Source organism: Canis lupus, chromosome 20, assembly GCF_011100685.1.
Source record: "Canis lupus familiaris isolate Mischka breed German Shepherd chromosome 20, alternate assembly UU_Cfam_GSD_1.0, whole genome shotgun sequence".
NCBI classification, from domain to species: Eukaryota; Metazoa; Chordata; class Mammalia; order Carnivora; family Canidae; genus Canis; species Canis lupus.
Window position 1 is genome coordinate 57,454,006 of NC_049241.1, and position 134,574 is coordinate 57,588,579.

Consider the following 134,574-nt stretch of genomic DNA (forward strand, 5'->3'; position numbering starts at 1 on the left):
GTGGCAGGGACTGGGGGCCCAGGGGTGCTGCTCGGCCCCCCGCCCCGCGCCCGGGACGCCCCCAGCCTCCAATGCCAGCTGGGCCGAGGCCAGAAGCCCTGTGGGGGGGCGCGGAGCCCAAGGGAAGGGCGGGGAGCAAGGCGGGTGGGGGCCCCAGAGGCACGTAAGGCTGGGGGCGCCCCTCCGCTGTCCTACCCGGGCCAGGGGAGCCAGTGGCCACGCGGGCTGCATGCCTGGGAGTGGGAATGTCCATCACGCGGGCCCCCCTCCATCCCCCAAAGCCGGTCACTCACCCAGTCGGTGACCCGGGGACCCCGTCTCCCCGCGCTCGGCCTGACTGGGAGAAGACCTCGGCCGGAGACCGAATCCGGGTCCGCCGGGGGCCTCTGGGGATGTTCCCCCCCTTGGATGTCACTGACAGGCTTCTGGGGCGTGGGGGCCGGAAAGCTTTTCCTCTACCCTCTTAGGTTCTATGCCAGGGACCTGTCGATTAAACTAATGAAAGACATTTTCCTAGGAGCCTGTACACTTTTATTTATTTTTGATTTTATGCACTCGGGCCTCAGAGAGAAGCGAATGGGCAGAGGGAACCGCGATCTGGGAGCCCGATCAGCGCCGTGGGGGGTAGGCCACGGACGGGAGAGCAGGTGACTCAGGAGCCATCAGTGGGCCCTCAGGAGAACGGACGGGCCATATGACAGTTGGTGACAAAGTCTATTTGGCAGCGGGGCCAGCTCTTCTCCGAGAGGAGACATTGGTCCCCGGAAGGGATCTATGACCACTGAGGTCTTTGGGGCAGATGAGGGATTTCAGGACCTCAGACGCTCTCGGCTCAAAGGGATTCTCACACCAAAGTGGCATATGTTGGGGGTAGCGTGCCTCGATCCCCCTCAGCGGCTCCCCCTACATTTTTTGCTGACCTTTGTTCCCCACCCCCACCCCATGTCAGGCATCTTTGGTGTGAATGATATCCCAGCTCCCAGAGTCGGGGCGGGGGTGGGGGGGTGCGATGACACCCCAAGCTGCCCTCTGCCGGCAGGGGAGTCTCCGGAACCAAGCCGAGATCCGGGCTTGGGCTGTGTGCGCAGCGCCCTCTAGGGAGCGGTTCAAGGCCCCCCACCCCGGGCCGGATGATCCAGCGCCTTCCCGGGGACTGGCTGCGAGGGACCCCACAGGCGCTGGGGGGGAGCGGGGGGGGGGGGGGGGGGGGGGGGGGCAACCTGCAGAAAGAGCCCAAGGAGGACACAACAGGCTGTGGTCGCCCCCTGTCACCCCTGGGCCGGGTGTCCTCAACTTTCTGCTTTCACAGCTAATCTCTGCGTCTTCTAAAGGACACCAGACCCATGGAAAATGTTGCATTTTATTGTCTGCTGAACTTTTTTTCTTTTTTGAATTTTATGTATTTATTCATGAGACACACAGAGAGAGGCAGAGACCCAGGCAGAGGGAGCAGCAGGCTCCCGGCGGGGAGCCCGATGCGGGACTCGATCCCTGGACCCCGGGGTCACAACCTGACCCCGGGCAGACGCTCAACTGCTGAGCTGCCCAGTGGCCCCTAAAATTCGTTTTAAATTTAGTGGTTAAAAAAAGATTAGTATTTAAAAAAAAATGCTTCCAAATAAATAAATAAATAAATAAATAAAAATGCTTCCAGTTTATAGTACAATAGACAATATGACGTATTAAAGTGAACATTTGGGATCCCTGGGTGGCTCAGTGGTTTAGCGCCTGCCTTTGGCTCGGGGCGTCATCCTGGAGTCCCAGGATTGAGTCCCGCATCAGGCTCCCAGCATGGAGCCTGCTTCTCCCTCTGCCTGTGTCTCTGCCTCCCTCTCTCTCTCTCTCTCTCTATGTCTATCATGAATGAATAAATAAATAAAATCTTTTAAAAAAAAGTGAACATTTATTTCTTGCATTTCAGAATATTTCTTTTTGTATTGCTAACAGAAATACATCTCAGAAATACAGGTATATGTATATATTTATATATAATATATATATTTTTTTAATTTTTTACTTATGATAGTCACACAGAGAGAGAGAGAGAGAGAGAGAGAGGCAGAGACACAGGCAGAGGGAGAAGCAGGCTCCATGCACTGGGAGCCCGACGTGGGATTCGATCCCGGGTCTCCAGGATCGCGCCCTGGGCCAAAGGCAGGCTCCAAACCGCTGCGCCACCCAGGGATCCCAGGTATATATATTTTTAAACTGCAATAAGGCAGTTACAAACATGCGACTTTGTGGATCAAGCATTATCTATTTTATCTTTTTATATTATTGTTTTAAAGATTTTATTTTTAAGTCCTCTCTACCCTCAGCACGGGGCTCAAAGTCATGACCTCCAGATCAGGAGTTGCCCGCTCCACCGACTGAGCCCGCCCAGGGCCCCTTGGGTCACCTACTTTAATCCCTGCAAAGATTTGCATTTTGGCACCAAAGCTGGAATGGCTAATGCATTTGGAATTCCCTCTACTTGCTCTAATAAAAACTCTACCAGGGGCGCCGGGCTGGCTCAGACAGTGGAGCGTGTGACTCTTGATCTCAGGGTGGTGAGTTTGAGCCCCACCTTGAGCATAGAAATTGCTACAAATGGAATCTTAAAAAAAAAAAAAAAAAAAAAGCCAGTGGGTGAACTATTATTCCAAAGAATGTAAAATAAAGTGTGATTGTGGCTTTATAGCCAAAATTTGTTATAATCTAACCGACTTGTCTGTTTTTTTTTTTTTTTTTATGCCCAATGTGGGGCTCAGCTCATGACCCCGGGACCAAGAGTCGAACGCCTGACTGATGTCTTTTGTTTTTTTTTTTTTTTTTTTTTTTTTGTATTTAAAGATTTTATTTATTCATGAGAGACACAGAGAGAGAAAGAGAGAGGCAGAGACACAGGCAGAGGGAGAAGCAGGCTCCATGCAGGGAGCCCGACATGGGACTCAATCCCGGGACCCCAGGACTACTCCCCGGGCCAAAGGCAGCACCAAATCACCGAGCCACCCAGGCTGCCCATGTCTTTTGAAACATCATTTGTGAAAAGATTTTTATTGGGAAATGAAATGCATTTTCAGAAAAACATGAAAGAATGCAAATAGATCATTTAACAAGTTTTCTCCTCAGGATGCCTGGGTGGCTCAGCAGTTGAGCATCTGCCTTCAGCCCAGGCCGTGATCCTAGGGTCCCGGAGTCAAGTCCCACTACGGGCTCCCTGCATGGAGGCTGCTTCTCCCTCGGCCTGTGTCTCTGCCTCTCTTTCTCTGTCTCTCTGTCTATCATAAATAAATAAATAAATCTTTAAAGAAAAAAAAGAAAATATCTGGAGAACCATGAGAGTGCAAATATGTGATTCCACACACATATAAGTCCCTTGTGTGACTTTTCAGCTACTGCTTCCTTACACAGGTTAGGTTAGCTGAGTGTTGAGAAGATGAACAAGATCAGAACATGAAAAATGTCTCTTGTTTTCTCATCAAAGGGATGCCCAAGGATTAGCAGGAGGAGCTTTCTGGTTCCTGTGTCCGCAGAACAGCCAAAGCCCCAGGATCGCTAACGCTGGGGAGGAGGCCAGCGCCGCCGGCAAATCTGCGACCCTCTCTGGCGCCGTCATTCCTATTACTGGAGGCCGTGGTGAGCGCCGGTGGCCGCTTTTGACAAAACTGGCCAGACAGGTGTCCTTTGGGTTAAAAACATCAAAACCCACAGCAGTTTATATTTCTCTGCATGTCATTTTGAGCACTTACTGTATTGTTCCAGACAACTTCCAGAAGCTGACCCTGTAGTTCCTGGTTCAGGGCTGAGCAAGGACACACAGAACACAGAACAATAAACAAGAGTAAGAGAATAATCGTGTTTAAAAAAAAAAAATGCACTGCACTGCAGTGACCAGGCCAAGCACCCAGAGGCTGGAAATCAGCCCGGAAAACAAAGGCCCGGCCGCCAATCCAGTCAGCAGCAGCCGGAGCAACACGTGCAGCAGGTGCAGCGCGCAGGCAGTCCTTGGAGCCCACGAGGCCCCCACGCACCATCGTGGGGCCTGTGGTTCCCGCAGACTCAGGTCAACCCGACTCCGGCGGAGGCTCGGGGACAGCCTCCTTGTCCTTGCCTTTGGGGCCTGGGGTGGGCCCCAGCCGTGCACCCTGCGCCCTGCGCGGCTCCAAACGCCCTGGGCCCTGCGGCAGCCGCTGCTGGAGCGCGAGCCCAAGCCCCAAAACATGGAAAACGATTTGATTTTTTTCCCTCGTCAGCATTTGATTTAGGAGATTTCCAAACATACAGCCAAGTTTAAGTAATTTTGCAGCGAACACCATCCCTAGAACCTGTGCGTCTGTCACTTCACACGGCAGAAGGGACCTTGCAGATGGATTAGGTCAAGGACCCTGAATGAGGGTGACCCTGGATTCCCCAGAGGGCCCAGTCACCTGACAAGGGTCCTTATAAAAGCGGCAGGAGGGTCAGAGTTGGAGGAGACGCCGCAAGAGAAGCAGAGGCCAGGATGAGGCGACCGCAAAGGGCAGGAACGGGATCGCCCGGGAGCCCGCGAGGGGCAGGCGGTACTGGGAGCACCGCGGTGTGCGCGCCGAGCCAGTCGGGGGGGGGGGGGGGGCGTCTCTCTCTCTCTGTGTGTCTGTCATGAATAAATAAATAATCTTTTAAAAAAATAATTTAAAAAAAGATTTTATTCATTTATTCATGAGAGACGCAGATGCAGAGAGATACACCCAGAGAGAGGCAGAGACCCAGGCAGAGGGAGAAGCGGGCTCCATGCAGGGAGTCTGATGCAGGCCTGGATCCCGGGACTCTAAGACCATGCCCTGGGCCGAAGGCAGGCGCTAAACCACTGAGCCACCCCGGGATCCCCAGCCAGGTGTCTTTGGAGGAGGGTCTGCACGTGTTTCCGGCCCTTTGGCCTCCACAGCAATTACTCAAATCTGCCCCGGAAGCTGGGAAGCGGGCATGGACGACATGCAAACGAATGGGCCTAGCTGTGTGCCAATAAAACCTTATTTACAACAACAAGTGGGGGGCTGGGTGTAGCACACAGGCAGGCCATATTTGCTGAGGACATCCTTTTTTATTTTAAAGATTTTATTTATTTATCCATGAGAAACACAGGCAGGGGCAGAAGCCGGTTTCCTGTGGGGAGCCCGACGTGTGACTCGATCCCATGACCCTGGGGTCACGCCCTGAGCCGAAGCCAGACGCTCAACCGCTGAGCCCCCCGGGAGTCCTGGGACACCTGTTGTAGAGTATTGTTAGAGACAAATCGGAAATAGCAATATGAACTCACACTCTTCAGAATCGGTCATGTCCAACTGATCACTTAAGTAGCCGTTAAGCGGTTTTGCACCAAATATCAGTGCACAGGAACTGAAGAGGTGTCCCCAGTACCCAGTATCCACAGTCACGGATGCTCCTCTCTGCCCCAGGGAACGTGGGCTCTCTGGAGAATAGTTGGTTTTGCATCTTGAGGCCAGGAGGGTGCACTGCGGGCGTGGACCGTCATTGTGAGGAGGCAGGGGTGCTTCTCCACGTCCTGGGGGATGGTGAAGGCCACACGGGAGCCCGCACAGAGGTATCCTTCATCAATAATGATTATAACTAATTAAAACTACCTGAGTCTGAATGCCATGAATCCAAAATTATCTTTAAAAGGCAAGAACAAAATAAAATAAAATAAAAGGCAAGAACAAAGTTTATACTGTATCCAGGCCTGATTCATTCCGATGAACCAGTTTTTAGCATCCCCACATAAAAAGTCTGGGATTTTCTTATCCCATGAGATAGATTCAGGGTGATCCCAACTATATAAAAAGATTCTATGGGAGTCCCCGGGTGCCTCACTGGTTTAGCACCTGCCTTCAGCCCAGGGAGTAACCCTGGGGTCCCGGGATCGAGCCCTGCATTGGGCTCCCTGCAAAGAGCCTTCTTCTCCTTCTGCCTGTGTCTCTGCCTCTCTCTGTGTCTCTCATGAATAAATAAATAAAATATTAAAAAAAAATCTACTGTTTGTAAAAAACAAATGAGGAACAAAAGGCCAATAAAGAAATACACTAAAGCATTAACACTAGTTATTTTCGGAGAGTTAGACCACAGGTGATTGTCATATTCTTTTTTGCATTTTTCTGGTATTTCCAAGATTTCCTCCTTTATTTTTCGTACATTACTTTTAAAAGATTTATTTATTTATTTATTAATGAGAGACATAGAGAGGGCAGCCTCGGGGGTGCAGTGGTTTAGCGCCTCCTGCAGCCCAGGGTGTGATCCTGGAGACCTGGGATCGGGTCCTGAGTATGGCTGCCTGCATTGAGCCTGCTTCTCCCTCTGCCTGTCTCTGCCCCCCTCTCTCTCTCTGTATCTCTCATAAATAAGTAAATTTTAAAGAATCCTTAAAAAAAAATGAGAGACACAGAGAGAGAGAGAGACTTGGGGTTGTCATGAGAAGTGAGGGACAGTGCAAAATTAAACCGTGGAGCCCTTTGTTCCAAAATTATTACCCATGTCAAGATTGTGACAGCAGAGCCTGAAGTCAAGTGCCGGGCCCTGGATGAGCCCTTGGACGGCGCCCAGTGACGCTGGCTGCAGGTGGGATCCACAACAGGGGGGCCCATTCCAGGTCTGCTTTGGGGGTGAAGAGCTGATCAGGGGGTTTGGATCGAGACTGGACACCGAGGTGGGATGCCTCGCCTGGGGCTGCCCTGGGTGTCATTGGGCCGTGCACCCCTGCCCCCAACAAAAATCCCTTCTCCGTGGGAGTGAGCAGGCCTGAGCCCGCGGGTGTGTGTGTGTGTGTGTGTGTGTGTCTCCCAGACACTTATCAGGTGCTAAGTCGTCGCAGATGTTGTGGGAGCATGTCCTGGAGTCCTGTGTGCAGGTAAGGGACCCGGAGAGCCTCAGCCCACCTGCGGGGATGACCTGTCTACACAGGGGTCGCCGGCCTGTGGCTCCAGACCCCAAGACGCTCTTCCTGACTCCGGGTCGGGTCGCAGCCCCTCCTCCAGGAACCCCTCCGCCTGGCTGCCGCCCTCCCCCCGCCCCGGGTTTCTGCTCCCCCGCCTCCCGAGGCCCCTGCTGGGGCACCCGGCACTCCGGCCCTGCGCGGGCCCGCGGGCTGCCACCGGCCGCTCCGCCCAGCGGCACCGGCCCCAGGGCTCGCTTGCTCCGCTCCTCCCCGGCCCCCGCGCCCCTGGCCCCGCCCCCGCGCACCTAGCCCCGCCCCCGCGTAGTTGGCCCCGCCCCGTCCGCTCCCCTGGCCCCGCCCCGGCCCCGCCCATCGCCCCGCCCCGCGGCCGCCGCACCGACAAGATGGCGGCGGGTGGGAGCGGCGGGCGCGCGTCGTGCCCGCCGGGGGTCGGCCCGGGCGCGGGGGGCGGCCCGGGGCCCAGCGCCAACGCCGCCGCGGCCCCCGGCAACGCGGCCGCCGCCGCCGCCCCGGCCCCCGCCGCCCCCGGGCCGCCCCCCGCGCCTGTGCCGGGGCCGGGGCCGGGGCCGGGGCCGGGGCCGGGGTCGGGGCCGGGCGCGCAGGCCGCGGCGGGCGGGGAGCGGGCGGCCGAGGAGCCGGGGGCGGCGGCGCTGCTGCGCGAGCCCGTCTACAACTGGCAGGCCACCAAGCCCACGCTGAAGGAGCGCTTCGCCTTCCTCTTCAACAACGAGGTGCTCTGCGACGTGCACTTCCTGGTGGGCAAGGGGCTCGGCGCGCAGCGCATCCCGGCGCACAGGTGGGCCCCCGCCGCCCGGCCCCGCCCCGCCCCGCCCCGCAGGCCCCCGCCCCCGCCCGCTGACCCCCGGGCCCCCCGCAGGCCCCCGACTGGCGACGCCCCGCCCGCCGCCCAGCCCATGCTCTCCGGCACCGCCACCCACCCGCTGCCCCGTGACCCGCACCGGGGGCCCATCCTCTCCTCCGCGGGGTGACGCTCAGTGCCCGAGCCCTGACCCCCAGCCCCGGGGCCTCTCCGGCTGGCCCAGGCCCCGTCCCCAGGCCGCGGGGGGGGGGGGGCTGCTGTCAGACCTGGTCACTCGGTGTCCCCCACTGTCCTCCCCGCTGCCCTCCAGGGAGCTGGGGGTGGGGCCGGCTGCCGGGGCTGCACGGGGAGGGCCTGGGGCTGCCCCTGGCCTGGAGGTCCACAGCCTCCCTGCCCTCCCGACATGTGGCCTTTATTTCACCTGCGCCGTTTGAGGTTTTTCTTTCTGGCTTTTTCTTGGTTATTTATGTGTAACTGGATCTAGATTCCTGTCCGCAGAAGGTTCCAGGCCTGTGGCTGGGTCCCCAGGACCTCCCGCGGCCCCTCCTCCCCTGTGTGTGTGTCCGTGCACGCTCGCCCTCCTCGCCCTCCCGCGATGCCCACACGGGCCTCACGCGCACCCAGGCCTGCAGTAGGGGGGCTGGTCCGTGTGCCGCCTCACCCCCCACTTCCTCCCTCATGCCCGCCCGGCTCCTAAATACTGCTCAGCCCCAGTCTGGCCTTAAAGGCTGTTCCCCTTCTCCACCAGTCTTGAGGGGACACATGGAAACATGAGATGCGTCCGGGGAGGCTGCATGAGCTCCGGTGCCTGTGACCCGAGCCCCTGGGGGATGGAGCCGGAAACGGTGGGCGGTGGGCGCAGCCGGAAACCCCACAGGGAGCTGGAGAGGGGACCTCAGGGTTCCTTCTTCAGGGGAGCGAGCCTCCCCACCCCCCCCCACCCCCCGCGCCTGTAACCTCAGGACATGTACTCGACTGTGTGCCTATTGGTGAAGTAGGATGAGGGAGGTGGATGTGGGGACCCCAGGGAAAGGGGGGGCGGGTGTGGAGTGGCTGGGAGCGAGCACTCTGCCCATGAGGTCAGCAGGCATATTTGGTGAGATTTTCTGGGAGCAGGAGGGGGATACAGGCCCCAGCAGGGGATGATGGGGATCCATACCCAGAGCAGGGTGGGGGGCAGGGGCTGGAGACCGGAGGAGCTGGGCCCGCAGGAGCCAGGGGCACGAGCGCCAGAGGGACAGCATCCGCCCTGAAGGGGAGAGCGGCCGCAGGTGGAGCCCGCAGGCGCCTGGGGGGCGGTAGGAGCAGCAGCAGGGGGGGTTCAGGCTCCCCTGAGGGGGGCGGCGGCAGTGGCCCCCGACCCAGGCTCCAGCATCCTGGGGTGGCCGGCAGTGGCAAGGACACCTGGAGGGCGGAGACCCCTGGCCACGAGCAGGCCTCGGCCCTGTGTCCAGGTCTGTGGCAGGCGGGACCCAGCGGTGGGACAGGGGTGGGGCTTAGGAATGATCCAGACGAGCCTCCCCGCAGGTGGGGTCTGGGATGAGGCCCCCTTGGGCGCGGGGTGGGGGCTCCACCTGACATTCGCCTGCAGACTGGCCCACCCGCGGACCCGTGCTTCTCAGGCCCCTGCGGCTCCGTGCCCAAGCCTGGCTCCCCGGGAGTGCCTTGCGGGTCCCTGCAGCGCCGATTGTCCCCCGGGCCCTCGCTGCCCACGTGTGCGTGACGTCAGCGGGTCCAGGTCCGGTGGACGGCCCGCTCCTGTCCCGTTGCCCCGGCATGATGCCGCACTCCAGCCTCGACTGACAGAAGGTTCTAGTTCTTTTTGTTTTCAGCCTTTGGGTTGTTATTTTGTACCCAGTGGTGAAATGTTACCTGCGGGGATGAGGCAGTGACCCTGGGCTTCCCGTGCCTCAGTTTCCCTGCCTGTGAGCCAGGGCTGACCACTCAGATGCCTCCACCCCAGGACCTCGGACTTGGTGACCCAGCCAGTGGTTATCAGCTGGGCCGGGGTGAGCTTGAATACAGGGGGGCACCCGCTCCAGGGCTGACGTTAGCGGCCCGGAGGCCGTGGTGGGAGCAGCAGTGGCTGCATCCGGCGGGGGGACAGGGGCTCGGAGCCCCGCTGGTGCAGGGGTGCTCTCCGCCCGGACCCCCCCTCCCCCCCGCTCCTCAGGGCTGGATCTGGGGACTTGCTGGTAGAGAAGTGAGCGGGAAGCGGCGGACGGTAACGCGATGGTGGGGAAGGCGGACGTACCCCTTAGCCGGGGCTCGAGGTCAACCTGAGTGTCATGTCAGGTGGCTTCAGGGGCCCCTGGTGGGACGGGACCTCAGGGCACCTGGCCTCCGTGTGTTCTTGCCCCAACCCATAACCCCAGGGTAGTGGGTTCAGGATTCACTGGTGGCCCCACAGACGTGTGTCCCTGTCCGCATCCCTGAAACCATGAGCATGACCTGATTTGGAGAAAGGATCTTGCAGAGGTGATTAAGGGAAGGGTCTGGAGACGAGCTCATCTGGGTTATCCGGTGGGTTCTAAACCCAGTGACACGTGTCCTCCTAAGAGGCACAGGGGAGAAGCCCCGTGGTGAGCATGGGGCAGACACTGGGGTGCCGTGGCCGCTCGCCAGGAGCCCCGGGCCCGGAGCTAGAAGGGGCAGGGAGGACCCTCGGGGGGGCCCTGCCCACGTCCATCTGGGACTTGTGCTCCGGGACTGGGAGGGGGTGAAATGCTGTTGTCTCGGGCCGCTCAGCCGTCCCAGGAAACCGAAATACCCAGACCGAAGAGCACCCGACAAACCCACATCGGGGACTTGCAGCAGGACACCTGGCCAGGTGGCTGTCAAGGTCACAAGAAGCCCGGAAAGGTGACTCACGCTAGAGGCACCTGAGGAGGTGATCGGATGTCACGTGGGACCCCAGGTGGCGTCCCGGGGTGGAGGGAGGTGACATGGGCACCCCCGCTGAGGCTGACCCCAGAAGGCAGAGCGAACTGCAGGGCAGGCCCTCCCGTGGGGGCCCAGGGCCAGGGTTGGGTGGGCGTGGCCGGGCTCACAGTGGCTCGGGCGCTGGGTGCAGGCTGGTGGGGGGACAGGGCGCTGGGCCCTCCCAGAGGCTGTGCTTGGCCTCCCCCCTGTACTTGGTCCCCCCTTTGGCTCTGAGCCCCCGTCATGGTGCGCAGGGCCGGGAGGAGGCCCCGCGTGCGGCCGGTGCCCCGGGAGGAGCTCTCGGCCTGACCCGGCTGCGGCGTGCACGTGTGGGCGGCTCCGAGGACGGCCTGAGCGCCCCCGGGGGCAGCACTCCTGGGTGAGGGGTCCCTGGGCCGGAGCCGCCCACGGCCGGTTCACTTGCGGGCCGCTCCACCCGGGTCTCGTTTCACTGATTGCTCCCGCAGGATCGGAGCCTGCTCTGGTGTTGTCAGGACCGCTGAGGCCCGTCCCCAGTTGTGCTTTGTCCCGACTTCGGGCTGGTCCCGGTCGCCCACGGGCATCGTCGCCCCCGCCCCACCTGCGCCCGGACGGCGCACACAGCCTCCGGCCGCTTACTTCGTGGTGCCCAGCGGGCCGCAGGGGCCGTGCGCACGGCAGGGACCCAGCACGGCCGCGTGTGCAAATAAACCTTTATTTGCAGAAACAGTGTCCGGCGGTCGTCCGGCCCCCAGGCAGGCGGGGCCCGTGGCCTGGGGAGTCAGCGTGTCAAGTGCTGAAGGAATTTCCTGGGGCGATGGGCCCGGGGTACCAGGCTGGGGAGAGCGGGGTGCGGGGTGGGAGTGGGAGCGCTCTCCGTTTGTTCAGGGCATTTTCTCGTGTTCCTAGGATGGTTTTGCACGTTTATAGCTGAGTTTTGCTCACTTCTTTTTTTTCCTTTTTGTGAATGACGTTCATCGTATTTCCAGGTTCTTGCGGGGAAGCTGAGTGGTTCCGACCTGTTTACGTCTGTCTCATGTGAACGATTTCTGTGTGAACCCTTGTTCGTGTTCACGGCCGTTCAGTGGGTTCTGTGGTCTGGCGCCGTCCGGTAGACTTTTCTATGATCCTAGGAAGGTTCTAGGTTTACGCCATCCTGTGCTAGCTGCACGTGGCGACTTAAGATATAGCTGTCACAACTGAGGAGTTGTACTTTTAAATTAATTAATTTTGAAAGATATTATTTATTTATTCATGAGAGACCCAGAGAGAGGCGGAGACACAGGCACAGGGAGAAGCAGGCTCCATGCAGGGAGCCTGACGCGGGACTCGATCCCGGGACCCGATCCCAGGACCTGGGGTCACGCCCTGGGCTGAAGGCAGGCTCTCCACCGCAGAGCCCCCTGGGCGTCCACTCCCCTAACCTAATTTAATCTTAAGTTGGATTTATTTTTTAATTTTTTTAAAATTTTATTTATTTATGATAGTCACAGAGAGAGAGAGAGAGGCAGAGACCCAGGCAGAGGGAGAAGCAGGCTCCATGCTGGGAGCCCGATGCGGGACTCGATCCCAGGACTCCAGGATCGCGCCCTGGGCCAAAGGCAGGCGCCAAACCGCTGCGCCACTCAGGGATCCCTTAATTTGGATTTAAATGGCCTGTGTGTCCAGGAGCAACCACGTTGGACGGCGCAGCCCTAGAATTTCAGCATTGGGAAACCAGGTCCCGTGCAGCTGGTTCCCCTTCCTCCCTCCCGTTTCTGCCTCCTGGGCTCCCCCTCCTCCCCGGGGGGCAGGAGCCCCTGTGCTTTCCCAGACAGGTGTGGCCCGGGTGCTGGTGTGCTCCCTGCTGGCTCAGTGTCCGTGGGGCGGGGTGCAGGGAGCCACCAGGCCCTTTCTGCAGAGTGGCCTGTTGGCCTGACCGTGTCCACGCAGAAGGCGGCCAGGGCAGTGTGAGTGTGGCCGCGCCCCCAGAGCTCGCCTCCTGCGTGCTCGCCGCCGGCCCGACCCGCCGTCCGTTCTCCAGTTCTGCTGACTTTAGGAATTTCACGTAATCAGAGTGCGGTCATCTTCGGTCTGGCTTCTTTATGGCTTTGGAGATGCATCCACGCGGTGTGCGTATCCGTACGTTCGGCCCTTGAGCGACGCGGGTGGGTGGAGGCGCCTCTCCCGCAGCCAGAAGTCCGGGTGTCACGTTCCAGGCCTCGGAGCTCACCCGCCGGCCGCCTGGGGTGGACGGGGAGCCTGGGGCAACGCGGACCGTGGATTAACACGGGTCCATCTGCGTCCCGGATCGTGTGCTGCGTCCGTGGAACGGAGGGCATCGTCAGGACGAGCGGGCCGGCGCTGCCCTCGCGGAGGAGCACCCGCGCCCTGAAGCCCGCATGCTCAAGGGCCGGCCAAGCCCGGCTCCTTTTCCTTCATGTTTTAATTTAGCTCCGTCTCCGTGGGGGGGACGATCCCAGGCAGGCTCCCCGCCGGGCTGCTCCGCCCTCCCGTCTCCGGGGCGAGTCTGCCCAGGTCGCTGTGACTTCTGAACTGGGGGCTTCCCTTTGGGGAGAGGTTCCCGGGGCCCGCCGTCCTGTGCTGCTGTGTGTCCCCGCCTCTCCGTGTGGCGCGTTGGCGCCCGCGGCCCCGAGGATGCCATCCGGGCGTCCGAGCCGTGTGTCTTCGCCACGGAAGACCGCCTTGCAAACCCTTCACGTCCGTGGGCTCCCCGTGCCCCCGGGCCCTGGCTCGCGGCTTCCTTCTGCCCGTGGGTTGGGCCTGCCCCGCGTTGTCTGGCCCCTGGGCCGGGAGCCCCCCCTCCGTCTGCCTCGGGCGTCTGGGGACGCGGCTGCCGGGCTGTGACCGTCCCTGGTGCTGGCGCCCTCCGACCGCCTCGTCCCGCCCTCGGGCCTGTTGGGCTCGCCTGTGACCCTCCCCAGGGCTCAGCTGGGGGAGGACAGTCCCGGTCACGGTGGCTTTCGTGTCGTCACTGCCTCTGCGTCTGGTCGCCGAATTCTAGAGGGAGGCGCCGTCCCTTCTCCCTTGTCCCCACTCACTAATGACGTGCTGGTCCATCCTCACGGCCTCCGGGCTCTGCCTCACCATCTGTCTTACCGCGCGGCGCCCCGGATGTGGGCGCCCCAGATGTGGCCGCGGGGAGCGCTCGGCCTTGGCGCCGCGTCCTACAGCGCGGTCCTGCCCTGCGGTCCTGCACCGGGCCTCGGCCTCCCCGGCGCGTTGCTGTGGTCGAGGGCGCGGGGCTTCCCTGGCCCCCAGGCACACAGACCGGCCCGGCCGCCGCCCCTCGGGGCTCCCTCTCCCCGCCTCGTTCAGGTGGCTCGTCATTGCTCTGCTCTTATTTCAAGTTTTTAAATCCGGGTGAAATATTCGTGACATGAGATTCACCGCCGTAACCGTCTCTGAGCGCACAGCCCGGGGCACGGAGCGCACTCACCCCACCGCGCAGAACCTTCCATCTCCCCACATGGAGCCCCCGCCCCTGGCTCCCGCCACCTCCTGTCTCTGTGGACGGGCCTCCTCTGGGGGCCTTCTGGGAGTGGGGTCCTGCGGGAGGCGTCCTTCTGGTCTGGGTCCCCTCCCTGAGCCCGGTGTCCTCGGGGTCCGTCCACGTGGGGCAGGTTTCGGGGTCCCTTCCTCCCCGGGGCTGGGTCACATCCCGGGTGTGGACGGACCGCTCTGCTCCCATGGATGGACACCCGGTGCTGCCTCTTTTGGCCACGGGGACACCAGCTCCGAACACAGACGTGCCCTGGGTGTGAAACCTCTGAGTCACGCGGGGCTGGTGTGTGGCCATCAGAGGAGCCGCGGCCACACCAGGGTCCTGCTGTCTCTGCATCTGTGTCACCTTGTCATGGTCTCTGGGTGTCTTCTGGGCCGCCGTTGGCAGGCTGAGCTGGCGTCTCCCCGGGGCACCTGCATCTGGGAGGAGGGACCGTGACCCTGGGGGCTGAGGCAGGGGTGAGCAGAGGGCCGGGGGGCGGGGGGGGTAGTGGTATGGGGCCGACCTGCGGCCCGTGCGGTGGCCTGTCCAGGGCCCTGGGACAGCGTCAGGCGGGGGGTGCACCCCCCCAGGTGCGGGCAGCGGCCTCTCCTGCAGGCGATCAAGGTGCTTGCTTAAATCTGGAAAGAAAAAAAAATAAAATAAAAAAAAAAATAAATCTGGAAAGAAAGGAACAGGAAGGCACCTATTTAGGATGGATGGTGGGATGGATGGCCTGTGGGAGGGCAGAGGGGCTGGGCCGCCCCAGTGAGTGCCGGGTGGGGGGGGTAGGAGGGAGGAGGAGGCCAGGGTGGAGAGCAAGGAGGCCCCGGGTCGCAGGTGACACTGCCTCCCGGGCTCCGGGGGGGCCCTTGCTGGCCTCACTCCTGGGATCTGCGTGTCCCCGGGCGGTGGGCTCATCCCCTGGTGTCTGCGCCTGTGTCCCGAGGCCCCTCTTACGAGGACGCGGGCATGGGGTCGGCCCCCGTAGGACGGGAACCAGTCACACGGACAGAGACTGTTTCCAGGTGAGGCCCTCCTGCGGCTTTCCGGTGGACGTGACTTTGGGGGAGGCCGTTCGCCCCGGTGTCCTCGGTTCCCATCGGGCCGTCTCGGGTCTGGTCTCGGGTCTGGTCCTTGGCCCGGTCAAGCCCTGCGCGCCCTGCGGCCCCCTCGGGGCTGGGAGATGCGCCCGGGGGGAGGAGATGGTGGGGGCTGGGGCAGGGCGGAGGCCTCCAGCCGGGGTCGCGGGAACCTCGGGCAGGCTGCTCCGAGCCCTGCGTGTGTCGGGGTGGGGACCCCGGGCGGGTGTGATGCGGGGCCCGTGGACCTGGGTCCGGCCCTCGTGGGCGTCCGAGGTGGGGGGGCAGCGCCAGCCTGGGCTGGGTCAGGAGGCCCCCGACCCCCCAGCCCCAGGCAGGGGTCCAGCGGGGTGCCTCACGGCTTGTCCTCACCCACGGGGCACCCGTCCTCGAGTGGAGAGGACATGGCCGGTGGGGCCCACGTGGTCACCTCGCGGCCACCACCTCGTAACGCTGCCCTGGGCTCCTGCCCTTCCCTGGGCCCCCGCCCGCCCGGGGCCCTGCCAAGCCTTCCCTGACCCCCCCCAGGCCGTGCCCTTGACCGGGTCTGCCCCCTGGGCGAAGGCGGGATGGGCGCTGCGGGGGCACGGGGGGGGGGGGGGGCGTGGGGTGGGGATTGCACGTGTCCGCCCGCCCCTTGCCACCTTCCTTCTGGAAGCATCTGCCAGCAGTGCTCGCGGCCGGTGTGTGCTCTGTGCTGGGCCCGGTGCCCCAGACTCGGGGCCGGGAACCGGCGGGCGCGCGGAGGGTCACCAGGCTCCTCTCTGACGCCAGGTTCGTGCTGGCCGTGGGCAGTGCCGTGTTCGACGCCATGTTCAACGGGGGAATGGCCACCACGTCCACGGAGATCGAGCTGCCCGACGTGGAGCCGGCCGCCTTCCTGGCGCTGCTCAAGTAAGACTTTCTAGATCTTTCACCGTGGGGTGGGGCGGGGCAGCCTGTCGCTGTCAGAAAGTAGCCGGAGGTAAGGAGACCCCCAGGGACAGGCCCGAGCCCCGGCCCCGCGGGATCTCCAGAGCCGCCTGTGCAGCGGTGGGGGGGTGCCCTGGAGGCCCCGCCCCACCGTCACGTGTGTGTATCTCGACGTGTGCTGCACACGCGTACGGTTCGCCCTTTGGCGGTGTGCTCCGCGCTGGTCTGCACTGCGTCCCCAGGGTTGGCGTCTCTCTGCGCCTGCTACCGCCACCTCCCGTCACCCCCCAGCCCCCGGCCCCCCGGCGCCCCTCCCCATCCTGGACGGGTCACACCCGTGGACTCACACCCCGTGGGGCCTCCTGTGTCTGGTCCCTCCAAGAGCGTTGGGAGCGCAGGCGAGTCCCCGTTCTCACCCTGTCGTCAGCAGGGGCTTTGGAAGAAGTGAGGTCACCTCCACCTCCAGGTTTTCCTTCTTGAGCCTCAGCAGCATTCCCTCCCGGGGTTAGTGGAAGAGCAGCGGGCGGGGGCCTGGCTGTCCCCAGGGGCTGTCCCCACTCCGCGGGGCGCGGGCTCCAGCTTCCAGAAATGCCGAGTGTAAAGGGCGTGGGGACTGACAGTCTGCCCCACGCAGGTAAAACATCTTTTGAAACGCAGAGTTTTTTTCTCTCATGATTATAAAGATGACGTAGGCTCGCAGAGGGAGAGGAAGGAAGGAAGGAAGGAAAAAATAAAGGAGAGAGGGGAGCTGGCCCCATCCGCCGTGCCCACGCGGGAGGCCTGCCTGTGCGTCTGGGGCGGCCGCCCTCTGCCCTGTGCCCTCCTCCCTCCCGCCGTCACGGCTTACTGATGGGCAGCATTGTATTCTGGTTGGTTCCATCTGTGGATGCCCCTTAATCCTTGACGCTGTCTGGTGTGGTCAGTCCTGTGTGCCACTCCCATCTCCCTGATGACAGCAGTTTGGGGAACAGTCTCATGAGTTTGTCGTCCCGTAGCTCCTCAGGTTGCCTACACCTGGGGCACGTGACTCCGTCTCCACCACTCACCCTGCCACTGCCATCGTGAAAGCAGCCACGAGGATTTGTAAACGGTGGGGGAGGCCATGTGCCAATAAAACTTTATTTACAAAACAGGTGACAAAACCATGATGAGCTATCACTTCGTACCCACCAGGGCATCTGTGATGAAAAACTAAAGGAAGAGAACAAGGATCAGTGAGGGGTGGGGGTTGGGGCCCTTGTGCACGCGGCCGGGGGGACGTGAGACGGGCCGCCTCTGCGGAAGAGTCGAGGGCCCTCAGGAGGCTTGCACGTAGGTCACGTGGGACCCAGCAATTCCACTCCTGGATATCTTTTTTTTTTTTTTTTTAAGATTTTATTGGGACACCTGGGGGGCTCAGCAGTTGAGCATCTGCCTTCGGCCCAGGGTGTGACCCCGGGGTCCCGGGATCGAGTCCCACATCTGGCTCCTCGCAGGGACCTGCTTCTCCCTCTGCCTGTGTCTCTGCCTCTGTGTCTCTCAGGAATAAATACATGAAATCTCCGAGGTGGGACTCAATCCCAGGACCCCGGGGTCACATCCTGAGGCCAAGGCAGATGCTTAACCACTGAGCCACCCAGGTGTCCCCACTCCTGCAGCTCTAGGAGAGTCCTAAAAGCAGGGGCTTGCACACCTGTGTGCACAGTAGCATGATCCACACAGGGGGACACAATTCAAATGTCCATGCACAGATGAAGGCTAAGCACCACGTGTCCGTCCACACGTTAGAATGTTAACACGGACGGACCTCAAGGACACCTGGGCTCAGGGAGGGGACCCAGACCCAGAAGGACGCCTCCCGCAGGACCCCACTCCCAGGAGGTCCCCAGGAGGAGGCCCGTCCACAGAGACAGGAGGTGGTGGTGGGAGCCGGGGAGTCAGTGCTTCCTGGGGACGGGGTCTCCGTGTGGGGAGATGGAAGGTTCTGGAGACGGTGGTGGGGGTGGGTGCAGGGTGGGGTGAGTGTGCTTCGTGCCCTGAGCTGTGCCCCTACAGGGGGCTACGGTAGTATAATTCACGCTGTGTACATTTTTTTAAGGTTTTATTTAAGTGATTTGTGTCCCCGATGTGGGGCTTGCACTCGTGACCCCGAGATGACACGCTGCATGCTCTTCTGACTGAGCCAGCCAGACGCCCCCATATTGTGTGTATTTTATTGCCATTTTAAAAATAAATAAAAGAGATGTTCATTAAAAAACACAGACAGGTGACAGGTTACAATTTGCCGAAACCCTGGCTTCCACTGAACTGCGGCGGGCTGCCGGTCTCCGGCCACAGCCTCCCTCTGGCTCCCCGGGGTTCGGGTCCCTACTGCTGAGCTGCCCCCCCAGGGTCGATGCTGTCCCAGCTGGTGTGTGAGGGGCTCCGTCCTGGCGCCCGTGCTGGCCGTCCTGGTCACAGGTGTCCCTGCTGCACTGCTGACCTCGGGGTTGGGGCCTGGGCGCTGTGGGGTTTTGAGCAGCCTCCCCGGTCACCTTGGGTCTGGGGTCTCCCTGACCCTACAGGATTATAGCTGCTGACGTGTGGGGCTGTGTTTGGCTTCTGGCACATTCTCCAGGGGACGGGGGACCCCGGACATGGGCACACCCTTCCAGGCTTTGCTCCTGCGGCTCCTTCATTCTGCATTCCCGCTGGCTTCGTACGAGGGATCTGATTCCTCCACCACCTTGTTTTTAAAAAATTTACCCCACTGTCCTGCTTCAAGTCCGGAGGTGGCGCTGGTCATGTGTCCAGGACCTGACTCAGGCTGGCGTTTCTGGTCCTGTGACGTCCAGGCCCAGGGGTGCGGAGAGCTCCGGGGATCCCAGGGCAGAGGCCTCCAGAGGGGCCGGTGGCCTTGGGCACTGGGGTCCTGGCCTGGGGGCGTCCCGCCGGGAAGGAAGCGGGCCTGCTGGATAGACCCGTGTCCTGGTGGCCGGTGGGTGGGGTCGCCGCCGGCTGGTCTGGCAGATAAGGGTCTTTGCCAGGTCCTATCTGCGGGGCACAGCGACAGGTGCCGGTTCTGGAAGGCTCCGGCTGGGCCGGGGGGCGGGGGCTGGAGCGGCGCCTGCCAGCTGCGTCCGCTGGTCCTAGTGTCCTGTCCCCTTAGGTTTCTCTACTCGGATGAGGTTCAGATCGGACCCGAGACCGTCATGACCACGCTGTACACCGCCAAGAAGTACGCGGTGCCCGCGCTCGAGGCCCACTGCGTGGAGTTCCTGAAGAAGAACCTCCGGGCTGACAACGCGTTCATGCTGCTCACGCAGGTGCGGGCAGCGGGGGGGGGGGGGGTCCGGGGGGGATTAGGGGTGCGTGGGGCGGGGGGAGGCAGGAGTTCGGGAGGTTGTGGGGCGCGGGTGCACGGGGGTGGGGGACACGAGGCCGGCTGAGGATGCGCGTGTGCAGGGCAAGGACACAGGTGCGTGGGCTCCGGCGAGGGGGGGGATGAGGGGGCGCAGGGCGGGGGCGGAGGGGGCAGGTAGGGACGCGGTGCGCAGGGCTACGTGAGGAAGCAGAGGAAGCGGGTGTGCGGGCGCTTCAGGGCGCGATGCTCTGAGAACGCAGGTGCGGGGGGGGGGGGGGGCGAGGAGGGACCCAGAGACCAGAGGCAAGCGGGGCAGGTGAGGATGCTGGGACCGTGCAAATGTGGGGGGCGGGGACGGGAGCCAGAGGCCCCCGAGGGGGGTGGGGGGTTCGGGGAGTGGGTCTCCGTTTAACATCCCTTAGATTCTGCAGCCGAGCGCCTGCCCCCGCGGCGCGCTGACCCGGGCCTTCCAGCAGGCGCCTGGTTTCCCGCAGGCATTTGGAGGCCCCTCTTCAGGGTCCCGGGTGGGAGAAAGGGTTTTCTCATTTCATCATTCGGTTCCTTTGAGGTCGCTTTCAGGCCCCGTGGCGCCGGGGGTTGGGGTGGGGTTGGCGTGGGGTTGGCGAGGCCTCGGGGGCACAGGCGGGCAGGGGACAGGCCCGCCGGGGCAGGGGGGCTGTCCCGGGGCGGCCCCCGCACTGTCTCCAGACGCGTGGGTCGTCCGGTCGTCCAGGTTGCTCTGCGGCGCTGAGCCAGGCCTGTCGGGAGGCCCGGAGCTGCCCCGGCAGCCAGGCCGGGGGTGGACGTGAGCGGCCGTAGGGTTGTGCTGGGCAGGAGCTGGAATCTTCCCCGCCGCCCCGCCCGCCCCCCATCCTGTGCGCAGGTTCCCGATGGAGCCGTCTCCGGCGGTCAGGGCTGCACTGCGTCCTGTCCCCGGGCTTCCTGCCCCCTGGGGCCTGTCCTGTCGGCCTCGGCCGGTCCCGGGGCTGCTCAGTCTGGGCACCGTGGCCCCCGCGGGACTTGAACTCCATGGCAGGTTTGAGCCAGAGGGCGTCTGGGGCCCCCGCCCGGGCAGCGTGTTGACGTGCTCCCCCTCGCCAGGCACGACTCTTCGACGAACCGCAGCTGGCCAGCCTGTGCCTGGAAAACATCGACAAGAACACCGCCGACGCCATCACTGCCGAGGGCTTCACGGACATCGACCTGGGTGAGGCCCCGGGGCAGGTTTGGGCGGGGGGTGGCGCCCGCCGAGGGCGCGCGGGGCGCTGAGGTGTCCCCTCCCGCAGACACGCTGGTGGCCGTGCTGGAGCGGGACACCCTGGGCATTCGCGAGGTGCGCCTGTTCAGCGCCGTCGTGCGCTGGTCCGAGGCCGAGTGCCAGCGGCAGCAGCTGCCCGTGACGCCCGAGAACAAGCGCAAGGTGCTGGGCAAGGCGCTCGCCCTCATCCGCTTCCCGCTCATGACCATCGAGGAGTTTGCCGCAGGTAACGGTCAGGGGGCGGGGGCCGCTCGGCAGGAGCACGGCCCCCGGGGGCCCCAGGTGTGACTCGGTCACGGCGCTCCGGCGGCCGCCCGAGCCAGCTGCGGGACACAGGTGTGCCCGTTTGCCGAGGACGCGCCCGCCGCGCTCACGTGGACGGCTGGCAGCCCGTCGGTGTGAACACAGAACAGCCCACCGCCGCCCCCGATGGGCGTCTGGGTTTCCTCCCCTCCACGTCTCGAGTGTCCCTGTGTGTGCGCCCACTGAGGGCCCCATCTCGGGTTTGCGTCCTGGGGACGGGCCTGCAAGGGGTGGGAGGGGGCTGGCGAGGGGGTGCCCGGCCGGGCTTCCTGCCCCGTGTGGACGCAGTGCTGGCAGCGGTGCCTGACTTGGAGCCGTCCCCCACCCGGGGCTGGAGGGTCCGGGACGAGGCCCCGTGTCAGCCTGGTGGCCGGTGCAGACCTAGGGTCTCGTGTCTCCGTGCGCCCCGCTTCCCTGCTCGGCGTTGCCAGATTTAGCAACGACGGTAACTAGCTGTTTAGCGCGAGGATCTGCCGTGTGGGACGCACTGACCCTGCAGATGAGTCCTCTGACCTGAAGCTCAGGCTTCCAGGTCCCGCGTCGTAGCTGGCCTCCGCACGTCACGTCAGCGTGGGGGCAGAGCTGCGTCCGTTCCGGGATCTCCCGTGCACCTAACACTTAGCGAGGCCGTGTGTGGGCCAGGCCCCGGCTGTACGCGGTGACCTCGGTGGCCTCGGTGGCCTGGTTGTTGGGGGCGGGGCGCTGTCCTGGGCTGGGAGCAGCGTTGTGAAGAGGTGGCCCCAGATACGGCTCAGAGGGCCCGAGGGCACCAGGGTGCCGGAGACAGAGCTGCCCTGTCCCATCCCAACACCCCTGGGAGCCCTGCGGGGCCCCCGTCTCCAGCCTGGCTTGCACCCCAAAACCGCTCTCGGGGGTCCGCCTGCCCACCTGGCTGCCGAGCCCCCGGGGCCCCAAGCGCTACAGGTGCCGTCCGCTCGCCCTTGGCGTGGGGCCTGTCCTGTAAGGCCCCCAGGCCGCAGCGTCCCCCTGCTCTGCCCAGGTCCCCGGGAATGGCACTGCGTGTGTCCTCGGGGCCGGGCTGGGCCTTCTGGGCCTGTGCTCCGCGGAGGGCGCCCACGGGGCCTTGGCCCTCGTCACTCGGCCCGTCTTAGAGGCGCCCCTGCTGCTGTGTCCCGCTGGAAACACGACACTAGAGAAGCTCGCAGACTCCGCCGAGGCCGCGCTCCCGTGTACTTTCCTCCTGCATTTCCAATGCAGAGATTAAAAAGAACCATGGTTACCGCGCTGCGTTCCACGTTGTATCTTCCTTGCTCTCCGTGGGGCTGGCCCCTGGCCCGGCCGCCGTGTCCGCGCGCGGTGCTGTCACCAGCCTGCAGACCCGCTCCCCGACCCCCTCGGCCCCGCCCCGTCTCGGGGAGCCCGGGCGGGGCGGCCGGTGCTGAGCCGGGCTGGCGCTTGCTGGGGGCCCCGCGTCTCCGCGTGCGCGGCCGCCCCGCCGGCGCCGACCTCCGCCCCCTGTGCCCGCAGGGCCCGCGCAGTCGGGCATCCTCGTGGACCGCGAGGTGGTCAGCCTCTTCCTGCACTTCACCGTCAACCCCAAGCCGCGCGTCGACTTCATCGACCGGCCGCGCTGCTGCCTCCGCGGGAAGGAGTGCAGCATCAACCGCTTCCAGCAGGTGGAGAGCCGCTGGGGCTACAGCGGCACCAGCGACCGCATCAGGTGGGCCGGCGCGCCGGTGGGGGCCGTGGGGCCGCGGGGCCGGCCGCGGCTCAGCGCCCCCTCTGTCCGCCGCCCAGGTTCTCGGTCAACAAGCGCATCTTCGTGGTTGGCTTTGGGCTCTACGGCTCCATCCACGGGCCCACGGACTACCAAGTGAACATCCAGGTGCGCGCCCCCCCCGCCCCCCCCGCGGGCCTCCGTGGGGTCGGGGGCTGGTGAGCAGCGCCTGCTCCCCCCACAGATCATCCACACGGACAGCAACACCGTCCTGGGCCAGAACGACACGGGCTTCAGCTGTGACGGCTCCGCCAGCACCTTCCGCGTCATGTTCAAGGAGCCGGTGGAGGTGCTGCCCAACGTCAACTACACGGCCTGCGCCACGCTCAAGGTGCCCACCCCGACCCCAGAGCCTAGCGGGCCGCCGACGCCAGCTCTGCTGCCTCCTGGGGCCACGGGGGGCGGGGGGCCCTGGGAGGGGCTGTGCGGCTCGCCGCCGCTGGGGCCCTGGTGCCTGACCGCAGGACCCCCCACCAGGGCCCAGACTCCCACTACGGCACCAAGGGCCTGCGCAAGGTGACGCACGAGTCCCCCACGACGGGGGCCAAGACGTGCTTCACGTTCTGCTACGCGGCCGGAAACAACAACGGCACGTCCGTGGAGGACGGCCAGATCCCCGAGGTCATCTTCTACACCTAGGCCACCCGGCCCGAAGCCACCTGATGCAAGTAGGCCGCCCCCACCCACGCCGCGCCCCCGCGGTCCCCATGCTGTGTGCGCTCCCCGCCGCGGTCCCGGGCGTCAGGAGAGGGTCTCTGCTCCGTGCGGCGAGCCTGGCCGCCTGCTGAGGAGCCGGCAGGGGCTGCGAGGCGGTCCCTCAGGACTCGGGGGGCAGGGCTGGCCTGGACCCGGCCCGAGCTGAGGGTCCGCGGGGCCCCTGGGGAGGCAGTGCTGCCCGCCGCCCGCCTGGCCACAGGATTGATCGATTCCGCGTCACGTTCTCTCACCGCACACGGCAATGCACCCTGGATTCCCATTCCCTGGTAGGCGGGCTGTGGGGGCGCCCCTAGTGCGTTTGCTTGGGGTCTCGTGTTCTGGTCCATTCAGTGGGGACGCTGAGGCCACGCTGACCCTGGCCCCCGGCACACTGGCCGAAGCCCCCCAACCCCGAGGTCCCGCAGGCTGGCTTTGTGCCAGGCCCAGGCCCACCCGGTGGGCCCCGTGAGCCGCGGGCGTGGACCTCAGGCCCTGTCTGCCCGGCCGGGCAGTGCCGGGGGTCAGCCACGGTGGCCAGGTCCCCGCCTGCCCCCTGTACATACTGCAGCCCTGCCCCACCCGGCCTCTGAGTGAGCACTGTGGCCAGAGGTGCTGGAGGGCGCAGCCCCTCCCCCGTCCCCCCACCCGTGTTTCCACCCCAGTGATCCTCCTGGAAATTCCTCCCCAAAGCCATGGAAGGTGTGCCCTCCTCACACCATACCCTCAAAGGATTTTTTTAAATAAAGGAAAGAAACATAACCACGCTGAGTGCTTTTTCCTGTCGGAGGCAATGGGGCAGGACCGTGGCAGCTGAGACCTGGCTCTTCGCTCTGCAGCCGTTTCTCCCACCTTAAGATTAGGGGGCCCAGGAAGGGCCTGTGACTTCCGCCTGGGTCTAGAATCCGGCTCCTGACAGACGTCCCAGCCTCGGGGCACCCAGAGCCCTTGGGGGCTCTCCCCATGCCCTGTCCTCTGCACAAACTTCTGGTCTGCCCATCACACCCCTGCTGTCCAGCAAGGGGGGCCCCCAGGGAAGGCTCTGCTGCAGCGCGCCGCACCCACACCTTGCTGGCTCTGCCCTCTGGCCCTGGGACCGCGCCTGGCACACAGGAGCTCCCTAGGCTGTGCCTGTGCAACGAGGGTAACCTGACCCAGGCCCCCCACCTGGCTCCGCCCTGCGCGTCAGGGAGTTCCTGACAACAGGCATAGAACAGGGCCTGACAGCTAAAAATCTACCCAAATGAATAAAGACATCAATCAGCACATTTAAAAATCTCAATGACCCAAAGTGAGATAAATTTAAAAATATTTTTAGAAATTAGGGCAGCCCGGGTGGCTCAGGGTTTAGCGCCTGCCTTCAGCCCAGGCCATGATCCTGGAGACCCAGGATCGAGTCCCGCATCGGGCTCCCTGCATGGAGCCTGCTTCCCCCTCTGCCTGTGTCTCTGCTCCTCTCTCTCTCTGTCTCTTATGAATAAATAAAACCTTTAAAACAGTATTTTTAGAAATTAAAAAATAAAAATTCACATATGCTCAAACTGCTAAGAAATGGGAAAAAATCTGAAAAACAGGAGAGGAGCACCTGGATGGCTCAGTTGGTTAAGCATCCTGGTTTCAGCTCTGGCCATGATCTTGGGGTCATGAGATCGAGTCCTGCGTTGGGGTCTCCACTCAGTGTGGAGCCTGCTGGAGACTCTCCCCCTCTGCCCCTCCCCTAACTGGTTAGTGTACACGCTCTTTCTCGCTCGAAATAAATAAATTTCTTAAAAAAAAAAAAACTACACCACACTACAATTCTGTGCCCTTCAAAAATGAAAATAAATGCAATGGAAGTTAAAAAACACCAAGACAGGACCAAAACACCACGTCAGCTGTTACACACAGATCTAAACACCCCAATTAAAAGACTGTCATACTGGATACAAAACCAAAACAAAACTACTTCCTAATTATAAGAGTCTCATTTTAATTACAAAGAAACAGAAAAACTGAAGATAAAAGATGGTAAGTTTCACTACACAAACACTACCCTTATGAGAAAGTCGGTGGGCCGGCGTCTGTATCCGGCAAAGGCGACTTTATTTTTTTAATATTTTATTTATTCATTTATGATGGACATGGGGGGGCGGGGAGACAGAGGCGGAAGGAGAAGCAGGCTCCATGCTGGTAGCCCGAGGTGGGACTTGATCCCGGGGCTCCAGGATCACGCCCCAGGCCAAAGGCAGGCGCTAAACCGCTGAGCCACCCGGGGATCCCCCAAAGGCGACTTTAAAGCAGTGAGTGCCACTGGAGGTTAAGGACGACATCTCACAGCCATGAGCGGTTCTATTTGACAGGAAGAAGAACAGCCCTAAGCGTGTGCACCGTAGCATGGGTTTGAAATACCTAAATCCAGGGATGCTGGGGTGGCTCAGTGGTTGAGCATCTGCCTAGGGCTCAGGGCGTGACCCTTGGGGTCCTGGGATCGAGTCCCGCATCGGGCTCCCTGCATCAAGCCTGCTTCTCCCTCTGCCTGTGTTTCTGTCTCTCTCTGTGTCTCATGAACAAATAAAATCTTAAAAAACTAAAAAATATCTAAATCCAGAGTGAGCAGAACAGAACAGAGAAAGCTCTACTCCTAGTTGGGAATGAACAGCATCACAGCTCTCTCAACGAAAAAGATTTTGCCTGATCAGCATCTATAGAATGCTACGCGCCGGTGGCAGTGGAGTCAAGCTGGAAATAAACCAGGAAGATAAAAAGAAGCAAGTTTACATGAACGTAGGCTAAAAAAACCTCTGATTATATTGTACCCAAATTGTAGGAAACTGTTAAAGCAGAACTGGGGAGCGCAGCCCAGGGGGCTCAGCGGTTTAGCACTGCCTTCAGCCCAGGGCATGATCCTGGGGTTCTGCGATCGAGTCCCACATCGGGCTCCCTGCATGGAGCCTGCTTCTCCCTCTGCCTGTGTCTCTGCCTCTCTCTCTCTCATGAATGAATAAATTAAAAAAAAATTTTTAAAAAGCAGAACTGGGGAAATTTATATTTTATGCATAGATTAGAAAAGAAGAAAGCTTTAAAATCAAAGGCCCTAAGTTTACATCTTAAGAAACTAGAACAGAAACAGCAAATTCAATTCCCAAAATGGGGAAAAAAAATGAAACCGAAAATGAAGGAGAAAACAAACGAAATTCAAAACAAACCATTAACTGCTTCCCTGATGGAATCCCAGCAAATGAACAAAGAGCAAAAACCGGTGACGTCAAGACTGAAAAGTGGACAGCACTACAGACCCTGCAGATACCGAGGACACAGAGGGGTTCTGGTTGGAGTATAGACAATCACGGCGGACCCTAACTTTAGCTGGTTAAAAAAAGACAGATCCACTGCAGAAATCACGCGTAGGTAGAGCCACTACTGCGAGCAGTCAGTCCTGGAGGTTCCCCAAAGAATTTAAAGTAGAAATACGTAATGAAGCAAATCCAGCTCTCGATGTACAACCAAAGGAAATGGAGTTGGGATCCCAAACATCTGCACTCCGATGTTCAGTGTGTCATTACTAACAAGACGCGGAAATGAAGTGTCATGGATGGATGGATGAAGAAAATGTGGTATGTAGTGTGATTAGTCACCTTTTATTTTTAATTTTTTAAAAAATATTTTATTTATTCATTCATGAGAGACACACAGAGAGAAGCACAGACACAGGCAGAGGGAGAAGCAGGCTCCCTGCAGGGAGCCCGACGTAGCACTCGATCCCAGAATCCTGGGATCATGCCCTGGGCCGAAGGCAGACGCTCAACCACTGAGCCACCCAGGCATCCCAGTCACCGTTTTTTTGTTTTTTTTTTTTAAAGAAAAGCCCTGAGGGATCCCTGGGTGGCGCAGCGGTTTGGCGCCTGCCTTTGGCCCAGGGCGCGATCCTGGAGACCCGGGATCGAATCCCACATCGGGCTCCCGGTGCATGGAGCCTGCTTCTCCCTCTGCCTATGTCTCCGCCTCTCTCTCTCTCTCTCTCTCTCTCTGTGACTATCTCATAAATAAAAAAAAATTAAAAAAAAAAAAAAAAAAAAAAAAAAAGAAAAGCCCTGAAAAAAAAAAAAGAGAAAAGAAAAGCCCTGCCATTTGCAACAACATGCGTGACATTACACACAGAGACAAATGCTGTGTCATCTCTTAGATGTAGAATCTAAAACTAAAAGTGAATTCACAGAACCAGGGAGCACACTGGTGGCCAGGGGTGGGGGAGGAAATGGGCAGGGTGTACAGGTTCTGGGGGTGCACTGCACAGCCTGGCACCTATAATTAGCACAGCCCACGAACCTGAGAGCTGCTAAGGGGTGACCTGTGTTTTCACCGTATGCACACACGGTCAACTCTGAGTTGATGGGTGTGTTCATCACCCTAGCAGTGGGGGGTCTATGTCCTTCGTGTGCATGACCACAACTGAACATCCCAAATGGAAACAAAAAAAAAAAATTAAATATATAATTGTAAACATATCAAAGGGATGTGAATGTTGAGAAATCGAGAGAGGCTGGGCTTTAGGTGAGGAGCCCCTGACAGGTGAGCAGAGGCCAGCAAGTGCTCCGCAGGAGCGGATGGGGCTGGGCCAAAAGAAAGCCGGCTGGGGCTGATGCCCGTGTGGGTTGGCGGAATGAACCACAATCTGGAGCAGCTCAAAAAAAATGACAGGTTTTCTCCTATAGGATTGTGCTTCACGCTTGGCTGGTGATGCAGGGTGGGTGGGGGTGGAAAGGCAGAGTGAAATCTGTGGTCTCTCCGTGCGTGGAAGTCCGACTCCTGCTAGAACTCGGGGCTGGCAATGAAAACAAGGCAGCTTAAGACATGAATAAAGTTGAAGACGTGAAGGAGAGGCGAACTAAAGCTCACGTGGAGACCCAGCCTGGCCAGTGGGCCCACGTCCCTCATCCAGGCCGGCAGAACAGGAAGGAGTGTCCTCTCGCTGGGGCAAGTGTGCCTGGTTTTCGATGTTCAGACACAACGTCTGTGATGCAAAAACAATTCTGAAAAGGGAAGTCGGAAAATGTAACCTACAATCAAGAAGAAAAGAGCCAACAGGAGCAGACCTACGGGGGCCGCAGATGTCGAAATCAGAAGTCAAGGGCAAGTCACTGCTATACATGTGTCAACCAGCACAGAAGTCATGGGGCAGAGGGGCGAAGAGATGGAGGGTTTCAACAGAGAAATCAAATCTGCAAACACAAGTGTGAACTCTAGAACAGAAAAATATCCGAAAAGAATAGACTGGATAGTTTAAGAGCACAGAAAGCACAACAAAAAAGACGAGTAAATCCAAAGGCAGCAAAAATACCCGAATTAAAAGGAGAGGGGGGAAAAGACAAAGAAAAAATATTAAACAAAACCCCCAGAGTATCAGAGACCTTCGGGTCAGGTAACATGGTCCTACAGATCGGTAACTGGAGCCCTGGGGGGCGGGCGGGAGAGCAGCTCGGGAAACCCTCTTGCCGAGCTAACAGAGGAAATCGTCCAAAGCTGATGGAAGACACCAACCCACAGATCTACGGAGCTCCGCGAATGCCCTAGAGGCTAAGTACAAAGAAAACCACATGTCATAGCCCAAGAACTTACAGAGCCTTACAAGCCGCCAGACAAAAAGGTACGGGACTTCGAAGGGAACAAGGGTGACAACTCACCTCACATCAGAATCAACTGAATGACGTCTTTAAAACGCTGGAGGGGAAAAAAACAAAAAGCCCACCCCACAGAAAATGAATCCACCTGCGAAACTAGAATTCCATTCCCAACAAAACACCCGTTAATGCAGGCAAATTATTCTCAGGCAGCCCCAAGTTGTGAGACTTCGTGGCGCGAAACCCCAGGCTACAAAAAAGACATCCCAGGGGGTCCCTTCAGGCTGAAAGGAGAGGGGCCGAGACGGAATCCCCGGTAGCAAGAAGCCTCGAGGGCGCTGTGGAGTAGGACACGGTCACGTGTGTATATAGAACACGCACGCATCCAAGTGTATCCAACCATTATATGAAACAAATATAACAGGGAACTGTGGGCTTATAACATTTGTCAGAAATAAAACAAATGGCAAAAATAGCACAAAAGTGGGGTCAGTGGAGAACAGGAAATATCTGTGTGCACGCCAACACGCATCCGCACGTCTCTATTTTTGCATTTGTCCATCTGCTTCTATATTGGGAGCCACCGTCCGAGCTGACCCCTCTGGCTCTAAGCCCACCCCCAGGGCTCACGCTGGTCTCCTCTCAGGCTTGGGCTTCCGGTGGGTTATCTGTGCTGCTTCCTTTCCACCTTGGGCGCAGGTGCTCACCTGCAATCACGGCCCGTCCATTCCCCAGGCGAGCCTGCGCGGGGCTGCCGCTGGACGCCGGCTCTCTGAGGCCCGGACAGGAAGGCCCGGCGGCACGTGGACCCGCGGCTCACGCCCACTCTATACGGAGCTTTTCCAAAGGCTGCTCGGTCGGCACCTGGCGCCGTGTGTGGGTTTGGGAAGTCTCGGGGCTGAATCCCGTCGCCCTGGCAAATTACCTTCTTTCTGCCGCAGTCCCCAAGGGCTGCTGTCGTCTTCAGAACTGAATCGTGTTACTAGGAGATGCCTTGTAGGTGGCGGTCCTCAACATTTCCAAGGTGGCCATTCAGTGTGGAGGTTAGGATTTTTCCTCTATCTGGAAAGTTCTCTCCAACAGTGGCTTTAAACATTGGCTCCTTCAAAGGCTCTGCTAGCGTGCTCCTCCTCCATGGCCTGCCGTCTGCGCCTCTGCCTTCCTCCCACCCACTCTCTCTTCTTGTCCTGCTCCCGTGTCCTTTCATAACCTTCCTTGGAGTCCTGGGCACCCTGCAGGTTCTCCCCCCATGTAGGGGGTGGAAATCGTTTTCCCCCTACACTGCCTTCCTGAATTCAAGCTGTTACCACTTCCGGTTTTTGCCCATTTCTGTGTTTAGTTTTTGAATTTCTGATCAAGATGCGTTTCACAAATTTCTCGGATTGCTGCTGGGAGCAAGTCTTACCGTCTTCTTCAGCTACCAAGCTACCTACCCGGGGAGGCTAGGTTTCCACTGGTCAAGCTCCTTTCTCTGTCGCGTGCAGGGCCACGTTCTGGTTTTGCTAGGCATTCACATCCCTTTGCTTCTGGCCACATCACGCCAAGACCCCTTACAAGGGCACTGATCCACCACGGGACCCCCGCCCCACCAACATGACCTCACAGAAGCCTCAGTCTCACAAAGATCCTGTCCCTCACACTGTCCCTCACACTAATCCCACTGGGGTTAGGGTCAACGTGGGAGCGTTGGGGGAACACATGCAGTCCGAGGCAGCTACCAAGGAGATCACTTTTCCTCTGTGCTGCATTCAAGGCAACTCGTGAGGCTGTGCCGGGGCTCCCCACTGTCAGGTGCACTGGAGACCCAAGCATCCAGCTGCAGCTGCCCCCCGTTTCTCCTGGAAGAACAAACCATTTCGTTACAGTTTCAAATGTGCTTGTGTACAGCCAGGCCCAAGGGGACCTGTCTCTTACCTGTCTGTCCTCTCTCACCTGGACTAGGTCAACAGCCGTGCCCCAGCCCCCAAACACAACCAAACCCAGCTCCGACACCAGAGTCCTCGCTTCTCTTGTTCTGACCACTTCTCCTGAGCGTCACCCCCCGAGCCTGCCCCTCCCAGGGACATAAGCATCTGCGCTGCTGCTGCTTCAGCCAAGCCTCTCGGAAATACCGGACACCACACTCAGGAGTGCTTTCATTTTCCTTTATTTTTTTTAAAAAAGCCCCTAAACTCTATGGCTTCCAGGAAGCGTCAGAGAAACCGAAGTGCCATTTCTGTACACCGTGTAAAGCAAGACCTAGACACACACACCGCTGCCAGGCCGTCCCCAGCTGCTCCACCCCGAGTGGCAGCACAGGCCCTCCGGAGGGCCCGAGAGGACCGCACTCCCACCAGGGCTGCCCAGCCCCGGACACACCTGCGGGGCTGGGACAGGGCTTTAAGGCGCTTGTCTCCTGCTGCTCAGCCGGCAGCGTGGAGCACGGACACGACAAGCCCACGAACACCCGGGCACAGACCATGGCTCGAGTGGCCAAGAGGTGGCCGCCCCCGGGGCCCCGGGCCCTGGACACGGCTCCACGAGCAGGTGTGGCAGGAAACCCTGCGGGCTATGCCCGCTGGCCCAGGCTTTGGTGCAGCATTTTGGTTGGGGGGCCGCCCCCACCCCCGCCTTCCCCTGTGGTGCGGGGAGGCCCAGGGCAGGCTCGCCCCCGGCAGCAACGCCCATAGCGTCCCCTCGAGAAAACGGCCTTTGGATCGAGGGAGACAAGCTGGACTTTATGAGACTAACGGGACGGGCTGGCCGGCACGGGCAGCCCACTACTCACTTCAGCAGGCGGGCGGGAGGGGCGCAGGGCAGGGTGGCCACTGTGTTTCTCTTCTCCTTGTTTCAAATAGTTAATGCTCTTGGAGGGGAGGACTAGACACAGGTGTAGAAATTTCGGCCAAAGTCTCATGTGAAGGACGTGACCCCAAGTGGGGGGCGGGCGGCTGAGGCCGGCCCTGCAGTCTGCGTCCTGGCTGTAGGCCACGCGGCAGGGGCCAGGCTCGCCCCGGGGGCTGCGGCAGAAGGGTTCAGGGCGCCACCGCCCCAGGGTCACTTGTGGCGCTGCACTGCTTTTCTCTTCCTCCTCTTGAAGAAACAGCAGCATCTGCACGGGGGGAGTGAGGGGACAGACATGAGAGCGCTGGGTGCAGAGGGGGCCCGAAGGGTCCCCGCGCCCAGCAGCCGCCCGGGCCCTTACTTGGTGTCATCGGCCACCTCCACCTCTGCGGGCGCTGTGATGGGGGCGTTGGAGTGGCCGGCAGTGGGGTCGTCCGCATTCAGCTCCCCGTTGGTGGAGTTCAGCGCCTGGGTTTGTGGGGAGGGCAGCAGGGGAGTCAGAGGGGCCCTGCCCCACCCCCCACACTGTCGGGGTCCTTGGACCGGCCCCTCACCTGGTTTTTGCTGTGTAGCTGGGCTTTGTCCCGAGGCTGAGGCTGCGAGGGCAGGTCGGTGTGGACCGTGCCGATGGGTGTCGGCTGCGGGAGGGGGGGCAGGACGCAGCGCTGAGGCCGGGCAGCCTACTCCCACCCCCCGCATCCTGGGGCCCCACCCCTTCAGGAAGCAGGGCTCTGGGGGCACGGGGACCCCCACGTACCAGGGGCTTTCCCGCCCAGTCGTACTCATAGTCGAACACGAAGCCGCTGCGGTCAAAGAGGTCGGTAAAGAGCTTGCGCAGGTAGTCGTAGTCCGGCTTCTCGAAGAAGTCCAGGCGCCGCACGTAGCGTAGGTACGTAGCCATCTCCTCTGTGGGGAGCAGGCGGGCGTGCAGGGGTCAGTGGGGCCCGGGGGTGGTGGGGGCCGGGCGGGGCGGGGGGGCCGCGGGGGCAGGGGGCGCCCCTCACGCCTCACCTGGGAAGCTCTCGCAGAGCACCTCAATGGGCGTGGCCCGCTTGGTGTCCCCGATCTTCTGGTAGCGCTCCTTGAGCGTGTCGGCCTGTGGGGAGGGTGGTCAGCAGACCGCGACCCGAGGGCTCTCCCCCCGCCCCCCCGGCCCTGCGCCCACCTTGAGCCCCTGCCAGGGCAGGCTGCCACGCAGGAAGTACATGAACATGTGGCCCAGCGCCTCCAGGTCGTCGCGGCGGCTCTGCTCTGCGGGGGGAGAGCAGGTCAGCGCGGCCCCCGCGCCCCCCCGCCCGGCCCGCGCGCGGCTCACCCTTGCCCAGGTGCGTGTTGATGCTCATGTAGCGCGCCGTGCCCGTCAGGCTCTTGTGCTCCCGGTACGGGATGTGCTTCTTGGTCTCGGGGTCGATGTACTCCTTGGCCAGGCCGAAGTCGATGATGTGGATGGCGTGCTGCCGCTTGGTGCCCGGGCGCCCCACCAGGAAGTTCTCGGGCTTCACGTCGCGGTAGATGAGGCTCTTGGTGTGCACGTACTCCATGCGCGTGATCTGCGGGGGTGGGGTGCTCAGGGCTGCCCGCCCGCCCCCGGCCGTACCCCTCCTCAGCGCAGCCCCCTCCCCCGCCCGGCGCCCCAGCCCGCACCAGCTGGATGGCGATCATGAGCACCGTCTTGAGCGTGAACGTGCGATCACACAGGTCAAACAGGTCCTCCAGGCTCGGCCCGAGCAGCTCCAGCACCATGGCGTTGTACTTCCCGCACGGGCCGAAGTAGTAGACCTGAGGGACGCCCTCTGTGGGGGCAACACACAGACTCGTGTGGGGCCTGCGTGGTGCCCCCTGCCCGCCCCCGCCGCTCCCCCGCCGCGCGGGGCCCGGTACCTGCGGCGCTGAGCTGCTTGTAGAAGCGGTACTCCAGGTGCAGCTGGGGCGCCCGGGACTTGATGGGCTCCTGGTAGGGCGGGGGGACACGCGGTCAGGTGCCCGGGTGCACACACCCCTCCTCCCGCGAGCCACCCCCGCCCCGCCCGCACTCACCAGTTTAATAGCTACGTATTCATTTGTATAGAGATTCTTCCCTGTGGGAGAGAGGAGGAGAGGGGGAGAGGGGGAGAGAGGGGGAGAGAGGGGGAAGGGGGGGGAGAGAGGCGTCACAGGGCAGGGCCCCCGCAGGGCGGACCCCGCACGGCCCACCCCTCCGGGCCCACGGCCTGGGAGGACAGAGAATGCTCCGAGGGCCCCTGCCCCGCTGCGGGTGACCCGATGTGCCCGCCCGCCAGCCCTCTCCTCCCCCCACCAACCCAGGCCCGCCCACTCAAGGGGGCTGCTCCCAACTGCTCTCTAGGGGATCCTTCCCGCCAGCACACCAACTTGCTCCAATTTCTAAAAAAACAAAGAGAACAGAGATCCATGGTGACCCTGAGGCCCCTCTTGGGCTCCCAGGGCAGAGAACCCAGGTGGGCCGTGTTCCCGCCCCTAGGCCACCTGACCTGCAGCAGACCCTCCTGGCTCCCCGATATCCCCCACTTCTCTCCTTTCCTCACTACTCTTCACTGGGCCTGCCAGGAACTCTGCACTCCAGCAGCTGCTCTGCCATCTAGGCAGGACCTGTAGGTGACGCGGCAGCGGCCCCAGAGCCGTCCACGCCCCCACTCCCACGGGCTCATCTCCTCCGCCAGCCCACCAGCGGACCCGGGCCCTGTGGAGCAAGGCCCCTGCCAAGAAGCCGCAAGGAGAGGTGGTCCAGGTCACGCCTTGCAGAGGACTCCCCCAGGGTGCTCTGCTCCTGGCCATCAGCTCAGAAGAGGGAACAGGCCCCAGGTCCCTGCCCCCTGCTGGAAACCGCGGTCAGTGAGACCCTGCCCAGTGGCAGCTGGTAGGCTTCCCGGGCAACAGAGCTCGCCTGGGCCAGGAGTGTTTGCCTCCCAGGTTAGAAACAGCCTGGGCCAGGTCCAGCCAAGCCCCTCACTGACCACCAGGACCTCCAGGAGCCTACACGGAGCCAACAGGCCCAACCTCACAGAACTGCAACAGCAGGAGTTCCAGAACCTGCCGAAGTCCAGATTTCACGTGCTAGAGCCCCTAAGGCTGGCAGTGTCACAGACGGGACTTCCGGCCAGACGGCCCAGCCCCGCGGCTTAGGGCTTCCGTGAGGCACCCACCTGGCTTTGAGTGGAGTGACCTGCTGCATAACGGAGGGGCTGCCCTAGCCCCTCAGGCCTAAAGGCCCGCCCCCGGCCCCAGCCCCCTTGGGAATTACTGTGCACAGCACCCTGGTTCCCCACACCACCGTCTAGTAGTGCGGCTCCGTCCAGCGCCCTCCTGTCCTAGCCCTTGGACTGCCCTCCTGGGACCCTAAGGGCCACGGACACGGCCCCACGCGATATACCTGGTCCTCAAGGACGCCACACTGTCATGGACCTGCTGCGCCGTCTGTCCCCTTGTCCTTGAGTAGGATCTTTGCAGGAAGAGGCCTCGGCTTACCCTCCCCGACACGGTGCACCTCCACAGTCTGAGGGACCTTCACACTTGGGTTGTTCCTGCCCCCATGTGGCGGTGGAGACCCCCCGCGTACCACCTCACAGGCCAAGGCCACGGCTCCGCACACCTGACAGCCCATCCCGGCCACTGCCCCGTCCCGGGAGTGCTCCGAGGCATCTGTGCCGCTGGGGCCCCCACCCGCAGAGAGGTCCCCGCAAGCCTGCAGGAGAGCCTGGGGCGGGGGCACTGAGCACTAAGCACCCCTAGCTGTGAGGCACAAGCTAATTACCCTCACGGATGTTTTTAGTTTTCGATGGAGAGAACTTGCACATCCTTTGTTAGATTTACTGTACAGGCCCTGGCAGGTTTGGGCATGCTTACAACTGATATTGTTTTTACATTTTTCTTTTCCAACCGTTTGTTGCTCAAATTGAAAAATTCATTTCTGACTGTGTCTTGCGAGGTGGCTGCAGCTGCTGTGTGCACCGGTCATGCCCTCCGGGATGAGCCCTGCTCAATTCTCTCCAGGTGTGCTTTGTCTTTCCCCCACTTCCCTGCACAGTCTGGAAGGGGCGGGCAGAGGCCCCCCCCCCCTTCCCACAGACTCACTCGGTTAGACAACTGAGAGGCTTTTCATGAACACTCATTAGCAGGGAAAGAAAACTTGAAGCCCTGCTTCCTTGATTTTGATTTTATTTTATTTTATTTTATTTTTTTTTCTTGATTTTTATTTAAAAAAAAAAAGGTTTTGCCTCTTATGTTTTTCCTTCCCCATCTTATTATGAAAGTTTCAAATGCAAAAAAAAGTAGAAAACCCATGCAGGGAAGACCCACATCCTCACCACCTCGATGACATCATTAACGATCTGCTCTTTGTCCCGCAACGTATCTGTGCACCCGTCACCCACTCATCTCCCTTATTTTCAATAAAATAAGTGCATTTCAAAGATGCAAACACCAGCACCCCATCCCCTCAATATTCCACCCAATTAAGACCAAGGATTAAGGTCAGTATGGACTCACAGCTCTTGTTTTCTCTGGGGGGAGGGGGGACATTTACCTGTGAAACACACACACACACACCTCAGCTGTCACATCTGATGAGCTCTGGCAAATGGGCGATGCTGTACATTGCAGCTCTGTACCCAGACAGAAAACGTGGCCACCACACGCCCCTTCCCGGCCTGCCTCCACCTTCACCTCCTGAGAGGCAGCCACCAAGATGGAATCATCCAGCATGTCTGCTCCTTCCCGGCTCCTTTCACATGACGCGGTGCATCTGAGATTTCTCCATGTTGCAGTTTGCCCACCACGGGGACGCGGTCCGGCTGGCTGACCCGGTCACCCTGGGGGACACTGGGTTGTTCCCAGTGTTTTTTTACAAGCACAGCTGAAGGGAACGTGAGCATACGGGACTTCCTATGGGCACTCGGGGTCACTCTGCCAGCAAGGTTGCTGGCTGTGCTGCAAATGTGGCGTGTAACTCATGTGGCTGCCTCCACTCGTGGCTGAGGAGGTGGAGGGCCTTCTGTGCTCCCTGGCTGTTCATCTGTCTGCTTTTGTAAAGTCTCTCTTCGTATCTCTTGCCTATTTTTACTTTGTTTTTTTTTAAGTACTTTCTACAGCCAACATGGGGCTCGAACTCACGACCCCAGGACCAAGAGTCTCACGCTCCTCTGATGGAGCCCGCCGGGTGCCCGTCTCGTGCCTATTTTTAATCGGAGTGTCTATCTTATTATTGAGTGTGTGTCCACTTGTCCCAGATACCAGAGCTGTGTCAAGTGCTGCTCTGTAAGCACCGGCTCGCCTATCCGTGCTCTTAACAATGTGTTCTCATAAAAGAATTTTTTTTTTTAAGATTTGTTTTATTTATTTCAAAAAAAGAGAGGAAACAAGGAGAGGAAGGAGGAGAGAAGCCTCTCTGCAGACTCCCCGCCAAGAGCAGAACCCAATGTGGGGCTCGATCCCACGACCTATGAGATCACAACCTGAGTTGAAACCGAGGGTCAGATGCTCAATCAACTGAGCCACCCAGGAGCCCCTCATAAAAAGAGGTCTTAAACTCTGATGATGCCTAATGGCTCCCTAATGGTAACTGATAATTGTACTGTGTCTTGAAGAAACTTTTGTGTTTGACTGCTCATGGGAGTTCTGGGAGAGCCAGAGTCCTTGAAGCCCAGAGAGAGTCTAAGGTGAGCGTGTCTAAGTGCCCACACATGCCTCAAGTCTGGTGGAGTTCAGGGGCTCGGGGCTCGGAGGGCCTCCCAATGTTAGCAGTTTTACCTCTGCCTGTACAAGAAGAGCTCCCAAGGGACTACGAACAGAAGATTCTAGGGCCACAGCCATCCAGGTTGGAGATCTCCCTGAACTCCCGACACCTGGCTGAGAACGCGGGACAGGGGTGACTCCAGCCCTCAAGTCAGGTCTGTTCTCTGCTGCCCTGATGGAGCTGACAACCAGCCCCTGACGATGTCAAGATGAGTCTCCAGAACAGAGCATAATGCAAACGTTCCACATGAGGCCCCCAGAGTTTCCAACATTTTACAGAATGGTACCAGATGTGTGCAAAAGGAGGCAAATGAGACAGTAACAAGGAAAAACAAAGTCAAAAAAGGTGTCAAAGACTGAGCCTGTAAAATAGTCACAAGGACGTGTGAGGATGTCAAGGACAAGATGGGCACAATGGACGAGCAGACGGGAAACTTCAGGAAACAGGGGAGTCAAGTGAAATGAGAAACACCATGTATAAAAAATGAAAAATTCACCCGGACGGCTCCAACAATAGACTGACACACCAGAAAACAAGAAGAGCAAACTTACAAAAGATCATAAACTAACCAGACTGAGGCAAAGGAACAACAAAAAAGGCTAAAAGGAAACTCAGAAGAAGCTTGAGGAACCTGCAGAAGAGCATCAAACACGTCACGTGTGTAATCGAGCAGGAGTATGCAGTGGAGACAGAGATTAAGGCAGGAAAAAATGTGAAGAAATAATGATTAAAGTTTTTCCAATTTAGTGAAAAAGTATCATACAGATCTGTGAAGCTCAACTGGTCCCAAGCAGGACAAACAGAGACAAATCCACCTTAAACACCACAGAATCAAAATCTGAAACCAAAGATAAAAAGAGAAACTTTGAAAGGCCAGACACGGGGATCCCTGGGTGGCGCAGGGGTTTGGCGCCTGCCTTTGGCCGAGGGCGCGATCCTGGAGACCCGGGATCGAATCCCACATTGGGCTCCCGGTGCATGGAGCCTGCTTCTCCCTCTGCCTGTGTCTCTGCCTCTCTCTCTCTCTCTCTCTCTCTATCATAAATAAATAAATAAATAAAATTAAAAAAAAAAAAAAAAAAAGGCCAGACACAGACACACGATACACAGGATGCTCGACATGAGCCACCACCAGGGAAACGCAAATGAAAATCCCTTGACACCTGTGAGCACGCTCCACCCGGAAAAGCCCAGCAGCCCCAGATGTTGACGGGACATGGGCTGTCCAGGACTCTTGTCTGCCGCCTGCAGGGGCTTAGAAATCAGTCTGGCAGTTTCTCAGCAACACACACCTCCTCTGTGACCCGCTGCCTTAACAGAGACATTTGTACGCAAGATGTGGAGAGGGACGTGCAGGGCAGCGCATTCACAATACGGTGAAAACCTACAGTCAAATGTCCCTGGGCAGAACAGATGAAGCAAACGGGGGGCAGCCCTAGGGATGGACAGACCAACAAACAGCAAGCCACCACCTACACACGCAACAACAGGGACACTCACAAATGTGCTGCGCAAAAGCCAGGCAGGAGGGAACACGTAGCTCAACTTTTAAAAATGTTTTAAGCCAAAAGCTGCTGCACCCCACGGCCCCAACACACCCTCTCATTTGTCCATGCAGACCTGCTGCGTGCAGGCTGCTGATCCTGACACCCCCAGGCTGCCAGTCAGGACCGGGCCTGTGTGTGTGCGGCCGCGCACATCCTAACGGGGCAACAGGGTGGGTCAGCTGCAGAACTGCCACTAGGTGGCCGGCAGCGCTGGACCCGTCTGCCCCGTGCTCTGGGGAGGGCGCCGATCCCTCCTGTGAATTCGGCAGTCTCGGTGACTGACCAGACGCATCTGCTGCTCGAGCCCAGCACCTGCCCTCATGGCCCCCTCCAGGCAGCACAGAGCTTGGAATCCCAGCTCTTAACGGTTTGTTAGCTCAGAAACCCCAATCCCAGGACTTCCTGAAGGAAGCCGAGACAGACCGTGAGATCCCACGGGCCAAGCCCAATCCTGGCAGCCTCTGCAGTGGCTGAGGTGTGGCTCAGGCTCAGGACGGGGACCTCAACCCAGCCACAGGACCACTAGCTGAGGCACACACCAGTGGGGCCGGCCACTGGACAGGGCGCAGGCTTTGCTGCATTTCCTGACAGCTAAGTGCTTGGCAGGAGCTAAGCTTGCATTTCACCCTCCAAATGCACCCTGGAGCCATCAGACAGAAACTTCCATGTGGGTCTCCCCTGCATGGGCAGGGGGCAAAGGGCATGCAGATCCTCCACAAAACTGTTCCTCAGAAACACAGGGTGAGGCAGGGGGTGCACCTCTGGTACAATCTCCCCCGTGGGGAACAGAGACGCACACTTACCTGAATTCCCAGTCCCACAATCTGGAAGCCATCTGGGAGTGGTGGCCACAGCCCCACTGGGCGGCCTCCCCCTCCCCATGTCCCGGAATATAAGCAAGGGGGCTCACCTAGCCGGAGCTCCCCGAAGTTGCCACAGCCTATCTTCTTCCCGACCCGGAAGTTGGGTCCCACCATCAGGACCCCTGAGCTGGTCCCCGAGCTCCGGACGCCATGGCTGGTCCGGCCGCCGGCCTTGGACATCCTCCGACCCTCCTCCGACTCCCCTTTCCCTCCTTTCTTGTCAAAATCCATAAGTTTGTGGTACCCTGGCCTCTCCACGGTGACTCTGCTGCCGTGCAAATCCCGGGTCTGTGCAGACCTGAGGTTGCGGGCGGCTCTTCAGGGCTAGTACACCATGGCGGCCCAGCGGGCTTCCTGCTAGTGAGACGTGGGCGCTTGCCAGGGCCCGGCCGTAGCGCTCATCTCGGTGGCCTTGGGGTCGCATGCAGGGGGAGGACACATTCTGTTGACAGGTCCCGCCGCCTCAAATCTCGTGGCTCCCAGCTGGCGGAGAAACAAAGGCACAGGTTAGAAGGCCACACCTGCCCACAACGCAGCCCCAGATCAGCAGGGGGACCCACGGGCGACACGTTGGGCAGCCAGGTGGCATTCTGAAAAGATCTTTGAAGGCACAAGTGCGACCCATGACATTCTGGGGAACTGGGGGGAGGGGGACCCAGGCCCTTGTGAATCCCCATGTTAAGGTGGTGTGGGAGGTGCTTGGTTGAGGGCCCCCACCCCATGACCCAAGGACCGCTCCACTGGCAGAGGGGACGGCTAGTCCAGTGATGGAGGCCCCAGAACCCTGAGGCCAGCTGTGTAGCCCCGAGTCTGGCTGCAGAGACACAGGAGCCAAGGCAGCTTCTCAGCAGAACAGAAAGCGCCTGAGCTGGGAGACGGGCCCTCACCACCGACTTCCAGGCCTCTGGGCTGCCCCGGCTGCCCCCATGGTCCACCACCCCCATGCTGCCCAGGGGATGCCAGGTCCCTGGGTCTAATTCCTGGAATCTGTGACGTGCGGTCAGGCGAGGCTGGAGAGGCCCTTGACCCCGACAAGGCTTCACTTGGTCAGCAGCTGCCAAGGGAAGTCAGGTGAGCTCCAAGGTTGACAGAGCCGCCAAGCTGGGCACAGGCTGTGCCTGCCACTGGGGTGGGACCAGCCTGGGCCCCCCTGGGTATCAAGCTAGGGCCGTGGAGGGCTTGTAGAAGGACGGGCAGGCACTGAGCAGCCCCCAGGGTGCAGGGAGGAAGGGGCCAGCCACCCAAGCTGGGCGGGGAGAGGGTCAGGTGCCACAGAAACCATCCCGGGTCTGCCCTTGGCCCCGGCCTCCAGCCCCCCGTGTCCCCACTCCATCCCTGTGGCTTCTGGTTGCCAGCCAGCCAGACCAGGCCTCTCCGCCACGCTTCCTCCTCCAACCCCCACCAACTGCTCCATCAAAGCCAAAGGATCTCCTCAAAGAGAAACCACCGACATGCCCCTGTACGCGCGCCTCACCAAACCCGTCCTTTATGTGTGAGGGCCCCCGGGTGGCTCAGTGGGCTGAGCACGGACTCCTGGGCTCAGCTCAGGTCATGATCCTAGGGTCGGGAGACGGAGCCTGCTTGAGATTCTCTCTCCCTCTCTCCCTCCATCTTTTCCCTCTTTTCGAAAAACTTTTAAAGATTTTATTTATTTATTTATTCCTGAGAGACACAGAGTGAGGCGGAGACACAGGCAGAGGAAGAAACAGCCTCCATGCGCGGAGCCCGACGTGGGACTCGATCCCGGGACCCAGGGTCACGTCCTGGCCAAAGGCAGACGTTCAACCACTGAGCCTCCCTGGGGTCCACCACTTCGTTAAAATTAACTGACTGAGTGACTAAATCTGAGCGCGGAGCCAGAGGCCTGGAGGAGGGGTTCTGTCTAGAAGCTGCCCAGCTCCCGCCTGTCCCCATCCCTGCCCAGTGCTCAATGCCTGCCGACACCCTGCAAAGGCCACGCACGCCCTCAGTGTCTGCAAATGATCAACAGGACACGGGTGACAGAAAACAGCACCGTGGGCACCCAGAGGCTCACCCGGGGGCGGGCGAATTCCTTCTCTCGGCATCACGACACTCACTGAGGTGGTGAGCAGGGCTGGCAGCCCAGGGAAGCCCCCGAGGGCAGCGGCTCCCCGGCCCCCAGCCCCGCTGCCAGATGTCCCAGGGAGGCAGGGACAGGGTCACTACCCCCCCTGAGGCCCCCACTGACCAGGTCAGGACCACGAGTCCTGGGAGTAGCTGGCTCTGAACCTCCTGCCCAGGCCGGTGCCCACGGAGAGGCCGTGGCCAGAGGCACACACGCACACACACGCGCACACACGCACTCACACACGGGTGCGCAGCCCCAGCCCCCAGCAAGCTGTGCCTGCCCGGGAGGCCCGGTGGGGCCCTCGCCCAACCCCACCCCCCACCACAGAAGGACCCCAGGCTTGTAGTCAGGAAGGAGCAAGGCCCTGGGGGGTGAGGACGGCGGTGGGCCTGTGGTCAGGACGGGGCAAACACAAAGAAGGGGGTTTGCAGGGACTCCAACCTCCCCGGTCCCAGTGGTGCCCAGCCCCCACCCCGGGCACACCTAGAACATGCGAAGGGATGGGGTCTTGGGGACTGGCTGGGCCCCCCAGGAGGGAACAGGTGCGTCTGGGACCCACGAGCCTGCCCTCTTCGCGCTGCGCAGGCCTGGAAACCCTGCAGAGCCCCCCGGAGAGCCCCTGCGGCTCCACCTGAGGGTGCCCACCCGGGGCGCTCACAGCCTCGAGCTCACCGTCGAGCCCTGCACCCGGGCGCACCGTGCGGGCGGCGGAGCCACGCTCCAAGAAAGGCCGGGGGCGCGCTCTCCTGGGAGGGTGGGCACCGCGAGCCGCTTCCCGGGCCTCACCGCTACTCGTGTCACGAGCCACGACTCCCGCATCACAGGGCTCCGCGCTCTTCAGCCCGAGTTACCCAGCCAGCGCCGACACTCCCCGGCGTCCCACCACCGCAGAGGGAATCCCGGCCCCACAGGCCCCCTCCCGTCCGCGTCACACCCGGGAACTCACACCCCGTGGGGCCTCCCGTGTCTGGCTCCCCCTGAGCGTGTAGGCTCGGGGTCTGTCCCAGGGCAGGGTGGGGCGCCTCATTCCTGCGAGGCTGGGGGACGCTCGCGTGCTTGGTGGACCGTGTGTCCATCTGTGGTGTGGAGAGGGGAGCGTCTGTGCACACCGGTGCCCACGCTCCCGTGTGGACGCGTGCGGTTTCTCTTCGCACACCGGGAGACCAGCTACTGGCTCCCGGGAAAATTCTTCCGTGACCATCCGAGGAGCTGCAAGCCGCTCTCACGAGCGGTTGCACGATTTTCTGGAGGCCCCCACGCCACGTAGGAGGGCGCGAGTGCTCCTCGTGCTCCGGCCCGGGGGTTGTGCTCCCGGTCTGCATTTCCCCGGTCACCTTTTCTTTCTAGGCCCGCGTCTCCTTCCCCAGTGGAGACAAAGGGGTCCACGCCTGCTGACTTGAGAGGGGCTGTGGCTGAAGTGCAATGGCAGGAACAAGGAACCGCGGAGGGCACGGCGGGAAGCTGCCCGTGGAAGGCTCCCCCGCCACGGGGCCGGGGCCCAGGGCCACAGGCTGGCACGCACACACCCGGGACGGTCATTGGCTGGGACAGGATCTCTGCAAAATCCACCGGTGTTCGCGCCGCAAAGGCGGAACCCTGACACCGGGCCTCAGCTGCCGGGAAGCCAGTCCCCACGCCCAAGCCGCACGCCCTCGCACACGCGGCACGGACCCCTGTTCCCCGGGAAGTCCTCCAGGTTCCAGGAAGGGTCGCCAGAACCCACCTACTATCCCGCTGACGATGCCGAGACGTGGTTTCAATCAGCCTCTCTTTCGGGTCAGGAGCACGAGCACGCGCGAGCACACGCACACGGCACATGGACACCCGCGACCGGGCGCCCCCACATGCCCAGAACACCGAGGCCCGTCACTGTCCTCCAGGCAGAAAACCCACAGGAATTTCTTTTTTTTTTTTTTAATTTATTTATGATAGTCACACGGGGGGGGGGGGGGGGGGGCAGAGACACAGGCAGAGGGAGAAGCAGGCTCCATGAACCCGGAGCCCGACGTGGGATTCGATCCCGGGTCTCCAGGATCGCGCCCTAGGCCAAAAGCAGGCGCTTAACCGCTGCGCCACCCAGGGATCCCCCCACAGGAATTTCAAAGATGTAAAGACACGCTGCGGGGCACGGAACATTCTGGCATCTCGTCACCTCCACCGTCCTGACGAGGGGTGCTCCCCGCAGAGGCGCGTGGCGAAGCCAGCAGCAGGACGCCCTCGGAGCCATCACCCAGGGGACGCGCACACAGCGGGCCGGCCGGGCACGGTGTCCACGCACACCCAGCGCGGGGCTCCTGCTGGGGCCAGGCCCTGGGAAGACCCACCTGGAGCGGAGCCGGGGAGGCCGGGCTGCGGAACCGGTCCCGCTCGGCCCCGAGGCTCACGGAGGAGGCCCTCTGGGGGCCTGCACACCCCTGCACCCCCACCCCACCCCTCCGGGGAGGCCCCTCCTCGTCCTCGGGCCCCACAGATGCGCGGGGGCACCGTCTCCACGTCCACAGGCCTCAGGACACAAACCCCTCCCGGGCCTGCGGAGCTGACGTCCGAGGCCCAGGAAGCCAGGAGACCCGTGCGTCTGTGGGCGGTTCTCAGGGTCCCCCCGAGAGGTGCGTCTTCTCCCCCCAGCCGGCTCCCAGGGTCTGACAGTACTCTCCTCCCCAGACACCTTCTTGCTCCCGCCTTCGAGAACCCCAACCATGGTGACGCCACGCTGGGGGCCTAGGGCCACTCTCCACGCACCCTGCACCAACCCTCCACCGGCGCTTACAGAGGACGACTCCATGTCCCGCTGCTCGCAGGCTGCCCCTGCGTGAGCCTCGCCGTCCAGAGGGGGCCCCCAGCAGCCCAGGCAAGCAACCAGGCACGACGCCGAAGGGATGCTCGTGCACACACTGCCCCACCTCAGGCCCCTGGACCCACAGTGACCCCCCCACTGCAGCTCACCCAAGCCTCATGCTGGCCCGGGGCTGGCTGACATCTGCCCCCATCGGTGCCCTTACAACAGGGCAGGTGTACGGTCACCGCCTGCAGGGACAGCAGGCACCATGGTGGCAGGTGAGAAGCCCTTCCCGGGAAATCCCCGAGGACACCACCCTATTCAGCCCCACAAAAATCAGCTGCCACCCCCCAACCAGGAGGCAGCACAGACTTGCAAATGTGGAAGGTGGGCAAACCCGACATGCCCTGGGGGGCACCCCACCCAGCATGGGCCACACAGGGGCATTGTGGGTCCTGTCCTGGGACATTCTGAAAGCCGGGGGGGACCCACAGGGAACCGAGGACAGGGCAGCAGAGGGTGAGACAGAACCCGGACCAGAGCCTAATAATAATAATGCTCATGTGGGACCCAGGAGCGGGCAGGTGCCCAGCCGGGCATACCTGGGTTGAGGCCGGGTAACCTGAGACCTCAGGGCAGCGGAAGTGTCTGCCGTTAGCCCTGGCCTAGGCCCAGGTGCCAGAGCTAAAAATAATTATCCTGGGGAAAGGGGCCTCTTGTCCCTCATTCAAGTCTAAAATAAACCCCGTCTCAACCCAACACGGCCCCCATTCCTGGCACGGGGCAGGCCCCTCGGGTGAGGGCTCCACTCAGGCCCCCGTGGCCAACCGAAATTCCACAGGGATGGTCCCCAGCCCGCCGCCTGCCCCCCGTGAGGACCACTGGCCAGCGCCCGGGCAGCCCCCGTGTCCACACGGAACAGGTCTTGCAGAGACTGCTCTAGGTCGGGGCCGTGCTCCTCTGCGAGCACCCACCTCAGGTGAGTTACCTGCCGTGGTTTTTCGGGGGTCCTCCATCTTGTCAGGGCCAGGGGCCAGCTCCCCTGGTGGAGGCCCCAAGAACCCCCTTCTCTGACCTGTCCATTCAGTGATGTCACAGTCCCTGGCTGACATCACCAGCACAGCCCCAGCCCAGAGCCGGGGCGAGTCTGGGAGCAGAGGCAGGCAGGCAGCCTCCCTCCAGGAGGGTGGGCCTCCGAAGCTGCCCGGCCCCGGGCGCCGACTCAGAGGACCCACCTCACAGCAGATCCAGGCTGTGCCCCGTCGGGCACCTCCCGGCCATGCACATCCCTGGTCTGCGCCCGAGCCCTCCTCCGTCCCACGGGGACTTGATGTGTAGGCAAGGCCTCCTCCCCAGGATTCACCTGGCCCACGGCCACAAGTACCCCTGGCGCCCTGTCCTGGTGTCTACACAGCACTCCCCAAAGGCGACTGGACCCCGGAGGCACGGCCGGCCTTGTCACAGCCAAGAAGTCGGAAGTCACCTGCAAGGTCATGTTGGGACGGAGGCGGAAGCGGCCCCCGAATGGCAGGCCCCCCGTGATGAGGCCAGCGTTGACGTGCAACAAGCAGAAGTGGGTCATAAGTCACGGAGTTACAGATGAAGGACCCCAGCCCCAAAGACACTGGGGGGAGAGCACACCCCCACCGGCAGGGGCTGCCAGGTAACCAGCGGGGATGACACCGGGGAGGAGAGTCACTGGTGGGTGCCAAGCACAGGCCACTTCTCAGTGACCTGGAGGGAAAGGCCGCTGTCCAGGGTGAGTGTACGCCCAGTGGCCCTGAGGCCACACTGAGGGTGGGGACATCCCGGCCAAGGCCACAGCGTGGGAAGACGGGGCCCTCCTGCCACGGCGGGTGCAGGATGGTGGACTGGGGGCATCGCGGCTCTGTGAGGGGCACAGGCACGGCTGACAGCCCACCAGATGCTGACGGAGCCGTGCCCACGCGGCCCAGGGCCCTGAGAGCCTGGGAATGCTCGCCTTGCAACCCTTGGACAGACCTGGATTTTCTCAGAACAAATCACGTCATAAAAGAAAGGCAAGGTCCCAATAACAAGCCCGCGCCAAGGCCACGCACCCGGCACGCAGCGGGAGAGGACACCTGGGACTGGCTTTGAGATGTTGCCTCCTAGAGCAGGGCCGCACCCTGAGGCCCCGGGAAGCTGCTCTCGGCCAGGTGGGCTTGGGGATCTCCGTGGGAGCGCTGAGCGGGATCGGGGCAGACAAGCAGGGGGCCCGCAGGTCCTGCCGGGGGGCTGGGAGGGACCCGAGGGCCTTCCCTGCTGGGACGGGGGGTCCAAGCGTGGGCCGTGGGCCGACGGCTTACACGAGACCCTGGACCACTGGAGGCAGGAGCGTGGCTCAGGCTCACAGAGCCCCAGCACACCGGGCACACAGCCCATGCGGGGTGTCTGGCCCGAGAGTCACCACTCACGTCCACGGAAGGGGGGAACTGGGTGTGTGCCGGGGGCTCGGCAGCTGCCCTGCCCGGGACAGATTGGGCCAGGCCATCCTCCCAGGGTGCTGGCCTCTGCCCCGACCCCCCACGGCCACCCAGAAAAGCCCTCCACACCTTACCACAGAACTAACTGCCTGTCAAGGGGGCAGGGGTGTCCCAGCCCCATGTGACAGGCCCCGGGGACCCCTCTCCTGGCCTGTCCAGGCCCATCCTACAGGCAGGCTGGCCCAATGTAACCACCACGATGATGCACCGCAGCAGGCCTGTATGGACAGCTGTGTCCCCTAAAAGGCACGTCCTATGTCCTGGAAATGTGACCCTACATGACCCAGACAAGGGTCCTCATGAGGAGAGGGCCCAGGTGCACGGAAGTGCAGGCCACGGAGGCAGCCGCAGCCAAGGGGCAGGATGGACCCTTCTCGCAGCCTGCAGAGGGAGTGCGGCCCGGCCACATCCTAATCCTGGACTTCTAGGTGCCCGACCAGCACCCCCAGCCAGGAGACCGGGGCCAGCATCCACAGGGAGGAGCCGCGAGGCAGCAGGGACCCCGACGGGGCAGCACGAGCAGGACTCTTCCCTCAGAGCTGTCATGGGATGAGCCCAGCCTGGGAATGTCCCGCAGGACCCAGAGGACAGAGGTGCCGTAAGGGGTCCTGGGCAGAGGGGGATGTGGGCACTGCGGGGACCTCTGGTCAATAATGACATATTACCTGCCTGGCGCAGGTAACACTGCTCCAAAATAAAGGGTACTTAAAAAAACCCAAACGTCCAGCTCTCCTCTAGTAGCCTCCTCCCTGCTCCCCTCAATCGAGCCCATGCCCTCCCGCCACTCTGCTCCACACAGTGGAATGCCAGGCATTCTCCCACCTCTGGACCTTTGCACATGCTCTCCGCCTGCCGGGATGCCCCTCCCTCGAGTACAGACACGCGCGGCTTACTCAATGTGGCTCCAGGTCCTTACTCAACACCACACAGCTCGGCTGCCCTCCTGGCCCCCCGTGCACCTTGGCCACCACGCTGGCCACAGCACCTGCACACAAACAGGAGGTCCTCAAAGATACCACGGCCTTTTTGTACAGGGCACCTGCTTGCTGATTGGTGAACAAATGAAATAAAGCAACGGATCAAAGAGAAATGGGTAAAGCCACGGAGGAAATACAAATGGCCTAACAGGTGGTCACTGCTCAACCTCCCCCCTCGTCCCCCAGGGCAGGCCGCATGCAGCTGCCTCCGGAAGGCACGGGCCCACTTAAGCGGGACTCTCCCAGCAGCACAGTCCAGCGGGCACGTTCTGTCCCCCTCGTGACTCTCAGGGACACCATCCCCCGACGGCCAACCTCCCACCCAGCTCCCCATCTGAGCCTCTCCTGGGCCTTCCCATGGGGTCCCTTCCAGATTTCCCCACACGGAGCGCTCTGGCCACCGCGGTCCAGGGCAGAGGAAGGAGCTTCGATTTTTAGGGGCACAGCCTGGCGGAGTGTACTCTCCCTGCCGCGGAGACCACGGCCACTCCTGAGGGGAAAGTGGGTCCCAAGCACGTGGCCAGGTCCCACTGACCAGCATGCTCGTGTTTCAGGGATCGGAGAGGGTCTCACCGAGGTGTGAACCGTGCCTACCTGTTGGCTTCTAGTGACTTCTCAAAAACGTTCTTTAGTGCTTTGCCGTAATGTTTGTTCGTTTTATTCCATGTGTGGCTTTTTGGCCAACTAAAAACACCACTAACAGGGCCGCTGAGTGGCCCAGTGGGTTAAGCATCTACCTTCAGCTCAGGTCACGATCTCAGGGCCCGGGACCGCACTGGGCTCCCTGCTCAGCGGGGAGTCTGCTTCTCCCCCTCTCCGCCCCTCCCGCTGGTGTGCGCACAGACGCTCTCACTAAATAAGTAAATAAACAGAAATAAGAAGGCACAGCGAGGGGATCCCTGGGTGGCGCAGCGGTTTAGCGCCTGCCTTTGGCCCAGGGCGCGATCCTGGAGACCCGGGATCGAATCCCACGTCGGGCTCCCGGTGCATGGAGCCTGTTTCTCCCTCTGCCTGTGTCTCTGCCTCTCTCTCTCTCACTGTGTGCCTATCATAAATAAATAAAATTTAAAAAAAAAAAAAAAAAAAGAAGGCACAGCGAGTGGCGCTGGGAGCGACGGCTACAGATCGAAGTCAGACCCGCAAGCCAGCCCACTGCCCAGGCCACACGTCCTGCCCCTGGGCCTGCGCTGGCCTAGCTTCCGGGAGACGCGGCCTGTGAGGGCTTCAGAGGAAGCCCCCCAGGCGCCCCGAAATGCTAACGGCGATGTGGGACCTCAGGAAGTAAGAGGTGCGGGAGCCGTCAGGCCAGCCGCGAGAGGGGGGAGCTGCCCCGCCGCTGCCAGGGAGCCCGGCGACCCCAACCCGCGAGCCCCAGCCCCTCTCAGCGGCCCCGGGGAGGATGCCCTGGCCCCGAGCTCGCACAGCACGCCCGGGCACTCGCTGTCCACGTCCCACACGGGGCTCGGGCTTCGGGAGGCTCACGGGAGCCGCCCTCCCCACGCCAGGGCCCAGTGGGGTCAGTTAGGGACCTGGAGAAACCCCAGAGCTGCCCAGCCCTTGCCTCCAGCCACCCATGTGGCAGAGCAGCCCCCAACTTTGGTCCCCGAGCTCAGCCCAGGATGGAGGAGCCCCTGGTGCCCCGAAGGCTACCTCAGAGTTCATAGGCAGCACTGCTGAAAATCCAGATTCCCAGAGCACCCCGAGTCGCTGATGCAGGGGGCTGGAGTGGGGCCCGGGAGCCGTCCCTTAATCCTGGAGGTTCCACTCCACAGGCCTGCCAGCCACCCCCCCAGCCCAAAACAGCCCTGGCACCAGCACCCAGACACAGCAGATAAAGATGCCACACGACCGACAACGAGCTTCCGACAAGCCACGGGGACCTCTGAGCATGAGGACGGCCCCGCGCCACACGGGACTTACTCGTTCGAAGCCACTGCTGGCTGGCTGCCGGAGACTAAGGTCCTTGGGCGAAGCAGAAATGACAAGCCTCCCAGAAGACCCACTGGCCACAAGGGTGCTGTGTTCTACTCAAGTCTGTGTACTTCTTAAAACAAGCATTTCAGGGCATCTGGGGGGCTTGGCGGTTAGGCATCTGCCTTCGGCTCAGGGCGTGACCCCGGGGTCCCGGGATAGAGTCCTGCATCGGGCTCCCTGCAGGGAGCCTGCTGCTCCCTCTACCTGTGTCTCTGCTTCTGTCTCTCTCAAGAGTAAGTAAATAAAATCTTAAAAAAAAAAAAAAATCAAGCATTTCCAATGAAAACTTAGCTTTCAAATGGAAGTGAACCACGAGTGTCAAATATACGCCCAAGAATGAAATAACGAAGCTTCTCACCAGCAATCTCTTAAACCCATTACGTGTTTAGGGCAGCCCGGGTGGCTCAGCGGTTTAGCGCCTGCCTTCAGCACAGGGCGTGATCCTGGAGACCCGGGATCGAGTCCCACATCGGGCTCCCTGCATGGAGCCTGCTTCTCCTTCTGCCTGTGTGTCTGCCTCTCGTTCTGTATCTCATGAATAAATAAGATAAAATAAAAAAACCCATTACACGTTTAAATGATCCGAGATACACGGACTGAAAATTAATTTCGCCTGTTGCTCTCTGGCCCAGGCCACGGGTGCCTGTGCCTCAGAAACCCTCATCACCCACAAGCCGAGGACCACAGAGAACACCTCCGACGGGGAAGCCAAGGCCCGAGGGTGGGAGGCACCCAGCAGAGCCTGGCCGAGGGCCGCGAGCTGCACTGGGGCCGGCTGAGCTGAGCCCCCACATCTGCAGGAAAACCGTGGAGTGCCCGCTGTGGCTCTCTGCTCTCCCCAAACCAGGGAAGATGATCTCCTAAAGCGGCTCCCCCTCCCACCTGGCAGCAGAGGAGCTCCACCTGGAGCAAAAGCCAGAAAGCCCTGGGCAGCAGGTGTTAACCACCCACCCCCCCCCGCCCCCCGCCCCGCCGCCTGCCGGCCGGGACAAAACTAAAAAAGAGCAAGACACAGCGGAGCAGCAGGGAGGCCCGGCCATCCTCCACTCCGTGCGTGTGGGGGCCGTGGCCGTGGAGCCACAGTGCAGCACAGGCCACCTCACTGACGGCTGCTGGGAGGACTGGCCCCAGAGCCCTCTCCCGCTGGCTTCCTCCAACTTCCAGCTCCAGGATGCAAGCGAGGGCTGCACTGCACAGGCCCCAGGCCCCATGAGCCATGGACGCGCAGCCACATGCTCAGGGAGGCCCCTCTCAGCTCCAGCTCCCTGCGGCAGCTGCAGGTTGGCAGCAAATCTCCAGGGCGGGGCTCCCACCCAGGGCCATCCTGCCCCCAGGAACAGTGGGCGACACCTGGGGACATCTGCGGCTGTCACGACTGGAGTGCTCCTGGCACTGAGTGGGTGGGGCCAGGAAAGCTGCTCAGCGCCCAGGAGCCCCCCCAGAGTGATTCAACCCCGATGTCAGCAGTGCCAGAAGAAAGAGAGCGGGGACAGAAAGTGTCCTCAGCATAAATTTCCAACAGGCCCATCAGGACAGCTTACAGAAAAAGGCAGCCCACGCATGGGGGCCAGCAGACTCAGAGGGGGAGCAGTGCGCAGGTCGTGCTCACAGCTCCCACCACCCCCTACTGGTGTGAAAGTAGAGGCAGAAGGGAAGGCGCTAGCAGGACAGACAGGTGCACACAGGTGTGCCAGAGGGTCCCGGGAGCTGTCAGCACCACCCTGCCCTCCCCGCCCCCCCCCCCCCCCCCCCCCCCGCCCGTTAGGATCAGCTCCTGGCCCCACTTTCACATGCTGGACTACTAGGGAGGTTGACAGTGTGTGTTGTGAGACCCAGCACAGCCTCAGGCATGGGTGGTAAAGGTTCTGTAAAGACGTCCGTATCCAGGCACAGCCCCGGAATTACACCCAAGACCATTTCTAAAAGCAGTGACGGGATCCCTGGGGGGCTCAGCGGTTGGCGCCTGCCTTGGGCCCAGGGCGTGATCCTGGAGTCCCGCGTTCAAGTTCTGCATCGAGCTCCCTGCATGGAGCCTGCTTCTCCCTCTGCCTGTGTCTCTGCTTCTTGCTCTCTCTGTCTCATGAATAAATAAATAAAATCTTTTTTTTTTTTTTAAAGAGGGGCGCCTGGGGCGCTCAGTCAGTGAAGCATCTGCCTTGGCTCAGCTCATGAGCTCAAGGTCCTGGGATCGAGCCCTGCATCAGGTTCCCTACTCAGTGGAGAGTCTGCTTCTCTCTCAGTCCCTCATAGGGATCCCTGGGTGGCTCAGCGGTTTAGTGTCTCCCTTCGGCCCAGGGCGTGATCCTGGGATCGAGTCCCACGTCGGGCTCCCTGCATGGAGCCTGCTTCTCCCTCTGCCTGGGTCTCTGCCTCTCTCTCTTTTTATGTCTCTCATGAATAAATAAAATCTTAAAAAATAATAAAAATAAAAAAATAAAACCACTGAGAGAGCCCTCGGGTGTCTGGGTCCTGATGAGCCACACCTATCTCTCCCAGAAGCCCGTAGCCTTTCTGGAAGTCTCTGATTTTTCTAATCCCTGAGCAAACAGGTGAACCTGGGGAGCTAAAATGCCCCCAGGCCCAGTGCTGGGAAGCCTGTGGAGGCACCGCCCCACCGAGGGGTGCTGCCTGGAGCTCCCACAGCCACAGGCCGGCCGAAGGGCTCCGCCGGGCCCAATCCCTGCCTGTGCGGCCAAGGCTTGCTCCTCGGGGTGGCCACCCTGCTTACTCAGAGCCCACTGGCCCTGTCCCGGGACCACAGCATGCAGAGACCACAATGACAGGCACAGCCACGTGTAGAGGGGAACTGCAACCCTTGCTTGGGGAGGCTGTGTGCTGGACAGAAACACTGCCCTCAACCCCATGTCCACAGAGGGGAGTCACCTGGTCTCTAAGATGGGGGACTCAGTCCAGACCCCAAACCAGATGAGGTACCGCCTCACTTTGGAAGGTGGAGATTTCCCGGTAACTGAAGTTTATTTTTTTTTAAAGATTTATTTATTGGGCAGCCCCAGTGGCGCAGCGGTTTAGCGCCGCCTTCAGCCCAGGGCGTGATCCTGGAGACCCTGGATCGAGTCCCACGTCAGGCTCTCTGCGTGGTGCCTGCTTCTCCCTCTGCCTGTGTTTCTGCGTCTCTCTCTATATATATATATAAATAAATAAATAATCTTTAAAAAAAAAAAAGATTTATTTATTTATTTATCATGGACACAGAGAGACAGAGAGAGACAGAGACACAGGCAGAGAGAGAAGCAGGCTCCATGCCGGGAGCCCAATGCGGGACTTGATCCCGGGTCTCCAGGATCGCGCCCTGGGCCAAAGGCAGGCGCTAAACCTCTGAGCCACCCAGGGATCCCCCTGAAGTTTACCTTTTTTTTTTTTTTTTTTTGAAGTTTACCTTTAAATACAATTTTCTCAAAACTCTAAGATGAAAGCAAGTAACAACCTATTAAGTCCAGTTCTACCTCTGAAACAGAGAATGCCTACCCCAGGGCCACCTTGGATCCTGCCGTGGCCTAGGATGGCCCAGGACCCACCAGGAGCTACCCGGTTCTGGAAGGACACTTTGACCAGTGTGAAAAACGCCGGCACCTTGTCCATCCGCCAAGAACGCTCTGCAGGACTCGCGCTTCTCAGGGAAGCTGCTGATGCGTGAGAAGCCCTGTCCTGCAAGGGACTGATGTCCCCTGGGTTGGCTCCTCTGTGCCCACCAGCTGTAGCAAGGAGTCCCTGCCCCCACCCGCACACGCCCTGCCCATGCTGTGCCCATGCTGGTGCTCACAGCCACCCTCCACGGCAACACGGCTCTCTGGAACCTCAGTAGAGACAACCCAAGAGCCGGCTTTGCATCCCAGGTCTGGAGTGTTAGTCTGACTTCCGACACACGCCAAAGGGAACTTACAGGAATAAAGCTGTTTTGTAGCCTGACGTTTAACGTTGCTGAGCTCCCAGAAGTGAGGCCTCCAGCTGCCCTGTGAGGGTGAGCAGAGCCTGCCGGAGGCCCGCTAGGGCAGGGGACCCCAGACAGGGTCTGGACAGGGGCGGTGGGACAGCAGCGCCCACAACCATGGCTGGTTCTTGTGTGCAGAAGACTCGTGGCTTCCGAGCAAGGCAAAGATGTGCTATCACTTACCACCCTGCGACAGCGCCTCCCACCCGGTGGTGGACCCCCACGCCACAGGGGCCCTGCGTGAGCATGGCCTGGACCAGAAGCTTCTGGGGAAGACCAGGCAAGAGGGAGATGGGGAGGACAGATGAAAGCTCGCAACCAGCAGGAGACCCAGAAACTCCCGCCACACCTACTTCTGCTTGAGCCAGTCCCGGCTGCCCTGTCAGGGCCAGGCCTCTGTGATCAGCAGGTCATTCAGCAGGTCACTTGGGACCCTGCCTCCTTACCCACATAATGGGGACTCGGGAGGCCACCCAGCAGGGCCCCCCATAGGGGAAAGGGGCAGACTTAAAGCCACCCAAGGTGGGGGCCGTCCAAACCAAGCAGGCCTTGGCTCGGTGGTCTGCCTCTCCAAAAGCCCACTGAGTGCACGCGGAGACACCACCTGTGGGAACACGACCAGCGAGTGCCAGAGCTCTTCCCAGCATGCCCTGCTGCCTAGCTTGACACAGCAGGGCATCCATCAGGAGTAAGAGGGACCACTGGACACGGACGTGGACCACAACCCCAACTAGTGTGCCCACGATCCTCCGCACGGCCTGTCTCACCATCAAAGGTGGCCGGTACACCCACACTGACCTGCCCAAGGCCACCAGAGGCCTAACACTGGTGGCCCCCAGCACCCAGTGCCCCACGGTCCCACCTCTCCTGCTCCTTCCCCAGCCCTCTGCCCACCTGACCTTTGGCCCTGATGGACCTCGAGCTCCTCCTAGGAGGACACAGGGCCCCAGCAGCTCACCCCTGGGTTTTCAGGGCCCACCTGGGAAGAACCTACCAAGACAGAGACCTAACCCCACCACAACGAGGACGAGGGACCCTGCTGCCTGTGAGGCGGCCTGGGAAGGAGGAAACACCACAGAGTCAACTATAGGGCAAGGGGTTACTGGCATCTCGGGGTTAAAATGCCATTGTCCTATAGTACACCTTCTCAGGAACCAAGCCAGAGGGGCCCCAGGCCTGTCCCAGTAAATCGCCATGGACACAAGTGACCCCGTGGGTGTCTGCAATGCTTACAGGCTGGCATGCTGGCTTCCCCAGACCTGAGATGAGCAGATACCAAGGCGTTCAACTTCAAAAACAAAACAAAACAAAAAAACCCTCACCTACTTCCTCTTGCAACCCAGAAGTAATTACCATGTAATTAGAAGGAGAAGAAGGAAAATCAACTGGAACCAGAACCAGCAGTTCAAAGAGGTCTGCCTTCACAGGGGCTGTCACCAGAGCAGACACGCCCAAAGCCAGGTAACGAGACACTCATCCCCAACCCACTTGATAGAAACGAGAAGTAACCAAGATCAGACACGAAGGTCCGAGCACCAACTTGAGGCAGAAAAGCAAGACCTGTGCCTTGAGCCCTGCAGAGCCCCTGGGGTTTTGCCCACCCTGGGGGGGCAGGCGTTTGCCGTGGGCTCCTCCCAGACCTCCCTCCCCACCCGAGCACGCAGCACACTCAGCAGCACACTCAGCGGGCCCAGGGGGCCTGCCCCCCCGCCCCCCAGCACAAGCACTCCCCCACTTTCAGCTTCTCTGAGGCAGGGCCCCAAACACCACAGGGTGGGGGGAGCCCGTGTGCACTCCCGCCAGTCCCCACCCATGGGCCTGCCCTCTGCCTGCAGAGCCCGGTGGTCCCTTTCTTGGGGCACAATTTGATGGAGGCTCAAGCGAAAAACAAACTACCAGCGAGACCGCAAACTTCCCCCTTTGAAACCCGTGGGCCTGGCTTCCAATCTGTTCTTCTCACACAGCCCGTCTTGCTGGGGGACCAGATCAAGGCCCCGCGGACACTGCCCCACCGTACTGGAGCCTTTGTGCTCCCACTCATCCCTCGCACCCACCAGCCAAAGGGGCCTGCGGGGCCGGGGACGCCCACTGAGCGTGGCCATGTCCTGCGGGGCGAGGACCCACGGGGCTGCAGACGCATGGGATGGAGCCCCAGCGGGTGGGCGGCGGGCGGACACCCACCAGGTCCGAAGCACCGGCCAGGCAGGGTCCTCCGTGCAGGGGCGAGGACAAGGTGCTGCGGCCTCCCAAGGCCAAGGGCCCCAAGCCTACCTGGGACGACGGCCCACGGGCCTGGAGGAGCTTCCCAGAGGGAGCTGGGGCGCCGGGGGGCACGGAGGTCAGCGTGGCCGCCGCCCGGGGCGCCCAGACATCGCACCCCCTCCCCGATCCAAAGTGTTTCCGGAAAACAAAACCGGTGGCGCGGGCGGAAGGGGGCGGGCACAGGCGCACCGAGGCCGCCGCTCCGCGCAGGGCCTGCAACAGGTCACCCCGCCGGGCCTCCCGCCGGCCCCGAGCGCCCGGAGCCCGGCACGGCAGGCTGGGGCAGGGTCCGGGCACGCGGGGGGGCCCTGGGCTGAGCGCGGGCGGCAGGCGCGGGACGAGCGGCGCGGGCAGCTCGCGGGGGCCTCGGGCCGGGGGCGGGGGCGGGGGCGTCGGCGGGGCTGGGAGCCGCGGGCCCGAGGCTGCGGGAGGGGACCCGGGGCGGAGGACGAGGCTGAGGCGGCGGCGCCCGGGACGTGGGCGTCGGGGTCCGGGGCCGGGGGCGCGGCGCGGCGGGCGCGTGGCCGGGGCGGGCGCGTGGCCGGGGCGGGGGCGGCGGCGGGGGCGGCGCGCGTCCTTACCTCGGGGCCTCCGCCGTGGCCGTGGCCGTGGCTCCGCGGCCGGCCGGGCAGCGCGGCCCGGGCTCCCTCAGCAGCGCGGCGCGGGCCCCCGCTCCGGGCCCCGCTCGCGCCGCGGCTCCGGCTCCAGCGCCCGCTCGGGCCCCCGCTCCCGCTGCCGCTCCCGCGCCGCCGCCGCCGCCGGCCTCCGCATGTTGGCGCGGGCCGTCCCCGCCGCGCGGGCGCCCGGCTCGCCCCGGTCTCGCAGCGTCGCTCGCGGCCCGCGCTCACGCCCCGGCGTCGGGGGAGGGCGCGCGCCCACTGCGCAGCCGCGGTCGGCCCGGGGCGCACGGCGCCTCGGCGCGGGGCGGGGCTTGGCGGCCGCGGACGCCGCCGCACGACGGTCGCCGCGCTTTGCGGCCGCTCCGGGACGGCCGGGCCGCGGCCCGCGGGGGGTGTCCGGAGGCGCGCGACCCGCGCGGGGGAGGGCGGGGGGCGGGGGGGCGGAGGGGGGTGGGACCCGCGAGTGCGGGGACCGAGCCGGGCCGCGTCCGCCCTCCCGGGGGCGGGGCTCCCGCCGCCCGCCCGGGCCCGCCCGCCGTTGCCATGGCGACGCGTGGCCGGCCGCCCCGCCGCGCTTCTGTGACGTCACGGTCTCGCCACCTGACGTCACGGCCGGGCGGTGGCGCGGCGCGGGGCGGGGCGGGGCCGCGGGGAGGGGCGGGGCGGGGCGGGGAGCCCGCGGGGGCGCTGCTGCCTCCGAGGGCGGACGCGGGTCCCCCGGTCGGGCCTCCCGGGAGCCGAGCCCTGCGGGGGCAGGAGGCCGGATCCGGATGCTGGGGCCCCGGCTCTGACGGCCGCCCTGCTGCTGGTCCAGCCCGGCCTCTCCGAGCTGAGAAGGCCCCGCGGGCCAAGCATCCCCCGTGGGGGCCGAGGCCGCGCCCCAGTGAGGACTGCCCGAGCCGGCCGCCCGCACCGCTGACCCCGGGCCAGCGGCCTTGACCTCACTGCCCACTGCGCGACCCACTGGCCCTCCTCCCACCCGGCTGCCTTCTCCCCACTCGGGGGCCACTCTTGACACTAGTCCCCTCGTCCCGCGCCGACCTCCCTGAAATACAGTCGTTTCACCACCGCCCTTTGCCTGCGGGTGCCGCCCGCAGCCAGTGCCCGAGCCTGGCCTGTGGGACTCGGGGGCGCCAGGTGCTCTGCGGCCCTGTGCCCCTGCGACCTTAGGGCTCGTCCTGCCCCATCCTGCCCCGGTCCCTGCAAAGGCACCACCTCCAAAGCCCAAGGCACATCCCCAGGTGTCCTCTCTCACGGCACCCTGGCCCTCTCCAACCTGAGCCTCCCATGGAGTCAGCCTCCTCCAAAGTACAAGCTCTTGACAGCTGCTCTGGGAGCTGACTGGGGATGACTGGGAAAGAGGAGGGGGGAGAGGGCTGGGAGGGAGGGGAGGAGAGGGGAGGGGAGGGGGGAGAGGGCTGGGAGGGAGGGAAGAGGAGGGGAGGGGAGGGGGGAGAGGGCTGGGAGGGAGGGGAGGGGGGAGGGGAGGGGCAATCCACTTGTTCACCAGCTATGCCAGGCCAGGGACTGCATCTGCTCAGCTCCCCCGTGTGTCTGCCCCCGAGGCACTCAGTCTCTGTGTGATCACTGTGTGGTGAATGAATGAATGAATGAATGAATGAATGAACGAATGAACAAACGAACAAATTTCACAGTCCTCCCAGATCCTGGAGAAGTCGGGGTTTTATTTCGTCCTACCTCCTGGGCCAAGTGTCCTCTTGTCTCGCTCCTTAGGGAAATCCGCTGAGGCGCCCGACGCCCAGGGGCCAGGGGCCAGGGGCCTGCCAGCCTCTCCTCTGGGGGGCCTCGAGGTGTACACGCGAGCTGCAGCCTCGCCCCCACAGAAAGCAGCATGGCCAGGCCGCGGAAAGAACATGGAACGTGAGGCCAGGGCTGGGGGGCCGTGGAAGGCCGTGGAAGGCCGTGGAAGGCCGTGGGACCGCGGGCGGGTGGCTGACCCTCTCTGGTCTCTGTCTCATGAACTCACGGTTAGTGGCTGGGCCCGCGTGGCGCAGGTGAACGCGCTCTCTCTGACATCACCCGCGAGTCTGAAACAGCAGACGGGCTTCTGTGCTTCCTCCTTTCGGGCCCACTTTGAACGTAGCCCGCATGCGCCTGCCTCCTGTCAGCGTTGGTCGTGGGGACCCCGTCTGGAAAGCGGCTGTGGTAAAGGGCCCCGCGGGGGCTCTGGGTGCGGCAAGATCATCATTAAGGGGCTGGGGGGGCAGCCCAGGTGGCTCGGCGGTTTGGCACCACCTTCAGCCAGGGCGTGATTCTGGGGACTCGGGATCGAGTCCCATGTCGGGCTCCCTGCCTGGGGCCTGCTTCTCCCTCTGCCTGGGTCTCTGCCTCTCTCTGTCTCTCTCTCTCTCTGTCTCTCATGAATAAATAAATAAAATATTTTTTAAAAAGGGGGCCGAGCGGGGACTCCACTGCTCTCCCCACCCCGACCTAGGAAAGGCCAACAAAATCCCAGCCAACCCATAAACCCCAAACAGCTGTGGGTTTCAGGGAGGAGATGGGCGGGAAGCGCCCCCGAGTCCCCTTACCCCTAGGGGAGGCAGGCCCATCTCCCGGGAGAGACCCCAGGTCAGAGCAGGGCTGCCCCCTGGTGCCCCACGCCAGCCCACCGGCACACGCAGGCACCCCGGTTCACTTTGTGCAACTGGGGTCCTGGTCCGCGCAGCCAGGCCTCCCCTCGGGGGAGCGGGGACGCAGACACTCCCATCTTTGAAGTGGAGGCTGAGGTTTAGGACGCAGCGACTTGCCCGGGGTCCCCTGGCTTCTAAATCTGCAATGCTGCATCTCCCACTGCTGAGGGGGGGCATCCCCGCGTCAGGGGCCGCAATGGGAGATGTCGCCTGGTGCCACAGACAAGTCAGAGTTGTGTCCCTCTCTGGGTGGTGTGAGCTCTGGAGGGGAAACAGAAGACGCGGGGTGGGGGGTGGGGGGTTGTAGCCCGGAGCGGAAACCAGCAGTTTCATCCTCTGGGAACAGGGCTGTACCTTGTGACCATGTGACACCCCCCCCCCAGCCACCTCTGATTGGCCCAGAGCAAGGTCCTCCTCGCGGTTGCTGAGCAGGTGTCTGCTTGTGTCAGTGTGACCCAGATAGGGGTCTTTCGCTCTCGCATGGCTCCTCGGGCCCCGAGACACACAGGAGGCGAACAAGGGCCCGGTGCACGCAGGCCTCCTGGGCCCCTCTATGGCTAAAACCCTGGAAGTCTCAGCAAGCCTGAGCAGGGGACATGCAGTGAGCCACCTGTCACCAGAGATGCCAGGTGAGGAGCTCCTTCACCCCACACCCAGGGGCCCAAGGCTGGGGTGAGGTAGAGAGCTGAGTAGTGTCGCCCCCAAAACTCACATACACCCGGAACCTTAACACCGGAGCTTATTTGGAAATAGGGTCTTTGCAGACGTGTTTTTTATTCTTTTTTTTTCTAATATTTTATTTATTCAGGAGAGACACACAGAGAGAGGCAGAGACACAGGCAGAGGGAGAAGCAGGCTCCGTGCGGGGAGCCCAACGTGGACTCGAACCCAGGACCCCGGGGTCACGCCCTGGGCCCAAGGCAGACGCTCAACCGCTGAGCCCCCGGGCGTCCCTGCAGCCGTGTTAGACCTCAGACGAGGTCGCGCGGGGTCAGGGTGGGCCATGACTCCACGGCTGGTGTCGTTGGAAGACGACGGCACACAGGGGCGCCTGGGCGGCTCAGTCAGTGAAGCGTCCGACCCGGTTTCAGCTCAGGTTGTGATCTCGGAGTCCTGCGTCCGAGCCCCGCGTGGGGCTCTGCCCTCAGCATGGGGTCAGCTGGAGATTGTCACCCTCTGCGTCCCTCTGCTCGTGCCCCTCGCTCCTGTGAGCTCTCCCCTAAGTAAACAAACAACTTAACACGCCCGCACAGGCACCCACGCGGAGGGCAGAGCTCGGCCACAGGCCCCGGGATGCCCGGAGGCCCCGGGAGCCGGGAGCAGCAGGACGGACCCTCCCCTGGGGCCTGCCGAGGGAGCACGGCCCCGCCACAGCCGGATGTCAGGCTGCGGGCTCCAGAATGTAGGAGGATGAGTGGCCTCGGGGCACCCCGCTCGCGGTTCTTGCACACGGCGGCCGAGGACTCCCGGAGATGCGCACCCGTCACGGGTTGAACTGTGATCCCCGAAGAGACCTGTGGAAATTGCAGCCCCTGGTGCGTGTCGGAGAACGAGGTGTTGCCGGCCCTATTCCTGCAGGGGGAGAACCCGTCCCAGGCCTCCCAGCCTCACAGGGGGATGTGGGGGTCACCGGCGCCCCCGGCATTCCGGGGCCTGCAAGAGCATCGCCCCCGTCTCGGCCCCATCTTCACGGGGCTTCCCCCGGCCTGACCCGGTCCACGTGTTCCAGTCTGTCACGTTGGATGAGGCCTCACTTGACCTTGAAAAATGTCTCTTTGGTGACCCTATTTCCAGAGAAGGTGCCCTCGTGGGGCCCTGGGGGCTAGGACCCGAAAGGATCAACGGAGGTGAACGCAGTTCACTGGTCACACAGCACGCACGCAGGTGTGCGCCCACCCGGGGCACAGTCACGGCCCTCCAGCCCCCCATGGGGCCGGCAGCCTGATACCCAGTCCCCGCGCGTTCCACAGGGCCCCAGGGGGCTGCGGCCACCCGCAAGGGGGACCCGCTCGCTCTCGCCTCCCTAGACTCCTGCCCTCTTGCCCCCAATCTTCCCGTGGGGCCAAGATGGGTCACGACAGCGAAGTTCACGCAGCCGCCACGGGAGAACCCGGCCGCCCTCTCTGCAAAAATGAAAACAATGCCACTCATCTCTTTTCTTAAAAAAGTTATTTTTTTAATGTTGAAGTGTAGCGAACACATCCTTAGATGACGTTAACACATTTGTAGATGTCGTCTTACGTTCTACGCCACTGTTAGCATTGTTAGGCGCGCAGGGAGGCCCCGCCCGGGCCTTGCAGGGCAGTCAGGCCCCGCGGACGCCCGCCCCAGCCCCACCATCCCGCGGTGGCCGTTCCCACCCGGATCCCAGGCTCTGCCCTCCAGAAGGTGGGAGGGGAGACCCCTGCGGCTTACGACCCCGTGGTTCCTGGACGCGGCCGCCCACGCACACTTCTCACTTGGGCCTCAGTCTCTCAACTCCAGCCACATCCTGCGTCCTGACAGGTCACCCGGAGGCCGAGGCAGCCCACAGCCCTTCCTCCCTCCAGGCCTGGGTGCTGCTCCTCTTCCTGCTGTCACCAACGCCGCCTCCCCGCCCATCCCAGGGACAGGCCTGCCAGGTGTGGTGCAGCCCCCGGGCACAGCAGGCCCCTGCCCCTCGTTCCACTCCCCTCGCCTCTGCTGGGTGCCTTCCTGGGGCGGCCTCGACCCTGACCCCCGGGGGGGGCATCACCCCTGTCTCTGCGGGGCTTCCTCCGGCCTGTCTGCATCCACGTGTCCCTTTATAAGGATGCCCGTCATCACTCTGGGGCCCCTCTGCTCCAGTGGGACCTCACCCCAACTAAGTACCCCTGCAGCGACCCCGACCCAAACACAGTCCTGGCCTGAGGTCTGGTGTCAGGACGTCCACACGTGCACCTGTGGGGAGGGGAACACACCACCAGCCACGCCACCCGCTCGGGCTGGGCCTGGTCCTCTTCGTTTCCGAACTGTGGACTAAGACTCACGCCCTCCCTCCCGTGTCCATGTGGAGTGTCTGCTCCGCCACCAACAGGGCCCCTCCAGCTGGGCTGCTGAGACCTTCCTGTTTCTACTCTGGCCACCTCTGTTACTTTTCTTTCATGGCAAGGGATGCTGGTTTCTCGTTTTCTGCACTTCCTTTTTCAAATTAAAACAGTGAAACGTAAAAAAAAAAAAAGACAAAAACTAGTTGTTTTAAAAGAAAAGCACAAAAGAAACGCACCGTGGTGGATTGTGGACACGGCTGAGAGCAAGGCAGTGTGAGGGCAGGGGCGGCTGGGGGGCCAGGCCCATTGCAGGGCGCGTGGGCAGGGGTCGGGCCACGGGGGCGACATGCATGCAGGCGCCACTCACAGCCCCGCAGAGGCTCCGAGATGCAAAAGGACTGGAGTGTTTATTTCCAGGATCGGGTCCGCCCCACCACGGAGTAACCAAGGTGCCCGGGGCCGCGGGGGCTCAGGGTGAGTGTGGGTGAACGTGCGGGCGAATGTGCGGGCGGGGGGCCTCCCACACCTGCTCCATGGCCCTGCAGCCGGGTGGCGTCAGTGCTGGGGCCGCACACCAGGGGCCTCGGGATGTGAAGGGACACCCGGGAGACCCAGGGCTCGGGGCTCCCATCCAGGAGGCTGCGACCTGCGGGGGCCGTGGCCACCCTTGGACGCCACACGGTGTTCAGTGCAAGTAGCCAAAGTAAGCGTGGCCGCAGTCGTGCCCGGGCTTCTGGCGAGGCCGGCGTTAGGCGTGGCAGTGTGACGGGGACGGCCAGCCAGGAGCCGGGGGGCAGCGTTCGGGGCCCTGGGAAGCCCGGCCAGCAAGGGCTCGGGCCACCAGGTGTCCCCCGCCCGTCCACTCACAGGGCGCTGCCGAGGTGGCCGGGGACACTCCGGTCCTTCTGGCGTCTTGCTTAGGTTCCTCGTTAAGGCACAGATTTGTCACATCTTCGTTCCTTCTACAAAGCCATTCTCTGGAGAAACTCAGGCTCCTGCTTCGTGCAGCTCGAGCAACAGTGGGGTCAGAGGCTCCGAGGCGCGGCTGGGCCGTGGAGGCGCAGTCACACCCACTCTGCAGGTGCCACTGGTGTCCCCCGGTCTGCACCCCGCGGTCTGCACAGCAGGGAGAGCCCAGCGGCCCCGTCCTCCCCATGGGACCCGCCCCAGTGCTGGGATCTCCACAGAGGTCCACTCGAAGTTCCCAGGAGGAGAGCCGCTGCAGGTGGGCAGGCTGGAGGCAGGCTGGCCAACGGCCCTGCACAGTGGCCACGGAACCCAGAGCACGTGGGGCGGACAGACAGATGGACAGGGGCTCAGATCATGGTGCCCCGGCAGCTAAATGCCTCTGGCTGACCCCGTAGGCTGTTCACAAGGGCCCTCTAGCCCCAGGTGGGCAGAGACACAGGAGGAGGAGGTCGTGAGGGACCCAGCCAAGACCCCATCGCCCACAGGGACAGGAACAGGGGGAGAAGGCCCGAGGGCCACACCCCGGGACAGAACACGCGGGTGGACACGAGGCCAGTCGTCCTCAGAGCCATCAGCTCTGGAAGGCAGGCAGCTGGCCTGCTGCCACCTTCTCCCTGGGGAGGCCTGTGTCGGCCCTCAGATGGCCCGGGCAGGAGAGGGTGTGGATAGCATGACGACCGAACGTGACGTGTGGCAGGGGCATCCTCCTGCCAGGCAGCAGAGGCTGGACGGTTTCTGGGCGGCGCTTGCGAGGACCTCCCTCCCGAAGGTGAGATGAACACAAACACGGGTCCCCAAGTGCTCCTGGGCTCTGCTGCCCTGGCCGGGGGAGGAGAGGATGGCGACGGGGGCAGGTGGGCAGGCCGTGGGGCCACGCAGCCCCCCCTACGGCCACTGGCTGCCAGAAGCCGGGTAGCTGGGCACGGTGGGGTACTCGGGCAGGCTATTCCCTGAGAAGTTGTTGTACTGAGCCTCTCTGGACGGTGGGTTCCGCCAAACGCCCGTGTTCCACTCGGTCTGTGCCTTCTGGAAGCTTCCGCCCGCCCCCCGGTAGATCCTGTGTACCTGGAGGGGCAGAGGATGGGGAGGCAGAGAAGGAGGAAGACAAATTGAGCCAGAGTGCGTGTTGGGGAGGCCTCCTCAGGTTTGAGGCAGGGCCTCAGATGATTTACAGAAGCAAGAGAAACACCTCAGGGGACACGTTGGAAAACGCCCAGACGCTGCCAACAGGGCGGACGCGGGAGGCCCCACCCTCATCTACGGCCACGGTCCCCACTGCTGACCTGTGTGGCCACCGCCCGCCTGACGCTCCCGCCCTGCACCCCGCGCGTGGTCGTCTCCTGGGCAGAGAGCGCCGGGGGAACCGACTGCCCCCTGCACCTGGGGGCCACAGGCCAGTGCCGGAGATTCTAGAAAACTCAGCAAGTGAAAAACGGCCTTTAACTCAACACTCCTGATGACCAGCGAGGCTGCACACGGTCCCCGTGGCTCCACAGAGTCTTTCTTCTCCCGCGCGACTACTTAGGAAGTCTCCGTGTCTGCCCTTCCTCGGGGGGGGGGGGGGGGGGGCGGTGGTGGGCACGAGCGCTGGCACAGCTCGTGTTGGGGGAACTGAGCGTGTCCTGTGGGTCACCCGGGGGAGGACCCTGGGAGCTCGAGCCTGGTGTCCCCGCCCCACCCCCAGGCCTCCGCCCTGAGCTCGTGGGCTTCACGTCCTCTCCGTGTAAGGCAGGGCCGCGGGGCTGACCGTGTGCTGAGCCCGCGGGGCTGACGTCCCGCACCTGGGGCCGGTCCCGGGGTCCACTCTCTGTTTTCAAAGCACACACCCTACTTGAATCCGCAAACCTTCCTACCACCCTAGGGTTTCAGGGCGCGTCTGTTCTCTAACTTAGAATGCTTGCCGCTCAACGGAAGTCCCTGTTGCAAAGAGCCGGCCCCTGTGCGGACTTCACCCCGGAGCTGTGTTTAGACTCACTCCCCCATGTCTCCGCGCACACGCGTGGTTAATGCCGGCCCCCGCCCCGCCCTCCGGCTGTCTACACAGCTGAAAGCATCACGGACGCACATGCAGGGGGAGTGGACGCTTCCATCTTCCCAGACCGCCAGGTGCAGTGGGGAGAAAGCCCATGTGAGCCAGGAAACGTGCTCTAACAGCCAGACTGTTGTGGCAAAAAGGCTAGAGACACTCGAGTCACGGCCGACCACACAGCCCGTGTGGGGGCACAGCGCTGGATCGATGCCCGCGTCCCCTCCCTTGCCCGTGGGGACCCCAGGCACGTCCACGGTGTCCACCTCCAGGGGGGCTCATGGCCACGCACCAGCTTCTCACGACGGCTGGACGAGCATTCCTGCTGCTGCTGTCTCCAAGCACCCAGAGCGGTGCCACCCACGGGAACTTTCTATGACAGGGGAGCCGGCCTACCAGCCCCACGCAGCCGGCAAGGATGTGAGTGGAGGCGGGTGCCCAGTGTAACTGCCCATGGTAGCAGGTGTCCAGCGGCGGGCCCAGCCGGGCAGCACAGAGCACACCCTGGGACACGCACGTCCTCGGGGTCGGGGCCGGGGTGCCCTCTAAGGCAGGTGTGCTCAGCAGCGGCCCACGCTACACGCTTCCCCGAGCCCGCCTTGTACAGATGAGCTCGTTCCCATTCGGTCTCTTGCTCCTGAAACGCGGATGAGACCAGCCCCCAGAACTTGGGAGGATCAGGTGACAGGCTGCCTGCGAACAGGCTAGAAGTCGCAGGATGCAGAGGACTCACCTTCACGATCACAATGGCCATCATGGCAGCGGACACGGAGAACAGGATGGCTGGAAAGAGCATGACCACGGCGGCCCCGACGCTGGTCTGGAAGAACCCGATTGCTGACAGCCAACCACTGCAAGGGCCGAGAAAGAGCGTGGGTGCCAGCCCGGGTGCCAGCCGAGGGCCAGCACGTTCATATGCAAAGTGCTCCGACAAACGGACAAGAAAAAAATAAACCAGCAGCGGAAAACCAGCATTTCGTACGAAGACTTGCAGGGGCCAGTGAATACACAAAGCTCAAACCCAGCAATGAGGAAGAACGGGGGCCTAGGGGGCTCGGGGCTCCCCAGGAGCATCTGCCTTCCACCCAGGGCGTGACCCCGGGGTCCCGGGATCGAGTCCCGCCTCGGGCTCCCTGCATTGAGCCTGCTTCTCCCTCTGCCTGTGTGTCTCTCATGAATACATAAAACCTTTAAAAGATGAAAGAACAGGGATCCCTGGGTGGCGCAGCGGTTTGGCGCCTGCCTTTGGCCCAGGGCGCGATCCTGGAGACCCGGGATCGAATCCCACATCGGGCTCCCGGTGCATGGAGCCTGCTTCTCCCTCTGTCTGTGTCTCTGCCTCTCTCTCTCTCTCTCTCTGTGACTATCATAAATAAATAAAAAAAAATTAAAAAAAAAAAAAGATGAAAGAACAGGGTCTCCACGTTCCACTGTCACACAGGCGAGCACAGCACGTGTGAGGGGCCGAGAGCAGCCCTGCGCTGGCGGGCGTGTGCCCCTCCCGGTCAGGAGCAGTGGCCGTTACCTACAAAACCGCCAGGTGCTCATTTCTTGCTCCCAGGCCGCCTCCTCCTGAGAACGAACGCCGCAGGATCACACGTAACCACGAGCACGTTCACCGGCTGGAGACCACACGGACATGCAGCGTGCCGCGGCCCCTCAGGGGACCGCTGACGTGGTGTCGGGGAAGCGACCGGGGGGGGGGGGGGGGGGGGGGGTCGGCACGGCAAGGCCCTGCGACACCACACTCGGGCCAACACCCACACTTGCCTCTTACAGCGAGAGATGGGGAGCAACCCTGCTGGAGATTTTATTTTTTTTTTAATTTTTATTTATTTATGATAGTTACACACAGAGAGAGAGAGGCAGAGACACAGGCCGAGGGAGAAGCAGGCTCCATGCACCAGGAGCCCGATGTGGGATTCGATCCCGGGTCTCCAGGATCGCGCCCTGGGCCAAAGGCAGGCGCTAAACCGCTGCACCACCCAGGGATCCCTATTTATTCATTTATTTTTAAGATTTTATTTATTTATTAGAGACACAGGGAGATGGAGAAGCAGGCTCCGTGCAGGGAGCCGACGTGGGACTCGATCCCGGGTCTCCAGGATCACGCCCTGGGCTGAGGGCGGCGCTAAACTGCTGAGCCACCCGGGCTGCCCTGGAGATTTTATTTTTCTGGACGGATAACCCCCCCCCCCCCCCCCCCCCACACACACACGGCTGGAGCCTCGAGGACGGAGAAGCACGTAAAGCGACCAGGAAACGGACGCTGGCTCGCTACCTTTAACTTAACCATGCGCCGTGTTCGGGCTTCACCGCAGTCCCCTGGAGTCCCCGTGTCCCACTGGCCACGTCCACTGGCTACACGCGCACTTGCCCCTGCAGCCCCCGCTCCCAGGAGCGTCACCCCCGAGGAGCCGAAGGCTGCATCCAGCCACCCCCAGCACCCACGAGGCAGGGCCCCGCCCCTCTGGAGGCTGCCCGTGCTGGTCTGCGAGCTGCTCGAGCCTCCGGGACCAGCACGACTGGCGTGCAGTCAGCACACGTGGGTTCCCCGCAGGCACGTTCAGGAGACCACGCACCACGCTCTGAACGAGGCAGGCTGCGTGGCCCCGTCATCCACGTGCACAACATAGGGGCAACCAGAGGAGCCCCTGGGCCCCAGGCTCACACTGTGCTGGCCGCTGGGGACACACCTGCTGCCCGTCCCCACTCAGCCCGGGGCAGCTGGAAGAGCTGCTGGGAGGGAGCCTTAGCCGGGCCAGGAGAGTGTGTGCGAGCCCGGTGGGGAAGCAGGTGCAAGCAACGGGAGCACCTGCAGGCAGGGCCGGGCTGGGGGAACAGGTGCGGGCAGAGGTGGGCGGCTGGAGGGCTCAGGCTGGGTGGTCAGAGGCTCCTGGGAGGGGAGGAAGCGCTGGCTCTGCTGGGGAGCGTCACTCTCGGGACTACTATCCTCCCAAAAGGTCTGGGGCACTGAGAAGAGGGGCCGAGCGGGCAGGGGCCCTGGCCTGAGGTTTGAGGTCTCTGGGGAGAGTGCATGCACCCACAGGCAGGGGTGGGGGCTGGGGAGCCTGCTCCATAGCACCAGCCTCCCAGCAGGACCAGGACCGAGAAGAGTGTCCTCCACCAAAAAAAAAAAAAAAAAAAAAAAAAAAGAGTGTCCTCCACCACCCAGCATGACCACACTCAGGCTCTAGGGATGACCAACCGGCCTCCGTCAGCTACAGCTGCCTGAGTGACCGGGCTTGCTGCGTACCAGCCGTGTCACCAAGAGGCCAAGGCATCAGCAGTGGGGAGCAAGGAGGATGGAGAGAGACCTGGAGATGGAGGGCAGGGGTGAGGAGGGGGTGGGTTTGCCAGGTGCTCCCCTGAGCTGCTCAGGCAGGAGCCTGCGGGCTGGAACCACACAGAGGACAACGGGGTATGTGAAAGGGCAGCGCAGACACGGGATGTGGGGAGTCCAGCAACCCCCAGGTCAGCACAGCTGTTGCATCACCAAGCAATCCCACAGCCGGGCGCACACTCAAGATGCGGACATACGTGTCACAGCTGCCCTGCTGATGGGAGCAACACCTATAGATACCCCAAAGCCTACTGGCAAGTGGACAGAAGCACACAGTGTGTCCCCTGCACACGGGCACGTCCCTGGGCCACATGAGCAGGAGCGAGGCACCCACATGCCACCCCTGGGACAGACACCCAGCCCCCAACATTCGAGGAGGGCCCACAGGGTGTGAGTCCATGTGTGTGACACGTCCAGGATGGGCTCGTCCATGCACGGGGAGGGGGCTCAGGGGCGGGGGGGACTGGGCAGGGGTGTGTGTGACGGCTGATGGGGGTAGATCGTTCTGGTGGGGACAGAACATTCCTGAATTAAACAAAAGTAATGTCTGCACGACCTTCGGGATGTACTAAGACCACTGAACTGTTCACTTCAGAAGAGGGACTATCTGGGGCACCTGGGGGACTCTGTTAGTGAGGCATCTGCCTTCTGCTCAGGCCATCGTGATCCCGGGGTCCTGGGATCGAGTCCTGCACTGGGCTCCCTGCTCAGGGGAGGGCCTGCTTCTCCCTCAGACTGTCCCTTTCGCTCGTGCTTGCACGCGCTCCCTCTCTCAAATAAGTAAACCAATGAATCTTTAAGAGAAATAAAACCAAGGAGTGAACTTCTGGTCTGTGGTACACATCTCACTAAAACCATTATCCTAAAAACTGACCTGCGGGAAAGCACAGGACCATGAAACCTCCTCCTTCAGTAAACCCACTGGAAAGGAGGGCGGAGCGCAAAGACTGGCGAGAGCTTCAGAGAGAATCCAACGCACAGAGGCACGCACGCCAACCTGGGGTCGCATCTGGACAAACTGCTAAAGCAAGCACCTGTCCTGTGTGCACCTTCCTGAAAACCGGGGCACCCCACCCCAGGCTCACCCCAGGCCCCAGAGCCTCCTGTTCTCTGCCCCTCCCTCCAGGGTCCTGCCCTCGAGGCTCAAGGAGCAATCAGAGCATTTGCTGGAGGGTCAGGAGGAGGGGTGGAGGCAGCTCAGTGGTCCATCCTGCTGGAAGAACTGGACACGCTCCAAGTAAGCAGGTCTTGGTGGGCACAGATGCCTGGCGCGCAGACCCAAGAGCCCCAAAGAAAGGGGGTGCCAGAGCGTACCTTAGCCTCTACCAAGAAACCCTCTTTCAGCTTCCCCTGCTCCTTCGGGGAGATGGTTCCAGCTCTCTCAACCTCTGGCAGGTAATGAAGAAGAAAATGCACCTGCTGCTCCCGGAGGGATTGTCCGCAGGCTGCACAACTGAGTATCATCGTAAACCACTCAAAAAAGATCACTTCAAAGCAAATTATAATTTTATAACTTTTTAAAAAGCTCTTTAAAACTTGAGGTAGGTCCCATGCCCAACGTGGGGCTGGAACTCATGGCCTCAGTGAGATGAAGAGTTGCATGCTCCCCCCGCTGACCAGCCAGGTGCCCCTGAAGAACCCACTTAAAAAGCCAGAATTTAAGCAAGCGGAGTACCAAGGGATGGAGCTCAGGTTCTCGGGTGTGATGCAGCATCACAGACTCGTAGATACACATACAAACGTAGGATTCTTTCCTGTGTCTGGAAGGTTCTCTCCCTTTACGGGCTCACAGGGAAGCATTTACGGAGTGGACGCACATCTGGAGTGTGTGGGGAGTGACAGGGCCTCAGGACTCGGGGCTGGCTGGGTGCCAGGGATGGCACACGGGCCCCCGAGAGCATCCCCTCAGAGGATGAGCCTGTGCCCCAGGAAGAAGGCCGAGGACAGGGACCAGGCACAGCAGCTGCCGTCTATGCAGCCCCGGGAAGGGGGCCTGGAGCCCAGCAGCCCCCAGGATCCGGGAGGGCGGGAGACTCGGGCCTGGGCTTCCAAAAAGATGTGGTCTGGCAGAGCAGCACCCTGGGGGCCACCCCCTGCACCGGCTCCCTGCGCTGGACCCCCTGCGCCGGACCCCCTGCACCGGCCTGGGCGGCCCTGGGGCGGGGAGGAATCTCATCCAACCACGGGAACAAGCCAGAGCCGGAAGGGGCCGCCCCCACGCTGCCCCACCCCGCCCCCAGCGACAGACTGGGAGCACGGGGAGCCTGTGCGCGACCAGATGGGCCTGGAGCCGCCACCGCAGGGTCTCTGTCCTTGGGTCCTCCTCCTTTCTCAGAACCGGAAGACACTTCGGAGCAGCTCTCTGCCCAAGCTCACCAGCCGGGTGGTCATCTGTCCCCTGCCCCATGTGGCCCGCACTCAGGCAGGGAAGGGAAACTCTGGAAGTCCCCTTTCTACGGGCCTTCGTGCCTGCCCAGGGTGGAAACCAGGGTGGGGGGGCACTGAGCACGAGCGCTGGCACGGCGGGCCCGAGACCCCTCCCCAGACGCCCTCTGCCACGTCTGGAACTGGACGCCCAGCTCCCGCCACCTCGCAGGCTGAGCCGTCTGTGCAGACACGGGGTTCGTGCTGAGCACCTGCTGCCCTCCTGAGCCTGGGGTCCCGGCCGAGCCGGGCAGAGGGCCCCACGAGACCGACCCCCGCAGAGAAGCTGGGCGCGGGTCTCTGCCAGCCCCGAGACCACACCTCACACACATACTCATGGCTCGTGTTGGGGGAACTGAGCGTGTCCTGTGGGTCACCCGGGGGAGGACCCTGGGAGCTCGAACCTGGCGGCCCCACCCCGCCCCCCAGGCCTCCGCCCTGAGCTCGTGTGCTTCACGTCCTCTCCGCGTAAGGCCGAGCCATGGGGCTGAGTGTGTGCTGAGCCCCGGGCCCCCGGCACGTCCCGCACCTGGGATCCCAAAACAGCCCCTCCCTGGCTCTCCAGACCCAGATGTGGGAGGGCATCAACTGAGAAGAACCCCAACACCGAGGGTCCACACAGAGCTCATCTGCTCACCAGGAAGACTTGGGGGAGGCTCTTCTGGAAACAATCCCAGATTAGAGCAGAAGGTGACCCCTAGATCTTTAAGGGATCAAAAGACACAGGAGCAGGTGGACGACAGGAAGGAGCTGAGGAGCAGGCTCGGGAGGCCATCAAAACCCCACAAGATGCCAACTGAGAGGCCACACAGGGCCCACCTGAGCACACACAGAGGACTCCGCACCAAAGCAGGGCACCCTCAGACAGCCTCAGGTGTCACCCATGGGACACGACGCCAACGACGACCTGCAGCCAGCCAGGAGCCCTGCAAGCACCCACATCCTCATCCTGGGACCTGGGAGGTATCTCCTCCCGCAGCAGAGGGAACCTCGTTCAAGACCCCAGGGTGGGGATGACTCTGGGTTCCCAGGGGGTCCCCTCGAGAGGGAGGCAGGGGAGGGCAGCCTCAGACGGGCAGACCCCATGCTGGTGGCGAGGGTGGAGGAGGGGCCGCAGGCCGGGGAGGGGGCATCTCTGGAAGGTGAGGGACAGGAGGAGCTCTCCCTGGGTCCCCAGGGGGACCAGCCCTGCCCACACCCAAGTTATAGCTTCATGAAGGTCACATCAGATTCCTGAGCCCGGAAGCAGGAAATAAGTCTGCTTGTTGTAACTTGTGACGACAGCCACGCCACTGGGTACAACACCTTCAACACAGATAAGACTGGCTCGCTGTCCACAGCGGGGTCACTGTCCTGGGGAGGCCTCCCGCCGTCCGCTGACCGCTCCTCCCGGACACACCGCAGGGGCACACCTCCCAGCCTCCTGGGGGCCCGTGAGCACGTCCCAGGCAGGACCCAGCCCCAGCCCTGCCCGCGCCGCCCTGAGTGCTCAGAGGCCAGGGCAGCACACGCACCGCGTCTCACGCCCCGCGTCTCACGCCCCAGGCGGCTCGGGCTCTTCCCGCCCCACAGCAAACACGCGGCACGCCCGGGCTCCGCGGCCTGGCTCACCATGCGCCCCATCCCGAGAAGCCGATCGCCTGGATGACGGTCAGGACAAACTGCGCTCCGAAGATGAAGAAGAACGCCATGAAGTTGAAGGAGCTGTCGGCTCTGGAGAGGAGAGGGGACGGCCGTCACCGCCGCCCTCGCACACGGCAGGGCCCGCGGGGGTCTGCGCCCTCCCCAGCAGCACCCCATGTGCGCTCGGACGGGGCCTGGGCTCTGCGGGGCCGAGATGCTGGAAACCCGCTGCACCCTGACACGCTCCCGGTTGCAGAGGGACCAGAGCGATCTCAGTACGAGCGGCTGACGCTCCCGTGGTTGCGGGGGGTTAACCGGGGAGAAGGTGCGTCGGCAGACCGAGGACAACAGGGCCCTGGAGGTGGAGGCGGGAAGGGGCAGGGCAGCTCCCAGGCAGTCCGCACACCCCTGCGTTCCTGCTGAGGCGGCCTGAGCCGGCCCGGGGCCCGGAGAACAGCCCCTCCCGGCCTCCGCACACACGCGCGTTTCCAGCTCTCGTCAAGGAGGGCCCCTCAGGGACGCTTCCCACGGACTCAGAGCCTGGGACTCGGACCACGTAGGGGCAAGCACGGCAGCTCCGGAGCAATGGGCTCAGGGCGGCCAGTGTCCACAGAAGCCACGGGCTGCCAACAACCCAGGGTGGGTACACGCAGCGTGTCCACCACACACGGGAGCATCGCTTGACCGGGAATAGGAGTGAGGAGCCCAGGACGCTCAGGGAGGGAACCAGACACAGGAAGCCCCACGGGGTGCAAGTCCACGTGTGTGACATGTCCAGGACAGGCTCATCCACGCATGGGGAGGGGGATCGGGGGGGGCCGGGAGAGGGGGAGTGACAGCTGATGGGGACGGGGTTGCCTCAGCGGGGAGAGAATGTTCTGGAACTACACGGAAGTGATAGCTCCACGACGCCGTGAAAGCACCGAACACTGAAACGGGAAGTCAGCTAACACGTGAAGCGTCCCTCAGTTTAGTCACCAAAAGGCAACACAGGCCACAGCTGGCTGCAGTCTGCGGACCCGGGGTAGAAGCCGTCCCGCAAGCAGGACGGGAGAAAGGTTCCTGTACCCGCGCCAGGCGACAGGCTCGTGTCCTGAGCACAAGGTCAGGCGTCCTGGCTCGCCCCGGAGCACCAGCCGCTCCCCGAGGCCCTGCAGACGCACAGCCCCGCGCCGACTCACCGGAAGGCCTTGTACGCGGGCCGGAACCAGCACACGTAGCCACAGGGAGAGAAGAGCAGCAGCCAGACCAAGGCCAGGCCAAAGTTGGCTCCCGAGCCGCCGCCGATCCACCAGGCCAGGCAGGCAATGAGGTTGACCCCCAGGGTGGCACAGTAGACTGGGGAGGGGGGCGAGGAGGGTGAGGGGGCGCCGGGCAGCGGGCCAGGACCCCCCACCCACGGAGAGCTGGGCCGCGGCTCTGGTCAGCACGAACGTCTCGGGGCCGGGGGGCTCAGGGGACATCACTTGGTTAGAAAGGCAAGGTTGGGCCCAAAATTTGGGTTCACGGGGGCCGGGGCCGCTCCGCGGTCTGGGCTGTCCCGGGCTGGGGTCAGAGACGGGAGGCCCCGCCCGCCCCGCCCGCGGGCTCACACAGCCACAGCCGGTAGATCCTCTTCACCAGGAGCTGGTGCTCAATGGGTATCTCGTCGGAGAAGTTCTGGTAGAAGCAGGGCTTCAGGGGGATGAACTTGGGCAGCGGCGGGAAGTTGTTCTCCTTTTCTGCAGGGACAGAAAACACCAGGAACGAGACCAGGCGGGGGGCCTCAGCGACAGCCCCAAACGCGTCCCTCCTCAGAACCTGTGGACGCGTCACCTCCCGCAGCACATGGGACCTCGTCCAAGGCCCCGCGGTGGGGGTGACCCTGGGTTCCAGGTGTCCTCACCAGCTCCTCCCGAGAGGGGGGGAGCCCCAGAGACGGACAGGCCCTGTGCTGCTGGCAGTGAGGACGGAGGAGGGGCCGCGGGCCGGGAGGGGGCGCCTCTGGACGGGACAAGGCTGGAGGGGTCTCCCTGGGGCCCTGGGGGGGCGGAACCAGCCGTGCCCGCACCTGGGTTTGAGGACCCCTGACTTCACAACATGGAATGATAAACGTGGTTTAAATTTTTTTTTGTAATTTATTTATGATAGTCACAGAGAGAGAGAGAGAGAGGGGCAGAGACACAGGCCGAGGGAGAAGCAGGCTCCATGCACCGGGAGCCGACGTGGAATTCGATCCCAGGTCTCCAGGATCGTGCCCTGGGCCAAAGGCAGGCGCCAAACCGCTGCGCCACCCAGGGATCCCATAAACGTGGTTTAAATCATGACACTGTGCTGACTCCTAAGAACAGGCAGGGAGGCCACGTAGACTCGCGGCAGCGCCCAGACACCGTTAAGTCCGCCTCCAGGGAAGGTTCCGCACTCTGGGCGCACGACCTTCCTGGGGCAGCTCTAAGGCACGGCCACCAACCACAGAGATTTATTCTCTCCCCGTCCCGGAGCCCAGAAGTCTGAGGTCGAGGTGTGGCGGGGCCGCGCGTCCTCTGGGGCTCCAGCGGAGGGTCCTTCCTGCCTCTCCCAGCTCCTGGGGCCTGGGGGACCCTCGGCCTGTGGCCGCCTCGCTCTGGTGCCTGCCTCGGTGACACGAGGCCACCTCCCCTGTGCGTCTAAGAATACCTATCACTGGGTCCTAGGCTCCACTGTGGCCTCCAGTCTACTAGTCACACACGCGACTCTGCTTCCAACTAAGACCCCATTTCACAGGCCCAGGGGTCGGGACTGGAGACCTGCTTCGGCCTGTAACACAGTCACTGGTCAGCGCCGCCCCTCAGCCTTTCAACATCACCCTGTGGCTGGGCACGTCTCAGGAGCACCTCGGGGGCTCATTCATGAACAAAAGCAGCCAGCCATTGGGATCCCTGGGTGGCGCAGCGGTTTGGCGCCCGCCTTTGGCCCAGGGCGCGATCCTGGAGACCCGGGATCGAATCCCACGTCGGGCTCCCGGTGCATGGAGCCTGCTTCTCTCTCTGCCTCTCTCTCTCCATGTCTATCATAAATAAATAAATCTTTAAAAAAAATAAATAAATAAAAAAGCAGCCAGCCATGGCCTTGAGGGGCTGCCCTTCTGGCCGGGGGAGAGCGACAATCCCAGTGAATGAGTGTGTGTGCAGACGCTGCGGCGGGCGGGGGCTGACAGGGATGTGTGTGCTGGGGTGCTGGCTGGCTGCCCTCTAAGAGGAGGGGCAGGGTGCCCGGGTGGCTCGGGTGGGTAAGCACCGGACTTTCCATCTCAGCTCAGGTCTCGATCTCACAGTCGTGAGGTTGTGAGACTGAGCCCTGCACTGGGGCTCCGTGCCGGGTGTGCCGCCTACTTAAAAGATTAAGGCAGGGACGCTCGGGTGGCTCAGCAGTTGAGCGTCTGCCTTCAGCCCAGTGGGTGATCCTGGGGTCCTGGGATGGAGTCCGCACTGGGCTCCCTGCAGGGAGCCTGCTCCTCCTCCTCTGCCTGTGACTCTGCCTCTCATAAATAAGTAAATGAAATACTTAAAAAAGCACATACATACAAGACAGTAGCCAAGTTAGGCCTCGCTGAAAAAGATGGTCTTTGAATAAAGACTCCAGAAAGTGAAGGAGAGCCCAGTGGATTCTGGGGGAGGGCGGCGGTGAGAACGCCAGCTGACCGAGAGTGGGCCGGAGGGGTGGCCAGATGGACACAGACCTCCCCTTACTGACCCCGGAGAGACCTCAGGCATTTACCAAGTGACACAGGAAGCCACGGCCTGTCCCGAGCGTGAGCAAAGAGGGGCTTCGATCCCACCTGAGCCTCTACAGTCAGACGTGGGAGCAGGGCCTCCCCACACGGAATCACAGTCCACGCCCCGGTCACTGGCTCCCGTCCAAGGTCCCGACAGGGATCCCACCTGGCCACCAGCACCCCCTCCAGGGCCCACGTCATTTTACCTGCAGCCTCCACCCCATTCTGAGTACGAGGCGGGCAAACCTGAGAGTGAGTGGTGCCTGACGCGTGTAGGTGTGAACCCAGATGCCCAAACCTCACACCCTACGGAAGTCCACGACCAGATGGGCCTGAGGCAGAAGGCCTGGCCGTGGAACCTGGCACTGCCCCGTCATCTGGCTCGGAACTAGGAAGCGACCCGACACCCCTCGTGGGGAGAGTGGTGTGCGCCCCCGGGGAGGAGCAGGGCATTAGGGCCCGACCACCAGGGGACACTCCCAGGGGAACCGAGAAGCCGGGTCCCCTGCTGCAAGGCCTCTGGGCGAGACTCACCAGACATTTCCGCTTGACAGCTGGGCGGGGCAGAAGGCTGCAGCCACCTGGAGGGGAGACAGCCACAGTCAGGAGGTCCCCAAGGCCGCTGCGGGGCCCCGATACCACAGCCACAGTCCTCACCTCCAGGCCACCCCCGGAGGTGTGTGTGCTCTGCTCCCAAGCCATCGCCACCTGCCCCCAGCCCCGGGCAGCTCCTGTGCCAGCAGGAGAGCCTCAGGCTGTTGCCCCCTCACACGCTGGGCCACAACCAAAATCCTCCGGGGACCCCCCCACCTCCTCGTCCCACTCCTTGGCCTCCCCCACGGCCCCAGGCTTCCTGTCTATCCCTGAGCGGCTCTGAGCACGTCCTCAGGGCCACAGAGAGCTGGACCCCGCGCGCCGCTGCTGCGAGACGTTACCCGAGTCCGCGGTCTGCGGCGCTGCCCTGCCAGCCTCACGGAGCTCAGGACCTCGCCACAGCCCAAGCGAAGCCCCTGTGGACGCGCCTGGCTCCCAGTGGCCCTTCCCACACGGAACCAGGTGAGCGGCTGTCACCGAGCGGCCCCGGACAGCCGGCTGCCACCAACGCGCGCGGCTGCGGGGAATTTGCTGGTTCCCTGTGGGTGGACGTTGCCATCTCCAGGACGGAAGCCAGAGTCACGAGGCAACGCCCAGCACCCACCGGGCCCCACGGCACCCCAGCACGGGCACTGGTGGGGGCCGGGGCCGGGTCCCTGGAGGTGGGCACCCGACAAGAACTGCAGGCCTCTTTCCCGCACTTGTCTACGTGACGAGGTTCCAATGGCAGAGTTCCCAGGGTCCACACCACCCTCAGGAGACCCTCGGCGGCTGCACGCCCGGTGGGCTCACGGCCCCGCCCCGCACCCATGGCTGGAGCAGACCCCAGGGCTTCTAGGGGAGGCTCAGAGCAGAGATGAGCTGGGCCACGGACAGACAGACATACCTGGGTTCTGGCGCTGAGGCCTAGCAGACCCTGGCCCGCCCCGTGGGGTCCCCCTGCCAGCCGTGAAGGGCGGGAGGTAGGACGACCGGAAGGAGGCTTTCAGTGAGTGGAAGCCAGGCTGGCAGGCTACACACTAGTGTAAACAGCCTTGGCCGGCCACACCCTTGAGGCCTAGGACACGGCAGGGAGGTGCCGCGGGGGGCTGCGCTCCTCCCCCCGTGCTCAGAGCTCCACTTCCCTATATGAGACCCAAATCTTGAAGTAGCAGTCACCCCGACCCACGTACCCTCGGCCACCATGGCCCCCTGCCTCTGCCAACAGACACCAACCTGGTTTGGGGTTGTTTATTTTCACAAGCAGGGCCGTTTTCCGACACCTGGGACAAAGGGGACACCGTCCCAGGGGACCCTTGGGCTCGGGCCTGAAGGTGGTTGGAGCAAGGAAGAGCACGTGCCCAGGTTCCGGGCCAGGCTGGACCCGCGCTAAGCTCAGGCCCAGGGACGAGCTCAGTCTGGGCACAAATGCATCCCCACACACCAGTGGGAACGGCATGGGGTCTGGCTTCAGGGAGGGAGACGCAAGTTGTCCCTAAAACTGCCCAACAGGACCACAGCCGCTGGGCGGCAACGAGACAGGCAAAGGCCTGCGGGTGCAGTCTGACAGGAGGCCGAGCCGTCGGAGCAGAGCAAGGTCCGGAAGCCCGCGGGCCCCGCTGTCTACGCGCCAGGGTCCAGGCGGCGGCACTGGGCCTCCAGGACACCACGGAACACCTGGAAGCGGTGGTTGAGGTCAGGCCGCGCGTGGATGCGGAAGCGGGTCCCCAGGGCACCGTCGGGCGAGGGTGCCCCGTAGAAAACGCGCTGCACCCGGGAGTGTACCAGGGCCATGGCGCACATGGCACAGGGCTCGCGGGTGATGTAGAGGTCGTAGCCCGTGCACACATAAGGGACGCTGTCGTCATGCATGTCCCCATCCTCGTCCAGCTTGCGCACGGAGCCCACCCGGACGCTCTGGGGAGTAACGGCTGGGACGAAGGAGCAGGCGGGGTAGGGGCCGAGGTCATAGGCGCCGCGGCCCTGGCCCTGGGCCACCAGGTCAATGCACACCATGGTGGCGTGCAGCAGGGGGCTGGCCGCGTTGCTGCAGTCGTGACCCGTGGCCAGCACTCGGCCTGAGGACGGGTCCACCACCACGGCCCCCACCGCCCTCAGGCCCCTGGCAGCCGCCTGCCGAGCGGCCCACACGGCCTGCTCCATGTGGCCCTGCATCGCTGTCCGCTCCTGCGCCGAGAAGAGCCGCCCGGCCAAGGCACGTGTCACCTGCCGATCCTCGTGGAAGGATGTGGGCCAGTGGGCCCGCGCCTCCTCAAACTGGCCTCTGGTCAGGGGCGGCCGGGCAGGCACAGGCACCAGGAAGGGCTGGCCCAGGCCCCGAGGGTCCACGGCCGGCTGCGGGAGCAGCTCGGCGAGCGACCTGGTGCCCGCGGCCGGCCCCGCCAGGCACAGCAGCATCTCTAGCGCATGCGGGCGGCTGGCATCGCGGCTCGGCCGCACCCTCTTGAGGTGAGGCTGGGCGGGCAGCGGGTGGACGGCCGACACCTCCTTGAGGAGGCGCGAGGTCTGGCGCTTGTCGAGGACGGGTGCGGCGTAGGCCAGCACCAGCTCCACGTCCTGGGACTGCTGCTCGGACAGGACCGGGAGGGCTTGCCAGCGCTCGGGCTCCTGCTCGGGGCTCCCGGTCTTCTCGTCCCCACGCTGCTCCACGGGGCCCGGGGCGGGGTCCATCCTTGGCACGGCTCCGACTGTGGGAGATAGAGATCGGAGCAGAGCATCATCCGTCAGCGCAGGAGGCGGGGAAGCCGCAGGAGTCCGTCCCAGGTCCGGCCCAGGTCCCGGAGCGCGGCGGCTGAAGGCTCCTCCGAGAGCTCCGCCCACACACAATGCAGCCCTGGCCACGCTCGGGCTCACATCCTCCCAACTCCGGGTCGGCACAGCTTAAACCGTCATCGACAGTCCCGTGTCCCTTTGACACGAACCACCAGTGAACACGCGCCCTGGGTGGCGGAGACTTAGCGAGAAAAAGAACGGGAATCGTCTCCGTAATCGTCTTCACGTTGGCCTCGGGCTCAGGTGATCACGCTCCGTGTTTTAGCTTAAACAGACGCGTTAGTAACTTCACCTGTTCCTTTGAGCAGTTTTTGGAACCGGGGCTGCCAGGACACTTAATGTTACGCACGACCCTCGCATCTTGACCCTGTGGGTCGGGACCGGCTCAGATAACGTCAGGCCTCAATGACCCGCCATCTCGACCTGATGCTGGAGGACCCAAGGTGCCACCGTGCACCCAGAGCACGCGGCCCGCCGGCATCCTGGAGTGGACGGGCCCCCATCTGACAACCGTGGGCTTCTACCTCTTGCGACACGTCTCCCAGCACACGCATCAGCTGCACAGAACCCCCCGTATTTGTCAGCCAGACTTGCTGGAGGATGACCTGCCCGTGACATCCTGGCCCACCACGCTATGTCCCGAGCTCACGACGCAAGTCTGGCAAATGTGCAGAACCAGGGGTGCTGGTGGCAGCTCCGAGGAGTGGAACGTGTACAGGGCCCCCCAGCACTTGCAGCACTTCCCATGGAGGGAAGGTCCGCGGCGCCGACTCCGCACCGACCCCCAGCACACACCACGCCCAGCACCCCGCAGCCCACACAGGCCACGACAGCTCCTCATCTGTACGGCAAGACACAGAGTCTTGCTTGTTCCTCTCAAAGTACGGCTGTCTCGTTAGAACAGGTGGCAAGCAAAGGAGCCTGCCACTGGGACGCTGTGGGCTCTGGTGCCAGCTCCCGGGCAGGATGGGTGGAAACCACAGCAGTCACCGTCTGACCAGTGGCTGCTCCAGTCCATGCCCAGGTATGTGCCCGGGAGCACCGGGAACACGCGTCCAAGGCAACCTGCACACACGTGTTCATAGCACAGGATTCGCAGCGCCGGAAGGTGGGCGTGGCCCGTGTCCTTCAGTGGAGAGGCGGATACACGCAACGTGTCCATCCACACACCGGCACAGTACTCAGCCACAAACGGGGGTAAGCCCCCCTCCATGCCGCCCCATGGATGGACCCCAGCTCATGACGCTCAGGAACCAGACACCGGAGGCCCCACAGGATGGGAGCCCACAGGTGTGACACGTCCAGGACGGGCTCGCCCATGCATGGGCAGGGGGCTCGGGGGTGATGGGGAGTGACTACTTTGGAGCGGGTGGAATGTTCTGGAATAATACCACGATGACAACTTGCGATGACCCCACAAATATCCTAAAAACCACAGATACGTCTGTTTTAAATGGTCGAACTTCCCCTTGGCGAGGCTGCTGAAGAAAGCGGGCGGGGTGGGACATGGGCAGCTGCCCGGTCAGCAGACGCGCACACGAGGCCTGGCCGACAGCTGCCCGGGCTGCAGCGGCCACGCGTCCTCCCAGCGACCCAGGAGGGAGCTCGGGGAACGAACCCTTCCTACACGCCCCGGCGAGGCTCTGAGGGCTGGAAGGGCTTCGGGGGCCGCGAGGCAGGAAGGCAGAGTCGGGACTGACCAGGCACAGGCCCTGCGCCCCGGGGAGGGGGGGAGGCGGGCGAAGAAAGCAGCAGCGTCCAGAGTCGGTGACCTGCTGAGCCCCGGCCCCGCTGCACACGTCGGCGCACACGTGCTCACGCCCAGGAGCGGGCTCCAGGCACCCGGCTGCCCCCTCGGCCGCCCTCCAAGCCTCTGCTGCTCCTGCCCAGTGCGGCCCGGCCCGGGCATCTCCGCGGCTGCTCACAAGCACTTAGTTCACGGTCGGTGCCCGGCCTCCAGCGGCAGGCCCCAGGCGGGGGTCCGGTGCACGGGCAGCCCCACGGACACCGGTCGCTACAGCCCCCCACGGCACCCCACCGCCATCGGGGGTGCCCTGGAACTGCCCACGACCCCCGGCAGGCCTGGCGGGCGGACTCGGGCTCTGCAGGCAGCCCCCGTGGGGCTCCGGCCTGCGGCTGCTCCAGCCCTGCAGGAGGCAGGCAGGCCAGAAGCTGGGCCCCGGGGTCACCCACCCCAGGGACGGCGGCGCGAGGGACCCCACAGTCTCGGGGGCGGGCAGTCCCGGAGGGCTCCTCGGAGGCGGTGTGCCCCGTCGCTTACACGGACCACGCGGCCTCCTGCGCTTGGAAGTTCCAGAACGTGGGGGCACGCGGGGTGCGGGGGACCCCTCTGCCGGAGGGCGGGGGAGAGGCCCCGACCACTCACGCCTTCAGCAATCTCTACGATGCCTGCAGGGCGGGGACACCAGTAAACCGGCGGCGCGGCGGCGGGGGCGGCGGGGGCGGCGGGGGGCGGGCCGGGATGACCCCAGGCGCGCGCGCGGGGGGAGGGGCCGAGGGCGCCGCGGGCGCACGGGGTCTCCACCGCCGGCCGCAGGGGCGCGCGCACGCGCACACGGGCGCGGGGAGCGGCGGCCCTCGGTCCGGCCGCCCCGCGCGCACGCGCACACGCGCCGATGCCCCCGGCTGCCTCCTCGCCCCCGGCGCGGCCGGCGTCCCCGCCGGCCGAGAATCCACCCCCACCCCCGCCCAAGCCGCCACCCCGACTTGCCGTCCGTGGAGCCCGGGCCGCGAGAACCGAGCCCCCCGGAGCCCCGCGCTTACCTGAAGCGCCACACGCGAGCGCTGCGCCTGCCAAGTCCTAGCAACCGACCGCCTGCCCCGCCTCCGCCCGCGCCGCGGGGCACGACGGGAGCGTAGTTCCAGGGGCGGGGTCGGCGCGGGACCAGGGGCGGGGCCGGGACTACAATCCCCACAAGGCTGCGCGCCGGGCCGCGAAGCGCCGCCCCTCCCCCGAGCGCCGCTCCCGAGACCCGCTGGAGCGCGGGGGAGCGCGGAGTTGAGGGTTCGAGACCCCGCTCGGCGGCGGCGGGGAAAAGAGGACCCTGGGCGCCGTTCGGGAAATCAGACTAGGGAGACTGAAGCAGAGGCGCACACGGCACCCACTGCAGCGCGCCCCGAGCCCAGCTAGCTGCTGCCACGTGGCTCCACCGAGGCCGTCCGCAGAGAGCCGGGGGCTCAGGTTCTCCTAAGGGTCTCGGACTGGGCGATTCTTGGCTTCAGTTTTCCTGACTGTACAGTAGCCGGAGAGGACCTCCTGACACTGCCGGGCAATGCATGGTAATTTGATGAGCAGCTCCAGTTATTCATTGGAGTCCAACAGGTTTGACCCAGCGGTTCTCAGCCAGGGTCAGGGGGACGGTGCGGGAGGTCAGGCACATTTGTGGTGGTTGTGATGGGGGGCGGTGCACTTGGCATCAAATGGCATCAAAACCTGCAGGCCGGGGATGTCACTCAACACCCTGCGGTGCACAGGACGCCCCCAGCCCAACCAGCCCCCAGTGTCCGCACGTGCACAGGTTGGAAGACCCCGATCTAACCCCATTGCTGAGTGTGGAGGAGAATTCAGATCCACAGGAGCCCTGATAGGGTAATTTTAATTTTTCCATTTCCTCCCTGTTTCCTTCCTGCAAGAACCAAGGAATTTCCCCCCGAGAAGATGGGTTAAATGTCTATCCCGGGAGGGGGCGGCGGGAGGGAGCCGCTGGCGGGGTGAAGGGATCCTCCTGGTGATCCTGCTGCCACCAGGCTCCTCACCCCTGCAGGGCCCTAAGAATCCATCCCTGTGTGTTTCTCGTAGTTTGCAAAGCATCGCCTCATGCCACCATTTATGCCCTAAAACAACACTCCAGGAAACAAATTTGTTCGCAGCTGGTCACTTTCCTTTTTCTCTTCCAAACAAAAAGTCAGATCAATGTGTGCTTTCATTTTCTATTTCACACATCTCTCCAATCCTGGATGTGCCACTCAAGTTAGCCTAGAGCCCCTATTTGGTTGCCTTTTTTTTTTTTTTTAAATTTTCATGATGTTTGGCATGTTGTCAAAAGCAAAGACTAGATTTTCTGCAAATGAAAAATGAATCTCCTCAATGTATTTTTATGCCTGTTTTTTTTTTTTTTAAGTTAGCTTTATGCCCAACATGGGCTCAGACTCACGACCCCAAGATCAAGGAGTCACATGCTCCACCAACCGAACCAGCCAGGTGCCCCTTTTTCTGCGTGTTTTTATTTTTATTTATTTTTTTAAAGATTTTATTTATTTATTCATAGACACAGAAACAGAGGCAGAGACATAGGCAGAGGGAGAAGCAGGCTCCACTCCACGCAGGGAGCCCGATGTGGGACTCGATCCCAGGTCTCCAGGATCACACCCCAGGCTGCAGGCAGCACCAAACCGCTGCGCCACCGGGGCTGCCCTTCTGCCTGTTTTTAAACTCTCGATATACAAAAAGACATAGAAGTAGGAATATAAAGTGGTGCAGCCACCATGGGAAACAGTATGGCAGTTCTTCGAAAATAATTACTCTAGGACCCAAAGACTGCCCTCCTAGGTATGTACACAAGAGAGTTGAAAGCAGGGACCCAAACAGATTCTGGCCCAGCCATGTTCACAGCAGCATTACCCACAATAGACAAAGGGTGGGAGTTAAAGTATCAACGGGTGAATGGGCCCTCCATATACTGGAATGCGACCCAGCCTCAAGAAGGAAGGGACCAGACCCCAACACCTGCCCCCACGTGGACAGACCCCGAGGACACCGGGCTCAGGGAGGGAACCCAGACCCAGAAGGACACGTCCTGCAGGACCCCACTCCCAGGAGGTCCCTAGAGGAGGCCCGTCCACAGAGACAGAGAGGAGGTGGTGGGAGCCAGGGGGGGCGAGGAAGAGGAGGAGTAACTGGGAACAGGTACGGGATTTCCTTCTGGTGACAAACATGTCCCACAATTAGATGGGGTTGATGGTTATGCAACATTGTGCATTCATTCACACCAATGAAGGGTGTTCTCTAAAACAGTTAATTTTATGTTATATGAAATTTGCCTCAAAAAAATGTAAAAAGGAAAAAAATGTAAAAAGGGGATCCCTGGGGGGGCTCAGCGGTTTAGCACCTGCCTTCGGCCCAGCGCATGACCCTGGAGTTCCGGTGGAGTCCCACATCGGGCTCCCTGCATGGAGCCTGCTTCTCCCTCTGCCCTTGTCTCTGCCTCTCTCTGTGTGTGTCTCTCATGAATAAATAAGTAAAATAATAAATAAATAAATTTTAAAATTAAAAAATAGTAAAAACACACAGGAAGAAAAGATCTTTGCCTTCCGGTGTACTGTCTGCGTGCCACCTTCATCTCCTTGTAGGACAGGAATGGACCAGTTCTCTGAAAATACTCTCTCTGCAACCAGACAGAGGTTGGCTGGCCCCCAACCCACCTGTCTGCCCTGTGAGGCCCCCTCCTCCAGGGACGCTGCTGTCAGGCTGTCCAAGCAGACACATGACCTATAAAATGCATCCCTGGGCAGCCAGGGTGGCTCAGCGGTTGAGCATCTGCCTTCGGCCCCGGGCATCGTCCTGGGGTCCTGGGATCGAGTCCCGCATTGGGTTCCCTGCAGGGAGCCTGCTTCTCCCTCTGCCTCTCTCTGTGTCTCTCATGAATACATAAATAAAATTTAAAAAATAATAAAAATAAATAAAATGCACCCCTGCATTAGTGCAAAGAACTCCACTCTAGCGAAGAAAACCAAAGGAGACCTCCCCCACCCCAAATCTTTCTAACAAAAGTCAGCACGGAGTCCAGGAGGGGAAGGCAGTGTGGTCGAGTGAGCAGGGCCAGGCAGTGACAGTAGCCCAGAGCTGGAACCACCCCAAGTGAACGGGTAAGCACATTCAACACTGGTGCTGGATCAGTTAGAGGGGAGGAAACCACCTGTGCCTTTGTTTCCAGGACGTGGAGTGGGGTAGGAACGGAAGTGGATGGGCATCTCCTCTGTGGGAGCCCCACACGTGCTGGGGCCCTGTGAGAGTGGTGCTTTGCCTGCTGGGCACCGAGCTCCTCTTCTGGACATGGCAACCCAGTTCTTGTGTCCATATAGTTCCCAGGACTGCACTGCCACCTTAGCCCACCTTAGCCCATGAATCAGAGCATTTACCTCCCCTACCCCTGCCCCCAGCCTCACTGATTGGTTCAGAAATGGACTTGTGACTCAGTGGGACCCATGAGAGTCAGCCTTGGGATTTTGTTTGGAATGTAAGTGGAGTCCTTCTCATCGTGCTCTAGGGTTAACCCCTGGAGCTTCCAAGAGTGATTTTTACTACCCAATAGTGGAGCTTGTCTGAAAATTAAGTCCAAACAGAAGAGAGCAGATCCCAAAGAGAGAGAGGGGTCCCGGGCCTTAATAACATTGTTTAAAGCACCTGGATCTAGCCCTGCCTGAATCAGGAAGTCCTTGGGCTGTCCTGTGATTCATTCTGTTTGCTGTGTTTTTTTATGACTTAAGCTAACGGGAGTTATGATTTCGCCCTTTATGAACCAAGAGCTTCAATCAATAGGGTCGCTTCTGTTTTGACATTGCTCATCATTTCACACCTTTCACAAGTCACATGATCCTCACGACAGTGTTGGGTTAGTAGGTTAGTAGTGTCCAGAACCAACAGGTAGGAAAAAGCTTGGCATTCATTCCCCAACTGTAAGTTGAGTAGCAGCAGAAAGCGCCCCGGAGTGTCCCGCGCCCCGGGGTCAGCTGCTCCAGGCCACAAGCTCTTCCATTTCCACGGGGCCGTCACCAAGTGACTCCCCCTGGGGAGGAGGAGGACGTCCCTGCAAGCCTGCCCCCACCTCCACGGGGCTGGGGGGACAAGCTGCGCTCCTCCCAACCGCTTTGTTTATCTGCTCGCCATCCTGTTGACGTCTGAGGTTGCTCCGCCAGGTGTTTCCCACGCTGTGGGGATCCTCAGGCCCCTCTTCCTGGAAATGTGGGGGTGGGGGCGGGGTGGGGCGGGGGCACTTCCTCCAAGGCCCCGGGAAGGCCGCCCAAAGCCAGCAGAGCGGCGACGCCGGCTCCCTGGAGGTTGTCGCCGCCTTACTGCCCCGGCAGGTGTCTCAGGTGTCTCGGGAGCCAGCCTGGCCGGCTTAGGCAGGCGGCGAGCGCGCCTCGGCCCTGGGACCCTGGGACCAGGGCGCACACACCACTGGTCACGTGCCAACCATCTGTCACTTCCCCGGGCCAGAAAACGGTAGTTTCTGAAAAACAAACTGAGCTGTCCTCGGGTTCTAGAACCCAGCCTCTTCGCTCACATCTCTTCAACCCTCACTTTGCACAGAATTCATAACCGAGCCGGCTCTCTGCCTTCCCAGGCCTCCGCGCCGAGACTCCCAACCATTAGTAATGTTGCCTGCGTGCTCGTTTGCACCCCGGCAGGGTTCAAAGCATTGACATGATCTTATTTGTCCTCAGGACAATCGTAAGTAGCAGAGCAGCAAGTATCCTCATTTTATTTTATCTTTTTTTTTAATGATTTATTTATTTATTCATGACAGACACACACGCAGGGAGGCAGAGGGAGAAGCAGGCTCCACGCAGGGAGCCCGACGTGGGACTCGATCCCGGGTCCCCAGGATCACGCCCTGGCCGGAAGCCAGGTGCTAAACCCTTGAGCCACCCAGGGATCCCCCAAGTATCCTCATTTTAAAGATAAGGAAACATTGTATCCACCATCCTTTCCATCATTTTACCCTTAGGGGTAGGTTTATGCTGTGCTTTCCCCCACTCACCCCCCAAGTCAGGGTTTGCTTGTGTCCAGGTGCCCTGTCCAAACAGGGCCTGAGGGCCACAGCCTCGAAATGACCTCTCCACGTCCCAGGGGGCACACAGTCCCAACGGACCTGGCCATGTGGGACTGGGGTGTGGGGAGGAGCCCCGTTTCTTTCTTTTTTTTTTTTTTTAAGATTTTATTTATTTATTCATGAGAGACACACAGAGAGAGAGAGGCAGAGACACAGGCAGAGGGAGAAGCAGGCTCCATGCAGGGAACCGGACGTGGGACTCGATCCCAGGTCTCCAGGATCACGCCCTGAGCTGAAGGCGGCGCTAAACTGCTGCGCCACCCGGGCTGCCCAGGAGCCCCATTTCGAATAGTCCTTATCCTGCCCTGCCCTACCCTTTTATTTTAGTCTTCCCAGCACTTATTATTTATGTATCCAGAATGTCTGCTCCACCAGAGATGGCAGTTCCGTTCCCTGTGGTGTCCACATTAGCCAGCCCAGTGCGAGTGCTCAGTATAGGCGACCAGCTAATGTTAAATAATAATAACAATAATAATATAGCTAATGTTAAAATAATAACAATATTATTATTGTTATTATTTTAACAAGACAGATGGGATCGCCCACACATCCCTTGAGGCGCCCTGTGCACCCTACCCAACCGCTAAGGATCAAGCAGGCACTGTCGTCACTTACTTACCAAAGGCAGCAGGTCCCAATCCCTGGCTTCAGGCCTGATCAGCAGGTGCAGTGATTTGGGTGCTTCCCAAAACATCTACATCCACAGCCTTGCCGTGCCCTCCCCCACCATCTGAGGGACCCAGCACCTGCTCCAGGACACTCAGTGAAGCAGGGGTGGCTTGTGGGTAGTGGGCCTCAGAGCGGGACCCCCCCTATTCAGCAGCACCACTACAATATACACTCCTTTCAAAATGCAGATTCTTGGGCCCCACCCCAGACCTGCTGAATCAGAAACTCTGGGCTGGTCCCCAGCCATCTGTGTTTCAACAGGCCTCCCCTGGGGCCTCCAGTACCCCTCTCAACTCGGAGAGCCAGGCCCCTTGCTCTCTCACATTTGCAATGTCTCGAGATGTCTCTGGTCTGATGTCATGACCCGGGGCGCTCCTGGCACAGAGTGAGTGGGGGCCAGGGATGCTGCTGACCCCCCACAGAGCCTGGGATGCCCCCAGAGAGTCACCTGCCCTTAGTGTCAGCAGGGCCAAGGACGACACACCCTGCATTCATTATTTGAAAAAAATATTGAGTCTGACCCCTGCTCATACTGGACCTCAGAGTAAACCTCCAGGGGTCAGAGGATTCAAACCCGGGCAACCCCAGCATCTGTGAGTCACCCCCATTCAGGGTGTGTCATTAAGTGTGTGCAGCATCCCAGGACCTCAGGGGTCAGATTGTCACAGAGGGCAGTCTCCTGGGGGTCAGGGGAACCTCCTGACACAGGTGGTCCCACCTGGGGGACATTCTGCTCCCCGGGGGGCATTGGTGATGTCTGGGGACATTTTTGGTTGTTTCAAGCCCAGCGGGTGCTCCTGGCGTGGAGTGGGTGGGGGCCAGGGATGCTGCCCAATACCCCAGAGCGCTCAGGACACCCCACAACCGAGAATCATCCACCCCAAGTGTCAGTGGTGCCTGAGACATCCTGCCCAGGAGCCAAGCGGGTACACTAGCCGTGGTCAGGAGCCCTGGACAAACGCCTTGGGGCCTGAGCCTCAGTTTCCCCACCTGTAAGTTGAGATGACAGGACCTATTCGCCTTCAGTTGTTGCAAAGACAGGGACGAGCGCGGCCCAGGAGACACCCAACCCCTGGGCCTGGGGTGGGGAGATCGATCTGGCGGCAGACCCCGCCCCGAAAACGGAGGCCCTTCTCCGACGCGGCGATGTCTACCTGGGGAAATAAGGGCCCTTCTGCAGGACAAGAGGCCCTGCGTCAGGGGCCGGAGGAACCCCGGCGTCCTCCGGGCCCCCCGCTCCGTCCTCTAGGTGCCGCCGCCGCCGCCGGGGGCCCCCGGAGCCGCGGGGAGGCACCTGCGGCACGTCCCGCCCCAGGTCGGGAAGAGCAATTTCTATTGGCTACGGCGCAGCGACGGCGAGCTCCGATTGGCCGAGAGGAGCGCAGCGGCGAGAGATGGGCGGGCGGGGGCGGAGCCTCCGGGGCGGGGCGGGGCGGGGCCGGGGGCAGTGCCCCGCCCCCACCGGGGGGCCCGCAGGTTGGCGCGTCGGCTCGTCCTCCTCCGCCCCCTTTCCCTTTTTCAGATGGAGACACTGAGTCTCTGCTAATTGCCTTTATTCAAATTGTTATTTCCAATACCGTGGGGGTGGGGGTGGTTTTCTTGCACTACTTTTGATTTTTAAATATATTTCAATGAAATAGTATTTATCCCTACACTGAAGTGTTTGTTGTTTCTTGGGGTATTTAGGTGGGGTTTTTTTTGTTTTTTTTGTTTTTTGTTTTTTGTTTTTGTTTTTTGCCTGTCGTGAATTTTGGGTCCAACGAGAGCACCTCGCTCTCTTGATGCAAGTCCCAGCTCTACACGAAAGAACCTGGGCGGGATCCCTGGGTGGCGCAGCGGTTTAGCGCCTGCCTTTGGACCAGGGCGCGATCCTGGAGACCCGGGATCGAATCCCACGTCAGGCTCCTGGCATGGAGCCTGCTTCTCCCTCTGCCTATGTCTCTGCCTCTCTCTCTCTCTCTCTGTGTGTGACTATCATAAAAAAAAAAAAAAGAAAGAACCTGGGCAAGTGAGCTGGGGCGGTCCATGGTGTTGGGCCTCCGATCTAACCATCAAGGAATGGAGAGGGCCATGATCTGCCTCCCTTGACCTTACATTCATTCATTCATTCATTCATTCATTCATTCATTCATGCCTTACATTAAAAAATCAAGCCACCTGGGTGGCTCTGACAATGAAGCATCTGCCTTTGGCTCAGGTCATGATCCCAGGGTCCTGAGATCAAGCTCTACCTAGGGCTCTCCCCTTGGGGTGGGGGTTCTGCTTCTCCCTGTTCCTTTGCCCCTACTTGTGCTCTCTCTGTCTCGAAAATCAAGTCCTCTAAAAAAAAATAGAAATTGAGGACTTGGGGATCCGTGGGTGGCTCAGAGGTTTAGTGCCTGCCTTTGGTCCAGGGCATGATCCCGAAGTCCTGGGATGGAGTCCCGCGTCGGGCTCCCAGCATGGAGCCTGCTTCTCCCTCTGCCTGTGTCTCTGCCTCTCTCTCCTCTTTCTGTGACTATCATGAATAAATAAATAAAAAATCTTAAAAAAAAAAAAGAAAGAAATTGAGGACTCAATCAGCCAAAATTGTCAATTTTTGTAACATCTATATAGGGCTAGAATTCACATATGAGGCAATTCACTCACTTAGAGCATACGGTTCAATGTTTTTTTGTATATTCATAGAGCCGTGCATCCATGACCACAAACTATTTTAGAACATCTTAATCATCCCCGAAGGAAACCTCATAGGCCTTAGCAGTCACTCTCCCACAAGCCCCTGGCACCCACTATGGATTTGCTTACTCTATTTCGTGTGAGTGGGTCACACAGTGTTTGTCCCTTGGCGTCTCCTTCCTCTTTCACTGAGGGTGATGATTTCAAGCTTCACCCACACAGCGTGGGTGCCAGCACTTCACTCCTGTTTACAGCCGAATAATATTCCAAGCGATGGGCCGCATTTGCTTTCCCTTCGTCACATACTGGATGTTTGGGTTATTTCCACATTTGGCGATTATAAGTGATGCTGCTTTGAACACGTGTGCACAGGTGTGCATGGGGACAAATGCTTTCATTCGCCAGATCCCATGGTAAATCAACGTGTCACCTTAGGTGGAGCTGCAGCCTGTTTCCCAGGGCGGCTGCACCCCCCCCAGGGGTGCGGGCTCTGACTTTTCCCTGCGCTCCCCACATTGGTTATCGCCTGTCTTTTTAAGGTAGCTGCCTGAGCAGGTGTGAAGTACCATCTCACGGTGGTGTGGTTTCCCTGATGGCTCAAGATGTTGAGGTGACCATAATTGTTGGATTATGTTCTACTATGTCAGAGCCTTTCCTGGGAACACAGACTCGATCTTTACCCCGCAGATCGGGGCACCGGAAGGAGGCAGATGACAGCCAAATAAAGCAGACCAAGGGGGAGATTCCGCTCATGGAGTGAGTGCTCTTCAGAGGCTTGGAGCCAAGTGTGGCCTTCACAGGGACTGAACGGCTAAGGTGAATGAAGTAGCCAGGGAGGGGTTCTCCAGGGGGTGACACTTGCCCCCAGCCCCGAGCAGTGACATGATCTCTGTGGGGACAGCATTCCAAGCAGAGGGAGCGGCCAGCGCCGGGGGTCCTGGGGCAGCCTCTGGCCAGTGTGTTCAAGACAGGCACGAGATCCCGCGGGTTGAAGTGTGGTGAACACGGGGGCTCACGGAGGAGAAGCCAAGGGAGCCAGAGAGGGCTGCCACTTTGTATAGCCATTGGGCAGTTTATTTTCTTTTTTAAAAAGATTTGTTTATTTGCGGGACACCTGGGTGGCTCAGTGGTTTAGCCTTCAGCCCAAGGCATGATCCTGGAGTCCCAGGATCGAGTCCCGCATCAGGCTCCCTGCGTGGAGCCTGCTTCTCCCTCTGCCTATAGGTCTTTACCTCTGTGTGTGTGTGTGTGTGTGTCTCTCATGAGTGAATAAATAAAATGTTAAAAAAAAAAGGTGATTAAGTTAAAATGAGATCACGAAGATGTCCTTGATCCAGTGTGACTGCTGTCCTCACAAGAAGAGGAGATCATCTGGAGGGTATTATGCTGAGTGAAGTAAGTCAATCAGAGAAGGACAAACATTATATGTTCTCATTCATTTGGGGAATATAAATAATAGTGAAAGGGAATATAAGGGAAGGGAGAAGAAATGTGTGGGAATATCAGAAAGGGAGACAGAACGTAAAGACTGCTGACTCTGGGAAACGAACTAGGGGTGGTAGAAGGGGAGGAGGGCGGGGGGTGGGAGTGAATGGGTGACTGGCACTGGGGGTTATTCTGTATGTTAGTAAATTGAACACCAATAAAAAATAAATTAAAAAAAAAAAAAGAAGAGGAGATCAGGACAGAGACACGTACTCCTGCGAGGACACAGGGAGATGACAGTGTTGACAAACCCTGGAGGAACCGGCTAACACCCTGATCTCAGACCTCCTGCCTTTAGCGGGGAGTAGGGGGGGGCTTGTCATTTAGGCCGAACCCCTGTTCCGTGTCACCGTGCTATGGCAGCCCCAGCAAACTCATACAGCACCCAATAAAATGAGCACGTATGGCCAGGAAAAGACTTGTATGAACATGCATAGCAGCTTTATTCATAATAACCCCAAACTGGAAACAACCCAAGGGTCCACCTGCCGGGGAATGGGTCGAGAAATTGTGCTGCGTCTGCACAACGGAATACTATGCAGCAGTGGAAAGGTGCACACCTGCTACGGACTCGGGCCCGGCGAGCAGTGGAGGAGCACGCCCTGGGGTTCCGTCCACGAGAAGAGCAAAACCAAGTGAAACAAATTAATGGTGAGGGAAGTCAAGCTGTGGTACTGCTGGGAGGGGAGAGCCAGGCCCAGGGAGGGAGGGATGCTCTGACTCCATCCCAGGACCCCGGGATCACGCCCTGAGCCGAAGGCAGCCGCTCCACCGCTGAGCCCCCCAGGTCCCCCTATAAGCAACTTTTTTTTTTTAAGATTTTATTTATTCATGAGAAACACAGAGAGAGGCAGAGACACAGGTTCCATGCGGGGAACCCAATGTGGGACTCGATCCCTGATCTCCAGGATCACACCCTGGACCGAAGGCGGCGCTAAACCGCTGAGCCACCTGGGCTGCCCTATAAGCAACTTTTTAACAAGGTTTTCTTTTTGAAAACCCTTATACCTACCCCTGGCCCCACCCATGCATGGCCTTCCCCATTATCAACGTCCCTCACCAGAGTGGGACATGTGACAAGGACAAACCTACACTGCCCATCATCATCACCCGAAGCCCACAGTTGACACTAGGGTCACTCTTTGTGTTGTAGCTTCTGTGGTTTTGGCCATGCGTGTGAGGACGTGGACCCACCATCACGGTATCACACAGACCTGTTCCCTGCCAGAAAATTCTGCTCCCCGTTCCCCCTGCCCCCCACACCCCACAAGCACGGATCTTCATTGGCCTCCGCAGCTTCACTCCCCCTGAGCGGGGGTGGGGGGTGGGGGTGTCAGATGTTCACACCCTGCAGTGAATGAGTGGGATTTGCATTTTTAACTATTATTTTTGGGTACGTCTGGATGCCATTAGGATACGACTTGGTTAGCCTGGGAAGAGCAGGTGCCCCCTCCGCCTGAGCCCTGGGGCTGGGCCCGCCCGGACCCTGTCAGCTGCAGGTGGCAGATAGGAACGCTCAGCCTCCGCAGCTGCAGGGGCCAATTCCTCATAAGAAATCCGTCCGTCCCTCCGTCCGTTTACCCGTCCTCCTGTCTTAGGTGTCCTGTGGTCCTGTTGCTCCAAGAGCCCGAGGCACACCAGCCCCAGGTGCACCTCCCAGCACTTGTCTTTCTGCTTCTAAGCCCCACTGCTGCGGTGGGGCAGGAGGGAGGAGGGCGGGGGGGGGGGGGGTGGCGGAGGGGCAGGAGGGGCAGGAGGGGCGGGTGGGCTAGGGGCAAGCAGAGGGCTGGGGCTCCAGGCTCCCTCCCCAGGTCCTCCCTGCCCCCCCTACCCCATCAGCTGGGCCAGTGGTGCTATTTTCATGTCAAGTGCCCCCCACTTCCTTCCTCAGGCTCTCAGGAGCCCACTTCCTGACTGCGTCTCACTCTCTCCGCTCAGGGTGGGGTCCAGACAGACTGGCAAGTTCTCAGCAACCCCAGTGCCCTGGACCCTGAACTTGGCGTTTCCCTGTCCATTCCGTGAACCACGAGTGGCCATGCAATTTACAGATCCCAGTTTAAATGGAAAATACGCAAATACGGCGCCCCTTGTTCAAAAATTATTAGGAATTCAGGACGATTGCCCCCCCCCCCAGCAATAAACCATGGGAGGGGCTCTTTGGAGCCTGAGGCTCTGGGTGACTGCACAGGTCTCATCCCCGAAGCCCGTGCTGTCCCCAACCCTTATGGCTTCATAAACTTGCATTTATCTATTTTATTGCGGTAAAGTACACATCACATAAAATTTACCACTTAGTTGTTTCTAAGCGCACAGCTCAGAGCACGAAGCACACTCACCCCGCCGTGCATCCCCCCCACCGTCTCCAGAACCTTCCATCTCTCCACAGGGACCACCCCCCTCCCCCCTCCCCGGCTCCCACCACCTCCTCTCTGTCTCTGTGGACGGGCCTCCTCTGGGGACGTCCTGGGAGTGGGGTCCTGCAGGAGGTGTCCTTCTGGGTCTGGGTCCCCTCCCTGAGCCCGGCGTTCTCAGGGTCTGTCCACGTGGGGGCAGGTGTCGGGCCCCTTTTGTAGCAGGTGCACCTGTTAATTAAACATTAATTTTTAGGTCTTCCTGAAGCCACTTGGTTTTATTTCAGCCTCTGCATGATCCTGACAGAAGCACATCCTCTGCCAAACAAGCCCCAGACGAACTCAGAAGACACATCAAAGGGTAAAGGAAGAAAACAGTCGCCGACAATCTCACCCGCCCTGCGCTGCTGCCCATTCTCACCGTGGCGTGTTTTGCTCACAGGGGGACCCCCGGGTCCTTCATTTCCTGGACGCAGCAGTGTAGACCCTTTCATTAGAATCCTCTGCTTCGGGATCCCTGGGTGGCTCAGCGGTTTAGCGCCGCCTTCCACCCAGGGTGTGATCCTGGAGTCCCGGGATGGAGTCCCACATCGGGCTCCCTGCACGGAGCCTGCTTCTCCCTCTGCCTGGGTCTCTGCCTCTCTCTCTGTGTGTGTCTCTAATGAATAAATAAATAAAATCTTAAAAAAAGAAAAAAAGAATCCTCTGCTTCCAGGAACCTTCCCTGCAGGTCCCTGCCCATGAGCATGAAATGCCCCAGATGCTGGCTGTAGCCAGAACCAACCGAAGTGTCCATCAAGAGGGAATGGAGTCTGTAAGTGATGGGCCAGCCTGGGGGTTCCGTGAGAGGATTACCACTGGGCCCATGCAGAAGTGAGCACCTGTGCAGTGTTTGTTAAAAGCTGCTGTGTGTTTAAACATCTTTAAAAGGTGGGGGGACTTCTTTGCACCTGTTCACAGGTGCACACAGATGCATGGATTTCTCAGCATAGAAACAGGAGCAACTGGGAATCATGGCTGCCTTGGGATGGGCTCTTCCATTTCCTGGGGAACAGGACTGGAAGCAGGTTATGCACTCTTTCAGACCCTTTGAATTTTGAGCCACGCAAGTATATTTCCTATAAAAACAGAAATAAAAGTAACAAACAAACAGGGGCGCCTGGCCAGCTCAGTCTGTAGAATGTGTGACTCTTGATCTTGGGGTCATGAGTTCGAGCCCCACATTGAGTATAGAGATAACTTAAAACAAAAGAAAACAAAACCCAAGGTCTTTAAAAAAAAAAAAAAAAGATAAGCAAACAAACAGGAACCAAAACCCAAAGGGCCTTGTACTGGTCTCCTACCACCGGGCTGTGTTTTGTTTTTTGTCAAGAGTCTCTTTATTTGGTCTCCTGTTGAGGATCATGCACCGAATCGAAGGCAGACATTCAACCGCTGAGCCACCCAGGCGTCCCTAAAGAAGTGAATTAAAAAAAAAAAATATATATATATATATATATTTATCTGAGAGAGAGGGCAGAGTGAGGGAGAACACAAAGGGGGGAGGGGCAGAGGGAGAAAGCTCCCCGCTGAGCAGGGAGCCTGAGGATCCTAAGGCTCCATCCCAGGATCCCAGGATCATGACCTAAGTTGAAGGCAGACACTTAACCAACTGAGCCACCCAGGTGCCCCTAAAAAACTGAATTTTAAATTTTATTTGCTCTTAATCAATTCATTTAAATTTAAGTAGCCATGCGGGCCTTATGGTTTCCATAATGGACAACACATGGCTAAAATTCACTGCTCCAAGGTGGGAGCATCTTTAAGACTGTTGACTCCCCAGGCATGTTATCTTGCACTGAGGCTGAGTGTCTCAAGTCAGGGGAGGGAGAAGAATAGGGTCAGGACCACCTGGGATCATGGAGCCACCATCCACCATCACAAAAGCTGTCCTGTGGTTTGGGGAATCATCCTCATCCCATGTGTCATGCATACAGCCATTTGTCAGACGTCATGGGGGCTGTTTGTGAACATGGTGGATGAAAGCCTGGGTCCCAGCCCTAAGGAGCTCATGGGACATGGGGAAGACAGATGATAAACAAGGAAACAACCCCATACAATGATTAGAGATGGAGAGTCCTATGATGGCAATAAATAGGGTGATGGGATGGGGGTGCATGTGGCAGGGACTCTGGCTGGGGATGGTCGTGAGGTGGGGCTCTCTGAGGAGGTGATGTTTGAGCAGGGGCCTGACGAGAGAAGGCGCTGGCCGTTGGGGCTATCTGGAGACAGGGCACTGCAAACTGGAGGTGTGGCGGGTGCAAAGGCCCTAGTTGGGAGGCCACCATGGATGGGGCGGAGAAAGCAAGGGGAGAAGGAGTAGGAAACATGGGCCAGTGGCTGGACCCCCCCAGGACCTTTGGAAAGGGAGGAAAATGCAAGTGATTGTCCTGAAACATTGGGAGTTTCACAGTAGTGCTTTTATCTTGGTAGAGTTCGCTCTGGTCAGTGCGGGGAGCTCAGTGTGGGCAGGGCGGACGGCACCTGGGTGGGGAGCGAGCCTCATCCCCAACCTCCTGGGCCTACCCCCCCCCCCCCCCCCCCCCCCCCGTTTCACTGGTATCTGCCAGTGTTCCCCTGGGGGCAGAGCGGGTACCGCCCCAAGGGTGACAGCTGGAGGGGAAGGAGGGCTGGGAAAGGAGCTTGTGGACAGGCCTCTTCCTGCTCAAAATCAAAAAAGTCACCAGGAAATCAAGGACACTGGCAGGAGCCTGCCATGGTTGTGACCTTTGGAGCTCAGAAGCACTTCAGCTAACACTGGGAGCTTTGAGGGACTCAGCTGGGCAGAGGGGCTCTGGAGCACCCCCCTGGGCAGCCCCTGGGGAAGGAAGCTGGGGGAGGGAGTAGGAGGAAACCACCGGGAAACCACCCCTGGGCAGCCTCCACTCCTGAGCCCAGGACCTCTCCTGGCCCCTGCCCTTGGAGGGACTTGGGCCCTGGGGCAGGGCTGTCTGGGAAACCCAGAGCTTCAGGCTTATCTCTGTAAATAAAACTGAAGATCAGAGTCCCCAGGGCAGGAGAGGGGGCAGGGGCCGCTGGCAAGGGGTGGGAGCAGTTCTGAACTGGAAAAGCCTTGCTGGGTGGAGGCCTGGAAGGACAAGGCTGTCCAACTATTTCCAGGCTGGGCCCTGTGTCCTCTGCAGACTCTCTGCCCGTCACCTCTTCTGAAGGCCTGTCCTGACCACCGTCCCAACAGAGGATCATCGGCAAATTTCTGCTCAAGTCCCATTGGGCTGCCAACCCTCATCCTTATCTGTCTCCTGTTCCTTCCTTGTGTGATCGGCTCCCTCCCTGCAGTGGGAGCTGAGAGAGAGAGAGAGAGACAGAGGAGAAGGGTGAGCAGTGTGGGGCACTCCCCAAAGGCAGAAAACGTAAGTAAGGGACACCGAAAAGCTCAGCTGCAAAGATTCATAGAATTTTAATGCAACATTTAAAAAGCTGAGATGAATGCAAAATCATCCACGATGAACAGCATAACAAGATTTTGAAAAAGGTAGGATCCGACCCTGCTCTGCTATGACCTTGCCTCACTCTCATCACCCTGTCAGCACCCCCCCTCCCCGTTCCAGTAAAATTTTGTTTTTTTGATGGTGCATTAACATTTTTATCCGGATGACTGAGTTTTGCGGCGCCTCTGTAAATTCCGCTTCCGAAGCGAGTGCCCCACTCGCCTCCCCCAAGCTCTGGCCCCGGAATGAGCGGAAGAACGAATGAATGGCCGTGTCTCTGCGGAAAACCAGGGCTGAGACCCGGAGCTCGGGCCCGCTCACCTCGCCACGCCCACCACGGCAACAGGCCCCGCCCACCCCCGCTACGCCCCGCCCCGCCAGAGATTCGGCTCCTCCCCCAAGCCCGGCTCCGCCAACCACAGCCAGGCCCCGCCCACCGTGCCCCAGGCCCCGCCCACAACCCCGCCCCGGGGCCCCGGACGCACGCCGCGCCAGCGCCTGTCCGCAGCCCTCGGCCCCCGCGCGCGTCTCGCGTCACTTCCGGGGCGGCGGCGGGATCGAGGCTCGTTTCCGCCCGTGGGGGTGCGGCGGCGGCGGCGGCGGCGCAGGAGGCCGGGCCGGGGCGCCGAGGGACCGACGGACGCACGGGCGGGCGGCCGGGAGCCATGGAGCGCGGCCCCGGGGCCGGGGGGCGCGGGCCGCGGCGGTGAGTGCCGAGCAGGGGCGAGCGCGGCGGCGCGGGGCGCCCTCGCTGCCGCCCGCGGCCGTTTGGGGAGCTGGGCCCGCCCGCGAGGCCGGGACGCCCCCGAGACCCCGCACCCCCGGGAGGCCGCGTCCGGGCTGTAGGGCCCCGCGGGGCAGCGTGCCGACCCCGCAGAGCCCCGTCCCCGCTCCTCTGGGCTCCCCGGCGTGGGGCGGGCGCCCACCCTGCTGGGGACGCGGCCCCCGGACTCTGCCCACCCCCGGAGCACCCGCCTCCCCGCCCCAGCGCGACACCCGGACCCGCCGCAGCGTCCCCTGGCCGAGCCCTGCTTCCTGAACGTCTCCCGGACGCCTCTGCCCCTTCGCGGGCGCCCTGCGGCCGCCTGGGACCCAGGGACGCCCGGGCGGGGGGGTCCCCCATGTCCGCGCCCGCTGCATCTCCAGGTTACAGCGGGGGACGTGCCGCAGCCCCTGACCCGTGGTGTGCATGCTCGGCCCAGGACTCCTCCAGCATGGAGTCCAGACTCCGCAGCAGGGCGCTGGGGCGCCGCCTGACCCACCCCTGGCGCCCTCTGGGACCCCTGTGTCCGCCCAAACGGGAGACCTGTAGTTCCTGGAACCCGCCGTCACCCCTGCGGTTTTGCTCTGCCCTGACCCCTGACCTCTGTCCCCCGGACACTTTGCACGTTTCAGACTGCAACTTCTTCAGGCGGCTTTCCCACCTGGACTGGCTGGGTGAGGTGCTGTCACAGTCCTTCGTATTTAGGTCATCCTAGAGTATTGCAGTTGCTTGCTTTCTCCTTGGTCCTGAGAACACCAGCAGCCTTCATGGGGCCTGACCGGGGTGGGGGTGGTGGTGGCGGCGGGAGTGTCCAGGGTGCGGGTGTGGACGCCACCACGGGGGCTCCGGGTGCCAGGGGTTTGTGTCCAGCGAGTGAAGCAGTGGGGTGTGCACGGCCCCGTCCGAGGCCCCGCTCTCAAGGCTCCCTCAGTGACGCTCCCAGATGACACGCAGGAGGTCCCAGGTGTGTGTGGCCCGAGGAAAGGCTGTCCTCCTTCCCTGTCAACGTGGCGAACTCTAGCTTCCCTCTTTTCTCTTTACTTCCTGTCATTTGCTCCGTTGTTCCGCCCGCGTTTATTGAGCAAGAGCAGACAGAGCTGTCCTGCCCTCATGGAGTTTCTCTTTGGTTGCCGTGGGGGTAGGAGGTGGTTAAACAGGTAAAGGCAAGCTGTGGTGAGTGCTGTGGAGACGGACGTGGAAGTGTCAGCATGGGGTGTTTCGACCTGGTTTGGGAGGCCTTTCCGGGGCGCTGGAAGGGAGATCCAAAGGGTGGACAGGACGGGGCAAGGGCCATCTGGTGAGATTGGGGGAGGGGGTCCCTGGCAGGGCTCTGGCTTGTCCGGGGAGAGCAAGGGGGTGGGGTACGTGGTGAGTGAGGCTGCAGGGGTTGACCTTTGGCAGGCTGTGGCAAGGGTCCAGTTTCTAGCCTGACAGTAGTGGGAGGCCAGGGGCATCCAGAAGAAAGGTAGTCTGCTAGGGTTTGTGCTGAGACGAGTGTGGCTGCAGGGGAGAGTGGGGGTGGGGGTGGGCAGCACAGAGCTAGGCGAGAAGTGGTATGGATCAGGTGCTGGTGGGGGAAGACGCATCAGACCCCCATGGAGGGAGGAGTCCTGGATGACATCTGTGTTTCCGGCTTGGGCAGTAGGGCTTGTCCACCTGGGTGTGCCCCTTCACTTCCCTGGGGCTGGGGGGCTCCTACCTGCCTCCTTGGCTCTCAGCCTGGCCTTCGTCCGGAAACCAGTCTTCACCGAGCTGTGCAAACTCCAGCCCCTCTAAGCCTCCCTGGCACCAGCGCAGGGTTCCTGTTTGGGTCTGGGTCTCGGAGAGTATGTTGAAGCAGCCTGGGCTTGGTTGACTGACGCTTGGGGTCCGATAATTATGTTTTGGGCAAAGGGAGGGCATCCTGTGCCCTGTAGAGTGTCCCATCAGCACCGCCCATTCAGTGCCAGGAGCATCCCTCCCCATTTGTCACAACTGAAAATGTCCCCGCATGTCGGCAAGTGTCCTGGGGGACAAACTCTCCTGCCTCTGAGAACGGGGCCGATAGACCCCGTCCTCTGGAAACTACCTGCGGGTACGGTGCGCAGCCCGCCTGGGGTTCAGGGATGCCTTGGCTTTCACACTCCCTCCTACTCCCCCCGGATGCCCTGAATCTGGGCAGATGCTGGCTGTGGCCCCTCTCCAGCCCTCAGTGGCACACGGCGGGTCCACCGGAGCAGGTGTGTCCCCGGGCCTCAGCCTGCTGTGTGCGCGGACTGTGTGGCCGTGGCCCAGAGCTGCCTGCGCCAAGGTGCTCCGCGGCTGAAACGGAGCTGTGAGTGTGTCTCCCCCGTCCCAGCCTGTAAGGAAGAGCCTCCTAAGTTAAGTGCTTAGGTCTTTCCCAAACCTGGGGTTTCGTTCAGAGCCTGCGTTGGCAGCTCCGTGGGGGATGGTAGCTGCCCTAGCGCTTTAGCTGTAGCCTGACTTCCTGGGCGCGTCTCGGAGCCACGCCCCCGTCCACTACCTGGCCCGGCTTACTCCCAGGTCGGTGAGGAGCCGGGTAGGTGAGGAGCCGGAGGGCACAGAGCCCGAGTCGGGGGAGCGGGCGCAGGAGCTCCTCAGGCGCCAGGCCCCCTCCCCCAGCCTGGCCCCAAGCACAGGGGAGAGCCATTGTCCCGCGCAGCACAGCCTGCCTTCCAAGCCTCTAGATGTATCCTGCTTTTGTTACCAGAGCCTTTGTTTGTTGTATGTCCCCTGCCTCTGGACGCTGCAGCGCTGGCCCCCGGGAGCGCGCGCTCAGGTCCCTCCAGGCAGCAGTCTGTCCTGGCCTTGGCTGCTCTGTGGCCCCTGGGGGTGGCAGATGAATCCTAGACAGATGGCATGGAGATGGGCTGGGGGGAGAGTCTGGGCCAGCCGTGTGGACAGGGGCCTGGGGAGGGTGACAGGGTATGTGTGGGCACAGAGCAGGGGGCTGTGTGGGGGATTGCTGGGGTGAGCCAGGGGTCTCATCGCCCAGCACAGCCTGCAGGCCGAGGCTGGGCTGACAGGTGGCAGACGTGGCAAGAGTTGGTGACCGCACGCCGAGGGAGGGTGCAGCAGGTGCTGGTCTGGTAGCTTTGGGTCCACCCACAGAGGGACCCATCCTGTGGATGACGAACTGGGCCCACAGGTCCATGGGGTGGAGGGGGAGCAGTTCGGGCAAGAGTGGACTGGGCCGTGAGGAGGGCCAAGAGACCTCCCCGTGGAACCCGAGGGAACCCCACCTCTCGCTCTTCCCCTGCAGGGTTTCCCTCTGCACGACGTGGAGATGCAAGGCTGCGAGGCTCCCGAGGGCTCGGCTTGGACCACGATGGGGCTGGGCTGCGGCCTCCTAAGGGGGCTCCTGTCTGGGGCGGTGGCTGGGGGTTGCCCTCCCCCCTGCCCGCGTCTCAGAGCACCCCCACCCCTCCCCTGCCAAGCGAGGCCCACCCTGGGGCCTGGCGCCCGCCATGAACGGCCTGTCAGTGAGCGAGCTCTGCTGCCTTTTCTGCTGCCCACCCTGCCCCGGCCGCATTGCTGCCAAGCTCGCCTTCCTGCCGCCGGAGCCTACCTACTCGCTGGTGCCGGAGCCCGAGCCGGGGCCTGGTGGAGCTGGGGCTGCCCCTTCGGGGACCCTGCGGGCCTCTGCTGGCACCCCCGGGCGCTGGAAGCTGCACCTGATGGAGCGTGCTGATTTCCAGTACAGCCAGCGTGAGCTGGACACCATCGAGGTCTTCCTGACCAAGAGCAGCCGGGGCAACCGCATCTCCTGCATGTACGTGCGCTGTGTGCCCGGCGCCAGGTGAGCCCACGGAACCGGGGCAGGACCCAGACGCGCGTGGAGGGGTAGATGGACCTAGTCAGGGTGGGGGGTGCCCGGTACGGGACATGCTCCATGCTCGGGCCTTTCGTTTCCTGCCAGAGGCAGCTCCCAGATGGCCAGGGCCCGGGTGAAGGCCCATCTGGCGGCGCAGGCACCCTGGGGGTTCTTGCCAAAGAGGGTGGCTGATGAGATTCTCCAAGAGCAGGCCCCACTCCACCCATGGCCCCGTGGGACCGCCCCAGGCCCCTCATGCCGGTGCCCTTCCAGACGCAGCCCCGTCACACGGATGAGTGCCAAGGCTCAGGGAGGCCGATCGCAGTGGCCGTCACCCCTGCCTGCTGAGGTGCGGCCCGCTTCAGGGTCTCCGCACTCACCTGCCCTGGGAAGGGCTTCTGGGTGCTGGGTGCTCAGTGAGGCCTCGCCATTCGCTTTGGGACCAGGGCACCCGAGGCCTGGCAGGTGGCTCGGGCCAAGTCTGACTCCTCATTAACAGGGTGTCCTTGGGGCTCTCCCTTAAGCACCAGAGCAGGAAAGAGGTGGGGCCTTCTAGGTGTTTCTGCCTTTAGACCAGACAGGGTTCTGACTCCACATCTGAGTACAAAGGGCAAGTTTTTGCCTTTTAGCGAGGCTGGGGCCCAGGGGTGCTGGAGGAAGAAGCCACTTGGAGTCCATTGGCCAGGATCCAGCCTGTCGGTGTGACCTGGGGCGGGTCCTGATCTGCCAGCAGCCTTGCAGGGCAGAAACGAGTGCCAGGGTTGGGGTCTGTAGGAGTGGGAAGAGACGCTGCGAACAGGGATTGGTCTTATTGTGGGGTAAGGGTGGGTGCTGGCTATCAAGAGGAGAAGCCGCTGTCTCATTCTCTGGAAGGTTCCAAGCAGCAGGCATACGTGTGTGCCATCCTTGAGCTCTCAGAGTCCCTCTAAAAGGAGTGATTCCAGAGGACAGCCATGGCCCAGAGGGAACGAACGTGGCGGTCACTGAGCTTGCTGAGCTCACACTGTGGGTCCACCCTGCGCTGAGACCCTGCCCAGTGGTCCCAGGGTTCCCTTCCTCTCACAGAGGGGACATCTAAGGTTCTGCTGCTGTCCCCTGCCCAAGACCTCACAGCCAGGAGGGAGTCTCCCTCATTAATATTCTTGTCTGTGGTGGTTGGGGGCCCAGGGGGTGTCCTATCCCCATGCTTTCTGACCTGTCCTCCCTCCGTCCCTGCCCCAGGTACACGGTTCTCTTCTCCCACGGCAACGCGGTGGACCTGGGCCAGATGAGCAGCTTCTACATTGGCCTGGGCACGCGCATCAACTGCAACATCTTCTCCTACGACTACTCTGGCTACGGCGTCAGCTCTGGCAAGCCCTCTGAGAAGAACCTCTATGCTGACATCGATGCTGCCTGGCAGGCGCTGCGTACCAGGTGGGCTTTATGTTGGGGTGGGGGTGAAGGCAAGGGGGCAAGGGGGAAGCCTAGGCTACGTCTGGGTGGGGCAGGCACCTCTCCCCTCCTGGGAACCCCTTGCCTGGCAGGGCTGTGGATGGGCCGGGGCTGTCCCTAGGGGAGTAGAGGTTCTGTCTGGAGGTGGGTGGTTGGAGGATGCGGACTGTGTAAAAAGACTCTGAGAGTCTCGGCAGCGAGGGAGCATTTGGTGTGCACGGTAGAGTGGGGCTGCTTTGTCATAGTCTCAGAGCTGGCCTGCGAGGCATGAGTAGCCACTCACTGTGGTCTCCTCTTGAGGTAGGGCTCCTTTGGGCCCTGGAGGATTCTGGAAGGTTCTAGAGGGCTCTGTCAGGAAGCTTGGTGTCTAGCACAGCCTTGGGGCCAGTGGGAGGCTAGGAGCAGAGGCTAGGTCCTCTTTGGGTTAGGGTCCCCAGGACATACCTGTGTGCTTGCCTTAGGGCCACCAGGGTCTGGGCCCACCTCCCTCCCTGGAGCCCCCATCATGCTCCTCATCCAGTTCCTGGGCAGCCCCCTCCCCACCTTATTGCTTATTCACTGAAGCGTACTAACTTGGCGTCTGAGCCCAGAGAATCCTTTGGAAGGAGGCCACCCTGACTCTGACCCTCCTGGAAGTAGTGGGGCCCTGCCCACTGCCTCCTTGGGGCTGCCCCATCTCAGCCCTGCCTGGCTGACCTGCCCCACCCGTGCCTATAGGGACCAAAGTCAGCTTCCCCTGGGGATGTGGGGACCCTGGTTGCCCAAGTGATGCACCAGGCAGTCCCTGCTGCAGGCCCCAGGAGTGGGGTCCCCTGGCACCACCCTGGCACTGGGGACCCATCCTGGGCGGCACGGTGCAGGTACGTGCTGCTCTTGGCTTCCTCAGCCCTTCCTTTTTTTTTTTTTAAAGATTTTATTTATTTATTCATGAGAAGCAGAGAGACAGAAAGGCAGAGACACAAGCAGAGGGAGAAGCAGGCTCCATGCAGGGAGCCCAATGGGGGACTCGATCCCTATCCCGGGACTCCAGGATCCCGCCCTGGGCTGAAGGCAGCGCTAAACTGCTGAGCCTGAGCCCCCCACCCCCCCCCGGGGCATCCCTAGCCCTTCCTGCTGTTCCTGCTGGCTGGGGGTGGCTGGCAGACTGGCACCCCACTCTAGGGTAAGGGGTCTGAGCTCTGTCCATCCAACCATCTGTCCTGCTGCCCACGCTGTGTTCCAGAGACCTGATCCCTTAGGGAAGATCAGTGGGAGGGCAGGAGGCAGGAGGCTTGGGCCCAAGTGGTGACCAGGGGCTGGGGAGGTCTGGGGAAGGATTGCCATGTGGTACCTATTGTGTTTTTCCAGTCGGAGATGTCCAGGTGTTAGGGCTGGACTGGTGCTCGGTGCCATGGTGGCTGCCCTGGTCCAGGGAGCAGGCTGAGGAGTGGCCAGGGTGGTAGACCAAGGCCAGGTGGTGTCCCTGAAGCCCCAGGCCAGGCAGTTGTTAACCTGGAGTGCTGCCAGGACAGAGACAGGTGTGGGTGGCCCCTCGGTAGACAGGGAGGTGGAATCTTGCCGCCTGGGTAGGCTGTACAGGTGAGATGCAGGAGGGTGTCCTCTTGGTGTATCAGGGTCCAGGTTTGTGGGAGGAGAATCATGGAGGCCTCTTCCGTGGGGAAGGTGGCTAGAGGGTCCCCATGCAGATGGGATTGGGCGGTTGGAGGCTGTGAAGCTGGCTTGGGGCTGGATCAACTGTGCTGGGGGTAGGGTGGGGTGCTAGGGGAGGTGTGGGGGGACGTAGATGGTGAGGGAAAGGGCTAGGGCCTGGATGTGGGAGTTGGTGTCGAGGAGGCAGTTCAGGACATGGCCACCATGTAGAGAAGGTGCCCAAGGAGGAGGTGGCGTCCACCCTGCAGGAGCCCGCATTCCTGCTCACCTGTGTTGTACTAAGCGCTTACCTGGGCATGCCAGACACCGAGGGGCTGCAAACTGGCTGATCAGATCGGGGACACAGCTACCGTGGTTTCCCATGGCCAAGGGGATGGGTGAGGGACAACTGGAGGAAGACAAGCCCCCTGTGTGTGGTACCAGGAGCTGGGTGTGTCCCTGGTCAAGTGTGTGTAGGGGACCGGGGGGGGGGGGGGCCTCAGGGCCTGCCCTGCCCCCCAGAAGCCTGACCATGGTCTTGGGGCCCTCAGCAGGGCCATTGCATGTGTGATCCACGTTGGTACTGTTGGTGAAACAGGGTTAGGGCCAGGTGGGGCTGCAGCTGGTGCAGCTGTCTGCACATCTGCCCAGGCCCTGCCTCCCTACTGAGCCGACTTGTGAGTTGTTGGGGGACAGGGGTGGGGAGTAGGGAGGATTGTCTCTGGACTCCACCCTGCTGCCTGGAGGCAGTGCAGGGATGGTGGGGGACTGCCCTAGGAGGGCAGGGGGTAGGAGGGGTGTGTGCGCAGCTTGCCATGGCTGCTGCTGGCTGTGGCTGATCCTGCTTCACTGCCAGGTACGGCATCAGCCCGGACAGCATCGTCCTGTATGGGCAGAGCATCGGCACGGTGCCCACCGTGGACCTGGCCTCTCGCTATGAGTGCGCTGCCGTGGTGCTGCACTCTCCGCTCACCTCAGGCATGCGCGTTGCCTTCCCTGACACCAAGAAGACCTACTGCTTCGATGCGTTCCCCAAGTGAGAGAGGGGTGCATGGGGGCGGGGGCGGGAGGTCAGGGGCGGGGCTTCAGCAGGGCGGGGCGCTGCTCTGAGCCTTGCCGTGCCCTGCCCTACAGCATCGAGAAGGTGTCCAAGATCACGTCACCGGTGCTCATCATCCACGGCACGGAGGACGAAGTCATCGACTTCTCCCACGGGCTGGCGCTCTATGAGCGCTGCCCCAAGGCCGTGGAGCCGCTGTGGGTGGAGGGCGCCGGGCACAACGACATCGAGCTCTACAGCCAGTACTTGGAGCGCCTGCGCCGCTTCATCTCCCAGGAGCTGCCCAGCCAGCGCGCCTAGCCTAGCCCTGAGCCGTGCCGGGACTTCAGCAATAAGGCGGCGCCTGGACCTCGCCCCCGCCCCGCCCCGGGGCTGCATGTGAACCCCCCGGGCACCCCAGTCCTCCGAGGCAGCTGGAGGGTAGGGGGTCGGGACCTGCCCCAGCCCAGGGGCCGTGGACGATGTACAGGCGCGGAGCTATGCTCTCCTTTCCTTTTGGAAGCAAAAAGAAGGAAAAACGTGAAAACGAATTAAAGATTTAAAATTTTAGGGTTCCTCTCCCTTTTGTGGCTCATGCACACTCTCCCAGGGCACAGCGAGTTGGATGAAGAGGCTGGGCTTCACTCTCAAACTCCCAGGACCCTTTGGCAGAAATGAAGAGGTCAAGTCACTGTCCCTGTGGCAGAGGAGATGGGGTCAGGGCCCCATTCGGAGTACACCTGGAGACTACTGGTAGTGTGGGTGGTGATGGAGCGGTAGGCAGCATTCAGACCCAGGACCCTCGCCTGCCTGGTGCCATGTGCGTCCTGGCGGGGGGATGGGGGTGGGGTGGGGGGTGGGCTCCCTCTGCTCTGGGGTGGCCAGGGCCCCTTCCCCTCCCGCGTGGTAGGCAAGGATGCTGAGGTCTGGGTGGCGCAGTGCGTGCCGTGTGGTTGCCAGGCTGCCCTAGCTGCCCCTCCTGACCCCCCGCCTCCCGGCACAGGAGCCAAGAGAGCCCACCCTGGACCAGACAGGTTCAGGGGCCCAGCGGGGCCTCCCCAGGAAAGGGGGCTGGGGCTGGGATTCGGGGAGCGCCGAGGGAGTCACCCGACAGCGTGTCCTCCGGGGATGCCGTTGAAGACAGGGCTGAGCCGGGGTCTCCCTGGACTTCCCCCAGCCCCTGGGGAGCCCTCTGCGCCGCTCCAGGGTGAGAAGTGGCCTGTCCTCCGAGGCGACTCTGCGTGTGTTGCGGCAGCAGGCGGTGGCCAGGCGGACACCCAGAGGGGCCGCTTCCACCCGCCCCGCCCCAGGCTTCCTGGGGGCCGCGGCCCCCTTAAGAGGGGGCGGGGCTTCGCCCTGGGGGCGGGGTCGCCGCCGAGGGGGCGCGGCCAGGGCGGAAGCGGAAGTGGCGGGCTCCGCGCGCCGCGGCGGCTGAGGCGACCGACCCGACCCGGGAGGAGGTGGCGGCCGCGGCGGTAAGTGGCGGCGGCTCGGACCCCGCAGCCCGGCCCGCGTGCCCCTGCGCGCCTCGGCCTCCCGTGGGGCGGCGTGGCCGGGGCGTGCGGCCGCTCTCGGGCCCGGGGCGCCGCCTGCTCGACGGGGCCTCGCCCGCCCCCTCCGAGCCCCACGGGCCGGTCCCGGCAATGGGCGGCGCCGCGGGCCCGAGTGGGGCCGGGAAGTGAACTCGCCGGAGAGGGGGCCGTGGGCCCCGCGCTCCTCTGCCCTCCGCCACAGGGCCTTTGCACAGCTTGGCTTGGCGGCCGACGCGCCGACGGGGCCCTGTGCTGGTGTTTCTCGGCTGCTCTGCCTCCAGCCCCGCCCCTTGCCGCAGAGCCTGTGGTCTTGGCCCCACCAGACCCCAAGCCCCCGAGATCAAGCGCTCCGCAGGCGCACGACGTTGAAAACACCTGGTTTAGAATCGGAACAAACATGTTTTCAGACGCACAGAGCAAGACCTGGCGCGTCGGGTGAACACCTGGCATCCCCGCCAGCCCGACCCCAGGGCGCCCCGCCCGGGCAGTCCTCACCTGTCCCGTGTGCGCGGGGACCTCCGGAGTGTGCACGCGGCGTGGCAGTGGCGCCTTCTCGCCGCGCAGGTGCGGGCCCGGGTCCTGATTGCCGGGCCGTCTCCTGTCGGTGGGAAGTCAGGTTCTTTCCAGCGTTTTTGTAGCACGCGATGCCCCGCGGACGATCCTCGCACAGGGACAGCCTTGTCCCCTCGACGCCCAAGGACACACAAGGAGGAATATTCCCGGACACCGAATTCTTCAGTGCAGGGCTGCTAGGTCAAAGGGCCCTTTCCCCAGGTCCCTAGCACAGGTCCTAGCCTCGAGCCCGCGCGGACGAGGAGGGGCCCATGGCCCCCAGCCCCGACGCTTGATTTTGCAGACCCGGCAGGCGTGAAATAATATTTCATTGTAGCTTTGCTCGAGTTTCCTACAAGTGAAATCGAACACATCAGTAGTTTTGTCGGATTTATCTCTACATCGGTTATTTTTGCCACTCATATAACCCTTTCGAGACGGGGCAAGTCTGTATTTGCTGTAAACACGTACAGGTTTAAAAGCCATTTGCCATTCGTATTCTTCAGCCGTTTTTCCATTGAGTTGTTGGGAGTTATTGTTTTCTAGGAGCGCTTGACATATTAAGGAAATTAGCCCAATTCCCGTTAAAGGCGTTTTCCCTCCTACCCCTGGATCTATAATTTGGTTTTTGACTTGGACTGTGTTTTTTTCTCTTTGGTCTCTAAGAAAGTCATATTATTTCTGCTAAGCGTTTAAGATCATTATTAGTCACTATTAGTTTTTTCTTTTTTTTTTTTTTTTTCACTTACGGCTTTCTGCATTTTGTGTCACGCTCAGAAATATTTTCTCTATTTCAAGACTATAAAAACATTTGATGTATTTTTCTGGGAACGTAATGGTTTCTTTTTAAAATATATATTTAAAGGTTTGGTCTAAATCTGGAAAGTGCTTCTGGGAAGCAGTGCGGAGGGAACCCAAGCTGCTTTTCTTCCCAAATCGGTTGCCCCCCGACGACCCCATTTCCCTTTCCCTTTGCTGACGCGCTGTCTTTAGCACCTGCTGGGCTCCCGAGTGCGAGTGCGTGTGACTCCGTGTTGTCCCGGCCCGCCGGAAGTCCACTGCCTTCTTTCCTGACCCTGCTCAGACCCCATCTCCCCTCGTTAAAGTCGGGAATGTTGTCCCCTCAGAACCCACAGCTGACGGGTCGCATGTCATCCTAGTTTCACGACACTGCGTGACAGAGGATTCTGAAAGCTCCAGTACTTGTCCCTCCCCTGCCCCTGGGGGGTCACCCGGGCTGGGGCTGCCGTGTCCATAGTGCCCACCCATTGCACGTAAGGGATAAACTAAGGCCAGCAGCTGCGGCCCGTGGGGCCCGGGTCTGGGGCTCACCCTCAGCCTCTGGGGTGGGGGTCGGGCCACACGGGAGCCGTGACGGGGGAAGCCAGTGGTACGTTCCAGGATGCGCCCCCCTTCCTCTCTGCTTGGTATGGCCCATGGGCCAGGCTGCCTGGGAGAAGGGCCAACTTTCGGTTCTCCATTTTGTGGATTTTCCACAACACATGTGTTCACACCCGGCAGCAGCATTGTCCTGCTGCCCAGCAGGCGCCTGAGCACACGCACCGGGCAGGGCGCCCCCGGCTCCCAGACGCCTGATCCGGCTCAGCGGAGACCAGGCCCCCAAGGCCCCGAAGCACCCGGAGACCTGGGGGGACACAGCCTGCGTGGGGGAGACATGTGCACCTGCCTCAGCCCCGCCTGGCCCCTCCGAGGGTCAGGTCTGGACCATGTGGACGCTGCCCCCCCGGGGCCCGGGAGCCCACACTGGACGTCCCCAGGCTCCCCAGCCCCCCAGAGCCAGGCCGTCCACGCGCCTCTCCCTGCCCCTGACGACCCCGCTTCTCCCATCGCCCCGGCCCCCTGGGCTGGTGGGACCCACTCCACGGTCTGTGCCCGTGTCCACCTGAACTACAGGGCCCCGATGTTCCGGAGGGGCCAGACGTGAGATGGGGCCTCTGGTGGGAGCCTCCCCTGAGAGGCCCTGGGCACCCTGATCCAAGGCCCGGGTGCTCCCCCAGGGCCGGGTAACGGGGTGCGGAACCGACCTGGGGGCTGTGGGGCTTGGCAGGTGGGGGTGCCAGCCCAGCATCAGGATCCCCTCCCCTTACATCTCCGAGCTCCCGTCTCAAGCACAATCTCCATGATGACACGGGGCCCCAGGGCTTGCTGTCCCCATGGTCCCCACTTAACAAGAGGGGTCCTGGGCTCCCATGGTGCTCACACCACCTCTGGACACGGCTGTGCCCTGCGGGACCGCGAGCTCTGTGCTGCCAGACCCCCGTGCCTGGCACCAGGCCGAACGCAGACCGAGCCACGTGAGTGCGCGCAGCAGTGCTGTTGAGGCCTGGGGGCTCGGGGCCTGGCTGCCGTCACTCGGCTCAGAGGGGCTGTGCCTGGGGCCACCCCCGGCCCGCACCTCCCCACCCCGTGAGAGGAGATGGGTGGAAGGAAGGTCTTGCTCTCCCTCCGCAGGTCAGGTGGCCACCAGGGGAGCAGGCCTGCCAGACGCTCTGCACCCCGGTTCTCCCACAGCCCCGACCTCCCACCCTAGTAACTGTCCTCGGGTGTCTTCCTTCTTCCCATTAGAAACAGTTGCCACAAGGGGCGCCCAAGTGGGTGGGTCCATGAGGCGCTGGCCTTAGGCCAGGTCGTGACCCCACAGGGTCCTCAGATGGAACCCCAAGTGTCGGGCTCCCTGCTCGGCAGGCAATCAGCTGCTGCCTCTGCCTGGCTTTCCCCCTGCTTGTGTGCACACCCCACCCCCCCGGGCTTTCCTTGTCAAATAAATAAAATAAAAAAACAAAACCCTGCAACAATATACAGACACGCTTGATCCTCTTGGAGTATTTTTGGGGTTCCTTCTTTTTTTTTTTTTTTTTTTTTTTTTTTTTTTTTTTTTATTTATGATAGTCACAGAGAGAGAGAGAGAGGCAGAGACACAGGCAGAGGGAGAAGCAGGCTCCATGCACCGGGAGCCTGATGTGGGATTCGATCCCGGGTCTCCAGGATCACGCCCTGGGCCAAAGGCAGGCGCCAAACCGCTGCGCCACCCAGGGATCCCTGGGGTTCCTTCTTAGGAGTGGAATCGGTGGGTCACAAGGCACAACACTGACAGTTCGACAGGACAGGGGGGTTAAAAAAAAAAACCTCTGAGGTGCCTCCAAAGTGAGCTAACACCTCAGCGCAGCTCTTACCACTAAATAGGACCAACCCCTGTGGTCCTCAGAGAGACAAACCACTCTTCAGGTTTGTTTTAAACATTTATTTATTTATTTTTTAAGTAGGCTCCACACCCAGCACGGAGCCCGACGTGGGGCTCGATCTCATGACCCTGGGATCAGATCAAGTCCTGAGCTGAGATCAAGGATCAGACACTCCTCCCACTGAGCCACCCAGGCAGCCGCCTTCATGTTTGCTTTAAAATTTTTATCTTGCGGGTGCCCAGTCGGCTCAGTCCAGGGAGCGTGTGACTCTTGATCTCAGGGTTGTGAGTGCGAGTCCCGCATTGGGCACAGGGATTATTTAAAATTAACATTTTCATCTTGCAGTACTTTGGGGTTTACAGGAAAGAGTCCAGAGTCCAGCCACGTTCACTCACTGCCCTTCTGGTCAACTTCGTGTCAGAAGCAAGAAACGCCAGGTTCCTCGTGTGCATCCAGGTTAAGTGCACCCCAGCCCCTCATCCAATCACCTGGGCTCTTCCACGAATGTCCTTCTCTGTCCCAACAGCCCGCGCACATGTCACCATTTTATCTCCTTAGTCTCTCAAAATCTAGGACACTTGTTCAGTTATTCCGTGTTTTTCATGACCTTGACAGTTTTGGGGAGTGGTCAGATATCCTGTAAGATGTCCCCTACCCCGGCGGAGCTAGACAGGGGTTATGGGTGTTGGGGAAGAACGTGGAGTTGAGCTGAGTCTCGTTGTCACCTGCCATCAAGGGTCCCTGATGCTCCCCCGTGTCACCCTAAGGTTGACCTTGGTCTTGACCACTGGGCTAAGGTGGGGTCAGCTGGGCCTCCCCCTGGCTGCTCTGTTGTTTGTTTTTGTTTAATATTTTATTTGTTTATTCCCAAAAGACACAGAAAGGCAGAGACACAGGCAGAGGGAGAAGCAGGCTCCCTGCAGGGAGCCCGATGCGGGACCCAATCTCCTTGACCCGGGATCACGCCCTGAGCCAAAGGCAGATGCCCAACCCCTGAGCTCCCCAGGTGCCCCTACTGCTCTGTTCTTTGGAAGCGAGTCCCTGAGTCCAACTTACATTTAAGGGGGGGGGAGATTTATTTAGAAAATAATTTTTCATATAGAAAAGCCTAGAAATGGACACATGGCCTGTAATTACACTGCTTTGAATCTGCTGGTATTTAAAGAGAACAAAAGGTGTGGAGAGCGTTGCCTGGGTGGGTGGCTTAGTCCATTAAGCCTCCTACTGCATCTCCACTCAGCTCTCGATCTCAGGGTCCTGAGTTCAAACCCTGCGTTGGGCTTCGTGCTGGGTATGGAGCCTACTTTTAAAAATTAAAAAAAAAAAGGGCAGCCCGGGTGGCTCAGTGGTTTAGCGCCTGCTGTTGGCTCAGGGCGTGATCCTGGGGTCCTGGGATTGAGTCCCACATCGGGCTCCCTGCATGGAGCCTGCTTCTCCCTCTGCCTGTGTCTCTGCCTCTCTCTCTCTCTCTGTGTTTCTCATAAATAAATAAAATCTTTTATTTTTTTTATTTTTTTAAAAGATTTTATTTATTTACTCATTAGAGACACACACACAGAGTGTCCTGGCCAGAAGTAGGACTTGATCCCGGGACCCCAGGATCACGCCCTGGGCCAAAGGCAGGTGCTAAACCGCTGAGCCACCCAGGGATCCCCCAATAAATAAAATCTTTTAAAAATAATTTAAAAAAAGGAATAAAATACGCATGGATTCAAAAAAGAGTTGAACGGCAAAGAAAATATTATTAAAAGTACTAAAACAAAAAGTAAAAGTCTTTACTGTCTTAAGACAGGGCTAGCCCGGCGAGTTTACAGGCACACGCATGTTCACATACGTTCACATACATATACACACGCTGCAGCCTGGCTTCTGACCCTGCCCCGTGTGGGGCACCTTCCCTGGGGGCACAGAGGCTGGGGCATCCCTGGGCCACCGGTACCTCCACTCACCTGTGCGTTCCCTCCGTAGCCAGCCACTGCCCCTGCTCTGCCCTGGCCTTGCAGCTGGGTGAGTGCCCCCTGACCCCGCCGGTGCCACCAGGGCAGGTTAGGGGCGGGAAGAAGGGATTGGCTTCGGTGGGGGGGCCCCCTGCGTACTTTCCTCAGACCCTCCGCTGCCTCAGCTCTGGCTTCTACCAGCCCTGGTCCCTTGAAGCGTCTTGGCGGGAACAGAGTAACACAGCAGGGCAGAGCGTGGAGTCCGAGTGGGTGGGGATCTTGGGGCACCAGGGCTGTTACACACGCTGGCTGCCCGGGGTGCTGCCCAGGGTGCGAGCGCACGGGCCCTGGCTGGAGCATGGGCCCCCGACAGGGACTGCTGCCTGCAGAGGGGCCGGCATGGCCCACACGTCTGAGATCCTGGTTATCGCCGGAGTGAAGCCTTGTCCCAGGCCACACAGCCTGCCGGGGACGCCCAGGCCCGCAGCCCTGACCTGTCTCCACACCCACGGGTGGGAAGGCACCGCCTCAGCCATCACCCCACTTCCCGCAGCCCTCTGCCCGCTTGCTGGAGGTTCCTTGCGCTTCAGCTCCCAGTGGGGCTGCCCCCAGCCCCTTCCTGCGCCCACCGGGGCCCTGTCCTGACTCCCCGCTGCCCTGCCCTACGCCTTGGCCCCTGCGTGCACAGTAAACATCCCTGGAAGGGAACGAATGGGTCCTGGCCTCCTTCCTGTCTCGCTGCTTGCCCCGCGCCTGGTGCCTGGTGCGGGCTGTGGGCAGGGGGAGCCTCTGCTGCGTGGACTGGGCAGGGGTGCTGGGGTGCTGGGGACTGGCCCCGGCGGCTCACCTAGGCCTTCAAAGGCACAGGGGGTGCCCCCCACCCCAGGCCGGCAGGAAGGACGACTACCAGCGCCCACCTAGGAAGCCCACCGCCTGGAAAAAGGGACCGGCCTGCCAAAGAGGCTGTTCCTGCTCTGGGCAGCCTCTAGACACTGCGGGTCTCCTCCGCGCAGCCACGTGCGGGGCGGGGGGGGGGGGCACGCGGGGGAAAGCCGGGGATGGGGGCGGGGGGGGGGCGCGCTGGGCAGAGCCGGCCGGGAGTCCGGGATGGGGCCAGGGTCCCGGCGCCGTCCGCAGGCACGCAGAGGCAGCTCCGCTCCCGCTCCCCTCCCGGGAGGCCGCCCGCCACCGCCCGGCCCCCACCGGCGGCCTAGGAAGGGGCGGGGCCGCGGTCGCCGCGGAGAGGGCCACTCTGTCGTCCCACTTCCGCGTGACCCCCGCCCCCCACGGCGGGCTTGGCCGCCCCGGCCGTCGGCGCCCTCGCCACTGAACCACCCGGCCCGGACGTCCCCAGGGCCTCCCGAGTCCAGGCGGCGGGGCGCGATGTCCCCAGCGCCGGGTCCTGGGCAGGGCCGGAAGGCTCCGCCTCGCCGAGGCGCCCCGACCCCACCCGCTCCTCGCCCCGACCCCCGGGCCCCGCTCCGCCTCCGGCCGACACCGGCCCCCCCTACTCCTCGGGGGGTGCGCACAAATGACCCCCAAGGGGGCGCAGGAAGAGGAACGAGCGCAGGTTCTCCGGCGCCGGCTGGGCGGGGCGCCCCAGTCCTCTCGGGCCCAGCCGCGGGCTCCGGGGAGGCGCACGGGGCTCCCGCAGACGGGGGCGAGGGGGCGAGGGGGCAAGGGGCGCGCGGCCAGGCAGGGCCCGGGGCCGGGGAGAGGAGAGGGGGAAGGGTCGCGCACGTGGCCGGGGGGCGGGGCTGGCCGCTTCCGCACCCCCACCCGGCCACGTGGGGCGCGGAGCCCTCCCCCATCCAGAGCGGGGGCGCGCCCCGGGCCAGGGTGGAAGCGTCCGGGGAAGGGGCGGGCTCCCGCCGGCCGCGCGCCCTGGCGTGGGGTGGGCGCGCCCGCGAGGGGGCGGGGCGGCGCCGAGAAGGGAGGGCCGCGCCGGGAGGGCGGGAGGGGCGTGCCGGGAGGGGCGGGGCGCGCCCGGGAGGGAGGGGCGCACCGGGCACGGGCGGAGCTTGCCGGCGTGGGGAGGGGGTGCTCCGAGGAGCCCACGGGGGCGCGCGCCGCAGGCCCCAAAGGCGGGGTCTCGGGCTGGGGGCCCCGCGTGGGGAGGGCGCGCTCCGGGAAGCAGGCGGGGACGCGCTCCGGGCGGAGTGGGCGCGACGGGGGCGGCTCCTGCGGCCCAGATCCCGCCCCCGGCGGCCGCGCGCGGCGGGCAGGGCGGCGGAGGGCGCGCCGGGCGGGGGGCGTGGCCGTGCGCCCCGAGGGGGCGTCCTCCGGGCGGGGCGGGCCGCGGCCGCCCCCGCGGGCTCCGGTGCGTCAGGGCGCGTCAGGCGGGGCGGGGCGGGCCGAGCGCGGGCGGCGGCGGCGGCGGCGCGCGCCGGCCTCCTCCTCCTCCTCCTCCTCCTCCGCCTCCCGCACTCGAGCAGCCGCCGCCGGCCGGACGGGCACCGCTCCCGCCGCCTCCTCTCTGCCCGCTCGCCCGCGCCGCGCGCCCTTGCCCGGCATGTCGGCGGCCGTGGCGTGCGTGGATTACTTCGCTGCCGACGTGCTCATGGCCATCTCCTCGGGCGCCGTGGTGCACCGCGGGCGGCCGGGCCCCGAGGGCGCGGGCCCCGCCGCCGGCTTGGAGGTGCGCGCGCCGCGCCGCGAGGCCGCCCCGCCCGGGCCCCCGGGCCCGCCGCCGCCGCCCCCCGCCGCCTCCGGCCCGGGCCCCGCCGCCGCCGCCGCCGCCGCCGCCGCCGCGCCCCACCTGCTGGCCGCCAGCATCCTGGCCGACCTGCGCAGCGGGCCCGGCGCCGCCCCGGGGGGCGCCTCGCCCGCCTCCTCGTCCTCGGCCGCCTCGTCCCCGTCCTCTGGCCGCGCCCCCGGCGCCGCGCCCGCCGCCGCCAAGAGCCACCGCTGCCCCTTCCCGGGCTGCGCCAAGGCGTACTACAAGTCCTCGCACCTCAAGTCGCACCTGCGGACGCACACAGGTGAGCCCCGGCGCCCCGGCCCGCGCGCGCGGCCCCCCGCGCCCCGCCCCCTCCGGGACCCCCAAACTGCGTGGCGCGTGGGGGGCGGGGAGGGGGGCGCGCCCGGGCCGCCGCCGCGCCGCCGGGAGGGCGGGGCCTCGGTGGGTGGGGCGCGCGCAGGGGGCGTGGCGGCCACGCGGTCGGGCGGCGCGCGGTTGGCGGGCGGGACGGTGGGGCCGCGGGGCGCGCGGCGCGGCGGGGTCCGTGGGCGGCCCCGGGGCGCCGGGCCGTCCCCTCCCCCGCGTCCCCGTTTCTCTCTTCTGTCCTGGCGCGTTCGTGTCTGCGGAGGGGACACCGCGGCGGGGGCGCGCAGCTCGCGGGTTGCGCCGTCTCCCGGCCCCTGCCTCGGTTTCCCCGTCCGTGGAGCGGGGGAGGAGCCGCGAGGCCGCCTCCGGGGTGGCAGCGAGGATCCGCCCCGGCAGGCAGCAGAGCGCCTGGAGCGGGGGCCGGGCTGGGGGCGCTCCCCGCGATTCTTGTTTTTAATAAGGCGGGGGGCGGGGCTGGGAGTGCGCGCCGGGGCGGGGGGGGGGGCGGCCTCCAGGGAGTCAGGTCCTCGCGGTAGGTGGCAGGGAGGATTCAGCGACCCTTGTCATCCTCCTTGTTCTCCTGCGGGTGCCCCATCGTGCACCCTGAGGGTTTGGGTGGGGGCTCGGGGAAGGTGGGCCTCGGTGCCTGGCCAGGGCGCGAGGATTGAGGGGGGTCCTGCCCTCCGGGAAGGGCAGGGGAGCAGGGGTGGGCGTCTGGGCACGGGCTGGGAGGATGCACTCGGGTTCCAGCTCTGCCGCTTCCAGGCCCGTGACCAACTGCGGGCCTCAGTGTTTTCATCTGTGTAAAGGGTGTGTGGGCTCTGCCTTCCGAGGGTGGCTGCGGGGGTCGTGAGCAGCCCTGGTGCTGTGGATGCTCCAGCTGTATAGAGGGTTCAAGAAAGCAGGCTGGCCCTAGGGTGTGGTGGGGACGCAGCCTGGGCAGCCCCAGGCCCCTTGCACGGCCTCCCATGCCAGGCAGGCAACCTCGGGCTGCGCGCCTGTCTCCTGGGCTACCCTCATCCCTGTCCACGGGGCCTAGATGCTCTGCCCCACTTGTGGACACACGAGAGGGCAGCACAGCCAGGGCCGACGTGGGGTGGCATCACCGTGTCCTCCTGGAGCCCCCGTCTTCCCTGAGCCGCAGTGAGGTGTGTGTGTCTGTGGGAAGGATGTCTGGAGTCCCTGAGATGGGGGGGGGCTCTCTCTGGGGCTCGGGGGAGATATTCCTTCCTGGGAGGGGGGGCACTGGGGTCTGAGCAGGGCCCCGCTGGCCCGTCTGAGTGCAGGGGTGCCGCGGTGGGAGGCTGGCCGGAGAGGGACCGCAACCCTCCTGTCGTCCCGCATCTGTCCTGTCACCAGTCCTCGCTAGTTGTCGGATGGTGAGCCACCCCCCCGACCCCCACCACCACCACCCCCCACCCCACCCCCGGTGTCATGATTTGTTTTTCCCTCTTCTGGGTCCTGTCCAAGTTTCTGGTGGGCAGAAGGGGGCGGCCAGGCCACCTCCCAGCTCGAATCCCGGGAGGCGTTTCTGCGGGGTGTCCCTGAATCCTGCGGACCCTTGTGGGTCCAGCAGTGGGGGCGCCTCTCTCCACGTTGCCGCTCATGTTTTAAATGAGGAATTGAGGTTCTTCAGCCGGGCCGGGGGTGTCCGGGGGGGCGCCATCCCTGCTGGGTCCCTAGTCCCCGGGGAGCCGTGGCTCTGGGGTCCTGTGTGTGAGCCCCCTTTGTGCTGTGGCGGGGGAACCCAGAGGGCGCAGCTCCCGGCCGGCTGCTGCCAGGGAGGTTGGAAGTCCTGACGTGGGCGCCCTGGGCGCTCTTTCCCGAGGGTTCCAGGCACCCGTGTTCTTGAGACCGTGCGCTCAGCGTCTCCGCCACCCCCAGGGCTATGAGGCCTAAAGGCCCTTTTCGGCGTTTTTGGTCCTGGTAGAGGGGACGGTGCCCTTCTGCCCGGCTGGGCGCCACGTCCCAAGGCCAGCGTGGTGCAGCCCACTGCCAGGGACGGGCCTGGCGACAGATTGATGAGGAACGGTGACCTGAGGTCAGCTGGGTCACCCGCAGAGGGCCCTGGGGAGAGCGCCCTGCCTTCCCTTCTTGCCTGAGGACCCCTCTTTGTGAAGGGAACCTGTCCAGCCTCGCCCCGTTCTACAGAGGAGCAGACCGAGGCGTGGAGCAGGGCCTGGCCAGAGCCGAGTGTGGCACCCCGTGTCCCCGCTCCGTGTGGCACCGGGGGGGTGGTGAGGCCGGGTGGGCCATGGGCCCTTCGGCGGGGCCACCAGCTGCAGGGGCAGGGCTGCCGTGTGGTCCCCCAGGTCTGGCCTGCAGCCCCAGTGTGGAGCTCTCCTGTGCGGGGTGGGGCGGGACTTTAGAAGCTTCAGGAAAAGTTGACGCTGTAGCTATGGAGACGGAGAGAGGAGAGATGGGGCGGGGGCGGAGGAGAGGCTGCCTGTCTACTCCCTGCTCTCCCAACCTCCACATCCCTGTCCTGCCCTGGAGCCCCCGCCGGTGCCAGTGCCGGTGCCGAGCAGGCGGCAAGCCGTGTGCCTCCCGGGGTCTCAGGCTCCTTCCAGGCCCGAGGGAGCTCGGATGTGGACGTGGAGCTTCTAGGCCAAGGTCTGATCCCCAGGGCCCAGCCTTCTCTGCGGGCGTCCAGGCACGTGGGGGCTTCAGCAGCATCGCTGGCCACACCCACTCGGTGCAGAAACCTCCCCAGTTGTGACAGTGACAAGTGCCCCCTGAGGGAGTTGCAGGCTCACTGCCAGGCGAGACCCCCGGTTTTCCTCTAAAACCTTGTCTTCTGAAGTTTGAGGACCATTAGGTGAGCACGTAGTGTGTGCAGGGTACTGTGGGGACAAGGCAGCCCTTGGGCCCCAGGGCTGGGCCTACGGAAGGAGGTGACAACAGCAGGGATGGAGAAGAGGCCTCTCCTGGTGATGCCGAGGGGTCCTGTGGGGCGGGAAGGGGTGTGTCCCGGGACAGGGGACTGTATGTACCCTGGCTGCAGGGGCTGGTGGTAAGGGCCCTGGGGCCTGAGTTTTGAGGATGAGGTGTGAGGTGGGGAGGGTCAGAGCAGGTGAAGGGTTCCATTTAATCCCAGGGCAGGGTGGAGGGTGGGCAGGAAGGCAGGCCCGGCTTTGCAGAGGAAAATCCGTTTATGGAGCAGGGATTAGGGTCCCTGGAGAGGAGTTGAGGAGGGCAGGCTGTCGGCCTGGGAGGGAGAGGGTGGGCCAGCCCACAGACTTGGGTGCAAGGAAGAAGCCCCAGGGCACGGAGGGTGGGAGGCGGCCTGGGCAAACCCTAGTGTTTCTGAGCAGCCTGAGAGGGGCAAGGCGGCAGCGGCAGTGTTCTTGGCTGAAGAGAGCCCCAGGGGAGAGGCAGATGGGGAAACTGAGGCCCAATGGGGCGATAGCCACAGCCCTCCGAGGGCTGAGTGGGCAGCAGACCCTCCCCTCCTGCCCCCGGCAGCGCAGGGAGCTCCTTTAGGGACAGGTGGGCCCAGGGCACTGGTGGCCTGGAGGGGGGGCAGGGAAGGGCAGTGCCAGGCCTGGGGGGTGGGAGTGGCCTGTGAGCTCCACCTAACCTCCAGCAGGCAGAGTGCAGCTGGAACTGGGGAGTGGGGGAGGGCCCCCAACATTGTGGGGGGCGATAACCACCCCCCACCCAGGCTCCCTGATAAAGCTGGCCCAGATGGCCTGGAAGCTGGCGGATGATACCAGTGCGAGGAGCTGGCTTCCCTGGGCGTGAGGGGGGTGGGGGGTGGGGGGCGGCCTTTAACCGCGGCCCCGGGCTGTTCCAGGGCAGCAGGTCTCCTGTCACACGTGCTGGGGGGCGGGGAGGGGGCTGTGGCAGTCGTCACCCCTCACCGCAGGCTCGGCGAGCCCCTGTGCCAGACGCCAGTCTGGGTGGGCGGCGGGCCGAGGCAGTGTGGGCCTTGGAGGGGACGGGCTGCAGGGGCCGGGCTTCTGAAGAATCGGAGGGGACAGCAGCTCATGGGGTGGGGGGAGCAAGATGATGGACGACCGCTGCTGCGGCCGGACTCTGCCCGGAGACCCCGGGGGTGCCCATGGCATGTGCGGCCTGTGCCGCCAGGTGAGGGGGCGGGTACCTAGGAGAGGCCACGCACAAGGTCAGAGAAGCTGAGAAAGGAGACAGTGGGGTGCAGCACCTGGGGTGGGAGAGGAGGTGCTGGGGAGAGGGATGGTGGTGGGGCTGCCGAGAAGCCCAGGGACGGTGAGGGGACCCAGGTAATCCTTTTGGCTTTGATCTCGGCTCAGGGAGTCGCCCTGGGAGGTTTTGGGGCACAGCACACGCTGGGTGGCTCAGCCACAGCTGACGGTCACTGCGTGAGTCCGGGCGAGAGGGCCGGAGTCCCAAGCTGCCGTGGGGGCTGGCGGTGGCGGGAAGGGGCTACTGGTGGGGTTCGCTGCCAGGGACCATGCAGGCCAAGACCAGGGCTTCAGGTGGGCCAGGAGGTGCCCGCCTCAGGTTGCCATGGCAACAGCACAGCGATTGAAAGGAGAAGGTGGGGGAGGTGGAAAGCCCTGGGTGTGCGGGGGAGGGGGCAGGCCGGGGCCAGGGGCTGGCTCGGGGCTGCAGCATCAGACTCCTGGTCTCAGGGTGACGAGTTCCGGCCCGCGGTGGGCGTGGGGAGGACTTCGGGCACCCGAGCACCTGCGGGTGGACCGTGCCCTGCTCTTCGGACCTCCGCAGCTTTCCAGCCTGTCTGCTGCACCCCTCAACTGCTCCTTGGGCGCTCTCGGGACTCCTCGGGCCTCTTCCTGGAGCCCCTGGCGCTCCCTGCCCTCCGCAGCAGCCTCCCCGTGCTCCTCGGGCCACCTGGTAGGGGGCATTCGTGGAGGTCAGCTGCGGTCACATGTTTCTCTGTCCCCGTCAGGATGACCTCAGGAGGTCGCGGGGAAGGCTGGCTGTCCAGCCAGGCTGGAGGGCCCGCACCCCCGGGGCGGCCAAGCGGTCCTGGCCCAGGTGGCTCCCTCGTGTTACCCGCATCAGGTCCCCAGGACCTCTTGGCCTGTATGTCTCGGAGCCTGCTTGGCACCGCGGTGACGCCAGCTGCCCCCCGGGTCACCCCAGCCCAGCCCGAGTCAAAAGGTCACGTCCTCGGCTGTGGCCTCTGAGCCTCCTGGGCGCCCCCCACCGTGGGAGGGGAGGCGGGTGTCCGCGGGCTGGGCCTGCACCGGGGCCACCCACGTGCGCACGTGAGCTCCCGGGAGGGCGTGGGGCGGGGCCGGGAGTCGCCCCCCCAGCGGAGGGGCCACGTGAGCCAGCCGGCCGCTGTCCCCGGGCTACGTGCGGCAGCTGTGTTCCGGCGCCGCGTGCGCCCGCTCCTGCAGCTCCTGCAACCTGCTGGCGGCGGAGGGGAGGAGGGGCGGCGGGGGAGGGAGCCCGCGGCCCTGCCGGTCCCCTGCGCCCTGCAAGATGGCGACAGCGCCCGCCACCGCCGCGACCCGGGCCGCCAGCCGGGCCCTTCCCTGGACCTGTCCCCCGCCCCCAGGATTGTTCCAGGGAAGGCGCGCGCTCCCGAGGTCTGGCGCACAGTCGTGTGAGCGCCCCTGCCCCCTCCCCCCGCAGGTGACACTGGCACACGGGTCACAGCCTCCTGGCAGGGCGCCCGCAGGGGGGCACTGGCGGCCGGGAGCCCCGCTCCTGCCGTGGTGCTGGGGGTGCTGGGGGTGGCGGCAGCAGGGAGGGGCAGGGAGCGCTCGGTGCAGCTCTTCCCTGGGCCCTGGGGGGCAGGAGCGCCCTGCCTCTCCCGCCCGTCACCGCGGGGCAGCCCCTTAGCTTTCGAGCAGGGGTGTCACTGCGTCACCCTGGGGGTCCAGGCCCCGCCCCCGCGGCGCTGTCCTGCCTGCCAGGCCTGGTTACCTCTAGGCCCCCCTGGGGCCTGTGTGTGTGGGGGGGGCCTTGCTCAGGTCCCAGGCGGAGCACCCCTCTGGGAACGCTCCCAGGGTCGCCCTGAGTCCCCACAGCGCCCAGCGCGGCCCAGTGTGTAACCCGCGGGTGCCCAGCCTGAGCGCGTGGCTGCCCCGGAGCCCGCCCGCTGCCTTTGTCCGGTCCCGTCCAGTGCCACCAAGGGTGTTGCACGGGGCGGTGGGCGCCGCGACTCTCGGGGCCACGTTCTGCCCACCCCCCCACCACACCCCCTCCCAACTCCTGGGTGAAGGGCGGCTGGGGAGTCCAGGGTCCCAGGGGTGCAAGCTGCGGGATCCTCGCGGCCTCTGGTCCTGGGCCCTGGGGGGGGCCCTCGGTGCACCCAGCCTGAAGGTGGGCCCTGGGCGCCCCCGGGTCCGCCGGGAAGGTGCTGACAGCGCTCGCTGGGTCGGGCTGAACCCTTTGGGGCCCAGACGGGGGGGGGGCGGAGGGGGGGAAGCAGTGGGGGGACAGACACTCGGGGCTGGCGGAGGCAGCTCGGGGCAGGATGGGCGAGGCCGGCCTGGGAGGTGGGAGGGGTCTGCGGAGGAAGTCGCTGGGTGAAGGCCCGCCCCGCCCGCCCGCCCGCCCCTCCCCGCTGTCTGTTCCGTGGGGGCGGGGTGAGGCCGGTGGCGCCGTGCAGGCCCTCCCCTTCCTGGCCCCGCTGTGACATGCCAGGGACAGCCTCTGCCGGGGTCTTGTGTCCTTTTCCCCCACCCCCGCGCCGGTCTGTGGGGCTGCAGGTGGCCCCGGGGCCCTTCACGTGTCCCTGCAGCTATAGAGGGGCCCAAGGGTCCGTGGGCGGATCCGGCGTGGGAATCTGCCCAGACACCCCCCTCCACCCGCCCTTGCACCGAGGTGGTCATTTTCACAAGGAGAGGGTTGCTGGGGTGGCGAACCCCCAGAGCCTCCTGCATGCCCCGCGGGACAGCGGGGGTGGGGACAGCAGGACCCATTTGCATGGGGAGAAGCCCCGCTGAGCGGCACCTGTGCCCTGGGAGGGGGGCGCCCGCTCGCCGTGGGCTTCCTGCAGGTTCCGAGGCGGCAGGGGGCAGGGCCGCTCGTAGGGGCTTTTCTTTGCACAGTGACACGTTTTCAGTTCTCGGAGCGCAGCCCCCAGCACTGGGGTGGGGGGTGGGGGGTGGGGGGGGACAATGCCCAGGACCCCAGGGATCTGCCGAGACCGCCGTGCGCTGACGGCTCCTGTCTGTCTGTCTGTCTCCCCTCTCTCTGCCCAGGCGAACGGCCCTTTGCCTGCGACTGGCCGGGCTGCGACAAGAAGTTCGCGCGCTCCGACGAGCTGGCGCGCCACCACCGGACCCACACCGGCGAGAAGCGCTTCCCCTGCCCGCTCTGCTCCAAGCGCTTCACCCGCAGCGACCACCTGACCAAGCACGCGCGCCGCCACCCCGGCTTCCGGCCCGACCTGCTCCGCCGCCCCGGCGCCCGCAGCACCTCGCCCAGCGACTCGCTGCCCTGCAGCCTGGCCGGCAGCCCCGCGCCCAGCCCCGCGCCCAGCCCCGCGCCCTCCGGCCTGTAGGGCCCTGGCCCAGCCCTCCCTGCCGCACCCCTGCTGGGCCTGGGCCCCGAGCACCAGCAAAACGCCCGCTGGCCACAGCCAGGGGCCGGCCACGGCGCACTGGACCGCAGGTGGCCCGGGAGGGGGGCGCCGGTCTGTAAATAGCCGTGTTGGATAACTCTTCCTCTGTGTTAACCAGGAACCCCGGGGCGGCCAGCAGGCGCTCCCCTCCCCCCGCCGCCACCGCCCAGCCTCGGAGAGGGTGGGTGTGGGGGGGCGCGGCCCAGGAGGGGTGCACCTAAGCAGTGCTCAGACTTGGCCCCCTAGCCCCTCTCTCCAGGTAGGGACGACGTGTTCAAAGAGCCATAGGTGAACCAGGGGTCACCGCGGCCCCCCACCCCCACCCCACTGAAAGCCATTGGAGATGTTCAGGGATCCGGGGTGTGGCTCCGGCCGCCCCCATCCGGGTACTCAATCTCAGGTGTCCACAGGTTCTCCCCTGCCACCCAGCTCCCCGGCAGGGGGCGGGAGGGCAGCTGGGAGGCAGGGAGGGGGGGAGGCAGGAGGGTCCAGGTTTTGCTCCTAAGACAGGGGTAGGGAGGGGGAGAGACGGGTTCTTCCAAAGAGCATGTGACTCACACGGAGGGGAGGTGGATACCGGGCTGCGCTGCAGCAAATGCCTACTTATTTATTTTCCTCTGTCTCTGCTGGTAGGAGGGGGCGTCAGCGAGCGGCCCCCGTGGGTGGGTGGATGTGAGTGTGAGTGAGGCCCGCTCCTGGCAGGGCACAGTCCCCAACTTTGGCCTTCCACAGCATCGCGTGACAATCAGTCCCTCCGTTGGGACCAGGACAGCCATCGAGCATCAGGCGCCCCTTCCCGGCAGGTGGAGGCCCGGGGCCGGCTCCATCCTGCCACCAGCCCTTCTTCCTGGCGGGTGCCCCTGGACGGAGGTCGAGGGCCTGCCTGCAGGGCAGGAAGCGCGAGGGCTGACCCCTGAACCCCGTGGGATAGCTCGTTTTTTTGGACCGGGTAAAATATTTTTTCAGGCCCCAATCCCTTTCTTGATCTGGGCCCCGTGGGTGGTCCGTTGTCCTCAGGGGGTGTGGGTGTTGGGGGAAGGTCTGCGGGACCTGAACGGGGTGTGCAGGGGTGAGCCCCGTGGCCTCTCCTGGGGTCTTCCCGCTGTGGCTCTGGTTGTATTTCACTCTGGACAGGGACTGAGGACCCCCCGCCCTAGAAGGGGGAGGACCCCTCCCCGTCCCTGGGCTGTGTCCTGCTCTTGGCTGCCGGAGCTTTGTGGTCCCGACGCGGGTTCCAGGACCTTTCTGTCTCCCCTTTGAGGGCTGGTGGCGTTGGTGTAGACTGGACCCGGCCTGGCAGGATCCAGGGATGGGTGCCTGGGGTCCTGGGGAGGGGGCCAGGGAAGGCCCCCGTTTTGCAGCAGCGCTGGGAAGGGTCTCGGCCAGTCTTGGGGGGGGGATCCTTGCCCGGCGGGCCCGTCTGTGCCCACACCTTCCTTCCCAGCGCCCGGCGAGATGCCTTAGTCTGCGGGGGCAGGCTGGGGTCCCCTTTCCCCCTGTGTCTTATGGACGTCCTCTGGATCGTCCCATCCCTGGCTGGTGCCTCTCACAGAAGGGGGACCGTGGGTCCGGGGGCCCAGGAGGCTGAGGACGCGTCCAGGGGCCTGGAGAGACCCGTGCCCCTCCTCCCCCAAGGAGCTCGGGGCCACTGGGACCTGGTTGCAGCCTCTGAGCTGTGGCATCGAGAGGGGGGAGGGGGAGGGGCTCCCAGGGACTCGTGCTTTCAGGTGACCCCCCCCCCCTGCCTGGCCTCTTCCTTGTATTTAATTAAACCCTTTTTTAAACCCGACTCTGGTGTCTGCGTCGTTTTTGCCTCCTCTGCCTGGAGTCCCTGTGGCCCGGGTCACCGGCCCCCTCCTGGGGACGCGCGTAGCCCCCGCGGCCCTAAGGCCCCCCGGGAGGGGGCTGCCGCCCCGCGCCACCCACGCCCTCGCAGCTGCGCCCCCTCCCGCTCGTTACCCGGCAACCGCGGTGACACTGCGCCGGCCCCCTCCCGCACCCCGCCCCCGCCCGAGCTGGGGAGCCGCGCCTCCCCAGGGCCTGGGACCCCGCCCTCCGCCTGTCCCTGGAGGGGGCTGCACGGGGAGGGGGGGGCGGTGACCGCAGGGGGCCCACAGGCCGGCAGGGCCCTCGCCCCTGCTCCGGAGGCCGCCCAGTCGCACCCCCCTAACCCGTGCTTCACTTCTCCCCCTTTGCGCCCCGCAGGCCCGCGGACATTGCTCCTCGGGCCCCTGTCCTACTGGCCCCCTCCCTCTCCAGCTGCCTTTTCCGCCCCTTGGGGAGAGTCCCTGGAATTCGGGGCGCACGCACGCAGCCCCCCCTCCCGCCTCTCGGACACGGTCCCACGGGCTCCGAACAGCCCGAGGGGGTCCCCTCCTACCGTCTGGGCGCTCCCCGGTCACGCGGCCTCGGGACCCCTGACTCTCCCGGGTCCCCCCAACCGCGGGCTCCGGCCCCCCTAGCAGGCGCACACCTCCGGTGGTGCCCACGACACCCGCGAGGCCTCACCGTCGGCTCCAGGCTGCCACTGGCACCTCCGCCCTACCAGGCGCGCAGGCCCAAATCCTTGGGGTCACCCGACCTTGACCCCGGCTGGCCCCCCACAGCCATTCCTCCTGTACGTCTCCCCAATCGGCCCACTTGCACCCCGTCCTGCACCGCCGCTCTGCCCACCCGGGCCGGGCAGTGTCCTCCCCCTGGTCCCTCTGGGCGCGCGTCCCCGCCGTCCCCGCCCAGTCCGCTCTTCCCGCGGCGGCCACCGGGGGGCGCCCTTCAGGTCCCGCCCCCCTCCCCTACCGCCTGCCTGGGGGAAAGCCCGGGGCCCACCAGCGTCCCCGAGGCCCTGTGCGGCCTGCCCCCATCCCCCGCCCTGCACTCCTCCTCTCCCACGTGCTCTCTCTGCTCCAGCCACGCGGATCTCCTCTCTGTTCCTCCACCACGCAGCCCCGGTGCTGCCCCAGGGCCTTTGCACAGGCTGTGCCGCTGCCTGGGCTGCCCTCCCCCTCTTGACCTTCTTCAGAACTGCTCATATCGCACCCTCCCTGCCCAGACTGCTAGGTGGGCCGCCTCTTCTCAGTCTATGCCCTGTACCGGACACTCTCCTCCCCAGCACTGGGGTCACGCTACCTCAGGCATTTCCAGCTGTCTGCCTCCGCGGCCTAGAGCCACCTCCACCAGGGTGGGGATCTTTCCCTGGTTCGCCCACGTTTCCAGCAGCGGGTCTGGCACGTGTGGGTACTCAGTGAGTATTTGCCCCGTGGATGGCCACGGCCAGGGAGCATGGATGGAGACTAGGTGGGCTCGCAGGGGCACCTGGCTTCGCCCCACACGCCCCGGGGCCTGCCTCCCTGCCGCCGGTGTTGATGGGTGTTGGGGGACCCCTGTGTGGGGGCCCAAGGCAATCAACCGCCGGTGGCCCCAGGGGCCAACTGTTCACAGAACGGCTGGGACTTGCCTTGTTTATGCGACATCTCCCCGGGTCTTAAACCTGGGCGACCAACAAATCTGCGTCGTTTGAAAAACTCGTTCTCAAAAAAAAAAAACTCCTGGTGCCCAGACACACACTGAAAACACACGCACGCACGTCCGCAGCTGCACAATGCCTGGAGGTGTGACAGCTCAGGTGCCCTTCGACAGATGAACGGACACGCAGGACGTGGGCCATGTTCCCATGGGCACGTCCCCGGCCTCCAAGCAGGAGCGAGGCCCCCACACGCCCCAGGGACGGACCCCAAGTTCCCGATGCTCAGGGAGGGCACCAGACACAGGAGGCCCCATGGGGTGGGAGTCCACGTGTGTGACACGTCCAGGACGGGCTCGTCCACGCACGGGGAAGGGGCTGGGGGGTGATGGAGCAGTGACCACTGATGGGGACGGGGTTTCTTTTTGGTTTCAAAATATTCTGGAATGACATAGAGGTGACAGTTGCGCAGAATAGCGAATGTACCAAATGCCGCTGAATTTTCACTTCTAGAATGGTTACCTTTGGAGGCGCAAGGCTGGCTCGGAGCACGTGACGCCTGATCTCAGGGCCGTGAGTTCATGCCGCACAGGGGCTGTAGAGATTACTTAAAAATAAAATCTTTTAGGGGATCCCCGGGTGGCGCAGTGGTTTGGTGCCTGCCTTTGGTCCAGGGCGTGATCCTGGAGTCCCAGGATCGAATCCCGCATTGGGCTCCCAGCATGGAGCCTGCTTCTCCCTCTGCCTGTGTCTCTGCCTCTCTCTCTCTCTCTCTCTCTCTCTCTCTCTCTCTCTCCCTCTCTAGGTCTATCATGAATAAATAAATAAAATATTTAAAAAAATAATAAAGTAATTAATTTTGTTAATGTGAACTTCCTCTAAATAAAACAAAGGAACAATCCACTGAGTGGAATAAAGCCCGGGGGGACCCTGCCTTCCATCCGCCTCTGCCTGCGGTTCTTGTTGTCCCCACCAGAGTCTAAGCCCAGGGGGCATGTGTCACATGCAGTCCTCTGCATCCCCCTTAGAGTAGAGGCCATGCTCATTGCATCACAGTCATTGACCCATTTTACAGAGACGCGTCGTAGCCCCCGTGTCCGGCTGGGTGCCGACCCTGAGGTCCCGGGTCGGTGAGTGCACCGCTGGCAGGTGAGAATGAAATCCCCACGTGGTCGAAAGCGGGGCCTGCGGGGCTGTGGGGTGCCGGTGCGCGTCCCGGGGAGCCAGGGGAGTGTCGCGGGAAGAAATCCACCTGCGTCCTTCACTGCGACCCGTGTGGCTCCCCACGCCCTCCTGCCTCGGACAAGGACCTTCACGCAGTCACAGCCCCAAGCTCTCCTGCCTGGGTGCCTGTGCAAGAGAGTCCTAGGCAGGGGGGCCTGGGGGACTCATTTGGTTGAGCCTTAGTCCCAGGTCATAATCCCGGGGTCCTGGGTCGAGCCCCACGTCGGGCACCCTGCTCAGGGGGGAGCCTGCTTCTCCGTCTGCCTCTGCTGCTCCCCCTCAGCTCAGGCTCTGTCTTGCGCTTTCTCTCTACTAACTAAATAAAATCTTTAAACAAAAGAAAGTCTCATGCCTAGAACCCCCCCACAACCCCCCCACACCCCCCGCAATACTGCACGCAGCCTTCCACTGTCAACACTCACTGCATTGCAAACCAGGGACTCTTGCTGATAGGCCCGTCGAGGCAAGAGGTCTCTGCCCCAGGGCTCACTGGCTAGCCAGAAGACATTTTTGTTTTTTGTTTTTGTTTTGTTTTGTTTTGTTTTTGTTAAAGATTTCATTTATTTATTCATGAGAGACACATGGAGAGGCAGAGACACAGGCAGAGGGAGAAGCAGGCTCCATGCAGGGAGCCCGACGTGGGACTCGGTCCAGGGTCTCCAGGATCACGCCCTGGGCTGAAGGCGGCGCTAAACCGCTGAGCCTCCCAGGGGTCCCCAGAAGACAGATTTTGGACAAAAAATTAGATTGTGTCCTCTGGAGCAGTCATCTCTGACCCTCTCCATCCCACCTGCCCTCCATCACTGTACCGCTTAGTTATTTTGTAATTGTGGTAAAAATACGTCACATAAAATGTTCATTGTAACCGTCTCTGAGGGCAGTTCAGGGCATGGAGCACTCACCCCGCCGTGCACCCCCCACCCACCCCCATCTCCAGAACCTTCCATCTCCCCACACGGAGGCCCCTTCCCAGGAAGCACTGACACCCCGCCCCCAGCTCCCACCACCTCCTCTCTGTCTCTGTGGACGGGCCTCTTCTGGGGACCTCCTGGGAGTGGGGTCCTGCAGGAGGCGTCCTTCTGGTTCTGGGTCCCCTCCCTGAGCCCGATGTCCTTGGGGTCCGTCCACGTGGGGACAGGTGTCCGGGCCCCTTCCTTTCTTCTTCGGTGAATAGTAACAGTCCGTTAGCTGGATCTACATTCTGTGCATCCAGTCACCCGTTGATAGATACGGCTGTTCCCCCTCCTTGGCTACTGTGAATCCTGCTGCTGTGAACAGGGGTGCGCACATAACTCTTCGGGACCCTGCTTTCCATGCTCTCCAATATGCACCCAGAAGTGGGATTGCTGTGTCATATGGTAGTTCTAGCTTTGGACTTTTTGAGGACCCTCCATCCTGTGTTGCAGACTGGCTGCAGCATTTTGTAATCCCACCATCAAGCAATGGGTCAGTCTCAAAAAATTTTTAAGTAAATGCTATGGCCAACCCGGGGCTCGAACTCACCATCCTGAGATCAAGAGTCACAGGGCCCGTGGACTGAGCCCACCTGACACCCCATTCTCAATATTTCGTTAGGATGTTGGCCTTCCCCACCAGGCTGTGAGCCTGCCCTCGGCCCACCTTGTCCCTGGTTTGTCTGTTTCAAGGGAGCATCTAGGGCAGAGGCTCACATACAGCAAGCACTCGGTTTCTTGTGAGCAAATGAGTGAGAGCAGGATTCCTGTGGGCGTGCCGGTGGGCGTGAATGTAGGTGTGCACGTGGGAGCCCAGGGGGGCGTGAATGTAGGCGTGCACGTGGGAGCCCAGGTGGGTGTGAATGGAGGTGTGCACGTGGGAGCCCAGTTGGACGTGAATGTAGGCGTGCATGTGGGAGCCCAGGTGGGCATGCAGGTGGGCATGAATGTAGGCGTGCACGTGGGAGCCCAGGTGGGCGTGAATGGAGGTGTGCACGTGGGAGCCCAGGTGGGCGTGCAGGTGGGCGTGAATGTAGGCGTGCACGTGGGAGCCCAGGTGGGCGTGAATGGAGGCGTGCACGTGGGAGCTCAGGTGGATGTGAATGTAGGCGTGCATGTGGGAGCCCAGGTGGGCGTGAATGGAGGCGTACACGTGGGAGCTCAGGTGGATGTAAATGTAGGCGTGCACGTGGGAGCCCAGGTGGATGTGAATGTAGGCGTGCACGTGGGAGCCCAGGTGGGCGTGCAGGTGGGCGTGAATGGAGGCGTGCACGTGGGAGCCCAGGTGGGCGTGAATGGAGGCGTGCACGTGAGAGCCCAGGTGGGCGTGAATGGAGGCATGCATGTGGGAGCTCAGGTGGATGTGAATGTAGGCGTGCATGTGGGAGCCCAGGTGGGCGTGAATGGAGGCGTACACGTGGGAGCCCAGGTGGGCGTGCAGGTGGGCGTGAATGTAGGCGTGCAGGTGGGAACCCAGGTGGACATGAATGTAGGCGTGCACGTGGGAGCCCAGGTGGGCGTGAATGTAGGCGTGCACGTGAGAGCCCAGGTGGGCGTGAATGGAGGCATGCATGTGGGAGCTCAGGTGGATGTAAATGTAGGCGTGCACGTGGGAGCCCAGGTGGGCGTGAATGTAGGCGTGCACGTGGGAGCCCAGGTGGGCGTGAATGGAGGCGTGCACGTGGGAGCCCAGGTGGGCGTGCAGGTGGGCGTGCACGTGGGAGCCCAGGTGGGCGTGCAGGTGGGCGTGAATGTAGGCGTGCAGGTGGGAACCCAGGTGGACATGAATGTAGGCGTGCACGTGGGAGCCCAGGTGGGCGTGAATGGAGGCGTGCACGTGGGAGCCCAGGTGGGCGTGAATGGAGGCGTGCACGTGGGAGCCCAGGTGGGCGTGCAGGTGGGCGTGCACGTAGGAGCCCAGGTGGGCGTGCAGGTGGGCGTGAATGTAGGCGTGCAGGTGGGAACCCAGGTGGACATGAATGTAGGCGTGCACGTGGGAGCCCAGGTGGGCGTGAATGTAGGCGTGCACGTGGGAGCCCAGGTGGGCGTGCAGGGGGCGTGCAGGTGGGAGGCACGACGCCCTCCCTGACAGCCAACTGTGCAGCAGGGCCGGGGTGGGTTTTGGGGGGAAACTCAGGGAGATGCGCCCGCAGGACTCGCCTCCTCCAGCAGGGGGCACTTCAGGGCAGCACTAATAAAACGCAAATTAGAAGCAAGTGAATGACAGCTGGGTCCTGAGGGAGTTTTTTTTTTTTTCTTTCTGGTCAGGCGCGCGGTGGACAGCCCCGGCGCCGTCGGGGCCTCGGGCCGAAGATGGCTGTGCGGCCGCCTCGGAGGGCCGGGCGGCGGCGCCGGCGAAGCTCCCGGAGGCCGCGCGCGGCCCCCATCCCCGCTCCCGCGGCCGCCTGTCCCGGCCCAGGGGTGCGCGACGCGCCTCGGTCCCTCGCGGGCCCGCGTTCCCGGGCAGGCGCGCCGCGGGCAGCCGCTCCCGAGGTCCCTTGCGGCGGCGTCCCGGGGGCCTGCGGGGGCCTCGGAGCAAGATGGCGGCGGCGGGGTCCGTGAGGCGCGGGCGGCGGCGACCGCGGCGCCAGTGAGCGGCCCGGGGGCCCGGGCGGCTCCGGGCCGGGGTCCGGCTTCGGGACGGACCATGCTACGCTCCACCGGCTTCTTCCGGGCCATCGACTGCCCCTACTGGGCTGGGGCGCCCGGGGGGCCCTGCCGGCGGCCCTACTGCCACTTCCGGCACCGCGGGGCCCGGGGCCCCGGCGCGCTGGTCGGCGGCGGAGCGGCGCCCCCCGCAGCAGGTAACGCCCGAGCCGGCTCGGCTCCCCGGCCCCGGCCTGGACTCCACGGCCGCGGCCTTCCCGGCGCCGCCGCCTCGGCCCAGCCGCCTCCCCACGCGCTGGCGGGCGTCGTCTCCGCGGCCGGGACCGCCCCCCCCCCCCCGGGAGCCCGGGGCCGGCGCGGGGTGTCGGGAGCCTCGGTGCCCCTGGGCGCACGGCGTGAACGGCGGGCGGGGAGCCGTCCTGGGCCGTCGCGAGGGCGCAGGCACTAACGCAGGACGAACGGCGAGCGCGGCCGGACTCCGGCGCCCCCCGCCCCCCGCCCCCCGCGGCGGCCGCTGCCGTGTCCGGCGGGCGTAGGAGCACCTGCTGCGAGTCGACGCGGCTGGACCGGGAGGCGGCCGCAGCCGAGCGGCTGGGCGGGCGGGGCGCGGGCTTCCAGGCCTCCCTGGGTTTGCGCAGAGGACGTTGGTGGACTGCGCGTCGTCCCTTCGCGCCGGCTGTCACCGTCATGGCACTTTGCGGAAGGCCGGGGGTGCGGTGGGCTCCTTGGAGGAGGTGTGACGGGGAGGATTAAGTGCTGCCATGCCCCTCCCTTCTGGGGGAGGCTCGTGCTCCCTCGGGTGACCTCTGCCCTCCAGGACCACTTCCCCTTTCCCTCGGACCCAGACCTCCTCATCCTGTCTCAGCTTCGAATTTTCTCCCCAAAAAAGCGATCATCGTCTCAGGACCTTCTTCCTTAGGGGAGTGCGACGGCTAGCCTCAACCCAGAGGCCTGTTGCCCCGTGTGGTCAGGAAAAGAAAAGTAGGATTTTCTAATCTCACGGGAATATGCTCGGCCCCCTGGCACCTGCAGCTGTCTGCAGCCAGCCCGATG

General features: G+C 62.5%; 7 protein-coding genes, 1 long non-coding RNA gene and 1 other non-coding gene across 27 annotated transcripts in view; 5 read left to right on the forward strand and 4 right to left on the reverse strand.

Moving 5' to 3' along the window:
- Nucleotides 1–7,266: 7,266 nt before the first annotated feature.
- Nucleotides 7,267–24,185, forward strand: BTBD2 (BTB domain containing 2). The gene is made up of 9 exons (XM_038567923.1): nucleotides 7,267–7,706; nucleotides 15,972–16,091; nucleotides 19,237–19,393; nucleotides 20,533–20,638; nucleotides 20,718–20,915; nucleotides 22,481–22,673; nucleotides 22,751–22,838; nucleotides 22,915–23,061; nucleotides 23,208–24,185. The coding sequence occupies exons 1-9, from the start codon at nucleotides 7,294–7,296 to the stop codon at nucleotides 23,367–23,369; spliced, it is 1,584 nt and encodes a 527-aa protein (XP_038423851.1). The 5' UTR covers nucleotides 7,267–7,293; the 3' UTR covers nucleotides 23,370–24,185.
- Nucleotides 11,357–17,494, reverse strand: LOC119864790. Of its 5 annotated transcripts, XR_005375249.1 has the most exons (6): nucleotides 17,156–17,494; nucleotides 16,957–17,055; nucleotides 16,457–16,688; nucleotides 15,842–16,141; nucleotides 14,642–14,756; nucleotides 11,357–14,549 (listed from the first exon to the last, which is right to left on the reverse strand). It is a non-coding gene; the product is annotated as an uncharacterized LOC119864790 (transcript). The 5 variants fall into 5 exon arrangements; XR_005375248.1 differs by having other exon boundaries at nucleotides 16,457–17,055; XR_005375247.1 differs by having other exon boundaries at nucleotides 16,957–17,494.
- A 6,965-nt stretch (nucleotides 24,186–31,150) lies between the features above and the next one.
- CSNK1G2 (casein kinase 1 gamma 2) lies at nucleotides 31,151–57,197 on the reverse strand. Of its 5 annotated transcripts, none has more exons than XM_038567926.1 (13): nucleotides 57,115–57,197; nucleotides 40,050–40,485; nucleotides 34,178–34,225; nucleotides 33,881–33,921; nucleotides 33,725–33,794; nucleotides 33,488–33,636; nucleotides 33,159–33,393; nucleotides 33,009–33,094; nucleotides 32,855–32,939; nucleotides 32,601–32,749; nucleotides 32,398–32,481; nucleotides 32,205–32,311; nucleotides 31,151–32,111 (listed from the first exon to the last, which is right to left on the reverse strand). In XM_038567926.1, the coding sequence occupies exons 2-13, from the start codon at nucleotides 40,231–40,233 to the stop codon at nucleotides 32,057–32,059; spliced, it is 1,293 nt and encodes a 430-aa protein (XP_038423854.1). In that variant the 5' UTR covers nucleotides 40,234–40,485; nucleotides 57,115–57,197; the 3' UTR covers nucleotides 31,151–32,056. The 5 variants fall into 5 exon arrangements, with proteins under 5 accessions (XP_038423854.1, XP_038423856.1, XP_038423853.1 ...); XM_038567928.1 differs by lacking the exon at nucleotides 57,115–57,197 and adding an exon at nucleotides 56,543–56,660; XM_038567925.1 differs by lacking the exon at nucleotides 57,115–57,197 and adding an exon at nucleotides 45,856–45,978.
- A 710-nt stretch (nucleotides 57,198–57,907) lies between these two features.
- LOC102156539 lies at nucleotides 57,908–62,253 on the forward strand. 3 transcript variants are annotated; one of them, XR_005375252.1, is made up of 4 exons: nucleotides 57,908–58,461; nucleotides 58,888–59,319; nucleotides 60,151–60,433; nucleotides 60,613–62,253. It is a non-coding gene; the product is annotated as an uncharacterized LOC102156539 (long non-coding RNA). The 3 variants fall into 3 exon arrangements; XR_005375254.1 differs by having other exon boundaries at nucleotides 57,908–58,394; XR_005375253.1 differs by having other exon boundaries at nucleotides 57,909–58,461; nucleotides 60,188–60,433.
- Nucleotides 61,957–90,102, reverse strand: SCAMP4 (secretory carrier membrane protein 4). 9 transcript variants are annotated; one of them, XR_005375250.1, is made up of 8 exons: nucleotides 83,081–83,188; nucleotides 77,465–77,511; nucleotides 74,790–74,918; nucleotides 74,379–74,535; nucleotides 73,186–73,287; nucleotides 66,541–66,658; nucleotides 63,680–64,846; nucleotides 61,957–62,963 (listed from the first exon to the last, which is right to left on the reverse strand). XR_005375250.1 is itself a non-coding variant. In XM_038567937.1 (7 exons), exons 2-7 carry the CDS (start codon nucleotides 77,469–77,471, stop codon nucleotides 64,667–64,669), a joined length of 693 nt encoding a protein of 230 aa, XP_038423865.1. In that variant the 5' UTR covers nucleotides 77,472–77,511; nucleotides 89,973–90,102; the 3' UTR covers nucleotides 63,201–64,666. The 9 variants fall into 9 exon arrangements, 8 of the variants coding, with proteins under 8 accessions (XP_038423865.1, XP_038423864.1, XP_038423859.1 ...); XM_038567937.1 differs by lacking the exons at nucleotides 61,957–62,963; nucleotides 83,081–83,188 and adding an exon at nucleotides 89,973–90,102 and having other exon boundaries at nucleotides 63,201–64,846; XM_038567936.1 differs by lacking the exons at nucleotides 61,957–62,963; nucleotides 83,081–83,188 and adding an exon at nucleotides 89,809–89,833 and having other exon boundaries at nucleotides 63,201–64,846.
- Nucleotides 78,740–83,160, reverse strand: ADAT3 (adenosine deaminase tRNA specific 3). The gene is made up of 2 exons (XM_038567930.1): nucleotides 83,081–83,160; nucleotides 78,740–80,211 (listed from the first exon to the last, which is right to left on the reverse strand). The coding sequence occupies exon 2, from the start codon at nucleotides 80,192–80,194 to the stop codon at nucleotides 79,127–79,129; it is 1,068 nt and encodes a 355-aa protein (XP_038423858.1). The 5' UTR covers nucleotides 80,195–80,211; nucleotides 83,081–83,160; the 3' UTR covers nucleotides 78,740–79,126.
- Nucleotides 90,103–99,404: 9,302 nt separating the features above from the next.
- ABHD17A (abhydrolase domain containing 17A, depalmitoylase) lies at nucleotides 99,405–108,049 on the forward strand. Its single transcript, XM_038567939.1, has 5 exons — nucleotides 99,405–99,506; nucleotides 102,826–103,362; nucleotides 104,599–104,793; nucleotides 107,297–107,476; nucleotides 107,575–108,049. Exons 2-5 carry the CDS (start codon nucleotides 103,031–103,033, stop codon nucleotides 107,798–107,800), a joined length of 933 nt encoding a protein of 310 aa, XP_038423867.1. The 5' UTR covers nucleotides 99,405–99,506; nucleotides 102,826–103,030; the 3' UTR covers nucleotides 107,801–108,049.
- A 9,086-nt stretch (nucleotides 108,050–117,135) lies between these two features.
- Nucleotides 117,136–127,066, forward strand: KLF16 (Kruppel like factor 16). Its single transcript, XM_038567940.1, has 2 exons — nucleotides 117,136–117,684; nucleotides 124,916–127,066. The coding sequence occupies exons 1-2, from the start codon at nucleotides 117,216–117,218 to the stop codon at nucleotides 125,215–125,217; spliced, it is 771 nt and encodes a 256-aa protein (XP_038423868.1). The 5' UTR covers nucleotides 117,136–117,215; the 3' UTR covers nucleotides 125,218–127,066.
- A 6,480-nt stretch (nucleotides 127,067–133,546) lies between these two features.
- REXO1 (RNA exonuclease 1 homolog) overlaps nucleotides 133,547–134,574 on the forward strand; it is a 23,573-nt gene continuing 22,545 nt past the window's right edge. Inside the window, exon 1 of the mRNA XM_038567942.1 lies at nucleotides 133,547–133,718. Within this exon, the coding sequence (XP_038423870.1) occupies nucleotides 133,562–133,718 (157 nt within the window). The 5' untranslated portion in view covers nucleotides 133,547–133,561. The remainder of the gene's footprint in view (nucleotides 133,719–134,574) is intronic.

Coding starts and splice junctions, on each gene's coding strand:
- BTBD2 (XM_038567923.1), top strand. CDS start 7,294: ATGGCGGCGGGTGGGAGCGGCGGGCGCGCGTCGTGCCCGCCGGGGGTC. Junction 19,394..20,532: donor CGTTCATGCTGCTCACGCAG/GTGCGGGCAGCG, acceptor CCCCCTCGCCAG/GCACGACTCTTCGACGAACC. Junction 20,916..22,480: donor CATCGAGGAGTTTGCCGCAG/GTAACGGTCAGG, acceptor CTGTGCCCGCAG/GGCCCGCGCAGTCGGGCATC.
- CSNK1G2 (XM_038567926.1), bottom strand. CDS start 40,233: ATGGATTTTGACAAGAAAGGAGGGAAAGGGGAGTCGGAGGAGGGTCGG. Junction 32,940..33,008: donor TGCCCTGGCAGGGGCTCAAG/GTGGGCGCAGGG, acceptor CCCTCCCCACAG/GCCGACACGCTCAAGGAGCG. Junction 32,750..32,854: donor GCTCTGCGAGAGCTTCCCAG/GTGAGGCGTGAG, acceptor TGCTCCCCACAG/AGGAGATGGCTACGTACCTA.
- SCAMP4 (XM_038567937.1), bottom strand. Junction 74,536..74,789: donor GATCTACCGGCTGTGGCTGT/GTGAGCCCGCGG, acceptor CCCCCTCCCCAG/TCTACTGTGCCACCCTGGGG. Junction 64,847..66,540: donor TGGCCATTGTGATCGTGAAG/GTGAGTCCTCTG, acceptor CTGCCCCTCCAG/GTACACAGGATCTACCGGGG.
- ADAT3 (XM_038567930.1), bottom strand. CDS start 80,194: ATGGACCCCGCCCCGGGCCCCGTGGAGCAGCGTGGGGACGAGAAGACC.
- ABHD17A (XM_038567939.1), top strand. CDS start 103,031: ATGAACGGCCTGTCAGTGAGCGAGCTCTGCTGCCTTTTCTGCTGCCCA. Junction 103,363..104,598: donor CGCTGTGTGCCCGGCGCCAG/GTGAGCCCACGG, acceptor TCCCTGCCCCAG/GTACACGGTTCTCTTCTCCC. Junction 104,794..107,296: donor TGGCAGGCGCTGCGTACCAG/GTGGGCTTTATG, acceptor CTTCACTGCCAG/GTACGGCATCAGCCCGGACA.
- KLF16 (XM_038567940.1), top strand. CDS start 117,216: ATGTCGGCGGCCGTGGCGTGCGTGGATTACTTCGCTGCCGACGTGCTC. Junction 117,685..124,915: donor GCACCTGCGGACGCACACAG/GTGAGCCCCGGC, acceptor CTCTCTGCCCAG/GCGAACGGCCCTTTGCCTGC.